Source organism: Acomys russatus, chromosome 3, assembly GCF_903995435.1.
Source record: "Acomys russatus chromosome 3, mAcoRus1.1, whole genome shotgun sequence".
NCBI lineage: Eukaryota > Metazoa > Chordata > Mammalia > Rodentia > Muridae > Acomys > Acomys russatus.
The window spans coordinates 8,014,075-8,130,599 of record NC_067139.1 but is presented as its reverse complement, the minus strand read 5'-3'; the positions used below and the strand labels follow the sequence as shown (position 1 = coordinate 8,130,599).

The window sequence follows — 116,525 nt, the reverse complement described above, 5'->3', positions numbered from 1 at the left end:
ATTGCATATAAATGTCACTAGATATATCTTTAAGGTAGTCTTCAATGTCAATTCAAATTGACTTACCTTTCCAGACAGGAACCAATTATTAAAGCTGAATTATCAAAAGATCTCCTGAAAAAGATTCTTATGTGAAAAAGACTCATGTGAGCGTCAGGTTGCAGCCAAGGAGGAGGTCTAGCAGAACCCTGGGGTGCTTCCTGGGAGAGAGCTTAACAGAGGGCAGCGATCCTAGTGGGTGACTCAGGGCATCTGTGACCCAGTGAGCCACCTCAGGGCACCTAAGGGAGCATAGGGCAGCTGTGTTCAAGGGGATGATGAGGTGGATGGAGGAAGGGGATTGATAAGGTGTTAGATGCTGCCATGAGATGAGGTCAGTTTATGAGTTATGAGCCCTCACTGTGGGCTGCATGCAGCACAGTAGGTTAGGGCATGCCACTATGAGCAGGGATTCCCTCATCTAAGAGGTCATGGTGACATTTGCCTCTGCAGGACCTTGTGGGCAGCAGCTATGTCACTTTGCTTTGCTGCCTGCTTCTCCTCCTGTTTCTTTTCCAAGCGGTTTGTCAGGAGGGCTCCTCTGTTCTACATCACTCAAAGCTGATTCCAGAACTGAGACTTCGGCAGGATGTTGTTCCTCATGTTTCAGGGGTCAATGCTAAGCTTTGGGCACCTTTTCTGGAGTAAGAGGAATCTGAGCGCTTCAGTGGCTCCATGAGTTTGTGTGTGTTCTGAGTTCTTGGAATGTTCTGTTCACTGCTCTCCTTCCTGCTAAACTCACAGGATTGTTGTAAATGTCTGGATCCTGATGGTCCACACGTTACCTGTATAAACTTAGTTTTGTGCCCAGGTTTGGATCTAGGTGGCCTGCTGACTCTAGTAATGTCACGTATTTCCTTTGAACTGCTCCTCTGATGAAGAGCTAGTTATCACCTATATCAGTGAATCCTGGAAATCACAGTACCATCCTACGTATCTGCACATAATGAAACGTGCTCCAGACACTAATGGCAAGCTCATCAGCCTTCAAGACCATATTTAGAATAAGTGTTAAGTGTTTAGTCAGAGATTAGAATCTGCCAAAATCCCTGATGTCAATTCACCCCAAATCCTGATGTAAATTATGAATATTTTATATTGGTTTAATGCTTGCTTTTCCAGGGATCCCTATTTTTCTAGTCCTGTCTTCCTGTTTTGAAACTTTAAATCATATTTGACACAAGATTCTGATCTTTTAACAAGTGATTCCTGTTTCACTGACGTGGGCTGTAGGAGGAGGGAGAGGAGACTCATCTCCCATATCGTTTTGGGAAATGCTATAGGAAATTAATTTAAAAGACAGCATGGACTTGTATGCTGATGGATGATCCCATGCCAAGTCTAACCCCCTAGAGCCTTAGGCAGGCTTTATCCTTCCACCCAGGTTTTATGAAAACAAACAAACGACAACAGTTTATTGCTCTTTGCTGCTTAGTGCTGGGATGAAGTTAAGATGAGCTGTTTCAGGATGTGCTAGTTCACAGCCTGGCCCCTTCACAGCAGGGATCCTCACGATGGTGGTGGTGACTGCTACACTTAGTGGTTTACTTGCACCAGGCATGCAGTGACTGAAGCTGATATAGGTATGCATATGGTGTGATAGAATTGGGGGATTTTTAAGGATGTACAAAGAAGGAAAAGAAATGTGTGCCAATGCTTGAAAACTGGAAAAGTACCAAAAGTGAAAAGTACAAACTTCATAAATCCTAGTGACTCTGTTGAAGCCACAACGCTGTCAAACATGGAGCCAAGGGGGAGAACATTTCTGTTTTGTCTTGTTATTTTTGAGAAAGATTCTGCCTGTGTAAACCAGGGTAGCTTTAAACATAATTATCTTGCCTCAGTCTCTCCAGGGCTGATGTTACAAGATTGTTTAATTATTGTCTGAAATTTTTGATAGTCATCTAACAATCTTCTCTAACTTATTGATTCCTTTTAAAAGGTGGCCTTAGCCCAAATCCAGCCAAAGCTCTGTCACGGTACTCCAGTCTCAGCATTTCTCTTCCTTTTCTCTATCTCCAGGAAGTCATCTCCTTCAGTCTTTCTGGAGATAGGAACAAGCCTTGTCTGGGCCAGATGGAAAGTGGGGAACACAAGGCACACGGAGCCTCTCATCTACTCCCTGGCTTAGTCAGAGAAAGACTTCAGCTTTAATGAAACTCTCCAAGACACAGCTGAGGGGATGGAAGATCTTACCTCCATGCACTCACCTGGACCTCTGTAGTGCAGACAGGCTCTGGGGCATCTCCAGGAAGGTGACAGGTGCCAGGTCATATTTGAACTGTCTGGATCTGTGGGGATCCTGGTGCCATCAGGTATTGTCGATTTTTAGTTTCATGTTGTCACAGTGTCAGGGGGAAGGAAGGGCTCTACAGGGCCTCAGTCCCTGAAGCACAGCTTCCCTCTCTCCCCACAGTTACTATATCTGTTCTGCTTAGAAGTTATTTCAAGCCTAATTGGGGCTTAATTATTTTGAGAGGAAGGATGTGAGGTGAGACAATGACCTATTAACCAAGTTTCTGTGTACAAAGCTTCTCACATCTCCAGACTGACTTTTACCTTCCCAAAGTTCCAGCCTGTGACCTGGCTGAGGACTGGATTCTGACACACACATTAAGTCACTTTCTTTTCTTTCATAAATACGTTATTAGACAGAATTAGAATAAATGGGTCTCAGGACTACGGGATTCTGCTTCCTGAGCAAGTCCCAAACACAAACGGACCAGAACAAGTTTAGAGTCCTTTGTTCCACCTGTGTCCTTCAGTAATGAAGCGTTTTGCTATAATTGATTGGTTCAAACCTGCACATGAAGCCTCTTATTAAATTACTTGAAATCTGAATGCCTCCCCAACATTGGCCTTATTCTGATAGCATTCTTTACATACTATAAAATTTCAAAAAGACTTCTGAAACTCTTATGTGTACAAGAGTGGTCCTTCCAGATACCTTTCATTCTAGTTCTTAGAAGGCCGTTCCTATCCCAGATGCAAAATGATGTAAATAAATGTGGATTCAGGGCTGAGATTGGAAGTGATGACACTATCATTTTGTTCTGAGGAAAAGGCACCACTAGGTTTCCTTGGGAGATGAGTTTGAGTTCACTGGTTTCTCTTTGTGCTGTATGTGATGGTGTCTCCACACGTGTGGCTGACACTGGCACATGGAAGTTAGAAATGCTTCTTCTGTAAGTGAAATGAAAGGTTTTGAAGAAGCCAGGATTTCCACACCCTTTCTTGGATGAGGAAATCCAGGTGAAGGAAAGTAAGACGACCACTACGTATACCAGAGTCAATAGAAATTTAAAAATAAGAGTAGTTGGCCCAACAGGCCTCATGACAATCCTCCAAACACCCCATGTTTTTGCCAAGACTGTACATTGCTCCACAAACTGACAGCAAGAGCACAGGAGCCAGATGGAGGACACCAAGAAAGCAAGGCCGCACAGTGCACGGAGACCGCACAGGTCAGTGCCAGTTCTCATGTATACATGTTTCTACATTGGTGTTTTTGCTTGGATCCCCAAGTGTACAAATGAGTGGGTCTCTGATTCTAGTGTCTTCTCTTCACTCTTTTCCTTCTGTTAGTTTGCCTTGTCCAACATGAATGTGATAATTTTTGTTTTATATTAGAGTATTTTATTTTGTTATATTTTTAAATGAGTAAATGGATAGATGGATGAATGAAAACTAAACCAATAGAGTAAAGTTTAACAGCTAAACTGTCACACTTGCTTGGAAAGGGAAAATCATTTTCCTCTAAGAATTTGGCATATTTGGTATATCAGTCACTCCAGGACAAGCCTCATGTTCAAAGGTAGTTGTCCAGTATTCAACTGGACTCCATTGGGTTTTCTTAGGGGGGAGGTCTCTTATCTGACCACAATTTGGTGAGTCATGAGTTGTGTGTGTGTGTGTCTGTGTGTGTGTGTGTGTGTGTGTGTGTGTGTGTGTGTGTGTTGGTCAGAATCTTCTTTTTTAAGTTATTGATTGAGAGTTTCACATCATGCACTCCAGTCCTGCTAATCGCTCCATGGCTCATATCCAGCCTTTGCCCTTGCAACCTCCCCCTGAAATAAAACACAAACAAACAAATAACAAAAACAATGCATAGAAAGCATCTCATCGTGGACGTTGTCGTGTGTCAGAGTGTGTCCCACAATGCACCCCTCTGTCCGCACATCTTCACTTGCAAATGTTCATTGCAACCAGTCATCAGTCTGGTGAGATCTTTGGCTTCTGTGACGCCATTCCTCTTGCATCCTCATCAGGACTTCTCCAGTTATCCTGTTCTTGCCAGTACCAAAAGTGTCTTGCAGCTTCGGGTCATCAGGACTGGCTATTTTACACATTCCAATCATTTGCTGGTGACACCGATTTTGGGATGGGCCAACTCAGAGCCCAGGATCTGGGCCTGGGTGGCAGCTGAGCTGGTCAGGCCACCACCAGCTCGCCCTTATCCACACCATCAGGGCAAGCTCTCCAGAACTGATCCAACTGGGCCACCCAATGCCACCATCAGCAGGAAGGAGAGTCAGCTCTCGGGTTTTCATGCCCTCAGGACCAGCTCACGAGCACCCATGCCTCCAGAGCCAGCTCCACTATGCTGTCCAGTCAAGGATCAGGGCCCACTCTCCCAAGTGCTACAGCCTCTGAGAGGCTGGGACAGCTCTCCCATTCTCACTCTTAGGACTGGCTCATCTATGCCTTTGCCATCAGGGCTAGCTCCACTGTGCTGCCCAAATGAGGGACAGCGTAAGCTCTCCTAAGTGCTTCAGCTAATGAGGGATAGGGCCAGCTCCCTTGCTCTCATGAGCCATAGTCAGTTCTCCCATTTACTGCAGGTAACAAGGGGCATAAGAGTGGGGTGCATCACTCCCACAACCCCCACAGCCACCTCATAGCAGTCAAGGAGTGGGGTTAACTCTTTCATGCTCTGGACCTTAGGTCTGGCTCAACCTGCACCCCCAACCCTCAACCCAATGCTCCCCACCAGGACTAGCTCCACTGTGCTGCCTGTATGAGGCACAGGAACCGCTCTCCAAAGTGCTGCGTCAAGTTATGGTCCGGGCCACTGGTGCACAGACCCGGGACATTCACATGGTCCCTGGTGAGTATCCCGACCACGGACATCCCCATGTTCTTTAGTGGTAATATGTGCCACAGACATCAACACTGACACCTGCCACTGATCCCTGCCACTGCGTAGACACAAACTCAGTCCTGGCCCTCAGTAGCAGCTCGAGCTAGGATGTCACCATGGCCCTAGGTGTCAGGACTGACCACTCACAACAGGCTACTCCTTTCTACTCTGGAATCTCCAGTTGCATCTTTCCTCAGAACACTCAAGCTGCTCCACTTCTCGTTGTCTCCCATCTGACCACCACATAGTGGATGTGGTAGCTCCCCTGCAGGCTGGTCATGTAGATGGTGGCCCTGTGGGTGGTGTCCTCTATCAGTGCTGTGTGGCATGGAGGCAAGCGAAATCTATCACTTGCTTGTGCCATGCACTGGAAAGCAGCCATGTGGGTGGAATGACAGTCAGCAGGTCTCTGTCTGTCTTCCTCCTCCCACACTGTTCTGCCTGGAGTTGATAAGATTTGATTTTTATGAGTTCAAGTCATAAAACAGCTTTTACCATCAAGCTAGGATGAACAAAGGACTGCCATCTGCTCTGCCCCTGGCTGATAATAGAACGTCACCACCAGCAAGGTGTCTCTTTGTCCATTATCAGAGGGGTGGGGGAGGGTATGTGTTTTTATTTTTGTTTTATTGGTTTGGGTTTGTTTTTTGTTTGCTTGTTTGTTTTTGGTTTGCTTTGGTCTTTGGTGTACTGAGTTTTTGTTTGTTTTCTGAGAAAGAACCGGAAACTGGGCAGATCAGGAAGCAAAAGGATATTGAAGCACGTGGGGGAGGGAAAGAATATGAACAAAATACGTCTAAATTTAAAAATTGTTTAAAGAAATAAAAAACATATAAGTATAAAATAATAAACTCTGGTTCAAAATGGAGCATGTCCCTCTGTTGTCTTTGTTATTTGGTTTAGAAAACTAAATATCTTCTTTGTCTTTGAAATATAAAGAAAAATTAAAGTGTTTAAAGCTTGTAGTATTCTGACTCAGTTATTCAATAAAAGACAAAAATATATCAGAAAAGGAGCCCTTCATGCTTCCAGGAAGAGTTCTGAAGAGAAAACTGGACACCTGCAGACAGAGACACACAAAGGGTCACTGGTGACCTCCTATTTGTTCCCAAAGCTGAGATCATACAACGGATATTCCCATGTTACAGAGTGGCACTTAGGTGAATTGACCATGGCTGGGGAGATGGCTCAGAAATTAGTGCTTTGTTTCTGAGTGTGGGTACCACCTCACTTCAGGGGCTGATGGGGAGGCAGCTTGCCTGTAATTCCAGCCTCAGAAGCCAGGCACAGGGTCTCCATGGAGGAACTGGGGAGTGGGATGAGCCGTTTGCTGTGCTCTGTGTCTGACTGAAAGACCCTGACTCAATAGGGTAGAAGATGGAGAATGATTCCTGACATCAGCATCAGTCTCATGCGTGCAGATGACCACAGATGTGCATGTGTGAAACCACACACATGCACACGCACACACACACATAGACTCAAAACCTATGCACATAGGAAGTCTGGAAGTTGCTGACAGCAAAAGAATCAGTCCCAACAGCAGGAACAGAGTAAATCAACTCTGAGACAAGGGAGAAGGCCAAGCAAGCACAGGGCAGGATGGGCTTCCCTCACACACACTTTTTATTCTCAGCTGTTTCCTTTAGGGGCCACCCATAATCAGGGCGTGTGTTCCCACATCAATCAAGACAGAACACTTCTTCAGGTGAGGCTCCATATTCAGGCTATTGACATAGAATCTAAACACAATAGTGATCTTTAATCTCCATTACAAAACATTAAGAAGCTAGCTTAGCTTAGCAAACAGCAGGATTTCAGAGATCCACAGCCTGTCCCATCTCTTGCTTTACTCTGCACAATCTCAGCTCTTGGACCTGGGCAGGAGCACAGGCAGCCTTGACTCCCCGCCAGGCACAGTGCTCAGCTGCAGAGAGAGCAGTTCAACCCCACTCCCTGAGAGATCTGTTTTGGGGGTTTTCTGTTGTTCCTGGGGAGGAACTGATGAACAGCTTTGGTGAACAGCCTTTCATGGTCCTGCATCCCTTCCAGAGTGGCACACACACAGCTCGGAGCAGACAGGAGCCTCCCAGAGAAAACTTCAACGTATAGTGTCTTGAGGATGCCTAGTCCATGCAATTTCCAGACTCTGGGTCCTCCTGCACAGGAGGCTATGGAGTTCTGGAAAGCATCAATGTCCTGCTTCTTGGCAAGGCTGTGCCACCTTGGCTTCACCAAGCAGATCCCCAGTGTTCCTTCAGTGCCGTAGTTCCCTTGTCTGTGGGTCAACATGGTGTACCTGTGCAGCATCAAGGAACATGGAGTCTGGGATTCAGCGGGCAAGGAAGCTTAGTAAACACCTCAAAATTCAGTACAGGCCATAGCATGAAACTGAGAGACAAAGGCAGAAGCTCCAGTGTTAAGAATCTGTCAGAGGGGAATGTACATATAAGTGTGCCCATGAGGCCTCTCCAGGAGCATGGCCTCCAGACCTGCCATGACATCCTTTGAGAGAGCCTGTTCCCCAGTGTCCTGTCATATGACTTTAAGATCCCACCCGATATAATTGTCCCACAGCATGGACACTAGTTTTCTTAGCAGTTTGGAACCCAGCATTGTCAAACAATAATTACTGTGAGGACTTCACTGGTCTCACTGTCATCCTCACTCAGCTCTGCAGGCTCAGCTCAGCTCAGAGAGTCCTCCCCACCTCCACCAACTCTCTCTTGCTCTCATGCTCTGGCTTTGGGGGGAATTAAATACTAATTTCTGACAATGGCGTTACCTAAAGTATTTTCTCCAGTGCTAATGAGAAGCTAAAAGTCATGTGACAGGCATGGTGGAATGGGAGAATGGTAAGAATCAAGTGTCCACATACCCAAAACACTGAATTCAAGATCATGTGGTGACAGACTTCTTACAAAAATGAAATGTATTTTCATAATGCTCAATGTAATGTTGTGATACACTAGAACATTATGGCAAATGGCATTATGAAAATATATTCATTTTTGTAAGAAGTCTGGTCCCTGTAACTCCAACATTTCGGGTGCTGAGACAGATTAAGATGAGCCTGTCCTATGTACTGACTGCTATGCTACATACCAAATATTATGTCCCCTGTTGAAAGTTATTCTTATAAAACTGTGTTTGTTTCTCTTAGCTTATTTCTTAACATAGCTATCGCACAAAATTCATCCTCCCCTACCTGGCAGGAAGCCCAGACCTATTCTCTCCCCCACTCAGCGACTGGGTGCATGTTGCTCCATTGGCACAGGACTATTAGGGTGGCGAGTTTATACTACATTGAAACAGGAGATTCTCAGAGCAAGGCTTTCAACCAGATATAGGAGATACAGAAATCTGCATTTTAGTTACACAATAACCTTATGCCAACAGTCCCCACCTCTAAAATTCATCTGAACAAAACACTTTACAATGTACATACCTTCAGCACATAGATTAAATAGAATACAATTTCTACACTTCTCTGTGAGCTTGCAAGATATTAGGAACACGGACATCTCTGATGATCAGAACATAGGGGCTGAAACTAGCATAAGCAATGTCTAAAACTGTTTTAATACTTAGTACAATTGAATCATTTGTCACTGTGAAACCTGTGTAGAAGGAGAAAATAAAATCTACCCAATAGAAGAAAATGAAGCAGGCCATAAGAATGAGAACACTCCATGTAGCTCTGATTTCTGGAGGGGAATTGTTTGCAAACCTGGAGCTGTGAAGGTAGAGGACATGCTGGTGATGCTTATACAGATGGAGGGCCGTGGACCCACTGCTCCAGCCCATCAGACTCTGAAAGATGGCATCACGAAGAGTCATGAGAGAGAGGAAAAGCCACTTGATGATATGTCTGGATGGCAGCATATAGCAGTGACCAGTGAATGTTCCAGCTACAGACTTGTTCAATTCAGCACTTGCTTTGATGTAGCAGAGCAAGTTGGAGCTTATGAGCAAATTAACAATCCAAAAGAGGAGGAGAAAAGGAAGAACTTGCCATGAGGTCTGTGGCTTGAGCTTTCTCCAAATGGTGGTCCTGGAACTGATGGTGAGTGCCTGGACCACGCTGAGGAGACAGGTCGTGCAGATGGAGAGGCCCCGTGCCATCCTTGCCAGATAAACCACAGCTTTACAGCCAATATCTCCTAGGAAGTTGCTGAAATAAAACATTGTGCCCATGTCTCTGATCCCTACGCTACAAATAATAATCACATTACAAAATGCCAAGTGGATGAAAATAAGGTCTACAGGTTTTTTCTCAGCCCCCAAGGCAACCATGTATAGCTGTCTCACAAATACTAGGGTATTTCCCACAATGCCAAGTCCAGCAAGAGAAAGAAAGACGATTGCCCGGGTAATGTGATTCCACTTCATCTTCTGACTTTACACGTAGCATGAGGAAAAATCATCCGAGAAATACGTGTAATATTCTCTCTGCTTGCTCTGATAAAAAAAAGAATGGTCTAACTATGTAAACACATTTGGTTCTTTGCTTTATGATGCCTGATCATTTGTTGATGTTCTTTTTGTTTGTTTTTTCTGTTTGCCTTTTTTCATTACCATGGAAATGATGATAGCTACAATCAGGACATAAACTTGACAGTATCCTGCCTTTCACAATGATCCTTTATCCCTCAAGTTCATATGAGCATGCTCTTCCCTGACAAAAGCAAAATTCATAGCATCACTTTGCCAGTTTTCAAACCCACACTGTCTTGAGTATTAGCCGGACAGGCTCCTCTGTTTTCTCTTATCTCACCCAGTGTGACCTCAGACTAGTGGACTGTGTGGGACTTCAGCCTGATCCTCTTCATGTGCAGCCATTGCTCAAATGGCTGTTGAACTAGTGATAAGCTCGCATCTTCCCAGAAACGTGTGCTTGCTCAAGCGGACCAGTTTCTCGGGGGAGATGACATGCTATTCTCCTCTTCCCAAGCCCTTTATTATAACTTTTACAGAGGTTAGTGACTGAGTCAGGGTATGAACATCTAGATCACTGGCTTCAGGGTGGCACTAAGTGCGGTAAAAGCAGTATTCTCAGTCTTCATGGGTAGAATCATACTGAAGGTGACTTCCTTTTGAGTGCTATTAATCCTGGTTTTACTGGTTCTGCTGAGAACACTTAAGCCCACGAAAACTATTCTTGCAGAGTCTTAACAAAGATACGTCTTGCTGATTGTTATAAGGTTGGTTCAGTCTAGTGATGCTCTCAGTCAAAAATCCCTCAGCCTGGGAGTCCTCCCCAGTATTCCACAACACGAATATAATCAACTTATTAATGGTATTTTTTCTCTATTACTTTACTTGATTTATGCTAGCAAAATGAGCTTTTGAAACAGAAACTTATTCCATTTGTTTTACCCCTCACAAAACACAGAGAACTTCACATGACAACCTTAATTTTTACCTGTCCTCCACAATCTGACATTTTATCTACATCAAAGTCAGTTCTATATTAGATTGAACATTTAACAAACAAATGTTAACATTGATGCCTACTTTTCCCCAGGTATATGCATCCAGGGCTGATCTTTGCCCAACTACTATGCCTCACAGCACCTGCTTCGAGTTTTATCACTTAAGCTAAGACTATGTCACCTGTAGACAGTCGGCTTTCCTTCACTGGGCAGTGAGCAGACCTCATCGACACTGGTTTTGTATGTAGATTGTAAGTATTAGCATAGCGCCTGCCCAATAGTGTATAGGCTGCTCAATGAAACTGTTGATTCTAAAACTGCACTTTAATCACAGAAGTGAACTGACAACGCAATTTGAAGAATTACGTGAGTCGGGCTCTTTACCGAAGATTGATAAAGCTCAGTGTCCTGGAGAAGTTGATTCACACTGGTTGGCACATTTGGTAAGTATTTAGCACTTCCTCACTTGTACAATGACGTGAGCCTCCGTGCTCCAACCAATTTAGTGATAGGCATGGGTTGTCCTTCAAAAACCTTACCAGTAATGCTTTATTTTATCTTGAAATCCATCTGAACTGATCGTTTATAATTCGGTACCTTTTCAGATGTATCTGTGTGATCTCTGAAATGCCAACAGCAAACTCTATAACGATGAAATTGTCTTTGATTTCCAACAGTGTAATAACTTAGATGAAAAAGCTACACAAAGAGAGAGACGGACACACACAAAGAGAGAGAGAGAGAGAGAGAAATGTGTCTATTCGAGGGTGATTTGGAGTGTGTGTGTGTGTGTGTGTGTGTGTGTGTGTGTGTGTGTGTGTTACATATATATTAAACTTTCTCAATCCTGATTCCTCCAGTATGTAAGAAATAACAGAGAAATCTCTGTGAAGCTGATGAGGTCATGGTTTTCTTTCAGATCCGGGTCAGGATGTGAGGGCCAAGTGCAGGACAGTGAGAATGCAGTAACTAGAGAAGGGTAAACTGCAAAGGATGGTGCTTTGTAGCCTCCAGGAACATTATGGGGACTCAAGGAGCACATAGTGCTAGGACAGGGCCACATGTTAAACATGCTCTAATAGCAACTGCTCTGTGATTTAGTGTCATGTCAGTTTCCCCCACAATTCTCTGTAGTTGCACTGTGCTGTTATACGTCTGTACAGGGAAACTTGGAGAACTATAAAACCATAAGAAAGAAGGGCACAGTTCCCCATTTCTATGAAGGCTAAAGGGCACCTGTGTAAGATACAATTACGTAGAACCTTTCACTCCTGAGAGGATGAAACACAAACTGGTCAAACTACAGAGAAGAAAAGCTTCCCCTCACTCAAGCTGAAATTTGAGCCCATGTCTCCTGTACCTGCCCGTGCTGTAAGCAGCATCTCTGGTCCAGCGTAACACACACAGCTGCACTCGGCTCCCTCATGGACACAGAACCAATTCTGCATGGCAGATGGGAAAGGAGAGACTGCTTTCTCCCTGGATCTTGTCACCTTCCTCTTTCACAGTGACAGAGGAACCCCGGCCCTTCTCCTCAATCACCTCCCCTAACACTCCTGCCTCACAGCATCTCTGTCGAGGTGAAAGGCAGCTTCAGTCCACTGTGACATGAAGGAGCAGAGTCTGCAGGGCTCAGGGAGGGTGTCCTCACAGCACAGCCAGGCCCTGCTTATCATTCCTGAGCCCTGTGCTCACAGCAGCTGTCACTGGGATAGGATGCCACCATCGAGAGTTTGGATTCTCCAGGGAAAAGGGCTCCTTCCGCCCGTCTCCATCCTTGACACCAGCTCTGGGTCCCTGGTGGCCTGTCATTTGCTGAGCCACAAACTTTCTAGTCCTAACAACAGTGCCTGTGTGGTGACAAGGAAGGCTGGGAAGATGAACAGCACCCAGAGTTTCCTGCATCCTGGGAATTCCCCTTTCTCTTCACCCACAAGCCAGGGACTGAATTGGAAGAAAGTTCTGAGAAACTGAAAAGTTTGCTTGCTGAACATTTCAAAGTTTAATTTTGACACTATGCCTGGAGAGCAGATCATGTGGTGAAGAATAACTGTTGCTCCCGTGGAGGATCCACATTCGAGTCCTGGCATATAATGTGGTTCAAAGCATGGTGGCTCAAAACATCTGTTAATCCAGGTGCAAGGCAGCCAGTGCCTCCTCATGACCACGGTGGGCTTCAAGCACACATTGCAAACACACATAAGTGCAGATAAAATGCATATAAAATAATCTAAATTTTTAAAAGGTTTAAACAAACAAGAAAAAAAAAAACCCTCAGCAACACCATGAACAAAAGACAAAGACCAGAGTCTCACATTGCGGTGTCCAGGGCAGAGCAGAGGGGGACTTTTTAGAGGTTTGGTGCTTCTTTCTCTGAGTGCTGACTTTATGCAGTTGAGTCAGCTCCTGTCCTGGCTGAGTTCTTCATTTCTCCTCTCATTTGAATATAACAACTTTTGATGTTCGTTGTCAAACAGTGCTTCAGTCTCTTGAAGATCAGATTTGTTCGTCGATTGCCCAGATCAACTAGGAAGGTTCTGTTTACCTCACTCTAAGGACCACACATCAGTTCTGAGTCTCAAACACCAGTTTGACAAAGGAAGTCTTTAGTTTTCATTTGCCATTAGAACAGCAGTGGAGAGCCAGGGCGATCACACCGGACTCAGCATCCACACAGCCAGCCATGCAGTGTCACTTAGCTCACACATCCTGACCAACCACTGCTCCTTTCCCTGCCCAGGGCCCTATCTACTTTGTGGCATGAAGGAATACACTGCAATGCTTGTATCGGAGAACTAGTATTGAGTAGACACTTTTTTCCAGCCACAAGAGCATCTGTGCTTCTGTCAGCTGAGTTGGATAAGGGACAGGGGATGAAGAGAAGAGGGCTCCTAATCTTGCCCAGAGACACTGTATGATGTCTTAACCCTGGTTTTATCATTCATGCTCCTAAAATGAAGTGTCTTGTCCCCCTGCTGCATCAGCATGTATCTTACTGAAGACTCTCAGCCATGGACTGCCTGGGCTGCTCTACAGGATCATTTTCTTACTTTATTTTCTTCAACCTTAGGAGCAGCTGTGACTTAAGGGGCTCTCTCTAAAGTTGTGTGTGTGTGTGTGTGTGTGTGTGTGTGTATGCGTGTGTGTCACAATCACATTTTACATGTTTGTTTGTCTTGTTTTGTTTGTTTGTTTTGCCCCTCGTGTTTCCTTCCATCCTAGGTGTCTTGTCCATCCAGCCTCTGGTTCCTGACCATCCTAGCAGTGTCAGGCAGGAGCTCCCTCTCAAGTCATGGGCCTCAAGTTGGACCAGTCACTGGGTGGCCACTCCCACAAGGTTTGGTCCACCATTACGCAGTACATCTTGCAGGCAGGACAAAGTGTAGTTTGAGAGTTTTGTGGCTGAGTTGATGGCTCAGTCCTACTGCTGGGAGCCTTGCCTGGTTATAGAAAATACCCAATTCAGGCTCCATGGACACCATTACTAGATTTCATTATTTTCATATATCGTCTAACATGTAAAAGATATGGATATTTTCAGGGTGGATTCAGAAAAAGAATATTGGCTTTTAAATCCAATCCACATGTGATGAAGCAATACAAAAAAGAAAAGAAAAAAGGAAGAAGGAAAAAAGCTGAATCTGACCCATTGGATCCTAGAAACTCATGAAAATAAGGTGAATTTACTTTTTTTTGGAATTGACTTTTTAAAAATGATAATGATGTGATGCTGCCAACATAAAAAAGCAGGACATAAAAAAAAAAGCAGGACATGGCAGAAGCAGAAAAAAGTGAGTTTTCTAAGAAACCTTGATAAACTTTCTAGATGAAGCACTGAGATGACCTCCTGCAAAGGCCACCTGGGAGCTCTGTGATGAGAGCAGGTGCTGAACACAGGGACAGAGATGCTCACGGTCCTAAGGCTCTCCTGCTGCAGTCCAGCTTCGGTGCGTTCAAAGGGCCCAAGGACAGAGATGTGGTGTCCATGCGATGGAGGAGATGGCTGCCCGTCAACTTGCTGCTAAGGAGAAGGCCAGAATAGCTAGAGCTTCTCTGTCTTTATTTCAATTAAAGTCCCAGAGCATCCACTTTCACTTTTATTTATTCAGATATGCTCCAAAAAAACTAGTCAGTGATTCTCTGAATGTTGTTTCATAAGTTTCTTTCTCACACACTTTATTTTACCTGGGCACATATTTAACCTTATGACCTCATAATTGAAGTACATCTTCATAGTCATTGTGATCAGAAACTGTATCTTAAACACTTAGTACAGGTTTTATCTAAATCTTTTCTGACAATCTATGGACCCAAGATAAGGACATTTTGTTTGTACAAGAGCTGGTTGACTCTTGGACAGACTTCCCTACTTTCTAACTACTTGAGGTCCTGACACCTACACAGATGAGTTCTCTGTCCTCAACTAATCTCCTCATGTTTATGTGTAGTCATTAGCTTCTATAACCCATTATTTGTGAGAGCTGCTTTCTGAATCCAAGTATACTATGTGCTTTTTCTGAGAATAATTCTGTGCCTCAAGAAACTGTATGATTTCTATTCTGTCTTTCTCAAACTTTTTCTGGGTTCTGAATTGCTACAGGGATCATCCTCTCAAACCTGACAGGTATTTTTAATACATCCACCTTAGAATTATTAGGAGATTAGTATTATGTTATTGCCATACCCATTACAGACAAAGGGGAAGGGAAAACTGCCAAGAGCGTACCTAGTATTGTGCTACAGGCTAGGGATCACACCATGGTCAGTCCCAGGAAAGACAGCTGAGGCTGCAGATTCTGTCACACCGGTCCTTGTCAGAGGTACAGGAGCTTCTCCTTGGGTGCTTCCCACAAGAAGAGCCTTCTCCCTGGACAGAGCCATGCTCTCCACTACTCACCCTTCCTGGTTCCCTGTTCATCCTAAGACAGATCAACTCTTGTGCTACTGAGGGAAAGTGACATATGCAAGTGAATCAAAGAACTATCAGGTTCTCTCACCACAATGGCTGTGGAGCAGACAAGCTCCTGCTGAGTTCTAGTAGGTGATATTTGCTGTGCAGTATTTGTATCTCCAGGGTTTATAGAGTTCTAGGCTAACACAAAATATCAGGAAGATTTCAGTTTCCAAAGTTGTCACCGTATCAAGGAGAAGCAAGCCCTCTGTGGAATCTCAGTCCCTGATATGCAACTTTCATTTCCACTGCTCCACAATTATTTCATTTGTTATTGTTACTTCATTCACAAGTTAGCCTAGGCTTAATTACTTACTTTTTACTGCATTGCTTTTATGCAAGTTTCAATATCTTGAATCGTTTTCTCTGTGTTAGTGTCAGAATCGGGGGCGTCACATGAAGAACGTCTGTGATCTGTTTTGAACTGCCTTTCACACCAGACAAGAAATGCGATCCAATTAATTATTTACATGTTGATTTCTAACTTTCCAAGCAGAATTTGTTGAAGAGACTCTTTTCCCCAAAGCACTTATGGCCACAGTTGTAGAGATCAGATGGCTGAGGGTGTGTGGGTTTGCTGTTGGTCCTCTACTTCATCTCCTTGGTCTCCATCTCTTGGACTTTGTCACATTTCCATGTTGCTATTTCATCATGTCTTTATGTTATAGTTAGAAGATGCACATTGTAACTCTTCCAAAATGATTCTTTTTATTCAATATTATTTTGGACATTTGGTATCTTTTGTGTGTTCATGCCAGTTTTAGAAATACTTTTCTCCTTCCATGAAGGTCGTTGGAATCTTGATGACATCTGATTGGAATCTATACATCAGCTTTGGTAGCGTACCCATCCTTACAATATTATTATTTCCTGATATTCTTTGAGAACTGACATTGCATTCTTCCATGGTTCCTTCTGAATTCTATATTGTAGCTTTCTTATTTGGCCTGACATGATATAAATTATAAAAATCTTGTGAAGGAAAAAAAAAGTTTGTGAAGCAAAGGGTTTACTTGACTCACACTGTTCATCATTGAAAGCAAGTAGGGCAGAAACTCAAGCAGGGCAAGAACCTGGAAGCAGGAGCTGATGAGGAGGCCATGAAGGGCTGCTGCTTACTGACTTGCTCCTCGTGGCTCAGTCTGCTTTCTTATAGATCCCAAGACCACCCGCCCAGGTATAATATTATCTATAATTATCTGGACCCCCCCCCCATCAATTATTTTAAAAGTTCCTACAAATTTGCCTTCAATCAGTTTTCAGAGTCATCTGGGAGGAGAGAACCTCAACTGAGAAAATGCCTCCAAAAGACTCTGAGAAATCTCCATAGCCCGCATAAGTATTTTAATGGAATTGTTTCTTAATTGCCTTTTCAGGGTTGTCATTATTGGGGTACAGACACTGATTTATGCATGTTGTTTTTGTATCTTAAAGTTTTGTAAAAAATTTTTCTTTGTTATTTTATTTGAAATATTTAGGTTAGTAAACACATAAGTTGTATTTCTTGCTTTCTGATTTGATGGCTCATTTTTCTTTGTTGCCTAGTCACTCTAGCTGAGAATTCTGGTGTTGCATTGCAGACACTCCTCTCGTGTTCTTAATCTTACAGAAGAAAAGCTCAGTTCACTTTTCGAGGATAATGTTGTATCCTCCCAGAAGACAGTCTACAAAAAGACGGTATGCGTGTGTTTCTCTCTGTGGTTCTCAGACTATTGGAACACAGATCTCAAAAATTATAACTTTTCCCCAATGGTATGTAGTGAGGCAGAGAAAGGCTGACACCTAGCTCCATCAAAGGAGGAAGTTGCCTCTCACAAAGGGAAATCCATACAGCGCTGACAGTTTATAGGAACAACTTGCAGGACAGAATTAAGTTGACACAATGATAGGTCAAGGAGAAGCGAGACTGCTAATTGTGCACACCACTTGTCCTCTACTTAAAACTAAACCTCATAACATGACTTTGAAAATGGAGTTGGAGACATTAGACCCTTTTATTACTTCTTTTCCCAATGTTACCACAAATAAACCTTCTTTCTGTGGTTTTCATCACCATCCATCTCTCTGACTGATGATCTCTAAGGCCTAATGATAATCTATCTCCATATAGTTAAGGTTTATAATATCTTGTTCATGTGGCAATATGTCTTGATTCTCCTGACACAAATGGAAAGTTGAAGCTATCTTTCATATTTCAGTAAAAAGATAATACAGAATAGTCTTATGTATTTGCATTCATTTGACATGGAAAACCTAATCTTGAGTCAATTATATACACATAAATATCATAGTAAGGCTCATTTATGGTCCAAGTGCATTGGGCCTTTAAAGTTGTCTTCATGGTATAAATTACAAATTTCCCCTCATGGTTTTGCTATTTTTGTTAGCTATTAACATGCATCCTAATTTGTTTTATAAGCTATTTACTTGGGGGAGGTGTGGATATCCTCAGAGTTCATGTCTTTACAAAGTAATCATACCTTCCTATTCAGTAAATCTTTCCAAGCTATTTCATTCCAAAATTTACACAAATATATGGTAGACATATTTTAACAGGAAGTTCAACAAACAATTCTAACAAAGGGGAGAAGCCCCAAAGCTTATGTCATGGAAACATAACTTGAAACATAATATAATCCATGAGAACATATTATACGTCGATTTTTGCCTAATTAAAAAAATAAATAGCAAATCTTCTTAACAGAAAACTTTGAAATAATCATGGAGACAGCCTCCTCTTGAGGTAGACCATCACTCCTCAGTTCATTAAGTTAGGACTGAATCAAACTACCTATCTCCAAAAACAACAGAGTCTAAACTACAGTAACTCTGTATAAAAAGAGGGAAATCTGACAAACGCTGATTTGTCAATAGTGACCAGGCCTAAAACCACTAGGAGTTGTCATGTTAACAGGATCGACCCAACAGGATGTCTCTCTCCTCAAGACCAAACTCATCCAACTACCTCCCAAATCTAAGTCTTCCACGCAGCATCCTGATGAGGTAAAATTCCGAGGCATGAATTCTGGGAGGGGTGGGAAAGAAACATCCAGTCTATAAGAGGAGGGAGGGGAAGGGCACGTCATCTTCTTTGCATTGTGTCCCTAAACCCATTTTCCAGTTCATCCGTAGCCAAAACAACAGACAAGTCCTAAGTGACAGATGTCTGCAAAAGGCTTGACAGATTCTTCAAAACGAACAATGCACAAAACACAGAACGGCTGGTTGGTCGAAGTCTACTATTTGTCTTCACATGATTGGAGGAAGCACACTAGCAGGGTGGAGACAGTGGTTTGGGTGGCTTCTTATCACCTTTGACCTCAAGTATGTTTTTCCATTTGGTTTCCAGGACACTTGGTCGGCTTCAAGTCCTGGGAAGTGTTTCAAGACCTAGGAAGTTACAATGGGCTGGAAGACCCTCTTCAGCTTCAGGTTGCCCCAGCTTGTATCTGGAGGCATCTATGGAATCATCAGAAAGGTGAAACCTAGAGAGCAGGTGCCCTGTAGAGCAACGTCACACCCTGAGAGAACTGAGGATTTGCCACTTGCCTTCAGTAGTTGCCTTTTAAGGCTCTTTTTCAGATTATCTGTCTTCCGTTTTCCTTACTACACTACAAAAATTTTAAAGACAATCCAGTGTATCACTTCATTGCAGTGTTTACAACTTCAGCATATGATAAAGAATAACAAAACAAAAGAGTCAGAGACACACCCACACCCACTGCTAAAAGCCCCACAGAAACACCAAGCTAACAGCCATAACATGTATGCAGAGAACCTAGGGAAGACCCATGCAGACCCTATGCTTTCTGTTGCATTCTCTGTGAGTTTTCCTGCTGTCCTCCATCCTCTCTGGCTCCTAAGGTCTTCCCTCGTTCTTCTTCTGAGGGGTTCCCCAGTCTCCAAAGTATCCCTAAACTCTGAGTGTGTGACTGGCTTGCAGGGGGTAAGGTAACCTAGCAAATGACACATGTTCTGTGTAAGCCTTTAGAGTGAACATAAGTGAGAGCCAGTAGCTGTGCTACAATGGTCCTGAGGTGTTTTTACACAGGATTGTGTAGTGGAGTGAGGCTCTCAGGTAGAGCTTGTTGTCCAAGCTGTGATGGCGTTCTGTAAAAGCCGATGTTTCCCTTGTGCTTTCCTGTGTATTTTATGAGCACACATCAATCCATATCGGGAATGTGTTTGCAGTTGCCTTAGAGTGTTTATTCTTACCGGTTTTTTAGTCTGGCGCTCACTCCCATTTGCTCCTGGAGGAAGCCTCTCAGATAACAACTAGACAAAGTGTTGATCAATGAGCATAGCAGAATATCAATAGGAATCATTTCATTGATTCTCCCCACATCTCTCTTCTTTGGTGGCCAGCAGTGTTTGGCTCTACCCTAGGTCTCAGTGCTATCCAATGTCCTGTTCCTGGCCATAGAGGCAGTGTAGGAGATGGGCTCCCTCTAGTGGCATAGGCCTCACATTAAGCCAGACATTAGTCAACTCATCCCACCACTGCCCCAGCACATCTTGCCAGCAGAACAGATTGTAGCTCAAGGGTTTTGTAGCCTTGCCTGACACAAGAGATGGCCAGTTCTGACTCTGTATCTTCCATTACTAAGTGTTCTCGGTAGGGTAAACCTCATAGATTGCAGGACATTACCACTACAGTAGGTCTCCACACCACCCCCAGATGCACCCAATTCCACCTGTCTCTTCCGACACTGCTTCTTCCACATTTCCCCACACCAGATCCCTTCCACATCCTTACCAAACCACCCCTAGTCCACTAGAAAAATCTATTCTATTTTCACTTCCCAGGGAAATTACTGTACCGCCCCCCACCCCCGGCCCCGGGAGTTCTCTTTACCTAATGTCTCTGGGTCTTTACATTGTAGTTTGATTACCAATTACGTAAAAGCTGATACGCACCTATAAGTGAGTATATACCAGTTTGTCTATCTGGGTCTGGGTAACCTCACTCAGGATGATCTTTTCTAGTTGCACCAATTTGCCTGCGAATTTCATGATGTCAATTTTTTTAAAATAGCTGAGTAATGCTCTATTTTGTAAATGTACATTTTCTTTATATGTTCTTCAGTTGAGGGGCATCTAGGTTGTTTCCAGTTTGTGGCTATTATTGATAAAGCCACTGAAGTTGAGCAAATGTCATTGTAGTAGGATGGAACGTCCTTTGGGTATATGCCCAAGAGTGTTATAGTTGGGCCCTGAAGTAGACTGGTTTCCAGTTTTCTGAGGAACGTCCATGTTGATTTCCACAGTAGCTGTACAAGTTTGCACACTCGCCAGCAGTGGAGGAGTGCTGTCTTCGCTCCACATCCTCGCCAGCATGAGATGTCACTTGTGTTACTGATCTTAGCCATTCTGACAGTTGTAAGATGGAATCTCAAAGTAGTTTTGATTTGCATTTCCCTGATGGTTAGGGATATTGAACGTTTTGTTAAATGTTCCTCTGCCATTAGAGATTCCTCTGTTAAGAATTCTCAGTTTAGCACTGTACCCCATTTTTAATTGGATTGTTTCATTTTTTGATAGCTAATTATTTGAGTTCTTTATGTATTTTGGATATTAGACCTCTATCAGATGTGGAGTTGGTTAAAAATTTTTCCATTCTGTGGGCCACCACTTTGTCCAATTGACAGTGACATTTACCTTACAGAAGTTTCCTGTTTCATAAAGTCCCATTTATTAATTACTAATCTTAGTATCTGCACGATTGGTGTTCTGTTCAGGAAGTTCTCTCCTGTGCCAATGCATTCATGGTCATTCCCCACTTTCTCTTCTTTTTTTCTTTTTTTTACTTTCATAATGCATTTTATTAATCTAAAATAGTATGTAATTTCAGCAAACAATCTCTAAGATTTATGAAACATTTTATTAGTTTTTACATCAAAATGGAGTACATTTGCATACTTATGGCACAACTAAATTTGGATTTAAATGAGCAAAAATCCCAATGCTTTATAACAAGATTCAGTTTCTATACTGGATAGTAGCTATAGACTGCAATAAATATATGTGAAACCATAAACATTAAAATACTTCATGTATCTTAGCATCATTGGTTGGGTGTCATATGAAGTAATTAAGGCAATGACAGTTTCCACGAAACACTAAGCAAGATTGTCTATAGACTGAACTTTGTTTGTAGTGATTTATTATAGTCTAAACATGTTGTAATTTAAATTAAGATTTTCAAATATCACATCCATATATGGTGTGGGGTGCATGTGTGCATACACACATGCAAGCACATTAATATGATTACTATAAATTGCTTTACAATGCCAGTTCTTTCTCAGAAATGTATCTTTAGGTGAGTGACTCTATCTTCATGAGAATATTTATCTATCTTTCTATCTATCTATCTACTTATCTATCTGATATATATGTAGATAGATTACATATGTGATATATAGATACAGACAGATGATAGATGATAGCTAGCTAGATAGATAGAGATGATAGAGATAGGCTACAGATTAGACAGAGCTAGGGATGTAGATAGAGATGGATGCCAGGTGTGGTGGTAGTGCGCCCATTTTCTTTTCTATCAGGTTCAGGGTGTCTGGCTTTATGTTGAGGTCTCCGATGCACTTGGACTTGAGTTTTGTGCAGAGTGATAAATGAGGATGTACTTGCATTCTTCTACATACAGACATCTGGCTGAACCAGGACCATGTATTGAAGATGTTTTCTTTCTCCCGTGGTGTAATTCTGTCTTAATTGTCAAAAAATCAGCTGTTCATACATGTGTGGACTTATTTCTGTATCTTCAATTCAACTCCATTGACCAACCTGTCTGTTTTTATGTGAGTAGCAGAGTACCGTGCAATTTTATTACTCTAGCTCTGTAGTACAACTTGAAATAAGAGACGGTGATACCACCAATAGCTTTTTTGCTGTTTAAGATTGTTTTAGCTATTCTGAGTTTTTTGTTTTTCCATTTGAAGATGAGACTTGTCCTTTCAAGGTCTGTAAGAAAGTGTATTGGAATTTTGATGGGATTTGAATTGAATTTGTAGATTGCTTTTGATCTGGTGGTTGTTTTTAATTATGTAAATCCTAATAATCCATAAGCATGGGAAATATTTCCATCTTCTCATATCCTCTTCAATGTCTTTTCTTCGAAGACTTGAAGTTTTCATCACACAAGATTTTCACTTGTTTGATTTGAGTTACCTCAAGATACATTATATTGTTTGTGGTTATAGTGAAGGGTGTTCTTTCCCTGATCTTTTTTCTCAGTTCATTTGTCATTTGTATATGAAAGGGCTACTTAATTTTTTTAAGTTAATCTTGTATCAAACCGCTTTGCTGAAAGTGTTTATCAGGAGTTCTCTGGTAGAATTTTGGGGGTCACTAGTGTATACCATCATATCATCTGCAAATAATGGCACTTTGACTTCTTCCTTTCCAATTTGTAGCCCCTTGATATCCTTCAGTTTCTTTATTGTTCTAGCTAAAACTTCAAGCATATATTGAATAAATATGGAAAGAGTAGACAAACTTGTCTTGTTCCTGATTTTACTCAAATTGATTTAAGTTTTTCTCCATTTACTTTGTTGTTGGCAATAGGCTTGCTGTAAATTTACTTTATTATGTTCAGGTGTGTCCCTTGTATACTTAATCTCTCCAGGAATTTTATCTGGACAGGAGGATGGATTTTGTCAAAAGCTTTTCTTTTCTTTCTTCCTTTCTTTTTTTTTTTTTTTTTTTTTTTTTTTTTTTTTTTTGCATCTAATGAGAGGATCATGTGATTTTTCTTTCAGTTTGATTAAGTAGTGGATAACACTGGCTGATTTTCATATACTGAAGCATCCCTGTGCCTCTAAGATGAAGCCTACTTGAACGTGGTGAATGATCTTTTTCATGTGTTCTTGATTTCAGTTGACATGTATTTTTCCATGTACTTTTGCATCTATGTTTATTAGGGAAGTGGGTCTATAATTCTTTCTGTATTGACTCTTTATGTGACTTTGATATCAGAAGCTATTATTTGCTCTCCACAGCCCAATGGCAAGGCCCTATTGCTGAGGGTAATGCTTATATTAGCAGCAGCAGGCATGCTAAGTGGTGCGAAGAGCACAGAAGCTACCAGAGTCTCCTCATCTCTTTGTCCTACATATGGCACAGCACAGGCTTGGCAGCAGTACTAATGATTTTTAATATTCATAAAGAATATGCTTGAAAAATATTCAAAAGGTGATCAGTCTGGGTTATCAGAAATTTCTTCCAAAGCAGTTCTCAGTTTAGCGGGTAAATTGAAGCAAGAGGCCAGAATGGAGTTAAGTCCAAAGAGCCAGGAGCCTTTGGGCACTGCTCATCATCCTTCTCCTTACTCACAGAGACTATAATTATATTCAGAAAGTTTCTGGGTTCAATGAATGACACAGCACCAGGGAGAATGCAGGTGTGGCCTCAGGGATGGAGACAGAAGGAGCCTTTGCCCTGGAGATGCAAAATTACAGCTAGTAATGCTTGGCATTTCAGGGTACCATTCACCGAACACCAGGTAAGCATAAACACTATATGGCATTCAAACACATTCAAGACACTGAAAGAAAGCACAGGGGAAACGCCATAATTCAGAGATTGTCATCAAGGTTTGGAAAAGCAAGTGCCACGTGAAAATCTACTGTACACAATGCTGTGTAAAAATACCTCAGGAACATTGTACCACAGCTACTGGCTTTCACTTATATGAAGGAGAGATAAACATGTTTTTTTGTTTAGATCACAAGTGGGGGATGAGAAAAAGACTTGTGAGAGAGCAGGTGATGTTTATCCCCTTAGAAGTCGAACCACCATGTGAGGGAGATTGGTTGTTAACCAGCTGAAAACTTCTTTGAACAAATTCTGAGAGGAGGGTATAAATGTGAGCCAAAAACAAGAGGTAGGGCCTTTGGAGACTTGGGATAATTTTGGCTGTTCATCCCTCCACTTTGAGATGCTCCTAGAGAGAACCACTCAAGGGAAGCCTTCAGGGCTCTGGGCTCCTGCTGAGGTTCTGGGTTCTGGTTACTCCAGGTTCTAACAGAAGAAACTCTGCTGATAACACCACGAGAATTGTTCCTCAGAACTGATATCCTTATGGTTTTGTCACTGTATTCTTTAATCTTCTTTTCCTGTTGTTTAGGTTAGTTGGGTTACAAGTGACATACTCTCAGTTAATAACTTCATAATAACATATATTTGCTAAGAAAATTGAGCCTACACTTATGATCACTCATTAGGGCTTACACAGAACATTTGGCATTTACCAGTTCACCTTGCCCCCTTTATGCCAGCCATGCACTCAGAGATTAGGGCTCCATTCTCTGAACGCTGCTCAGGCACATGGGGTTCAGCTATGGACACAGGAACAGCAGGCCTGAAGGCACCCAGGGGAGCTGCTTGCTGAAGCTCCGGCAGCGTGTCCTTGTATGGCAACAGGACACTGGGCCATGAGAACTCTATAGCCTCCAGCTCAGCAGCATACCAAGGGTCCAAATATAGCTTTGACCCCACATCATCCAGGCTACCCATCCAGCAGGCTTCTTAAGGAGGCTCCTATTAGTGCTCTGTGTGCACTGCGGTATGCCATGGTGTGCCAAAGGGCTTTTGACCAAAGCTGTCATCAGCTCCATGAAAGAAATGGAATAACCCAACAATGACTGAGAAGTTCCAAAGAGCACCTGGCGGGGCACCAAGGCCACACCCCTCCACTGCTCAAAAGTTGAACCTCTCCAAAAGAACATGTGAAACAGTCCTGGTTTGGAGTTTTTTAAATAGCGATGATTCTTTGCCAAATTTCAATGTGTACCTAGACTAAAAACAACCTTAGGGAGAGGGGCTGGCCTAATATTTGTGAGACATGTATACACTTCTACCTTTAAGACTGAGAAAAGCATATAGAAATTGTCATCTTTCTAGTGTTTTCTAATAAGATCTTTATTTTGTAGCACAGGATTAAAGACATAGCCACAGTGTTTTCTTTCGGAAACATCCTAACAGATATTTATTGAAAAGCTGTAGTTTATCTGGCAAGGATGGCATTGGGTCCTTCTGTCTGCACCACCTCCTCAGTGCGGTCCAGGCTATCACCATCAGTCCCAGAACTACCCTTTGGACAGAGTTCAAACCACAGACCTCATGGCAAGTTATTCCCTTCTCCTTTTCTTTTGGATTGTTAATGTTCTCATACATTGCAACTTGCTCTGCTGCATCAAAGCAGGCAGTGGCTTGAACAGGTCTATACCTGGAGCAGTCATCCTATTGAGTTGCAGATGAGAGGACTGCAGTACTGAGGACACAGAGGGGATCTGCTTGGTGGATGCCAGTTGGCACAGCCTTTGCAAACAACATTTGGGGGCCTTGATAACTCCACAGCTTTGGGCAAAAAAAAAAGAATCTGGAATTCAGACTTCAGAGAGTACCTAGACGTGAAGTCCTCGTGCTTGCTCTGAGCTGTGTGCGTGCCACTCCTGAAGGGATGCAGGACCATAAAGGGCTGTTCACCAAAGCTGTCCATCAGCTTACTTCATTTCTTCCCCAGGATCAACAGAAAAAAATCCAAAACAGATCTCTCAGGGAGTGGGGTTGAACTGCTCTCTCTGCAGCTGAGCACTGTGCCTGGAGGGGAGCCAGGGCTGCCTGTGCTCCTGCCTTGGTCCAGGAGATGAAACTCTCCAGAGTAAAGCAAGAGATAGGCCAGGCTGTGGGTCTCTTAAGACAAACTAGGTTCTTAATGTTTTGATGATATAGATTAAAGATAGCTATTAAGGTTAGTTTTAGGGCAAGGAGGGTGGGGTGGTTTCTGTGCAATAGCCCTGTGTGTCCTAGAATTAGCTGTGTAGACCTGGTTGGCCATGAACTCTGAGATCCTCTTGCCTCTGCCTCCCAGAGTGCCTAGATTAAAGGCATGCAAACTAATCACATATTACAATCGCCTGAGTAGGGAGTCTCACCGGAAGAAATGTTCTGTCATGATTGGTATGAGGAGGCCCACCCTGACTGTGGGTGGCCCCTAATGGTAAGATCCCAGATTAAAAAGTGTGTGTGAGGGAATGCCCATCCACCCTGTGCTAGCTTGGCCTTCCCTCTTGTCTCTGAGTTGATTTGCTCTGTTGCTGCTCCTGTGGCTGATTCCTTTGCTGAGAGCAGAACCAACAGCTCTCTAGGAAACTTCCAGGCTTTTGGAGCCAGATTGGGACTCCTGAGGTGCCTGCCTGTGGGCTACCATATATGGCCTCTGTGAGAGACCGCTATGGTAAACTACTCTGACTGATGATGGGCCCAGACTCAAGGACCGAATGAAATGCTGAGTTCTCCTCTTCTCCAGGATAATTTTGCTGGGCCCTAATGTTCTACCACATCAAATCATTAAGGTAATCCAGGCTTTGTAAAATAAGTTTGTATTGTTTTATAAATCTGTCCTAGGCAATATAAGACTGATCAAGGAGTCTACAAAGCCTGAAGGACAGATTCTTTTTTATTTTTCCAACAAACTTCCTTTACATCCATTGGCACAGTGGATTCATTTTATTTAGCAAATAACTAAATGGACATATTAGAGGAAAAGATACAAAACCTGTCATATTTTGAAGAAACAGGAAACTCAGCTTTAATCCCAAAGGCCAATATTTCTCAGAGTATCTTTATTTTTATTTTTTATTTAATTTTGTTTTACTTTTTGTGACAGGATTTTACTATATAATTCTGGCTATTCTGGAACCTACTATGTAGATCAGTCTGGCCTTGAACTCACAGAGATTTGCCTGGCTCTGCCTCCCAAGTTCTGGGAATGATGTACACCCAGTTATATATCTCTCAGAGCATATTAATATTAAATATTTTCTACCACATGATCAGCATTGAACTCACATACATACAAGTAACACTATATAATCTAAGCATCTTATATCTATATAATTAAAACATACACACACTTGTACACACACACACACACACACACACACACACACACTAGTTTTTAAAAAGGCCCCAGAGACCATTAATTTGAGACAAATCAAAGGGCTGGGTACCTAGGAAAGGTTCAGGCATAGCCAATGGACAGCTCACTTTCCAAAGTTGTGGAGGAGTGGGGACTGCCTCTGACATGAACTCTGGTGTCCCTGATTTGATCAATTCCCTGTGGTGGGGAGGCCCAGCAGCCACACAGAGGAAGGGGAAGCAGGCTATCCGGATGAGACCTGGTAGGCTGTGGTCATATGGTGGGGGAGGAGGTCCTCTTCTGTCAGAGGTCTAGGGGAGGGGATTAGGACAGAAGAGGGAGGGAGGGTGGGAACTGGTGATACAAGCAAGGGGATAACAATCGGAATGTAATCTGAATAAATTATAATAAATTTAAAATTTTTTAATATAATAAGGCAACACAAGAACTCTCACATCAAAGTTGAACAAGAAAAACAGAAGGAAAATAACCCAAGGTAAGGGAGAAGAATCAGAGACCAATACATGCACACACTCAGGCATCCTACACAAACACAAACTGGAAGCCAGAATATACATACTGAGGACCTGGTGGAGACACTCACAGTCCCTGTGCTTGCTGCCTCAGTCTCTGTGAGTTCATGTACACTTTGCTCATGTTGATTGAGAGAGCCTTGTTTTCTTGTTGTCCTCCATCCCCTCTGGCTCTTACACTCTTCCTGCCTCCTCTTCTGTGGGGTTCCCTGAGCTGTGAGGGTGGATGGGTGTGACAGAAACATCCTATTTATAGGTGGAGTGTTTCAAGTCACTCACTCTCTTTGCCAAGTCTGGCTTTGTTCCCATCAGCTGCAGGAGGAAGCTTCTCTGCTGAACGAGGCACCAATCTATGAACATAGAAGAATATTAATAGGAGGCATTTTGTCACATTTCCTTTCTTTACTTTTCTTTCTTTCTCTTCTTGTCCTTCTTCTTCTCCTTCTTCCAAGACAAGGGTTTCTCTGTGTAACAGTCCTGGCTGTTCCAGAACTAGCTCCGTAGTCCAGGCTAGCCGTGAATTCAGAGATCTGCCTGCCTTTGCCTGCCTAGTGCCAGGATTAAAGGCATGGATCACCATCACCAAGCTTTTCTCCCTTTTTTGGACATCTGTCACCCCACAGATAGCTGAGGTTGACTCAGCTGATCTTGCTGACTAGGCAGTGTCCTCTTCCTACCTCACAACCCCAGGTTCATCCCTCTGGAAGCTGGATTCCATGAAAGAGGACTAACTTCCCTGAATAAAGGAGGACTGGTCTTTGGCCAGGGTATACAAATAGTCCCTAGAACCCCCTAACAAGTTCTCAAGTTCTGTTTTATTTTATTCACTTTACATCCTGATTACAGCTCCCTTCCTCCTCTCCTCTCAATTTCACCCTCCCTCTTCTCCCAATCCCTCCCCACTACTCCTCAGAACAGAGGAGCCCCCACCACCAACCTACCCCACAACATCAACTTGCATCAGTCCATGTCAGAGAAATCCCCATTCCCCTTACTAGGGGACCCACATAAAGCCTGAGTTGCCTATCTGCTACATGTATGTAGAGGCCCTAGGGCCAGTCCATGCACGATTCTTGGTTGGTGCATCAGTCTCCACAAGCCCCTCTGGGCCCTGGTTAGTTGGCTCTGTTGTTTTTCTTGTGGAGCTCCTATTCCCTCCAGGTCATTCTGTCCTTCCCACCACTTTTCCACAAGACTCCTTATGCTTCACCCAATGTTTGGCTGTGCCTGTAAGTATCTGTTTCAATCTGCTGCTGGCTGGAGCCTCTCAGAGGACAGCTATGCTAGGCGCCTGTGCACAAGCATAGCATAGTATCATTAATAGTGTCAGGGGTTGGCTCTCTCGCATGGGGTGGGTCTCAGGTTGGGTCACGCATTGATTGGACACTCCCTCAATCTCTGTTCTATTTTTATCCCTGCACATCTTGTAAGCAGGTTAGATCAGTATTGTTTGATTTTACCCTAGGTCCCTGGGCTATCTAGTCTCAGGTTCTTCGCCACCCAAGCAGCGTCGGATGTGCGTTTCATCTCATGGGTGCCTTAAGTTAAATCAGCTATTCACTGCTTTTTCCACAAGACTTCTGCCACCATTGCCCTAGCACATCTTTCAGGTAGAACACCATTGTAGATAAAGAGTTTGTTACTGGCTTGGTGCTTATGTTTGTCTTTTGAGAGCATGCAGGGTACATTCCTGCACCAAAGACACTAAAACATAGGCATGAAGGCTCTATATTGGCACCGACTCAACATCTCCATTTTAATGAGTTCTGTACATGTTGTCTTCAGCAAATGGTCCTTGTTATCATTTGTAGAGATAAACCTATAATCTTGGCAACAGCCTGGGTTATTTGGGGATTCCCGTTGGGCCCATGTGGCCAACAACTCTTATATTTACATTTTCATCTACCCAGGCATATGTAATGGACAACTTAGCTTCTCTGTGCTTGCGTTCCCCACTCAAATATAGGCAGTTATGGAAAATCTAGTGTCCTTGAAAAAGTGTCCCTTCACTTACAGAGAGAGTATTTTTATCTTCTGCCATGTGTCAGCTTCACCCACTGGGGGGAGACACCATCACACAGGGCAGAGTGAGAGCTGTGACCTCGAACTCATCTCCCAAGGCAAACCAGTGGTGATTTTCTCTTCAAGAACAAAATGATGGCACCATCATTTCTGATCTCAGCCCTGAAACCACATTTATTTACGTCATCTTGCATCTGGGATAAGAAGATCCTCCTAAGAATTAGAATGAAAAGTATCTGGAAGGACCACTTGAGCACACAAAAGTTTCAGATGTCCTTAAAGTTTTATAATAAGTAAGGAATACGTTCAGAATGAGGCCATTATAGGGAGCATTTATATTTCAAGGGCCATGTGATATTTAATGTATTTAATGTACAGAGATGAGAGAATCCGTTATGGCAAAGACCTATTGTCGTACAATTGATGGGCATAGTAGAATAAGGGGTTAGAAACTTATCTTTGGAGCACGCTCAGGAAGCAGAATCCCCAGTGCTGAGCATCATTTATTCTACTCCTGCCTAAAGAGGGATTTAAAAAGAGAAGAAAGAGACTTAGTCTGTGTGTCAGAATCGTCCCAGGCCACCACAACTTGGCACTTCAGAAAGGTGAAAATCAGTCTGGAGATGCAGAAGTGCTCTCTACACAGAATAAACCTGTTTATTTGTTCATTTTCTCACCTCAGATCCTTCCTCTCAAAATAATTAAACCTTAATTAAGCTTGAAATAACTTCTGATCAAAACAGATGTAGTGACTGTGGGGAGAGAGGGAAGCTGTACTTCAGGGACTGAGGCCCTGCAGAGTGCTCCTTCCCCTGACACTGTGACAACATGAGACTTGTCATCTGCAATACCTGTTAGCACCAAGAGCCCCACAGATCCAGACAGTACAAATGTGACCTGGCAAATGTCACCTTCCCAAAGATGCCTCAGAGCCTTTGTGCACCACAAAGGTCCAGGTGAATGTATGTAGGTAAGATCTTCGATCCCCTCAGCTGTGCCTTGGAGAGATTCATTAAAGCTGAAGTCTCTCTCTGACTAAGCCAGGGAGTAGCTGAGAGGCTCTGTGAGCCTTGGGTCCCCCACTTTCCCTCTGACCCAGACAAGGCTGGCTCCTGGCTCCAGAAAGATCAAAGAAGATGAGTTACTGGAGATAGGAAAATAGAACAGAAATGCTGAGGCATCGGTGTTCATCCTCTCTGGCTGAAGTATCAGGACAGAGCCCTGGGTGTGTCTTTGCCTAAGGGTGCCTTTTTTAGTAATCAATAAGATACATAAAAATTTCAAGAGTTTATCAAAACTTTGATACAGAAGCTAGAGAGATGACTCAGTGCTTAAGAGTACTTGTTGCTCTCCCACAGCACCTGAGTTTCTCCTAGCACCCACGTTATGCCTCCCAACCATCTGAAGTTATAGTTCTAGGGAATCTGATGGCTTCTTCTGGCCTCTTCGGGCACCAGGCATACACGTCGTGCTCAGAAAACACACAAACAGACAAAACACCCACACACAAGAAACTAGTAAAACAAACAAGCAAACTAACAAAACAAAAACCTTTGAGAGGAGCAGGATGATCCACTCCTATGACACCACACTAGAGAAATGAGTCAGGAAACTTTCATGCTGAAGGCCAGGCCCTGTTACATAGGAAGACCTCACCTTAGAAACACAAAGGAAAAACTAATACGAAACATTGTTTGTTTTCGTTCTCCAGCTTTGTCAGCATCAAGACTCAGAGCTTTTACTCCCCCTCGTCCTTAAAACAGTTTTACTTTTCCATTTTTTGTGCAAGTGTTGGCAAGTGTTTTCTTTTACAATGTGTTGGTGATCTTTAAACACATTCGTGATGAACTTGAAGCTGTTTGCTAAAATGTCCCGATTCTAACACATAATATTGTACATACTTGTAGGTAAGTACATTTCAATCTTTAAATGCCTGGTGGATAAAGAGACATATAAACAATTAAAGCTTAAAAGATTGTCTTTTGGGCTGGAGAGATGGCTCAGAGGTTAAGAGCACTGGCTGCTCTTCCAGAGCTCCTGAGTTCAATTCCCAGCAACTACATGGTGGCTCACAACCATCTACAATGAGATCTGGTGGTCACTTCTGGTGTGTAGGCATACATACTGGTAGAGCACTGTATACATAATAAATAAAGAAATCTTTTTTAAAATTGTCTTTTGTGTGTTGAGAATCCCTGCTGTGAAGGGGCCAGGCTGTGAACTAGCACATCTTGAAACAGCTCATCTTAACTTCATGCCGGCACTAAGCAACAAAGAGCAATAATCTAACTTTTTAAGTTGTTATGGAAGAAAGCACTAAGGTCCTAGGGGACCTTATTGGGGTCCTGGGGTTAGACCAAGATGTATATTCTTTGTATATATAAATAGAAATCATGTCTTTTAAACTAGTTTTCAAAAGCATTTCACACGATAATCTAGGAGATGGGTCATCTCTACCTCCCTGTGATTCTTTGCTTCAGTTAGAAAAGAGAAATCACTTAGGAGATGTCCCAGAAGCTGGCCCAAATTAGGACTCAGACTTTTAAAGTTTGGAGAAAAGAAAAGAGGGTTTAAAATGTGGGAATCCCTAGTCATTAAACACATGGAAAACATTCAAGCTTCTCTACAGAACTCCCCCTGTTTTTCTTTGTTTGTAATCCTGGCCTCAGCCTTGACTTGAGTGAGATGGTGACTAATCACAGTGAGATATAAAGGTATGTAAAGGAAGATCTCTTTCCCCAGCCAGGCACCCTGGGGAAGTAGCTCTAATTGCAGATTGTAAAACTGATTTTCTCAGTACCGTGATTTCAGTAGTAGGGTGCGCAAGAACAAATTTGGTAAATTTTATCAAAAGAACTAGTGTAACTTTCTTTTCTGCCAGAAATTTATTATCTTAGATCTGTAGCCACAGTTAGACTTGTTTAGGGAAAATGTCATATGTTATATAAGATTGTTGTTTCCTAACCACAATAACATAAGCACAAAAGGCATAAGAGCTAAGGTGGGACTTCCGGAGCCCAGGGACAGAGCGATGGTCTCAGGTGGGGACCAGGGTGTCACCATTGGAACACAGATGAAGAAGAGGTGCCAGAGCGAGACGAAAATGGCAGGTAAAGGGCCAAATGGCTGGAAAGTAGCCCAGACTAGAAATATTGGGGTAGAATAGCTAAGTTTGCCCAGCTATAGTGCCTGAAGGTTTCAATAAATATAAAGGTCTCTGTGTCATTACTAAGAGCTAGCACTGGCATAGAAAAACCTTGCATTTTACAAATAAGTTTTATTTTTGTTACTTAATATATGCATTAATGGGTGAGGAGTTACTTAGAGCACAGAGATGACTCAAAATCAACTGTATCACTAAAGCCCATTTTAGCAGCAAAATATTTTACAGCAATCAACAGTTTCAGCTCACAAAAGCTGAAAACCTGGAGTGTATTACATCTTCTGCAAACAGCTCAACAGGTTAGGGGGTTTCTTGTCCAGGATGCCCAGTTTTTCTGAGCCTGTTCCTAGCAACTTGGCTGGTCTCTGCTTCTTTCAAACAACTGGGTTTTTTCCAGAAAGTGTTTTCAGCACTCTGTTTAGATGCACATATGGAGGGGTAGGGACTGACTATCACTTTCAGGACCTTTCTGAAACTATTGGGTTGTTTACATCGGAAGAATGAGCTTCCCTGCAGGATGAAATGTTTCTCACTGTCCCACTTAACACATCCTGTTATTTTCCTCCCTGTAACCATCCTATGTTTAAGGAGCCTCCCTCCAAGAAGGGTTCATGCAAGTAAGCTCAGATGTCTGGGTACATGCAAAGCTTGGTTGTGCAGCAGGCATCCAGCAGGTGCCTCTGCCATCCCAGCCAACATTTCCTACAAAAAGCACAACTTGGGAGTTAGCCTGCTAGTCTTGTAACCTATTACCTTGTAGGAATTGTGAGATAGTGAAATATTTTACAGCAATCAGCAGTTTGAAGAATAACCCAACCACAATAGGGAGTTGTCCATCTGAGTCAACTCTCAGCATATGTACAAGAAGATGGGGTTAACTGCCTCATGGCTTACAAGTTTAAAATAATCTTGTTATTACAAGTGATAAAACCTACGAAAAAGAAGTGTTCTCCAAAAAGAAAAATTTGACCCATGGCTCCTTGTTCTGTGCTCAGGTTCCGTGTGCTGTAAGGAAGCTGGGATAACAGGAAGGAGATACATCTGTTGGAAGTCGTTCAAACTGGCTCACACCTGAAACCATGTCTGCTCTTTTTAATTTGTGGTGTAGCCCAAGCTAACTGCTTTTCATTGGCCCTTGCAACTTGCTAGCTTGTTCCTGCGTGCCCAACAACAAAAACCGTATAAAGGCTACATAATGCTTTGGTTGGTGGGCGTTCTCTCCCAAGCCAAGTACTGCCCAGCCATGATACAGTTTGAGCTTCATGATCAGTGGGGTCATTTTTCCTTTGCAGCGTTGAGTGACGGTCTTCTCAGGCTGTGACACAAGGCTTCCCAGCACAGAAAACACCCTCTAAAGGTAATGCTTACCGTCACAATGTAAACGTCAGCGCTGAAGGGCACAAAGAAAGATCTGTTTGCAAAGGCAAGTAGATGCATAGCATGGAGTTTATGTCTCAGATAGCACTATCTCTGCCATGTCATTGAAAATAAGACAATGAAGAAAAAAAGAACAAGAATAAAGAATGCAATCAGGTGCCTGCCAGAAAAGACCCTTGTATATTTTCATATTTCAGAAACATCCATGTTTCAGAGACAGTTCATGGAGATTATGAGAGCTTCACTCATCTGTGTTCCTCAAAATACACGTCTCTAGTTCTCGCCATGAAAGAAGATAGGAGTGACCTCACCCAGAGAATAATCTTCCTTTCTCTTATTGGACTTGGAATTTTAGGAAACATCCTTCTTCTTCTCAGACATGTACATACCTTTATCATGGGTTCGGAGAAAAAACCTCCAGACCTTATTTTCACTCACCTGGCGTTTTCAAATGTAACCATTATTTGTACTTCAGAAGTCAGCTATGTAGCCACAAAAGTCCATTTCAAAAACTTTCTGGGGGATGTGGGTTGCAAAGCTGTGGTTTATCTGGCAAGGGTGGCCCGGGGCCTGTCCATCTGCACCACCTATCTCCTTAGCATGTTCCAGGCTGTCACCATCAGCCCCAGGGCCTCATGTGGAGAAGGCTCAAACCACAGGCTGCAGGGCAAGATCTTGCCATTCTCCTCCTCCTTTGGATCTTCAGTGCTCTCATAAGCTCCAACTTGCTTCATCACATGGCAGCAGGCAGCAGCTGGAATAGATCTAGAGCTGGGGCATATAATGGATATTGCTATATGCTACCACCCAGATTTACAGTTAAGTGGCTTTTTCTATCTCTCATGGCTCTTCGTGACATCGTCTTTCAGAGTCTGATGAGCTGGAGCAGTGGGTCCATGGCTGTCCACTTGTACAGACATCACATCCGGGTCCTCTACCTTTGCAGCTCCAGGTTATCAAATAGTGCCAGCCCAGAAATCCAAGCCACATGGAGTGTCCTCATTCTTATGACCTGTTTCCTCTTCCATTACTTGGGAGATTTCATATTCTCCTTCTACATTGGTTTCCTTTTGAAGTTTGATTCCATAATATCAAATGCTAAAATGTTTCTAGGTGTTGGCTATGCTGCAGTCAGCCCCTTTGTCCTGCTAATAAAGGATTTCCATCTGGTTTGCTGCTGGTTTAATCGAGAAGTCTAGAAAATAGCCTTCTGTATAACCTCTCCAGTAACTAAAGGTTTATAATTTAGATTTTACCCAGAAAAAAAAATCTTTTTCTAACATAATTGCTATTGTTTTCTGAGAGTAGAGTGCTGTACAGAATGGTTGGGCAAAACCATGGCAGTCTCTGGGAATCTGATACCTCCTTGTGACCTCTTTAGGTACCAAGCACACATGTGCTGCACATACATATGTGACTTCCCCAACACATATACAGAGATTGTGGGTCCATTAGATCTGTTTCTCCAAGCAAGTTCCCTGACAAGCTCCATTGTAGCATCTTGCCCTGGGGCCAAAGAGCAGCTCTTTGAGCAGGGGAGCAGAGGATGACAGCCCAGTGGTGCTTCACCTGGGACCAGCACTGAGCTATCAGCAGTGGTTGAGCGTGGAGGGTGGGGGGGGAGTGGCCAGATTATGCTCCTGGGAACTGATTTCTGTCTCCATCCCACCCCTATTTCTGCTTGCACTCCTTGTTCTGAGAATCTCTTGTCTAAACTTTGCTCCCTAATTCTTCCCCTCCATTCATCAATAAAGAGGCTTAAAAGCCAATGAGAGAATGGGACTATATTTCCTGCCAGCCAAAAGAGGAGGAGGGAGAGTGAGGAAGTGGGCATTCAGCCTTAAGAAGGGGCCCAGGAGAGAGCAGCTGAAGCAGAGAAAGCCAGAAAAGCAAGTGGGATTGTAGGTTGGAGAAAGCCAGATTATCTTAGAGGATTAAAATGGGTACATACTGTTCAGTTCTTGTGCCATAAAGCTTGTCAAATAAATACAATAGTCCAGTCTCAAATATTTGAGTGCTGGCCAGGTTAAGAAAGAAACTGCATCACAATTTTAAAACAACCACTAACACCTTTTGCGTTGCTCCACCCTCATCAGCCTGCAGAGGCACTCGCTTATTTCTTCTAAACTCTTCAGTATTGACTTAAAAAACATTAAATATCCCATGACATAACCACAACACAGCTGCAAAAGTCAGGAAATTAAGTATTAATTACTATTCTGTTACTGACTCAAGAGAACATACCCGGACCTCAACAACTGTCCCAGGGGTGGTATCACAGGGAACGGTTAGCTCCAAGATCTCTCTGTGATTCTCTGGGTGTGTCCCGAGTTTCTGGCAGGACAAGCTGCTCCAGGCTCACCTTGCTCCTCGCCTTGCTCACCTAGTCAGCACTAGCCCTGGAATAAATCCAAAGAGCCTTGATTCAACACTCCAGGGAACGGCACTGGGAACTGTGACTTGCCACCAGATTTGGCCGTAGCAAACTTTCCTTGGCTGTTAAGCTGTAAGCTACCCCTATACACAACCTCGTGGAATGCCATGGGTTCATTGTCATTTCACATAAGGTGTAATACAGCAGAAATCCAGTAGAAAAAGTCAGTATCGGGGAGGGGCGCAGCATTTTGTAAATTACAGGTCATCTCGGTTCACCTGGTAATTTGGCTCCCTGTGTAAATTCACTGCCTGCACCAATCAGCCAGTCAATAACCCTCGCATAGCTACTGACAGTTGTTTTAGAACAGGGTGAGTCTTTCACATGAGTTCCATTGGGCTTGGGGTCCCGGCTGCTGTCTAAGGGACAAAGAAGGAATCAATCTTTTGGGGAGACCTTGAACCATCAAGCGCCTACAGCAAGGGGAATGTCTCTCTCTCTCTCTCTCTCTCTCTCTCTCTCTCTCTCTCTCTCTCTCTCTCTCTCTCTCTCTCGTTTTTCTCTCTCTCTCTCCCCTAACTGTGGCTAAGACTTTCTCAGAAAGTGCAATCTCCTGAGATGGATGGCATTTGTTGTACACTGGTGCACAGAACAGGTCAAAGGAGAGAGCAGGACATTGCTTTTTCTGTGCCTATAAGGCAGGTCCCTATCTGATTCACAGCTTTGGACTTAACTGAAGGTGAAGAGAGGACTGCAGACAGAGAACCTGGCTGCTGTTTGCATCCTAACTGCACATCCTTCTGGGAAACTAACTAAACTCAAGACTATACCTCCAAGGATCATTTCTATAGTTTGTTACATAAGTAATTAAATTCTAATTAAGTCTAAAACAGCTTCTAGAACAAACCTATGTAGTAATTGCGGAGGGACAGAGTTGTACCCCAGGGACTGAGGTTCCGTAGAGGACTTTCTTCTCCCCCACACACTGAGAACTGCGACAACTGAAGCCCAGTGACAGATTACTCCAGACAGGAACTCTACAAACCCAGAAGGTTCAAATACAACCCTTAAGGCTCACTTGGCCAGAGGACTAACCCAGAGCTTCTCCTCCGCTGCCGCTGCTGCAGTGAGCATACCTGACCACTCTTTGATGTTCTTCCTTGGGGCTGTAAAATTTTCCTCAGAAGCACGTTTTTCTGGATTTCCTCCATGAGGCTTAGTGCTTGCTGAGCCTGATCTCCAAAGGTAATGTACCACAGGCTGGGAAGATGGGTGAGTGCCAGGCTTCCAGGCTTAGGAGCCAGGGCCTTTGGGGAGCTCAGCGAGAGCCTTTGTATGTGTTTCCTCTTTCCTTTTGGGGGAGACTAGGAAGGATGCAAGAACTTTTCCGTCTTCTAAGGGAAAACAATCCCACAACCTCTCTCTTCTCTAAGCCTCTGCTCTCACCTGTACCATGACTGACACCAAATCACTTTTAACAAAATCTTCACTGTGTATTTGCCTCTTACATCCTCCCCCCTCCTTCCCTCCCTTTCCACTCTCTTTTCCCCTACATGTGTTGAGGTTTTCTGAATTTATTCTCAGCTGATTCCTAATCATTCATACACACACACACACACACACACACACACATATCCCTATTAACTTCATCAATATATACCAGACTAATGGAGAAAACAATTCACTATTAGTATTGAAAAGTACAGTTATTCTTTTTTTTTGGCCAGATTATAAATTAATATAATCCACTGAAAGTCAGAATTTGTTTGATAAAGCAGCAAGCACTGGTGTCAGTTTTAGTTGAGAAAACTCTACCTGAAATGGGCCCAGTTGCCTGTCTGAGTTGTTACATAGCTCAATGTAAAGCATGCCCTTTTAATGAATTTTCAATAATGATTCAAAATCTATTTAGGAAGGTAACATCCCCTGCTACTGTTCAAATTGTTCAGTCAAAAAATAAATAAACAATGGAAGCATCTTAATAAGCAGAGATCCAGAAAGATAGAAAAACCCAGACCCAAATCAGAAAAACATAAAAGTGTTTGTTAATGGCATGAAGGTATGAGGTAATGTTTTGAACACTCATTTGGCTTAGTATATTTATTTTTATGTTATGTGCATTGGTAATTTGCCTGCAACTATATCTGTGTGCCTCTGTCAGATCTTGAAGTTACAGACAGTTGTGAGCTTCCATGTGAGTGCTGGGAATTGAACCCTGGTCCTCTGGAAGAGCAAAGAGTACACTTAATCCCTGAACCATCTCCCCAACCCCAAACAGTATTTTTAAAAACAAAAACAGAAACAAAAAGCAGATTCTGGATCTCTGGCTAAATTTTTTACCAACTCTCATTCAATGTATTAGTTACAGTTGTTTCTCCTGATGTGCCTGAGGTTTCATGGCACTATGGGCTGTGAATTCAGAGCACGGCATGCTTTGTTTAGTGCATAGGCACAGACTGGCACGCCTTCTTTACAGTCTAGGAAACTGAGGCTGGAAGGCAGTACCTGATGCTCCTCCTCATGGGCCTCATCGTCCCAGACTTCGATATAAACCAGTGTCCACACAGGTTTCTCTGCCAGTGATCTTGAAGCGAAAAGAGCACAGGCGGGCACAGCGGCACACACCTGTAACCCACACACTTCTGCTCCAGAAGTAGAAGCCGGAGGACCAGGTCTTCCAAGCACTCTAAGTGCAAAGATGAAGTTAGCACACACACACACCTCGATGGCTGATAGGAAGTAGAGGAGGGCAGGAGGGCAGCTTTCTCCAGTTCTGGGGAAACAGCTTAATATTCATTGCCAACCCGTCTGGATTTAGAATCGTGGAAGAGACACACCTCCGCGTGTTTCAGTGGGAGTTTCCAGTGGGTTTTAACTGAGGTGGGAGGACCTGCCCTAGATGTGGGTAGCACCATCCTGTGGTCTGGGACCCAGAATAAATTGGAAAACGATGCTGAGCATCAGCATTCTCCGAATCCAGTCTGCTGATGAACGTGACCAGATGCCCCACTCTCCTGCTGCTCTGCTCCCTGCCAAGCTGGGCTAACTTCAGACTGTGAGCCAAAGCAAGCCCTGTCTCTCCCCAGATGCTGCTTGTTCAGAGGTTTACCACAGCAATGAGAACTGAGCATGCATGGACTGCACTTTGATATATATCCTACAGGTGAGAACTGATCACACAAATGTAGAACTCTGAAAACTGAAGGCTGGGCAAGAGGGAAGTCAGCAAGTTCCCAAAGACAGCCCTAGGAAAGTAAGGCCTAATGTCCCTCAGCCCAGCAGACAACAGTCATTCATGATAACAGGGCACACTGTGTGAACAGCTTGAGGAGAAGAGCCTGGAGCCTTATCAGAAAGTTAAAATGGTAATGAAAGTGGTACCCCTAGATGTCCAGAGTCACCCAAGACGAAATAGCAGTAACTACTCTAATTTGATCGGTAAACAATGTACATGTGTTGAGATATCACACTGCACTCCACAAATGTATGATCATGGTACATTAATTAGAAACTTGGAAGAATTATTACTACAGAATAAAGAAGATAAGACAGAAAAACTGAAGTCAGTCTGATATGAATCAAAGCAAACCTATGGTATTAACAAGCTGAAAGAACAGATGTGGGTAAATCTAGCTGCCATGACAGTGGGAAATATGGTTTCATGGCAGCTGCAGTACTGTAACAACTGGTATGAAGGTAAGCATTTCACTTAGCTCTGGAGGCCCAGGGCACTGATAGGCATTGCTAGGGATTCTTAACTCATAAACCACATTCGCCCCATAGCATCACACAACACCTGAGAAGCCTTCTCCTTCTCTCCTTGAACAAAAGCAGCTTAGCCAGATCTGTTCTAGGTTTCCTTAGAGGCTCTGAGGTCATTCTGTGGGAAGGCAGCCCCCTCCTGGAACCCTTCCAGACAGTATCCCACAGCAGCTCTCATCCAGAGTCTGGCTGCATCCAGTCAGTGTTCCTGCTTTCTTTAGATTACAAGCAGAAGGAGAGAGAAACATGTCTTTCATATAGATAATAAGTGGGGGATGAGAAAAAGACTTGTAATAGAGCAGGTGATGTTTATCTTCTTGGAAGTCAAACCACCATGTGAGAGAGATTGGTTATTAACCTGCTGAAAAGCATCCTTGAACAAATTCTGAAAGGAGGTATAAATGTGAGCCGAAAACAAGAGGCGTGGCCTTTGGAGACTTGGGATAGTTTTGGCTGTTCATTGCTCCACTTCGAGATGCTCCTAGAGAGAACCCCTTGGCTTCAGGGCTCTGGGCTCCTGCTGAGGCTCCAGGTTCTGGTTGCTCCTGGCATAATCAGCAACAGGCTCACTCACACACTCACACATTGTTTGCTTCAGCTTTGTCAGCTGCACCAATAGAGAAGTGCTGTGTGGGTGAGTTTTGTGTTAAGGTATAAGATAACCCTTGGGAAATTTGAAAGCAGTGAAATTGAGAGAACAGTATGCATTAAAGCACCTCTGGAGTATAAAAACATATGACTCAAAGTTATGGTAACTACAGGCAACAGAGAAAATAGGTCTTTGCTGTTTTCATCATAAAAGAAAAATCACATAGTAACCAAATACATTGCAGAAGAAAGGTCTCTCATTCTGAAAGATGCTGATGTTGATGCAGTTAGGTAGGGTTGGTTTTATTTCTATTGTTTTTTGTTTTGTTTCGGAGGGTGTCCTATGGTTTTCTTGGGGTGGGTCTTCAGATAGGGTCTTGTTATGTTAACATGGCTGATCTGAATCTCACTATGTAGTTCAGGCTGGTAATGAATTCACAATAATCCTCCTTCCTTGCCCTTCTTCAAGTGCAGGGATAACAGATGTGAATCACCATTCTTAACACAATTTTTTAAAATAATTGTTTATATACTAGGTGTGGAAGTGGGGGAGAGGCGAAGGAAGGTGCCAGTTTGAGGAACTGACTGACAGGAGAGTTAACAAAATCAAATAGAAAATGCAAGGAGACTTCCAAGTTAGTAAACTGTTCGATTCATTTCAGTACATTCTGAGATTCAAAATACATGGAATATATACACATTTGAATGTGTAATTTAATTTTACCAATATGGAAGTTTGGAGGGTAAACCTGTTTGGTAATTTCAAATATTTTTTAATCTTCTCCCATAGATGCCACTTGTTGTTCAAGGTGTCCCATGAAGACGAGCAAAAATTGAGATATAAATAGATGGGGGAAATCTGTTCTATTGCACAGGTCAGGGCCTTCTTTTATATACCAGAAGCACACTATAACATAAAATTTATTTTACAGGTACATATAATTTCTGTTACTTTTCCTCCAACTCTACTTGCAAGATCTCAAGGTTTCTGCCCAAGAAGTTAGAAATGGTTTTGAATACGAGCGAAATAACAATATTCCTTCTTCTAACTGGACTTGGCACTGTTGCAAATGTTTATGTTTTTGTGAATTATACATGCACTTTTTTGGGTTCTGGGAATATGTCTATACACCTAATCCTCATCCACTTGGCTGTGACAAATATTATAATGCTTTTTTCCAAGGGAATGCCAACGACAATAGCGGCTTTAGGTATGAGGCACTTCCTTGGTGATGTAGGCTGTCACGTTAGTGTTTATCTAGAAAGGATGGCCCGGGGCCTCTCCATCTGCACCAGCAGTCTCCTCACAGTGGTCCAGGCCATCATCATGAGCCCCAGAGCCTCCTGCTGTGGAAGGCTCGGACTGAAGTCTGCATGGCATGTGCTTCTCTCACTGTTCCTCTTTTGGATTCTCAATCCCTTGGTCAGCATGAACCTCCTCCTTTCCATCAGAGACAAAGGTACAAACACATCACCACTGCACAAGAATAGCAGATATTGTTATTTCAAAAAAGAAAGTCAAAAAATAAACAACATTTTTCTCACCCTCCTGGTCCTGAGAGACGCAGTGTTCCAGGGCGCCATGGGAGGGGCCAGTGGCTACATGGTGTTTCTTCTCCACAAGCACCACCAGCACGTCCTCCACCTTCAGAACTCCAAGCTTCTCTACAGAACTCCCCCTGAGCTGAGAGCTGCTCAGAGTGTCCTCCTTCTGATGCTCTGCTTTGTTTTCTTCTACTGGAGTGATTGTGTCTTTTCTTTATATTTATCTTCCTCTTTAAAGAATGACTCCTTAACAGTGCATTTTCAAGAATTCCTGACCCTTGGTTACGCAGTTGTCAGCCCCCTCGTGCTGATCCACAGGGATGGACACCTGGCTGAGTGCTGTCATGCTCAGAGATATTGAGAAGCCCCGTTGCTTCGATCTCTTCAGAAAGAGGGGCTTGAAATGGCTGTTGGTGTTTTCTATGCCTTGTATATTTTTTTTAAATCAAGTAATAAAAGCTTAAGCAGGTTCTCACCCAGTACAGCTGGAGGCAAGCAGCCTACATCTGACACAAAGACGCAGGGAAGCCCGGGGGACACATGTCCTCACTTGATCCTTCAGCATTTGGTGTGAACTCTGTCCATAGATGGTGGACTTTCCCCATCAAGCTTCAGGTAGTGAAGATCAGCAGAGCAATGTGTCAACATCTGCACAAATTACTTAAGTGAATCCCTTTCACTCTGGAACCCCATCTCTAGGAACTAATCCTTCAGATACACACGTTCACTACAGAAACACAGTTAAAGATAGTGTGCATCATCCTAAACACATTACCTAAATGCCAAACCAGGTGTGCATTTTCTAGCTGCTTGAAAATATTCAATGACTGAGGGTGTAACTGAATTTCAGAGTGACTTCCTCTATGGACAATGTCGAGGCTCCATCTTCAGAACCTAAACAAAGAGAAAAATACAAAACAAAACACATCCCCAGTACCCACCGATTTTTACTGCATGTAGGACTGGTGCAGTGGTTCGGCAGGAAGACACCACTGACAACCTGAGCTCAGCCTCCCAGACCCACATGGTAGAAGAAGAAAACTGACTCTTTTCACTTGTCCTCTGACCTCCTCATGTGTGCCATGGTACATGCATGCCCTCTTCCATAAATAGATGTAACTTTTAAAACTTTAAAGATTTTAATATTAAAAAATCATCAATGAGCTCAAAAATTTATTTCTTTGGAATGATATTCAAGGGTGTCTCAATTTAATAAAATAAAAATGTGAAAATAATGTAATACAGTAATATGAATTAGAATTTTCTTCCATTTGCAAAAGTAAACCTACTAATAATTATTACATTTGAGGAAAAACTAGATAAACAGAGCTTAATAAGTACTTCCTTTTGCCTTTCTGAGTTTTTTTTTTTTTTTTCTTTAATGAGGAAACTGAAGAGTTAGGTGAGCAGTAAAGAGCACATACTGCTCTTGAAAAGGACCCATGTTTGATTCCCAGTGCATCAAGTGGTTCACAATGGCTTATGACCCCATATCCAGGGTAATCTGGCACTTCTAGTCTTCTTTGGCACCTACACTCAATTGCACAGACACATACACATAAATAAAAATAAACATTTTGGCTCTTGAAGATTTCTTTCTTTGTTTGTTTGTTTTGTTTTGTTTTTGAGATACACGGTCATGTAACCCATATTGGCCTCAAACTTGCTTGAAGGCAGAGGCTGGACTTGAACTTTCGCTCTTCCTTCCCTACCTCCCAACGGCTGGAATTATCAGTATGTGCCACTCTGCCTGGGTCAAAATTCATTTTGATGGCTGGTTGAAGGACTGAGAGGTGGAGAAATGGTGCTGTTCAATGGACCTCCTGACAGAAATAACACGTCAAACCAGTAGGAGGTGAGGAACAGCCAGGGCAAAGGTCTTTCAGGGGAGGGACTTCCTCTGCTCTGCTGAGTTAGCTGAAGAGGAGCACAGGAGGGCTCCGGATCACTGTAAGCACGTGGGTGTGGCTTCCTGGATATATACTGTTCTAAGAGTCCTGCCCACATTTAAGTGTAGGTTTCTTCCTTATGATCCAACAAGCCCACTAAGATATACATCCAAAGGAAATGAAATCAGAATGTTAGAGACACTTGTAACCCCATGTTTAGTTCTAAAATCATTCACTATTCATATGAGTTTAACCTAAGTGTGTTTCAATAGATCAAAAAACAAACTGTCATATGTAAACTAAATGAAATACTTAGCTCTAAAAGGAAAGACATCCTAAGGGTTTGGGTGGGAAGTAGAAGTGAGGAGCAATCGGAGAGGAGGAGATGGGGAGAGGATCACCCAACACCAAGCAGGTATTAAGATGCCATAATGAAGCCAACTCTTTTTCATGGTGAAATAAAAAGTTGAGCCAGATAAGCAACTGCATAAAAAATAATCATCACCAAAAAAGGAAAGAATTTATAACATGGGGAAGAAAAAAAAAAAAAAAAAAACAGTAAAGCACTCAACCCACAATAAAGGTGGTGATGAGAGAAATAAAAGCAGCTCTTAATAGCCCGAGAGGAAGGAGGGGGAGGGGAGGAAGACAAAGCAAAAATAATTCTGGCATTCAGAGATATATGAGGAGCCAGGAAGATAGCATGTTCAGTGAAATATGCCAGACACTGGAAATTAGTGCATGATTTCAGTTATAAGAGTTTAAATTCTTAAGAAAACAGAAGAACCGGGACTGGGGACTCACAGGTTTGGGGAGATACTGGTCACAGGACCAGAGGTGCAGCACTTGCCTAGCATTCATAAGGCCCTCAGCTCAAGCCCAAGAACAGGCGGAAGTTAATTAGACAAGAGGAACGCGCTCACGAGGCTAATTAAGCAACGTGGTGAGTATGATTGCTATCTGCTGGAGATCAGCTCCAGTGGCAAAGGTTCAAGTCCTGAGACAGAGAAGGGGTGTCAGAGCAAACTGAAGACACCGACCACCTGTTGACTTTCAAGCAAGTGTCCCCAAATAGCTCAAGCTATCTTTATTTATGGAATCACAATCCTGCTCGCCTGAGCAGTGGCATCACTGGTTATTGTATTTAAAGAAACCATAACATCAGCCCTACATAAGCCCCCTCATTACAAATAGCCCCCAATAGTTTGTTTTCCTCCTTCCGAACTCCTGCTGGGTCAATCACCCCCACCCTCATCTTTTACTATAAAACAGAATTTCAGCAAGCAGAAAGTAGATGTCTAGCCAGGCACGCCCTGTGGACATGAGCCTGTACCCAGCTGTGAACAAACACACCCACACAGTTATGCAAGGTGAGAGACAGGTTAACCATTTGTGGGTGTGAGCCCGTTCATCAAGCAGCACCCTCTTTGTCACAATACTTTTTAGTTGCAGGCAGAGATGTGCTCATTGCATCAAGCATCCTTTCCTGGTATGTACCTATCAATTCCTGAGACCATCTTTCCAAGAACCATTTAAGTGTCTACTGATCAAATATAGCTTGCCCATTTTTTTAAATCTCTGTTGATCAGACATAACTTCCACATTTTTAGTTTCTGTTGACCGGACACAGATACCTCAGAACAATTATGCAAACAAGACTCATCACTCCCCACACTGTCACAGGCTTACTCAGTGTGACTGCAGCTGTTTCTCCAGGGACATGATTATGTGTCCCAAAATACCCAGGATTAGTAGTCACACCTGGAGGATCGATAGAGGTAGAGGGAGGAGTGTTGACATCTGACATCCGTTTTTAACCTCCATTTTATTTGGGGTATTGAAGCTTCTATCTCCCTTCTCCAACTCCCCAGCACTGGGTATGAGGGAAAATGTTAGTGGGGAGAGCGGGCACAGACCGGTTTACTTCTCAGGGCTGTCTAGGGTCAGTTGTGCTCCTCTGGGGCAATGCTAGTCTCCATCAACAGCAAACGGAAGCACGCGATCTCCTCTGAGCTGCTTCGTTGAAACATTTCTCCCTGTCTATCTCCAAGCCGTCACACCCTCCATCTCTGGTCTCTCCAAACTGCTACACACCACAAGCTTCTCTCCAGGCTCTATTCATCTTCCTGAGAGTCCCAGCCCTTGCATTCCAAACTAAAATCTCACACTTGGGATTAAAATGAAAACATATTTACATAACATGAGTTTACAAAGAAACCAAAACTCCCGTTACAGAGGAAAGGGGGTTTCTACCCCTCAAAAGAAGATTTAGAAAAACAGAATCATCCACAGGCTTTCAGTAGAGTCTCAGCAGTGAAGCACTCAAACGCTGTCCCCTGCAGATGCTGCGTGACCACTGCCAACTATCATTAATAACAATGTACATTTTTATGTGTATGATTGTTTTACTGGCATGTAAGTATGTGATCCATGTGCATGTCTGCTGCCCACAGAAGGATAGTGGTGGTCAGCTACTAACTTACCTCGTCCTCACTCCGTCCTCAGCTGACCTGTAGACGCAACTCCCTAGTCACCTTTGCTCTGTGTTTTCCTCTGAAAGTTCAGTTCTCTCCCCTAGAAAACTTGCCTTCCCGGCCTAGAAAGATGATTCTGTGTGGTTAAGAGCCTTCTTGCTTTTGCAGAGGACCTGAATGCAGCTCCCAGCACCCATGTCATGTGGTTCAACTGCCTCAAACTCTGACTCCAGAGGATTCCATGCCTTGTTTGGCCTCTGCAGGTATCCACGGGTACATGCATACATACCCCCACACACATACACAAAAATAAAAGGACAAGGACGGAAAGGAGGGAGGGAGGAAAGAAGGAAGGAAGGAAGGAAGGAAGGAAGGAAGGAAGGAAGAAAGGAAGGAAGGAAGGAAGGAAGGAAGAAAACATACTTTTCAAGCAGGAGTACTGTTGCTCATTCCTCTAATTCCAGCTCTGGAAAGTCTGAGACGCGAGTCCAGCCTAGGCTACAAAGCAAAACATTTTGCTTTTAACTCATTTCCAAGTGGACATTTACGACTTTGATTAGTCAGTAATTCCTATCCATGTTTATTTATCTCTATTTTATTCATTACTCATTTCCAAAAACAACTGAAATAGTAATTTCCAACTCTTTCCTTTCCAGAGCCATCTTGAAGCTCGGGCGCACACCCGCCCTCTCTCTCCCTCCCTTCCTCTCCTTCCTTCTGCTTGTTTGTCTCTCCATGCCTGTGCCTCTGCGTGTGTGCATGCGTGTACTCGGACTTTGTCAAGCACCATGCTCCAATGCTGGCTACGCTAACCAGAAATCAGGTTCCTTCTAGTGACCGTAGCCTGGAAGAAGGGCTCAGGGGTCAAGTCCTAAGTAGAAGATAGATCGGATCCAGAGTACCCTTTACCCAGCGACACTTCCTAAGGTTCTGGCTCCGCAAAGGTCCGCAGCCCACTCACGGGGGTGGGAACCTGCATGAGCCCTGAGCTCCAGGGCGCGCTGTCGGCCAGCTAGGCCCTGCTCGCCCCCGTCAGGCCCACCGCCGCCCCACCCACCCGCCGTCTCCGCACGGCCACGCCTTCCGGGCCTCCCGGACGCTCCTTCCCGAAGCTCCAGCCTAGGTGGCTGCGCACATCCCAGCTCCTTTTGTTGTTATCGTTGGGTTTTTTTTGTTTTTTTGTTTTTTTGTTTTTCGCGCCGCTCATTTTCTTCCTTTCTAGTTCGTTCCTCTGGGGACAAGCCACGTATCCACGGCTGCCCCTAAGGAGCACCACAATGTGCCTAGGCGCCTCAATACTCTGGCCGAGCCACGTGACAACCTGAGCATGTTCTGACGAGGTGGCCGAGTGGTTAAGGCGATGGACTGCTAATCCATTGTGCTCTGCACGCGTGGGTTCGAATCCCATCCTCGTCGACTGGGTCTTTTATTTAAAATCGAAGTTTTATGTGTAGTTGTAAATTCAAGTCTAGCCAGAGACGTAAATGAGGCCATGAATTCAATTCTAACTTGCATTGGCTGTCAGCTTCGTTCTAGCATATTAAATCTTACTTACAACGATATGTTCGGGTTTTAACGGCTGTGGTTTACTCGGTGCTCCCTGTTGCTAGGGTGTGAGCGAAATCCCAGGTTTGCTCTATTTAATGCAATTTCTCCTGGTGAGTTCCTTCCTGGCCACTGAAGGAAAAACTAAGAAATCAAGGTGAGAATAAAGAGAAAAGAAGGGTAAAACGAAAGCAAAAGAGAGCAGAGGAGACTGCAGTCTCTCATTTCATCTTGGCATTTTCATTCATATGTATATACCAGTCTCTCTTTAGAAATCAACACTGCCATGGACACTAAAAAATAAAAGCAGAGAGTGTGTGTGCACACATCAGACTGAAATTATTACTGCTTATACACTTTGTACATAGGAAGCAGGTGCTATGTTTTCACATGTGTTTTGGATCCATCTTTCTAGTTAGTACAATGGCTAGACTCACCAATCCCATTCTCTGACTACGCTTTCATTTGCTATCTACTCATCAGTCTTTAGAATAAGTAATTCCCCTTCCCCGAGGCTGAGGGAACATTTTGTTAGAAGGATCAAAACTTAAGAAGAGATGATAAGGTGGGGGAGGGGGCTGCCCTGAAATGCTGTCTCCTGGCTAAGGCATAAAGTCACAGCAGCTGTGATCACCTGAGCAAGAAAGATCAAGTCAATTAAAGACTCCAGCACAGATGGGGAGGAGCTACACAGAGGCTGCAGCCCTAGCAGGATGGGAGAGTCTCATGGGGGGAGGGGGACATATGGGGGGAGGGGGACATATGGGGAGGGGGGGAGAGGGATGGGAGTGTCCACTAGTAGCTACTCATTCCCCAGTGAATGACCCCACAACCATGTGCATATAGGCAATACATTAGACTCTGAGGAAGTCAGAGCAGGAACTCAAACAGGGCAGGAACTGATGCAGAGGCCATGGAGGGTGTTGCTGACTGACTTCCCATGGTTGGTTAGCTCAGCCTGCTTTCTTATGAACCTAGGACCACCAGCCGAGGGGTGGCCCCACCCACAAATGGGCTTGGTCACCCCCCCCCCCACACACACACACACACACACCAATCACTAATTTAAAAAAAATTCCCTACGGGCTTGTCCAATCTTGCAGAAGCATATTCTCAATTGAGGATCCTTCCTCTCAGACGACTCTAGCTTGTGTCAAGTCGACATAAAAGTAGCATAAAACGAATAATCAGTGCTGGATGCACTGCTCTAGAACCTAGGAAATGTAAGTGATCAAAATATGCTTTACACATTCTTTAAACATGGCCTCTACCAAATCCAGCTTCTAAGGCATTCACCTTCTAGTGGAAATAGTGGGGAAGTGAGGGCAGTGAGCAAATGAACAAGAAAGCAGCAGTAAACCAAATCCCAGATCCTGGAACAAAAAACAAAAAGCAAACAAACAAAGAAAAAAAAAAACTGTGTTATCAGTGGATGTGTACATGGCAGGATGGCAAAGGAGACGTTGAGTGGTCTGCTGTGAGTGGTTCTGCGGTCAGGAATCCTTCCATACAGAGTGGAGGTCCCAAGCTAAAAAAGAGAATAACCATGTGTCCACCTCACAGAGATCCTGGCTGCAGGAGCCGCACATGCCTGCCCTTCCTCTCAAAGATGAGCATCAGGCTAATCCTCACAGAGAAGATTCAGCAGTCGAGCATGCAGTGGGGTCCCTTCTCAGGTCAGGTAACCAGTGTACTCCTAAACTACTAAGATATTTCGGTCACATTACTCATGAATGAAAAAGGGTTCCAAGAAGCTAATGAGGAAAGCTGAACAGGAGACATGAGGAAGTTGTTTAACCTCAGTCATTTGAATCCATATAGAGGGCAAAGAGAAGCCCTGTTGTTCATCTTTACATATTGTACATGTAAAACTAATAAGCATGGCTCTCGGCAGAGTGTCAAAAATAAACACAGCTGAGCATCCGTTAATACAGTGAAAACATTTTAAAGGTGACAGAGAGTGAAGAAAGGAGCCGAGCCCCATGCTGGCCTGTGGAGAAGAAACGGGACGTGCCCGAGGGAAGATGAAAGACTGGGGTGAAGAAAATGGAAAAGTTATCCACCTGGGAGGCAGGAGCCCTAAACTCATGAGTTGACAGGTTCAGAGACTGAGTCTTTTAGCAGCTTTGGTTGAGTTTTCCTAATAAGTCATCTGAAGGTGTTAGGCTCCTGCCGGGTATGGATGTGGCCTTGAACTGGTAAATAGCATGTCATTTTTTATTCACGTGTTTTTTAAAGAAGAGTGTGACTGGAGTTTGGTATAGAAGCTGAAAAACATAAATGATTTAAATATTCCCTCCACAAGAAGATAAAGGAAATGGGGCATTGGAGACTGCCCGGAAAGGGACTGACTGGGCTCTTGTACACACTCTATTGGATCCCAGCAAAAATCCACAACTGCTTTATCCTAAATGGCCACAAGATGGAGCCAAATCTTCTCGAGTGATCTTAAAGATGGTAGAACCCCTGCTCTGCCAACTCCTCCCTAAGGCCAGCAATTCCTGCTAGCTGTCCTCTCTCTGTGTGATTTCCAGAGAGTGAGCTGCAATATTTGGGGCTACACTGCTGGACTTAACCTAGAACACTGAGTGGTTATCTAACATGGAAAAGCCCTGTCTATTAGCCGAGACTGCATTTCTTTCACTTTGCATGGGTGGAGTTGGCTGAGAAACGGATGAATGGAAGTATGACTTACACAAGGGTGAGTGGTGCCCTTCCCAGTGTCCACTACACATGCTTCAGCAGTCACCAGCGTCTTCCTCGTGCTGCCTTGCTATCTAATGCGTCACCGAGACAGAAGGAGCCTAAAGACGCCAGACACTGGCAGCACTCACGAGTGTTCGCAGAAGCATCTTAACAGATACGGCTATAAAGAAACATTGCCAGCTCATGACTGAAATTTAAAGTGATTTATAACACTATCTAGTGCACAGTTTCTCAGTCTGTGGGCTGTGACTCCTTTGGAAAACCTCTATGTCTAAAAATATTTACATTAGGATTCATAACAGTAGCGAGATTACAGTTATGAAGGAGCAAGGAAAACAATTGTATGTTTGAGGGTCACCATAACATGAGGGACTGTACTAAAGGATTACAGCCTTAGGAAGGTTGAGAACCACTGCTCTAGGCCATTCTTCTCATATTTTGAATTAATAGATGGCAGTTTCTGGTCTCTAGGGGCTGAAGAAGCAGCTGTGGTTAACAAGTTTTTCAACTTTGTTTTGCTAGGACAAGAGATGCTGGTAAACTGGGGCTGAAAAGTTCAACTATAATTAATTCCAGACCAGCACCTCGTCACTGAGTCAAAAATAGTTACTCGGGGTCAGCCCTCAGTAGCTGTGCTCCAGTGAGGCTGGGACAGGGAGTGGAGGGCGGGGCTGGAGACAGAGGGTAAGGTTGAATCTCAAACTGAAAGAATTTGGTAATCTATAAACCTCCCACGCAGGACTGGTTTCGAAGGTACGAAATCACAAAGAACTGCTACAGGTTGGCACGGAGAGGTTACTGGTGAAGATGCAGCCTCAGTTGTAACAGATTGAAAAGGTACAAGAGCAGGGTGTGATGGTGCCCACATTTTAATCCCAGCACTTGGGAAGCAAAGGCAAGCAGATCTCTGTAAATTCGAGGCCAGCCTGGTCTACAAAGTGAGTCCAGGACAGCCAGGGCTACACAGAGAAACCCTGTCTTGGAAAAAAAAAGAAAGAACGGAAAATGGGGGTGGGGTGTTAAAGAAAGGGTCAGAGAAACCTTGTGGCAGGGCTGGTGTCCCCAAAGAGGTCATGGGGACACGGGGAAGTTGCAACCTTAGTTACCACTGGAGGACACAGCACCTTGATACCTGAACCCGGAGGTGACTACAAGACAGAAAAGCAGGCATAGAGCGGAGCTGGCCAGAGCTTAAAATACAAGCTGTGTGTGCACTCAGGACAGCAGAGACAGAAATAGAGCTGCCAAAGGCTTCCAGATACCTGTGGATGTATAGAGCAAACAGCATCTATTTGAAGACTCATTTCGTCTCCTGTATTCCGTTTGATTACACCCAGCAAACGCAGGGGCCTCACAGGAAACCTGCTGAACGCTAAAACTTATTGACTCACCTATGACCCCGAACTGACTACAGAGACAACTGTGCCACAGCTTTTCCCGCTGAGAGTGTGGGTGGCTCTGAAAAGAGCCTTTGGGTGATGGGTGAGGCGCGCGCTTGCTCACTTGGAGCTGGTGTACTTGGTGACGGCCTTGGTGCCCTCCGACACGGCGTGCTTGGCCAGCTCCCCGGGCAGCAGCAGGCGCACGGCCGTCTGGATCTCCCGCGACGTGATGGTCGAGCGCTTGTTGTAGTGCGCCAGGCGCGACGCCTCGCTGGCGATGCGCTCGAAGATGTCGTTGACGAACGAGTTCATGATGCCCATGGCCTTGGACGAGATGCCCGTGTCGGGGTGCACCTGCTTCAGCACCTTGTACACGTACACGGAGTAGCTCTCCTTGCGGCTGCGCTTGCGCTTCTTGCCGTCCTTCTTCTGCGCCTTGGTCACGGCCTTCTTGGAGCCCTTCTTCGGGGCGGGAGCGGACTTCGCGGGCTCAGGCATAGCGAAACTCCAGCTAGAACAACTGCAGCACCGAGACTGCCGGCCCTTCATTTTATATAAGATTCTATTCAAATGAGGCTCAGGAAAGAACACTCGTGATTGGCTGACAGTTAGGTGACGTCACATAGAAGGTTTGGCCAATAGACATGCTCATCGTCAGAATCGCTTCCATTGGTTTAGAGGAAAAAAGGAAGCCAGCCAATCGCATGGGCCCCTTTTCGATGCCAGAGAGAACTATAAAGGGCAAGCTCTCGGCTTTCGAGCGTTGAGGTGTTAGTGGCTGTTCTTATTATAAGATGTCTGGACGCGGCAAACAGGGCGGTAAGGCTCGCGCCAAGGCCAAGACGCGCTCGTCCCGCGCCGGCCTGCAGTTCCCCGTGGGCCGCGTGCACCGCCTGCTGCGCAAGGGCAACTACTCGGAGCGGGTGGGCGCCGGCGCCCCGGTCTACCTGGCGGCCGTGCTGGAGTACCTGACGGCCGAGATCCTGGAGCTGGCCGGCAACGCGGCCCGCGACAACAAGAAGACGCGCATCATCCCGCGCCACCTGCAGCTGGCCATCCGCAACGACGAGGAGCTCAACAAGCTGCTGGGACGCGTCACCATCGCGCAGGGCGGCGTCCTGCCCAACATCCAGGCGGTGCTGCTGCCCAAGAAGACCGAGAGCCACCACAAGGCCAAGGGAAAATAAGTCCAGCCTCTGGTTCTTAGTATATAAAAAACAAAGGCTCTTTTCAGAGCCACCTACGTTTTCAAACAAAAGAGGCGTAACATCTCCCTTTGTCCTTCGAAGGGGAAAAACCCTACGGTCCCTCATTAACACTTAGCCCTGACCTCATTTCTCCCCTTATGGCCACTGATTTCGTGACCTTACAGTGTACGTGGGTAACCACTCGCTAGCGCACGGCTTTGCTCGCGCCTCAGTAATAACACAGTGTAGGCCACGGCTCGGACGGTCTAGCCCTTTTACTTTCGAAAAGCAGCAGGGAGGGCTTGGTGCAAGGAGACGTCCACGGCCACAAGTGGAGCCATTTTCTTCCCCTAGTGGGCTGTGACAAGGAGACATGGCTGAAGAAACAGCTTAAATACTTTAATGTTTTGTTGTGTGTGTGTGTTTTGTTTTTTTTTGTTTTTTTGTTATGTAATCTGGTTCCTTTCGAACTTATAACTGGAATTCCCTTAGCGTTTATACTCTTACCTCAAACACATGGTCCTAGTTTTCCTGTACTTAAATGATTTCAAAACCTCCCTGACTTTCACAACTTGTATAGTGTTACCAACCCGGCATTACGAAGCAGAGCCAGACATCTGAGTTGGAAACCATCCGGGTTTATATAGCAACAAGAAGGTGATTCTCAAAATGAGCGTGAAAAACAGTAATGACAGCATTTAAAATAGTTCCCATCACGAATACATTTCATAGACTTTTCAGTTGATTGGCACAATTAGTCATTTTTCTCGTTAATTTACTGTTTGATTCACTAAAAGGCATCTCAAATACCATCGTCCTAGACAAAGTGATAAAAGGAAACACGTAAATAAGGGAAGATGGCGGAATTTGCTTCCTTTCCATTCATATCCAAGGCTGAAAAGAATGAGCCGCTGGGCTTTTGCCGCGCTGAGGGCTCCTCCCCCAGCACAGGCATTTCCCGCCCCTGCGCTTCCTGTTTTCACTCCGGTCCGCACGTTCCATATAAGAGAGACCTGCGGCGGCGCCAAGGTCGTCAGTCCGATTCCTCTTTGTGTTCAGCCATGTCTGGTCGCGGCAAAGGCGGGAAGGGCCTGGGCAAGGGAGGTGCCAAGCGCCACCGCAAGGTCCTGCGCGACAACATCCAGGGCATCACCAAGCCCGCCATCCGCCGCCTGGCCCGGCGCGGGGGAGTCAAGCGCATCTCCGGCCTCATCTACGAGGAGACCCGCGGGGTGCTCAAGGTCTTCCTGGAGAACGTGATCCGCGACGCCGTCACCTACACGGAGCACGCCAAGCGCAAGACCGTCACCGCCATGGACGTGGTCTACGCGCTCAAGCGCCAGGGACGCACGCTCTACGGCTTCGGCGGCTGAGTTCTCGGCCTGATTCCCGCTCGCTCTTCGCTAACGGCCCTTTTCAGGGCCACCCACACAACCAACAAAGGAGCTGAACTGGCTTTCTGTGTTAAGCTTGGCTAATGATTAAGAAAGGCTGGAGGGTCACACTACTTGATTTATTTTTAACTACTTTTGGCCACACTAGCGGGCAACTGCGGTCTCGGGCGGGGACTACAACAGTGGACCTTACAAAGTTTGAAGATTTAAAACCCAAAATTATTCTGTTTGAGGTGCGCACACCTTTAGTCCCAGCACTCAGGCAAGCAGATCTACCAAACGAGCTCATAGCTTTCCTGACGGCCACTGATTTCGTGGCTTTCCAGTGCACACAGGTATCCACTCCTTGGCGCACGGCGTTGCTCAAGCCTCAGTAAATAACTCAGTGTTGTACTCCACAACTACACAGAAACCGTATCTCGAAAGTCATAATTCAGTATCTGCCGTTTTAGTTTGTGGTTTAGCAGGGTCTGTGTGTTGTTTTGCAGTACTGACTTAACGTTTCGTGTTAGGCAGCTCCCCCTCAAATCCCCCCCCCCTCCTTTTAGACTATCATGGAGTAAAGTTAAGGCAGGCCTACCTCCTAATATATCTTGTTTCCATCTCCAGAATAGTTGAGATTGTTTAAAAAAAAAAAAAAAAATCCACAGGACCGTAGTGCGCATGCCTTTTAATCCCAGAAGGCCGAGGCAAGGCCAGGCTGGGCTACAGAGCGAATTCTAAAATAGTACTACACAAAAATTCTTGTCTTGAGAAAAATAGAGTTAGTTACAGGGTACTGGATCACCACTACCTATGTGTCATACTAGTCTTTCATCGATAACAATAATGTCATCAAAGAGCTGGTGCTGGTCTCAGAACGGGGCATGTGGAGCAAGTGACAGTCGCTGAGTTGAAATTGTGGTGGTGGCGCACGCCTTTAATCCCGACACTCGGGAGGCAGAGGCAGGCTGATTACTGTGAGTTCGAGGCCAGCCTGGTCTACAAAGCTAGTCCAGGACAGCCAAGGCTACACAGAGAAACCCTGTCTCGAAAAAAAAAAAAAAAGAAAAGAAAAAAGAAAAAGAACTCTACTGGGCTTGCACCTTTAATCCCAGCACTCAGGAAGCAGAGGCAAGTAGACATCTTAACTCCAGGACCAGTACAGGTTTGAGACCTTGTCTCCAAAAATTTCAAAGCAAAATAATCAAAATACAGATCAAGAAATTCCATGGACTGTAAAAGTATAGTATAGACACTAGATCTCAAACACTTGAAAAAAAAATACAAGGTCTGTTTAAATGGCTTAAACACCATTTTTATATAGTAGATCATGCGGAACATATTAAAATCAATGTCACTCCTTTTTCTTGTTAAAAATGTGCCTGCTAACAAAACGGAAACTGTATGATTATACTGTCTCTCTCCTGAGCAGTTAATTTATATTAACAAACTGGCTTTCTGCTTTCAGATGCAAATATAAGACTAATCCATAGAAAATCCTGGGAAGTGAACAAATTTAATTTTTCTCCCCTTACATTCCTAAAGACAGAGATAAAATTCTCTGTTCTGCTCACATCTCACATTTAGGCAGGACAGAGAAATGGAAAATTATAGGACATGAGAATGGCAAAAAAAAAAAAAAAATCCACTCTGGAGTGAAACCCTTTATCAGATGAGAATTTCAATTTGATGAAGACCTCTCATCCCAGCAACAACAGAAATTTCACTTACAGTTTAAATGGGGGAGGGGGGATGAGGGGGAAGGGTTCTAAAACTAACCCTGTGTACAACTATGGAGTCTCCTACTTTAATTTCATCCCAGCCAAGACACCTGCAGACCCAACCTACAGTCTCATCATCTAAGAAGGAACAGAGGCAGAAGGGGAGAGAGGCCCTGCAGGACCATCCAGAGCAGTAAAAACCCTTTAGGCAGTCCCCATTGGGGCACTTGAAATTAGACTCTTTCCACAGGATGGGACTGAAACAGTGACAAGACTGTCCAAATGTCACCTAAGGGAATTGGAGCAGAGGCACAATTGTCCTAAGGCATAAACTCATTACAAAATAAATTCTTTGAAAGAGGGTTTCTCTGTGTGGACCTGCCTGGCTGTTCTGGAAGTCATTCTGCAGACCAGGCTGGCCTTGAACTCACAGAGATCCTCCTGCTTCTGATTCTGCCTCTCGAGTACTGGGATTAAAGGCGTGCGCCGCCGCCGCCGCCGCCGCCGCCGCCGCCGCCGCCGCCGCCGCCGCCACCACCACCACCCAGCTTGCAAAATTAATTTTTTAAGGGGCATTTTTGTAGCAAATTCAACTTTTTAATAATTTGGTTATAAAAATACAGTTAAAATATTGTTTTGTCTAACTTAAGTGAAACATATATATATGGCTGAAGAAGGAGGAAATGACAGAAATATGTGGGGAAGGGAAAGAAGGGAATCTTACCCTGCCTTTCATAATTTAGAGGGAATCAGTTTTGCTGCTCATGAAGGAACTCTGATCTTAACTCTGATTAATTTCAGCTGCCAATTCTGTTCTCTCCACAGAAACAAAATGAGACCCACATGAAAGGAGAGAAACGCAGTGACAATGAAACTTACGGCCTTACTTACACCCAAGTTTTCTATTAAGATGTATTTTCAGAATTCAAGGAAGAACAAAATAAATGTTGTAAAATCGAGATTATTTATTTTTGAAAACTGGCTTACCAACTTAGAGTTAATAACTGTGGCATTCCATTAAGGGTTCAGGAATTTAAAAACTTAATCCAAGACTAATAATAAAATAAACCTGAAGGTGGAATTCATCATCATTCTAAAAAAAATCCTGAGTATCAGATGCTGGTTGGGTGGCACAGGTTTATAATCCAGAATCTCAAATGGCTGAGGCAGGAGCCCAGAGTTTCACAATGAATGCCAGGTCAGCCAGGGCTACAGAACATGTCTTTAAAAAACAAAACAAAAATCGAAAACAAAAAGCATAACCGTGAATAGTGGGAACTTAGAATACTTATTGGGAAACCATACAAGTATTATCTCTTCATTCTTTCCCATAAAATTGAAATAGGCAGCTTACTGAACTGGTGTTTTCTCCCATTAGCTACTTGATATCTACCTAGGTTTATAAGGGAGTCACTATGATTAAGCGAAGGGGTTACCTCCACTATTGCTCTTTTCTTTGAAAAATCATTCCCTTTACATCTTTCCAGATTACTCCAGGCATTTTAAAAAATATATACACAGCAATATCTACCTTACAGATTCATGTAAAGATTAAATGGGTTCATATACTACCAGCATGTATATAGAGGGGTGCCTGGCGTGTTGATAAGCAGTCACTGTTAAAAAACCATTTGATATATGTTTTAAAATATTAACGTAACAGGCAAATTTCTAGTAGACTTGAATAGAAAACACGTTTCGCCTGTTGAAAAGCTCGCCTGACTCTGTTCACCTGTAAGAACACTTCCAGGAAAAACCAATTCACTCTGTGTGCTCAGTAGCTGTGTCCTCAAAGCTTAGAAAAGCAGGTGGCAAAAATGTCTATGCCTTTCAGTAATTAAGTTGTCCCCAGTCCCCTCCATCTCCCTTACCTCTCTCCAAGCTCACACCCCCACCCCTACCCCTACCCCCACACCCTACCCCTCCCCGGTTTTTTTACTGTGTAGCCCTAGCCTGGAACTCACTCTAGACCAAACTGGCCTTAAACATACCGAGATCCACCTGACTCTGCCTCCAGAGTGCTGAGATTAAAGGCGTGCGCCATCACCGCCAGGTTTAAGTCCGGTGGGAGGGTTAGTTTTGTGTTAACTAGGCCCCATTTAGTTTATTACACGAGACAGGGCCAGCCTGGTCAGAAATGTTTAACAGCCTCACCTTTAATTCTGATGTACCTTCCAGTTACCAGAACACAGCACAAACAAAACCAGCCCCGGTTTATGTAGACAGAGACGAAGCCCAGGGCTTCCTATATGCGAAACTCTCTACCAGGTCAATTTATATCTTCAGCTCGGTCTCTACTTCTAAACGCTAAGTTATGCCATGAAACAATACAGCTTGGTAGTTTTAACTATTACTTCCTTTTGCCCAAAGCTCACTGTGGCTTACTCAGGACACAAAAGAGATAAACAACACCTAACACTGAGGCTCATCTTCACCTGGTACCAGGATCTAGGTGCAAAAAGCTAAAGTCTTTACTCTTGAACTTATTCATGTTTGCAGCTCTAATACTGACAACATAGTGGCTCTGAAAAGAGCCTTTGGTGCTAGGTGTTTACTGTCGCTTCAGAAGTCTACTTGGCACTGGTGTACTTGGTGACGGCCTTAGTGCCCTCCGACACGGCGTGCTTGGCCAGCTCCCCGGGCAGCAGCAGGCGCACGGCCGTCTGGATCTCCCGCGACGTGATGGTCGAGCGCTTGTTGTAGTGCGCCAGGCGCGACGCCTCGCTGGCGATGCGCTCGAAGATGTCGTTGACGAACGAGTTCATGATGCCCATGGCCTTGGACGAGATGCCCGTGTCGGGGTGCACCTGCTTCAGCACCTTGTACACGTACACGGAGTAGCTCTCCTTGCGGCTGCGCTTGCGCTTCTTGCCGTCCTTCTTCTGCGCCTTGGTCACGGCCTTCTTGGAGCCCTTTTTCGGGGCGGGCGCGGACTTCGCGGGCTCAGGCATAATGCAACACTAAGCAAACAAACCAACAAAGAACCAAGCACGACAGCTTTGTGAACTCCTTATCTAGAGCTTCGTATGCAAATAGAGATAAGCACCCTGTGTCTTGGTAGTGGTCGGTCACAGAAAGGGCTGAGTCTGCTTTTACCCAATAAGAATACAGAAACCCCAAATAACGCGTTTTCATTGGCTAAAATGAACTCAAGTGTTAACCAATGATGCGTCTTCTTTTTTCGCGCCCTGGCTTGACTATAAAGGCCGAGAGGTTTGTAACTTAAAGCATCGCTTTAAGAAGGATTCGACCTGTTCATCATGTCTGGACGTGGTAAGCAAGGAGGCAAGGCTCGCGCCAAGGCCAAGACGCGCTCGTCCCGCGCCGGCCTGCAGTTCCCCGTGGGCCGCGTGCACCGCCTGCTGCGCAAGGGCAACTACTCGGAGCGGGTGGGCGCCGGCGCCCCGGTCTACCTGGCGGCCGTGCTGGAGTACCTGACGGCCGAGATCCTGGAGCTGGCCGGCAACGCGGCCCGCGACAACAAGAAGACGCGCATCATCCCGCGCCACCTGCAGCTGGCCATCCGCAACGACGAGGAGCTCAACAAGCTGCTGGGCCGCGTCACCATTGCGCAGGGCGGCGTCCTGCCCAACATCCAGGCCGTGCTGCTGCCCAAGAAGACCGAGAGCCACCACAAGGCTAAATGAGCGGATTTCGATATATCCCCAAAGGCTCTTTTCAGAGCCACTCACTAATCCAGAAAAGAAGCTGCCGCACGCAAACTTAAGACCCCTATGAGACAAGTCTTCAGTTTAAAACTGGAAGGGACTTTGGGCCTCAGGCAATCTCACAGGAACTTTAAACCAAGCTGGTCTGCCTACTTTCAGAGTATTGAGACTAAAGGCCTGCACCTACTATAGGGACATTTTGAGAGGGGCGGGGAAGGGTGATCCACCACTACGCCATTTTTAAAGAGTCGTACGTCTAGTTAACCTTCAACAGATAGGGTCTCAGGTTTTTGTCACTTTTACTGGAACAGCACATAATTAGGTTTTAATTTCGTCTGTTAAAAACCTTTTCCAAGTTCCACGCTGGCAAACCCGGGTAACCCTGGATAATGGCCGTCGAGCATATCAATTTGCATTAAAATTGCTTTTAGCTGGGGAAATAAAGGTGCATGATGTCAGGTGGTAGATACAAAGAAAATAAGTTGAAGACGTTAATGGCGATGAGTAATTAAAACAGGTGTATGACTTCATTGAAGGTGTTATTTAATGAAAATCATTTGAAAGAAAGCTAGTTTATCACATAAATTCTGCCAAGTAGACTACAAATGAGAAGGCAGGTCAGATAAGCAGGTTCTAGCTGGCACAGACTTTATCTCAATTCTGAGTTAACAGGTCATCTGCTACATGACTGAGCACGGGGAAGGGGGGGCAGCCTAAGTCCCAAATTATTCATTAGTAAAGTTCTGTGCTCTAAACCTATAGGGCAGGGAGTTTGGGAAGAGGGCAAGTCCTGAACAGCAGATCCTGCTGAGCTGTGGAGGCGCTCAGGAGGCAGAGGCAGGCAGATCTCTTAGTTTGAAGCCTGTCTGGTCTACAGAGTGAGCTACAGGACAGGAAGGTGAATGCGGACAAACCTTGACTCAAAACCAAAAACTGTATAAACAAAAAAACATTGTTTTACTCCAGATCAGCACACCATCCGATTTTGCCTTTTCTCTATGCTGTGTCCCTTTATGCAGAATTAATTGCATGTTTAAAACTGATTCACTTTCACTTGTCCCTTAAATTTATCTAATTGCCAGCAGAGCATTCATATTCAATTCCACCCGTACTTTCTCTTTTGTGTGTTCTTTCTCATTATCTTGTTTTATGTGGCTATGGGCCCCAAAAGTGCAGAGTCAGTACAGGAGGGGTGTGTGTGTGTGTGTGTGTGTGTGTGTGTGTGTGTGTGTGTGTGTGTGTGTAGGGAGAAACCACAAAGTTGCAAGCAGTTGGTGTGACTTGATGGCAAGGATTTCAAAGGATATCTGGTCTTTTAATAACACCAGCCACTTGCTGTGAGAAAAGCTGGAAGAGAAGCTCCAACAGCAGCCCACGGAAACAAAGGAAATTCTGTGCTTTCACTGACCTGAGGGGAGAAGATTCTGAATTTAGAGAAGGGTCTCTTGGTTTAGCAGATCAGTGAGGGATTTAGGATATAAGGCAGTAATTTAGTAAATTCCTACTGTGCGACTCTAATGGGTTAGGGCATGGGGCGTGGCTGATCCTCCGTCTACCAGGGCAGCCTCGATTCTAACACTCAGCGTATCAGTGCACCATATGATAGTGCAAAGCACGTGCATTCTTAGCTAGTGAACAGGGAACTGTTGCCCAGCAGACTTTAGGCACTAGGGATGTGACTGTGTCGTTTGCTCTGTTGTTCTCCTAAAGAGCTGCCTAGCAGAAGTGAGGCACCAGCGGGATCCTTGGTGTTGAAGAAAGAATGAAACAAACAAACTATGGTGCTATTTTTCTTCTCTTTAATCTAAAAGGAACCCTAGGCACTTATCTATATGACTCAATATGATAAAATTAAAACCTAGACATTCTTTTCTGAAGATGACATTTAAAAAAAAACACAACAGGAAAAAGTCCTTTTATATAGAGTTATGGAGTAAAAATCCAGAGGCCACAAACAGAGTTCAAATGAAGAGTCTGTACTGAGCAGCCAGGGACTGCCTAGTGAGAAACACTTCTCACAGAGCAGCCCTGGGTGTATATTGCAGGAAGTCTTTAAAGACAACGCGGAAAAGCTCCATTCTGGTTGTCAGTTGCAGGAGGGACCAAGTAGTTTAATGAGAGCCAAGAACATGCAGTTTGTTTCTAGAACAGGGTTGGGTGCTTTCTTGTGGGACGTTTTTTACAGCAGGGGTAGAAAGCAAAGATGGTTCAGCTGAGACAAGACGGAGAAAGAAGTCTTTACCCTGTTGCAAAGCCAAGGATCTGCTGTTAAGTTCGCTACTGATGACAGTACTCAATCTGAAACCCACAATTCGCTAGACTAGAATACAAAGCACAGCCCCTGTGCCTCATCACGAAGAATGTATCAGCTTCACAAAGATGCAAGCTGTCGTGCTTTGAATAGGTATGACACCCCTTCACCCCCACCAAAGGCTCCTGTTTGAATGCTTGGCCCATAGGGAGTGGCACTGTTAGGAGGTGTGGCCTTGTTGGAGGAAGTGTATTACTGCGGAGTGGGCTTTGAGGCCTCACATACTCAACCCAGGCTCAAGGCAGCAGTCTCCATCTACCACCTATAGATCCAGATGTAGAACTTTCTCTCAGCTCCTTCTCCAGCACCATGTCTGCCTGCATGCTTCTCAATATGTTAATAATGGGCTCACTGTATCTGAACTGTAAGCCAGCCCCAATTAAATGTTTTCCTTCAGAAGAGTTGCTGTGGTCATGGTGTCTCTTCACAGCAATAAAACCCACACTAAAACATAATCCAAATAGGCGGGAGTTTGCATCCATTGGTAGAGTGCTTGCCTTGCCCTGAATCTAGTCCCCAGCACTATTTAAAAAAAAAAAAAAAAAAAAAAAAAAAAAAAAGCAACCAAGTGTCAAACATATACGTTAGATGACCGAAATCCTTTTTAAAAATATATAAATGGAAGTTCATATTGATGAGATTTTCTCTCCATGAACTATTCATTTGTCACTATATGCGTTATACATGACCCTAGACATTTTAAAGTAGATGGCTGGATTTAAGAGCTGATGGGGAATGAACAGTACAAAAGTCCTGGTGGGAATGTAAGCAGATTAAACACAAACTGGGTGAGCTGGCCATTCTGCCCCTAGTTACCACAGCAAAATACCTGCATAGGAGCATAAAGGGAGCTGAGAGAGAGTGGACAGAAGCATTAGCTTCGCCCCTGAGGCCAATAATAAGCAGGGCATGGCCATTGCCCACAGGAGGATTTTTGAAGCGATTAGAAATTACTTAGGTGTACACAGAGTGACCTCAGTAGTTCTAAAATTTTACTTTAAAAACCCTACCCATATGCTGGGCACACACCTTTGATCCCAGTGCTAGAGAGGCAGAGGCAGGTGGATCCCCTTCTGTGAGTTCAAGGCCTGGTCTACAAAGCAAGTTCCAGGACAGCCGAGGCTGATACACAGAGAAACCCTGTCTTAAAGAAAACAAAAAAAGAAAGAGAACTTCGCTTATGTGAGGAGAGGAATGGCAGCAGGATGTGGGACAAAGGGGATACCATCTGGCCTGTTGTAGGAAGGGACACAATGATGGGGGCTGGACTCCTACTATGCTAAGCTGCCTTCTGCTGCATTTGCAGCCACCTTCCCACATGCATCCAATCAACATCCATGTCAGTTGGCATCCTGCAGGAAGAGAGGTCTTGTGTCGGTCCTGATGCCCCATCACCATGTCTCAGTTATACACTCTGACAGCATTGTGCCCCAGTTCTTTATTCATTTCTCCAAATCCCCCACTAATTTATAATATGGAGGAGAGGGAATTGGCCAGGTTTCAACCTCATAGCAAAGTACCTAACAAGACTGTGGGAGCTGTGCAGAGCTTCTGGCATCAGCAGCAGACCTTTGGATAAGGCCAGGATATCTTTGAAAGACTGTGGTGGGTCTGGGGGATGCTGAGGTGGTGTGGCTTCTCAGAACAGAACAAGTGGAAGAAAGCTGTTCTGTGACTCCTACAAAAGTCCTCATTCGAGCCTAAAGTCCTGGTACTTGGGCAAGCATATCTCTTAATTTGAGGCCAGCCTGGTCTACAAAGCAAGTTCCAGGCTACTCAAAACTATACATTGAGACCCTATCAAAAGAAGGAGGAGGAGGAGGAGAAAGTGTGAGGAGTTTTCTTAGATACACTAAATTGGTACACTAGCAAGAGATCACTTCTCATATCTCATGTTTATTGTCTGGGCCTGGTACCTAGCTTCTTTAAAACTGCGTTTTAATCTCCTTGTAAAATGCAGACTCTATGGTGAAATAAATTTTTGTTGTTTTGTTCGTTGTTTCATCTCCAATACCTGAAAGAGTAGGAACTGAAGCCCAGTGGAGAACAACTTTAGTGAACAAAAGAAAATGTGGAAATTGTAAAAATGTACTAAAATATCCAATATTTCCTCTAGGGGGCACAAGTCACCACTAAATAAAAATTTTAGGCATTGTGATTTAGAATCAATTTTAAACCTTACATTTAAGAAAATATTTCTTACATGCTGGAATTTCTCTTTTTATACAACGTTGGAAACATACATGTACTTGCAAAGTAAAGAAAAAAAAAAGTTAGTTGTTTACGTGAGCCTTATATATACTATATAATTGAGCAGGGTCTCCAAAGGGGCTCTGTGGCTTAGCTGGTCAAAGCGCCTGTCTAGTAAACAGGAGATCCTGGGTTCAAATCCCAGCAGGGCCTTCTGTCTTCCTTTTTTTTTTTTTTTTTTTTTCTTTTTTCAGTAATGTTCCACTTCTAAGTATGTTGAGAATGTAATCGCCCTCAGTACTGAATTGTTCTGATTTTGGAAAATCTCGGGATTTAACTCTTCTGAGGACAAAGAAGCTCCTTAAGTGCGAATGCCTCGTGACACAGAGAGGACAGGAGAAGTGAAGAGTCTACAGATAGTAAATAGCAAACTGTTTGCTGATGGCTGAAAGGTGGCTGGGCACATTCGTTGTAAGAGAATTCTCTCACAATAGAGTGGTATTTCAGAGATCTGCCATAGAAATCCAGGCTGCGATCTGTTAGTGTAGAGCCGATATTTTCAGTCAAACGGGGGACTCTGATTACCTACTCCAGAGAACTAATAAATAATGTCGTTTGGTTTGATGTGGGCTTCCTTTTCACTTTTGAGAACAAGGAAAATGGTTATGCTGAAACTACTCTGTCTTTTGGTAACCCTGGGCATTATGGGATGTCTTCGCTGTTTGGTATACTACAGAAAAACGTAGTGCCATCCTTTCTGTTGCGATCCTCCCGACGTCACTCTCCAGCGCCAACAGCCTGCATCGCCGCACACTGAACTTCTTGTCTTCGTTCTTAAGAAATAACATCAGATCTTTCTTGCTTGAAATATAAATATACAGAACCACATTAGGTGTTTTTCCTTTACACAGTTTTATTGTTGATGCTTCCCCCTCATAGCCTTGGTCACTTGTCCTAAGCCAGTAACTGCCTCAAAGCCTAATTAAAAGAAGTAACTATAAGAGCTATTTGGGTGGGAGCTTGTGGGGGGGGGGGCGCTAGATAACAGCTTTCTGATAGCGCAGGACTTAGAGAATCTGAACCTGAGCTTTAATACAGCTCATGAGACCGGATTTGGTTGAGGGCAGTAGGAACAGAAAATACAACACCTAAAAATACTTCCTGCTGGCCCGTACGGGGATCGAACCCGCGACCTTGGCGTTATTAGCACCACGCTCTAACCAACTGAGCTAACCGGCCATCACGGGAGGAATGGGTTTTCTAGGCTGTACTTGGTAATACGTAAGTAGTGCCTTTGTTTCTGGATTGTAACGAGTGGGAGGTTTTATATTGTTGTAATTTGAAAAGAAAGACAAGATGCAACCGCGCGGGCACGAATACAACTCTGCTTCTCCACAGCACAGGAAACTGAATCTCTCATATTGCGGGCTGTGATAGAGAGCCTCCGAGAGCTTGCGCGTTGGACCTGGGGTTCGCTCTCTTCCCGCCCCTCGCGGGGTCTCACGGCCGGCGCTGCTCCTCTGCTGCGGAGCCCCGGACCCGAGAAACCGCCGGAGAATCAGCCGCTGCTGCAGTAACTCACGAACGCTGGCGCCGCCCGAGTCATGCCTTCAGGAGGCCGAGAGGAGGCGCACCGGGTCCATCGTCCCGTGCTAGTCTGTAGCAGTCCAAGACAGCCACAACCCAGGGTCACCAAGGCAGAATCTCTGTTTCGACATTGTCTGCCTTCTCTAGGAGGAACTTGGGAAAGGACCCAACACGGAGACCCGCCTCAGATCCACCATGACTTGGTGATGCAGCGATGGGCAGGTTCTGCGCCTTTATTGTCAACTGGTACTCATTTTCCAAACTTGTATAAATACAAAAATTCTATTATTGCTTTACAACGAACAAGGGTATTTTTATCATATTAAATGGAGATCCTAAGGGACTGGCCTCAAGGAAGTTGTGTTTACTCACCAGCTTTCCAAATGAAACTTGTGAACTTTTTTAAAAAATTAGTTTGGTTAGTTAGTTTGAAGTTTTTTGTTATTGGGGGCTTGAGGTTTTTTTCTTTACTTGGAGTTTAGGTTTGTGGGTTTTGTTGTTTTGGGGGGGAGTGGTGTTTTTGTTGTTGTTGTTGTTGTTGTTGTTTGTCTGTTTGTTTGTTTTTGCTTTGCTCTGTTTTGTTTTTTAAAGTTCCTGTGACCTAATCTGGCCTTGAACTTGAAATATGGCTAAAGAATACCTTGAACTTCTAACGGCTCCTGAGTGCTGGGACTGCGAGCCTGATTATCACAGAGAGAAGGTGCTGACATGCCTACTCACCGTATGTGTATTTTTAAGGATCTGAATTCTTTAAAATAATAATAATTTGGTGGAGCTGGAGATATGGCTCAGCGGTTAAGAGTTAAATTCCCAGCAGCTACATGATTCCTTCTTTTGGCATGCAGGTGTACTTGCACATAGAGCACTCATATATACAAAATAAATAATCATGGGGGACATTTACTTTTTTAAACGGTGATTTTGTTAGAGTTTTTCAGAGAAACAATACAATGAAATGTACATGTACACAGAAAGGCACTTGTTTTAAGAAACTGGCTCCTGTGGTTGTGGAGATTGGCAAAGAGTCTTTGGCCACACTATAATCAAACTCCTGAAACTTCTCCCGGGCCCAGTAAAGAAGTCAACAAACTCAGAGAGAGAGAGAGAGAGAGTGCCGGTGTCTTTGAACTGATCACCCCAATATCTGACAGAGGACTTTATTTCCCACCCTTCAGAATTTTGGCTCTCTCTGGCTTGTCACCAGCAAGAAGCATATGAAGTCAGTTTAGTGAGAAATCCCTTTACTGTGGTGTTTGTTCATGGCCCCCTCACTGTCCACTAGCCCCACGTTCTGTCCCTTAGCCCCTCTGTCTTCATATTGCTCTTCACTGCATTCTCACTGGCCTATGCTATATACAGAGTTGAGGCCAGTCTCCTGCACATCAAGACGCTGTCTCAATGGCCCCCGTGCCTATAGCGATGATCCCAAATAGTCTTTCTCACCGTGATTTGAAACTGTCACTCAGTAATATTTTAAACAAGATTCGGCAAATCCAAATGCTGATGAAGGATGTAAGGATGTAGACTCAACTAATGGTTGTGTTTCTGAGCAAAGAAAGTTGCTGGAAGGACACAGTTGCCCTGCATAGCCCCCCCCCACCTTCCCCCCCACCCCTACCCCCTCACCCCCACAGTCCACTCACGCTTGCTGTTCACCCCTGCTGTTGACTATGTGATACCCACACATGTATGCTTTACTAAAAGTCTACCAACTTAAGTGTGTCCCATCCCAAAACCATCCAAGCCCAAACACCTAGAATGATGACACATAAAATTAACAAGCCCAGCTGGTTTCAGGGTTTGTTCTGCTGATGGTTCTAGATAAGGCCAGGACACTTGGGCTCTGCATAGTTTCACCACACTCATGGATACAATGAGTCGGGATTGACATAGGCTTGGGAAGAGCAAAGCTGGCTGAGCTCACTATGACATTTAGGAAGCAGGGATGTGTCTCCCTGGGGGGAAGGTTTCCTTAACATGGGCAAAGCTATCTTCATAAAAGGAGGAAAACTTGTCTTAATCCAGCATGCAGTTTGAGGAACCTTACTATAGGAAAAGAAAACAGCAAGTAAAAAAAAAAAAATGTTTTTAACTTCTTCATGAGACAAATGTCAGTGTTGTTTTTATTAAATACAGTAACCAGGTAAATTGTTCTGTTGTATTTGTTAACACACTGTGTATCTTAAGAATAATATAATCTACCAAATTTTAATAAAAGTAAAATAACTTCTTAGCAGGGCATGGTGACGCACACCTTGAATCCCAGCATTCAGAAGGCTCAAGCAGAGGATTTCTTCATATTTGAGGATGGACTGGACACATAGGGAGTACCAGGTGATCCCGAGCTACAATGTGAAACAGCTGTCTTAAAAAAGAAAGGAGGAAGGAACGAAAGAGAGAGAGAGAGAGAAGAAAGAAAGAAAGAAAGAAAGAAAGAAAGAAAGAAAGAAAGAAAGAAACCTGGGCATAATGATCCACACCTTTAATCTGAGTGCTCAAGAAGCAGAGGTAGGTGAGTTCCTGGCCATCCAAGGCCGCATAGTGAAACCCTAAATAAATAGCTCTTAATCAGAGGAAGACAGAAATATTGACATTTTATTCTATATTCTACTATGTTCAGTTAGTTTTATATTAGTTACTATGTCACTTTTCCACTACTGGCCCTGTTCGGGTTAAACGACAGCATTAATGTAACTGAATAGCAAATAGAATAATTTCAAATAAATACCTCCTTTTTTTTTTAATGTTAAAAAACACACACACACACACTAGTACCTGTTAGGATTCTCTATTTTGCGTTTGATGCTGTGTGGTTATGTTTGTTAATTTGGGCCTGGTGTGCGGCCCTACCTTCACTCCCGGGCCATTCGTCCACCTCCCAACTCCCCCGCGCGGACTTGACCTGCCTCTCTTTTCCCTATGAAGCGCAAAACCCACGATCCAGAGAAACGCAGGTAGATTCTGCTTCCTGCCGGGAAGTGTTGCCTTCCGCTTGAGCCTGCTGCCCATCTGCAGAGAGCTTCATGCTGAGCAGGACGGCGAGCATCTATCTCACAGAGCCTGGAGCCCAGCAGCCCCGACTCCTTGGTAGATCTATTTTCAAACAAACCCGAGCAGAGCGAGGGCATCTCATAGAGCACTAGGCCCAGCTGATAACTTGGTGGATCTATTTTCAAGATGCAAACTTGCAGCAGGAAAAGGGGGTGATAAAAGAAAACGAGACTGTTCCCGCCCGGTTTCGAACCGGGGACCTTTCGCGTGTGAGGCGAACGTGATAACCACTACACTACGGAAACAACACGGTAGCAACGAAGTCCTTTGGCCACACCCATGTACAAGTGAAAAACCTTCCATTTGCAGGTTCTTTGTTACGGGCCAGTTGACAAATGTTCACTTTTAAGAAACGATACATTTCTCCCCCTCTTCTATTTTTCATAAATCACTACCAAGAAAAGGCTCTGCCCAACTGTCCAGTTCTTCAAACTCCGAGCGAGCAAGCAAAAAAGGACTTCCAGACGGCGCACGCTGTCTACACAGCTCGCTTCAGTTCAACACAGCCAGCTCATACTCCGTGACAGAAAATGACTCTTAAGGAATGTGAAGTGAGCACTCTGAGCCCAGGAAAGGGTCAGAGGCCCTCAGCACTGTGTGCAGTTATAAGCGTCATTTCCTTTGAGGGCAACTAACTCGACATACTTGTACAACTTTTCTGGAAAAACTCGGAGAAACTAACAAAACCTTGAAAGAACTCCACCATGTACAACACAATGCAGATACGGAAAAGGCATGGTCTTTGCCCTCAAGGAAACATGAGTCTTCTCATGGGACCTACGTAAAATCACGATACAGAAAATAATCTGCACAAGCCTTGATAAGTGCCCACCCCAGTTTACCGTCATCAGATCATACCTTTTTATATAATTATACGTCTTTATGGTTATTTTCCTTAATTTGCCTTTCTTCATTAAACCTAAAATGATTTTCTTCTTTTGTTGAGACTGCCGATCCTTAAAGTGTTACTTAATTACTTACTCAATCAATTAATTAATTAATTTAGTGATAGTGGTACAGGTGTGCACCCCCAATCCGGTCCATATAAATCTTGGTGGGGTTTGGAGTGGTTGTTTTGAGTTTTTGGTTGGTTGGTTGGGGTTTTGAGGCGTTTCTCTGTTGTCTGACTGTTTCTCTGCCTGCCCTGGAACCCACTCTATAAACCAGGCAGGCCTCAAACCAGATTGCTGCCTGGTTCTGCCTCCCAAGTGCTGCGATTAAAGGCATGCACTACCGCTGCCCAGTTTAAATCTTATTTTAACACTGCTAATAAATTTTCTCTTGTCTTCCTGTCTTCTGTGTTACAGACCTGAGCCATGAGCCTCATGGTGCACAAGCAAAGAAGTTTCCTCTCCCCTACAAGGCATGGGTAGAGTCGGACATGAAAACCAAGGAACTTTGGTAGGATATCGATGCTAGCTGGGGTTGGGGTTCTGATGAAATGTAGAGATTTTTGACCTGTAATAAGTGAGGTTGGAAGTTGGGAACTATAACCTTTCTGAACCACATTTACTGAAATGATTCTCTAGTTCCAGCGTTTGACTCCCAGTGATAACTGGAAGCTGCTGCTCTACACGGCCTGGGGACATCAGTTTCTCCTGCAGGGAGGACAGGACAATATCCTATACGGAGAGCCGTCCTTTGAGCCACTCCTCAGCATGTGCCACTGACTCTTTAGGTAAAATCAAAGTGTGACCTTTGCAGAGGTGTGATACACAGGAGAGGATTGTGTAATCTTAGTCATCATCCATCCATCCATCCATTCGTCTGTCCACTCATCCATCCATCCATTCATTGGACATAGGCCCTTTGCAACCCAGGCTGGTCTAAAGCTTGTGCCAATCTTCTTCGATTTCCCTCAGCCTCCTGGCTACTGAGATTCAGGCCACCATGCCAGGCCTACCTATGTCAGTGTGTGTTGATGGAAATCTGACAAATCTGAAAGAGAGTGGATTTTAAGGGTCTGGGATCAATGGAGAAGGGTTACAGCATTGATCATCTGATTCGGTGCTACAGCTCAAGGGGATGGGAATGATTCTAAGTGTTCCTGGTTGATTAACGTATGAGCCACAGTTAGAGCAACTCAACAAAATGAAACTGAAACATCAGCCACAGAGCAAAATACCTACAGGCTGAGGCAATTTAAAGGCTAAAGTGAGATGATTATAAGATATAAGACCTTCTTGTGAACAGTGATCTTCACCAGAGGGCCTTTCATCACTATTGTGAGAAATGGTCATGCATATAGCTCTGGCGCCCTCGGGTTGCTCTGTGGGGACTCTTTCTTCCTAGACATCACAGTGAACCCTGCAACTATGGAGACCAGTAGAAGTCAAGTGAGAGGACCAAATGCAGAGACTATATTACCAATGACAAGATGGTGTCTTTGGACTGGTTGTGTCTTCCTGGAGATTTGTTCTTTTGAGGCTCACATGTGTTCCAGTGTGATGGCATTGAGAAATGGGAAAGTTAGGGGGTAATTAAAGTTATACAGGGTCCCAAAGTGGAGCTGTCATCCAGTGCAACATGTGTCCTTGTGGGACCAAGGAAAAGACATCAGAGATCTCCTCCCTGTGTGCTCAGAGGAAAGAGCTCACAAGAACATAGAAAGAAAGCAAAAACTGACCTTGGCAACTCTTTGGTTCTGGACTTCTAATCTCCAGAACACTGGGGAAATACATCTTGCTGTGCAGTCCTCCCAGTTTGTGACAGCTGAGCATCTCCTCCCAACAAGAACTCAAAGCCTGATAAAGGAGAAACTCTTTAATAATAATGACACGCACGCAGCTCACTGATGCTTAAGGCAGGCTGGCCTCAAGGAGAGAGTTGTCACAGTTTTTGATGAAATTTTGGAAACTTTATCTGAGATTTTACTGTTTTAATCTTACACATGCTTTTTTTCTGCAGATGGAGCTTTAGGTTCCCACCCAAAGGAACACTTTGAGCAATTAAGCAGGGGAAACAAAATCTGAAACTATCTCTTAAGTTTTAAAAAATCTTCAAAGCCATTGTGTGTTCTTGCAGAGATTTTTTTTTTCCCCAGAGTTTCTCTGCACACCCCTGAAAATCTCTAAGTAGACCAAGCTGTTCTCCAACTGAGAGATCCACTTACCTCAGGCTCCCAATGCTGGGATTAAAGGTGTGTGCCACCATGCCCACCTCTTGGGGTGATATTTTGTAAAAATATGTGTATAATCTAACACTAATATGTCTCACATGAAGGTACTCTATACACTTTGATCTCAACTTTGATTTTATATTAAAGACAGAGGTGCATCCACATATCTCACATTCTCATCTTCTCTCTCTCTCTCCCTCTCCCTCTCTCCCTCTCCCTAGACAGTGTCATGTCATGTAGCCTATTGGCATCCAAGTTACTATATAGTGAAGGTGCCTAAAATTTATGCTCCTTCTGCCTCGACCTCTAAAGTGCTAAGATTACATGTGTGTAGCCATAGCCAGCTCTTAACAAATACAGCGTTTCACTATGTGCACATGTAAGTGTGTGTGTGTGTGTGTGTGTGTGTGTGTGTGTGTGTTGCCATAAAGTACCAGGTTAAATTATTCTGAATTGTTTAACACCAACAAGATAATTATTTTAAGACTCACCTTGCTGATTCTTTCCCCAATCCTGCAATTACGGTAATACAGAAGAGAAGGAGCTTGACCCTGGAAACAGCCTCACATGTGCAAACACATCCTGCACGTGTGTAGAAAAGCTGGCTCAGAAGCACGTGGATTTTGAGTATGGACGGAGCTTGGCAAACGGTCTCAGGATCAGTGCTTCTTGAGTAGTGTGGTGAGAGCGTGATTGAATACGATTGTTAGGTATCCATACAACTAAGTCAAACTTTACTCCCTGCCACATCTATGAGGAGAAACTCAATAATCTGTGAAAACCAGAAATGGGGAAGTAGAAGAGTAAAACCTGAGATTCTGTTATGCTGGAATATCACTCTCCCTGAAAGAAAGAAAGAAAGAAAGAAAGAAAGAAAGAAAGAAAGAAAGAAAGAAAGAAAGAAAGAAAGAAAGAAAGAAAGAAAAAAGTGTGATGTGGATCTAAAAGCCTGCAGGGATAGAATCAAGTTGAGTAAGATTGGTGGAAGAGATCTTATTAGGCTTTGACCAAGTGACTGCCTTTTGTGTATTGCTGAAAAGAAACTGCCCAGCAGACGCGCATACCTAGCACTGATAGGAGTGTAGTGCCCAAAGCCTTCAGAGCACGTATTTTGCCTTCAGATTTTACTTATGTAGTACTTGTTTAATATACAAGTGAAATAATACAACCTATTTCCGGATTAGCTGTGATGGCCGAGTGGTTAAGGCGTTGGACTCGAAATCCAATGGGATCTTCCCGCGCAGGTTCAAATCCTGCTCACAGCGTATAAGCACTTTTCATCTAGCAGTCGAGGAAATCGGTCCCCTTTGTCACATTCGTATACCTCAATATTGAACTGGGGGAAAATGTGGACAAAGCAGGGCTTTTAGAAGATTAGGTGTGTTATGCTTTTTAAAACTTCCTGCGCTCACTTTAGCCATTGAGGGTGCAGTCCTTTAATCCCAGAACTCAGGAGGCAGACAGTCAAGAGGATCCCTGAGATCGAGATTAGTTAGTTGGTCTCCAAAGCGAGCTCCAGGACAGCCAGGGCTACACAGAGAAACCTTGTCTGGAAAAACAAAACTGAAACTAAAGAAAAGAAAGAAGGAGGGGCAGGCAAATGGTTAAACAGTTACAGTTCGCCGGTATTTTAAAAGAAAAGAAAAAATCCAAAACCAAAGACAAGACAGCTGTTGGGAACCAAAATGGACTAGAATTACAGAGCACATCTGATCTGCCCCGCACGTGGAAATGGAACGCTGCACATAGCGGCTTGGACGCTACGCAGTAGCGCTGCCTGGCATCCACTGAGCCCCACCTGCACCAGGAAAGGTTTATCCCTTCTTACAAGTACATTTTTAAGTTTTCGCCCACGTTGGACGCTTAAATAATATTCAGCCAAACTTTCTTTTATATTTTTAAGACAGCTCCGGGGGTAAATCTGAAATGCTGGAATTTAAAGGCTTGGACCACCACTTCTGACTCAGTTTAAATTTCAACTGACCTCTGAGCTTCTAAATTGCTGAGTGAATTGAGGTTGTAAATCTTAATTTAACTTTGTGATGCACGCCTGTAACCCCAGAATTCCAGGGGGCTCAGGCAGGAGAATTGCCAGTCAGGGCTTCAGAATGATGCTATTTCAAAATATCTAAAAGGAGGAGACTGGGAAAGCAAGGGAGCAAAGGGTGGGTTTGTTTTGCTTTTTCATTCTATCAACGGGACTGGAGGGCGGGGCTGTTTAACGTCAGAAGAACCAACTGCACGTGTTACCAATGGAAACCTGGAGGCGCACAAGGATGGAGAAAAGGCCCCTTTAACACAAGTCGTGTAAATTACGCAGATCAAATCCTTGTTGAAACTAGGGCTACCCTTAATTTAATGTTGCTGCTAATAATAAGTAGAGGAGATAAGCCTGGCAGGGAGGGCCAGTGGCGCAATGGATAACGCGTCTGACTACGGATCAGAAGATTCTAGGTTCGACTCCTGGCTGGCTCGACCTAACTTTTTTTTTAAGTCATACAAACGAGATATTTCCGTTCATGTGTTAAAATCCATAACAGAAACAGATTAAGTCTTGACGAGTCCTGATCTAGCTCTTACTACATGTTGTCTTGCCATGTACTTAATATTACTAATGTACATAATATTACTAAAAACCAGAAAGGACTCTACAACTTGAAATATCACCAAATGGGTGAAACTGGAAAGCATCGTGCTGATGAAAAGAAGCCAGTACAAAAGGTACATACTGCAAGCTGTTATTGAAATGAAATGACCAGACCACCCAATCTGGAGTTAGGACGTGTCACCGGTTGCCAGGGGCTGGAGAGAGAAAAATTTTGAAGTCAGGTAACAATGACGATGTGTAATACAGTACATGAATAATCACTGAATTGAACACTTTGAAAGGTTGAGCTTTATTGCGCATGAATTACATCTTAATATTAAAAATCACAGTAGCAGGGGGAAAAAACTGAAACTTGATCAGTATTTTATTGGCTCTTTCCCACCCTCTCGTCCTTCCCTGGGCCCAGGTTTGCAGCGGGCTTAATTGCTGGCCCTGAGCATCTCCCGGAGAGGTAAGAAAAGGGACAGATACTGACTGGAGAAAGAGGGCGGAGAAATTGTTCATAACTGAAAGCGATCCAAGACAAAACCCAGATAAAATTAAGCGTTAGAGGGTATAGAAAGACCCGCAAGTGCAGTTTGGAGGCAGGGTCTGAGTAAGTGGGTCTGCCTTCTAAAGTTTTCCGGAAGATTTGATACAGGGAGCAGGGAAGCGGTACTTGAAAGGGACGTCAAGGCGAAATCAGGAAGGAACACCGATTAAATTAAATTAAAATAAATTGCTGCATGCACTCTTCTCCTTGCAAAAGCTTATCCAGATGGGATAGTTTGTTTCAAGCCGTGCTGCTATTAAAAGAATGAAGTTAGGACGCGCCCAGGCTGCGTCTAATCCACCCCCAGTTGAGATGGACGGCGTGAAAAGAGAGAAATGGTTTGGAGCGCCTCAGATTTTCTCGTATTTCTTGTGGGCCCACAGATTCCATAGCGAGTGTAGTTTGTGTGTAGCGTCGCTGCCTAGAGCCACGCTGGCTTCCCCCAAGGCACTTTGGCTATCTCGGGTAATTCACTCATCGCTTCTCCCTCCATGTCCATTTTCACTCATCGCCTCCCCCTCCATGGCCATTTTCTTCAAACTGAGCTGCTTGTAAACCCAGCAAAATTACCAGACTTACTGAACCTGAAGCTGAGCGGTTTTCCTATGTTTCGTTATCCAATGCGCGTATACGCAGCTCTGTGTTGAAACCTGGAGAGTGTCCCGCCTAATTTAAACAGGGAGGATAATTGAGAGATGCATAGTTCACGTCTCAAACCAAGTATGAGCTGATGTTTCCTAGTAACCAAAACAGTCTGAAATGTAAGGAAAGGCACCCAGGCAGAGATGGGACCTGAGCATATGGGACATGTGATTTCTCCCCATACTCAAAAATTAAAGATGAGCTCCCCAGGAGAGAGGACAGGACAGCTCCCCAAGGAGATACAACTCTGTATTTTATGATGAGTTATAATGAACTGCTGACTCTAAGCGAAGGCCTCCCTAACAGGACAGACAACGGCAAACATGGCAGCAGCAGGATTTGCCCTTTTCCCTTCTCTATCCCTTACTAAACACTTAGACTTCCCTTTTCCTCTTTAAAAACCGTTCCTGCAGAGACACCTGTGTTAATCTAATCCAAGGGCAACAGGTTTCCCATCCTCTTGTCTCATTTGTGGGGAGAATTTGAATTTGGTGTCTAGCTGTGTTCAGTGCCAACTCAGAGCCGCCCCCTCCCCCTACACACACACACACACACACACACACACACACACACACACACAATGTGGAGCAGAGAGAAATTATAGAGTTGATAGAATCGCGTACTCAGAGAAGATTTCACACTCTTGCTGAAAATAGAAAAAGGAAAAAAGAAATCTCTCTGTCATGGGTTAGCACGACTCTCAAAAAACTCAATGAATTGGGCCCTCTATGGATGACAGGTAGCACATTCTACAGTTAGAAGAGCTGTTTGCAAATCACATGCCTGATGACTGAGATACATGGAAAATATATAAAGAATTCTTAAAGCTCAGTACAAGAATACCACTTGTGGTGGGCACCATGATGCTAGTCTGTAGTTCCAGCACTTGAGAGCCAAGGAAAGTAGGTCTGGAGTTCAAGACCGCCCCAGGCCATCTCAAAGAATAAAAGTGATTAAATATTTGAGCACTCACAAAAGTATGTATACAAGCACTAAACAAACACAAGAAAAGATGCATAAATCGTTAGAGAGATGCAAATTAAAGTCACTAAAATGCCTGGATGGTTATGATAGCTTAAAATGGCAGCTGTCGGTGTGGATGTGGGATGTAAACACTCATTCACTCTTGCTATGTGCCTTTTGGAAACAAGGAAGCAGTTTCTCCTTAAGCCTGTAATGCAGGACATTAAAACAGGACCTTAAGACCCATGCCACTGTGCAGAAGGACAGGAACGAATCTTAAGAACAACAGGAGCCAAATAGCAACCAGCTCTAGCCACCAGGCCCAAGGTCGGCATCAGCACACACAGAGACTGTAGCCAGCCTGAGGACGTTTGGTTAGTCCTGCCCCTCCATTTTAGAATTATCTTTGACTTTTGGACTGTTTCCTATTCATTTAAATACACTGAAAACTCCATTATTTGTTTATTGATGTTTTCCTAAACTTTCTAGCTGAGCCTTTCTGTGAAGACTGATGTCCTGCCTGCTCTGGGGAGGACTGTCCTCCCCTGTCGTTTTCAGCTCTCCCACAGGATCACAGAGAAACTTCATCCCAATGGTGTCTCACATATTTTAATGGGGTTTCTTTTCTTTTCTTTTTAAAGATTTATTATGTATATAGTGATCTGTCTGCATGTCCACCTGCAAGCCAGAAGAGAGCATCAGATCATATTATAGAAGGTTGTGAGCCACCAAGTGGTTTCTGGGAATTGAACTCAGGACCCCTGGAAGAGCAATCCCTCAACATTAGGTAGGAGGGAAAGGAGGTTAGTGGGGAAGGGTGGAGTATTCTTTAGCTACTTCTGGCTGGTTGTGTGGTGGGAGCCATGTTGCATCTTCTGGGAAAGGTACATGAGTGGCCTCCTCCAGGCAAGGCCCTTGGAGCTTCTCTCCCACCTGGCAAGGACCAGAGGGAGTGATATCTGGAAAGTAAAATTTGTTATGATCTTAAAAGAAATAAAAGTTGGCTAGATTCATCTTGGCCTTAGAGAAGGATTTATATAGAAGGGAGAAACAGTATGGGTTGATGAGAAAATGTTAATTGTTAGTTTCTGCTATTTGTATATATTTTTTTAAAAAGCTGTTTATAGCAAGACCGTAAAACTTGACAGATAAAGTGGCATATAAAACAACTTAAGACATATTGTGAACACACTGAATTAGACTGTGATAAGATGCAGAGGTTATATTGCTGTCCAAACTTTATGCTTAGATTCTAATTGTCTTTTTGTTTTGAAGCTGCATGTCTGCTGCCGGCCCACACACAGTTCAAACTGGATGTGCCTGGCTAGATATAATCATCTGGCTTGCAGTAAAGTATTTAAATTATCTGGCTTGCATTATTAATCATTTGGATTATAAACTATACTACTTAGAGATGGGTAATAATCACTGACCACAAAGTAAACTTAAAAAGAATTTTAATAAGTACTAACTGAGAGTGTTGGACAATGATTAAAGGAAAATCTGAAACTGCATATGTTTGAATGCTCTAACATGCTGTATGAATAAAGACAGCTTGAGCTATTCGGGGCCACTTGCTCAAACGTCAACGAGTGCTGAGAGTCTTCCTTGCTACCATCCCCACACTTCCATAGTCCTGGGTTATTCACGGAGATGGATATGGACTCCGGCAGTTAGCGTCATGAGGTTCTTTGGGGCGATACCAATCTCAATCTGGCAAGCAGCAAACAGTAAATGAACCAAGAGCCTCCTTCCTCCTCCGACTGTCTCCGTGAAGCTCACCTCTCTCTGGGCTCTGAAATTTATACCCTCTCCATGTACACACCCTTCTCTAAGCCACTTGAGGCAATGATCAGCTATGGGCAAGCTAAAAAAAAAAAAAAAAAAAAAGCAAGTTTTTAAAGTTTTTAAAGAAACCAAAACTTCTACTACACAGTGGAAAGCTGAGTTTCTTTCCTCATTGGTCCCAGAAGAGGAAATGGTAGGTGGAAGTCACTTCCTCCCACCAACCTCAGCACAGAACATGCTTTCTACAATGTCTTCTCCTGGACTAAATTTTCTGCAGAATCCAAGCTAGCTGAAAAGTAGACTTAGAACTGCCCATCCTCCATTCCAAAGCACTGTGACCTTTATTCAAGTACCTGCTTGATACTGCTTGTCTGAGAGGTAACATGAAACACTCAAAATTTCTAAATTTGCACAAAGAACTGTCGTCCCTCAGGAAAGAAAGTGAGCTCAAGTAAAACCTTGCTTAGCAAGTCTCTACCACTGGCGCTGGAACCCACAGACTTATATCCACTGGATATTCAGTCCAATACCTTAACCACTAAGCCACCCCAGCAACCATTCAGGAGTGAACCCCAAATTTTCATAATCAAGTTTGGAATATCCATATCCAATGATGATGCTCACCTGTAACCCTAGCACTCAAAGAGAAGGATGGCGAGTTCAAGGCCAGCCTGCTACAAGATACCATTCTCAAAAAGAAGGTTCTTTACATCCAGTTATCTAGGTAGTCTCCTGGCTTGGCAACACTCTCAGACCAGATATCCAAAGAAACAGTGCTATAGGAAGGTAGACATTAATGGCAGCATTAATACTTATCTTTCAATATTCTAAGGAAAATTCAACCTTAGTGCCATCGCTAGATAGGAAATAGTTAAAGAGTGATAAACATTGCAGCCACGGAAAACCATATTATGCGGAACATGTAACAACACAGGTAGGCCTTAGAAAGTTCAAGAACGACTCCACACAGTAGGATTTCCCTTATTAACATTCGCTGGGCTTCAGAAAGCTTTTTACTGCTTTTATTTTCTCATCTTTTGGGTTTTGTGTGTTTGTGCTTTACAACACTTCTCGCGTCCCACATACTGCCCTGTGACTCTCAGACAAAGCAAAGGCTTGCTCAATTTGCCATCGTTATAATTAGGTTTATCTCTGCTTCACCATGTGATTGTTCATCACTGGGAAACAAATGTGACAAATGGCACTGCGCGTATACATATGGTTTTTATTAGAGCACAGATATTTGTTCATCGATAATTGCTCACACTGAATGAGGCTTCCCTGTCCTGATTTGAAACTTCTCAAACATACCCAAGCAACTTATCTTTTACGTTCTCTTTGCAAATAATACCTTGCCCTTTCCGGTCGAACAGCAAGAAAGCGTCTCAGTGAGCAGTCTCTGAAAATGTTAGGATGAAAACTCAGTCTGGCGTTTTAGCCTAAGGATAGGAAGCTCTAAAAGAGGCTCACGCGATCCGGAAAAGGAGCATACAACACAGAAGGAACTTCCTTTAAATAAAATGTGCCAGAAGCGGACCTGAGAGTTCTCTGCCTGGTGCTCATGGAGAAGGAAGTGCGGCTGTACAGCGCCTTTACTCGTTTGCGGTTGGTTTTCGAGTTTAGCACTGTAACCAAAAGTGTAAAGACAGTAGAATCCATTTTTGACTAACTCAGAAAAGAAGGACAGTGCTAAGGGATGTTTCCGTAGTGTAGTGGTTATCACGTTCGCCTAACACGCGAAAGGTCCCCGGTTCGAAACCGGGCGGAAACATGGTGTAAATAGCCTTTTGTAAATTCCACAAGGTCTTAGGTTTGTCCCTTTGTTTTACAACCGAAAACTGCCAAATACAATTCAGCTACATCTGTAACTCACGGCCAAAAGGATAGCTGATTCACGAAGATGGAAAAAGTGAATGAGGAGGTAAGTAGAAATGTAAAAGTGCAAACCATTAATCAATGTAGTGGCATTTTTTGGACTTTCTTCTTCAGTGTCGTTTCTGTTTTCGATGTTTTGTTTTGTTTTATTTTGTTTCTGTTTGTTTTTTGTTGTTGTCTTTTTGTCTGTTTGTTTTATGGTAGTGTTTTTGAGACAGTCTCCATATTCTCCTATCCCTAATTTTAGCACTATTCCTAATTTTAAAAGGCTTTATTTAAAAAAATAATAATAATAATTAGGGCTGGAGAGATGGCTCAGCAGTTAAGAATATGACTTGAGTGATTCTGTGTACCCAAGTCACATGGCTCCTATACTCACATGCACACAGGCACAGATGCACACAGACGCCATACACAGACAGACACAGAGATACACACACACACACACACAGAGAGAGAGAGAAATGCACGCAGACACACACGCATAAACACACACGATTTAATAATGATAAATCTTAAGGACAAAAATTTAAATACTTAATTTAATATAAAATCACTTTATTGTAATGAACTGTTTGTTTTTTATTTGTGAATTCATACCTTTTGAGAAGGCCGCTTGGTTTTGAGTTTGGGTTTTTTGTTTGGTTTTGGTTTTGATTTTGGTTTTGGTTCGGTTTGATGTGGTTTAGTTTTGGTTTTGGTTTTCTTTGTTTTGGAGTTTTTTGGTTTGGTTTGGTTTAGTTTTGGATTTTGTTGTTGCTGTTTTGTTTTGTGTTTCTTTGGTTGGTTGGTTGGTTGGTTGGTTGGTTGGTTGGGTTGGTTGGCTTGGTTTATTTGTTTTGGTTTTTGGTTTTTAAGATGGGGTCTCACTGTATAACCCTGACTGGACTGAATCTCTCCTTGCAGATCAGGCTGGCCTTGAACTCTCAGATCTGCCTCTACCCCTGAATAACAGAATTACAGGCACAGACTGGGATGGCCTACAGTGGGAAGGAAATATTTTCTACTGAGAAGAAAATGGAACCAAAAATGTGTTAAACACCCCGAGTTAGGGATGACCAAATACTGGCAAATTCCCCCTTGTCAAATGTGAGCGTTCTAAGGTTTTGTTTTGTTTTTTTTTCCTGGGCGTTATATTTGCCATTATTTGTTCTTACTGCAATTCTGTGTCTTCTATAAAATGGTGTATCCTCGATGGTATGTGGTAAGTGGTGATTCACTTACATATGTGTATTAGTGGATGTAACACACGCACGCGCACACACACACACACACACACACACACACACACAAAATTCTGATGTTTAAAAATGTCCTCAAGGGCTAGAGAGAGGACTCAGTGGTCAAGGCAGTTCTAGCAGCCTGTGGATTGGCTCCCAGCACCCACATGAAGGCTGACAAATGTTTGAAACTCCTGTTCCAAAGGCTTTGATGCCCTCTTCTGGCCTGGACAAATACTGTAACGGGAGTTCTAGTAATCATTATATCTAGGGTAAACATTAGAATGAAACAGTTGTTTTTCACTGTATCTAGGGTAGACATCAGGATGAGTAGTTGTCTTCTAGAACATTCACCTTGAAGAAACCACTGTAGAAAACAGTGACTGTTTCTGTTATCTATACAGTTGCTATTCTGAAAGAGCTTTCCAACCCTTTGCATGACTTTGGTCACAAGACCTTCCTGGTACCCCTGGAATGTCTTGTGTTATTTGGTACTGCAAACAGTGCAGGTGTGTGATGTTTCCCTTAATGAAACCTACAGATTAAGTTATGGGCTTTGGTATAAGGAACTTGTTTTATCAAAAAAACAAACAAACAACTTTTGTGTAACAATCAATAAATATGTAATTTTGTGCAGCTGTTCAAGATTCAGTCCAGGAGAGGCTGGTCCATCCTGCTGCCAAGAAGCCGGAGTTCATCCTGCAATATCTCTCTTTTCTTAGACCAACCCATTCATTCAGAACACTGGCAAGATACACAGGCAAGCAAAGCATAGATATACTTCAAATAAAAAAACAACAAAAAAATTTAAATGAACATAAAGGGGCCAATGAAATATCTCAGCAGGTAAAGGCACCTGGTGCCAAGTCTCAGACCTCGGTTCACCCACTGGGACCTGCAAGGAAAGAGTGAACAGGCTCTGGGAAGCTTTCCTCTGACCTCACCCATGTGTCCAGACAGGATTATTAAAAACACATACCCACAGTCAACCTTTTCAAGAACATTTTTTCCCATAAAGCTTTTACTTTGAGACATCATGGGGGAAAAAAAACCTTACAGGTACACAGGGGAGGAGACATGATCATAGAATGAAAGTAACACAATTAATAGCATCAATGCCTGCTAGCTTAATGTGGAAGCTGAAGTCTTGGGAGTTTGACATGATACAGGGGCTCAAAGAATGGATTAGTATTCCTCTCCTTTTTCCTCACTCTCTCCTTCAGCAAATTCCATACCAACCTCCTCATAATGCTTCCCTAGGACAGCCATGTCCTCACAGACCTCAGAGAACTCCCCTTCCTCTATGCCCTCATCCACATACCAGTACACAAAGGCATGATTGGCATACATCAGATCAACCTTGTTATCTAGGCAAGCCCAGGTCTCAGCAATGGCTGTGGTGTTGCTCACCATGCACACAGCTATCTGGATCTTGGCCAGGTCTCTACCAGGTATCACAGTGGGAGGCTGGTAATCAATGCCCACCTTGAAGCCAGCGGGGCACCAGTCTATGAACTGAACACTATGCTTGGTCTTGATGGCAGCAACAGCAGCACTGGCATCTGTGGGAACCACATCACCACGGTACAGCAGGCAGCAAGCCATGTATTTACCATGGTGAGGGTCACATTGGTTGTGATTGGTTAGCTGACTGTAGCATTGGTGATGTCTGCTACAGAAAGCTGCTCATGGTAGGCTTTCTCAGCAGAGATGGCAGGGGCATATTTGGCCAGAGGGAAGTGGGTGAGAGGGTAGGCACCAAGTTGGTCTGGAATTCTGTCAAGTCAACATGCAATGCCCATCAAATCTGAAGGAAGCAGTGATGGAAGACACATTTGGCTAATAAGGCAATTAAGGTGAGTATAGATCTAATGCTCAGTGTCAAGGTTTCTACCACAGATGTCATAGACGGCCTCATTGTCTACCATGAAGGCACAAGCATAGTACTCCAAGGTGGTGAGGATGGAATTGTAGGGCTCACTCACAGTGGTGAAAACCTTGGAAGGGGAGCAGGATAAATGGAGTACTCCAGCTTGGACTTCTTTCCATAATCAACAGAGAGCCACTCCATCAGCAGGGAGGTAAAGCCAGATTCAGTTCCCTGCCAAAGCTGTGGAAAACCAAGAAACTCTGAAAACCAGTACACTGGTCAGCCAGTTTTCAAATTCTGTCCAAGACAAGGTCAATGATCTCCTTGCCAATGGTATAGTGGCCACGAGCATAGTTATTGGCAGCATCTTTCTTGCCTGTAATGAGCTACTCCGTGTGGAAGAGCTGGTGGTAGGTACCAGTGCGAACCTCTTCAATAACTGTGGGTTCCAGATCTACAAACACTATCTGGGGCACATGCTTGCCAGTGCCTGTTTCACTGAAGAAGACGGGGAGGAGTCTTTTCCCCCATCCCCCAACGGTCTTGCCATGTGGCATCTGGATGGCCAGATGCTATTTTCCAGGCAGTGGAGCTCCCAGCAGGCATTGCCAATCTAGACACCAGCCTGGCCAGCGTGGAAGCTTTGGGTTGAAATGCGAGGGTGACAGAAGCAGACCCCGGGTCCTGACAGCTAAGAGTCAAAGTAATTAATGCAATGAGATGTTTCACAGTGTCTTACTTTGTCTCCAGAACTGTTCAGAGTCCTAGGGGTAGGGTGGGGGTGGGGCATCTTGATGAACAGAATTTATGGTGGAAGATAGTGAAAAGGAAAGAAAAAGAGAAAGGTAAGGAAAGGGGTAAGAGAAAGCGGGAAGGGGAAGAAAAGGGAAGAAGGGGTCAGTGACAAAAATGCATAGGTGTTCAGGCTAAAAATTATTAAGAAATGACAACATTTAATTGCAGTTTTAGACCTTTATTTACAATGTGTGTTTGGGTGTGGCTAACTGCAAGGGAATGTTTATAGAAGATAAAAGGTGTGTAGACACCGCCTCACATCTGTTCAGGGATGGATGGAGCTGCAACCGTGGTGTTCTTAGCTCCACACTCTAATCAAACACGCAAGGACTCAAGTTTTAAAAACTTCTATAAGAACACAATGTTCATGTTGTCCACTTAAAGAAAATCCTTGTTGTCTTGCCACGAGATTTTCGTTCAGATAATCCTGACTGCATTCCAGAAGCATTACTTTTGTGTGTGTTCTCTCGATCCACAGAATAGGGCTGGGTTTAAAGGGGTAAAAGAGGTTCCAGCGAAAAGAAACTTCTGGTGTCTGGGAGAAAATGCCTCTTAGACTTGCCTGTTCCAACATCCCCACCTTGAGAAGGATCTGGAAGGAGCTGGTCGCTAGTGCTTGAGGTGCAGTGCAGAAGCCCTTCTCCCCCTGTGGGAGGAGGGAACCTGGAGGACTCAGACTCTCGACCTAGAACAAGCAGGGCGTGTGAATCTGCTGCTCCGTTTTGCCGTATTTTATTTCATCTTGTTTTATTTTTAAGAATGGGTTTTATCCTTCCTCGGAGTGCCATTGGGCCTCCCCATCAAGGGGACATGGCCAAATAAGGGACACCAGAGTTTGTGTGAAAGTCAGTCCCCAGTCTCCACTCAACTGTGGAGAATAGTCTGTCCCTCAGGGAAGGGGAATGAGATGAAAGTGGGAGGGAGGGAGGAATGGGAGGATGCACGGGATGGGATAGCAATTGAAATGTAATATGAATGACTTTATTTTTCAATAAAAAATTAAAAAAAAAGAAAAGGGGAAAAATAGGTTTTATACTCTTTGTATAAGGCCCAAACTGGCCTGGAACCCGTAGCTACTCTTCTGCCTCAGACTCCAGAATGAGCCACTACATGAAACTTCCTTCACCTCACGACTTTATTGCCTGACCCCGTCCTCTCTCTTGAAGGTTAAGGCCCTGATGTTGTCTCTGAATCTCAGGATGCCCACATTCTCATGGCAGGTGGCTCAATCCTTTAATTGAATAAATGAGAATAAAGCAAAAGATGTGCTGCCTAATTTCTGCAGATTCTCTAGTCTTCCTAAACAGGACGCAAAGATCCTCTGATGTCTGACAAACATAATGACTTCTAATGTTGTCTCCTTTCCAGAAAATTATTCTGAACAGGAATCAGTTTGGATTTGGGGTGGCTTGTGGTAGAGCTGGTGTATGGAGAGCGCAGGCATGGGGTAACAGCTCTGAGACGAGTATCTCAGATTCCCATGGATGGTTCCCCATCCCACCTACCTCCTGCTGCGCGAAAACTCTTTCCCTCCTGCCCCAGAGCTGGTCTAAGTCCGGACAGTAATGGCTTTCGCGAGTTCAAATCTGACGGAGCCGGGCTCTGAGCCCGAGAAGCGCACAATCTGATGAGTTTCAGAGCACGTGCGAGCGCAGCAGAAGACAAGCCAGTATCAGCATCCTAGCTGGGTCAAACAAGCTGCTATAGTTCTAAGACAAACGCCCGGGGGAGGGGGCGAGGAGGGGACGAAGGCCATTTCCAGTCGGGGTTGCTCTTTAAGGAGCAAGTGTGGGCTCTCTAGATTTTTTTCTGGCATTTTCAGGTTTGTCTCCTTTCTCAGATGACCCTCTGTTGTGGGTCATCTGTCTCAAAGCTGTCTGGCCTGGAATTCATTCTGTGCCCAGGAAAGCCTTAACTGAGCGTCAATCCTCCCCCAAAGTTCTAGAATTACGGGTGTGAATACCCACGCCTGACTCCCAAGCCGCTTTGTTTTGTGTTTGGTTAGTTTAATTTGGTTTGGAGGCGGTTGTTTGAGAAGGAGCAGTGACATACCCTGGCTAAGGACTCCGGATGCTTTACTTTGGTTTGGTCTTGGAGACTGCTTCCAGTAGAAACAAAATTAAAACAAACGATGCAAATCTGAGCTTAATCATTCTACCCTTATCTGAGTTGAGCCCTTAAGTTTCAAATGTTGTTCTCCCTAATTTTTAAAAAGTTTGTAGTTTTCATACACACTTTTCATAACTAATTTATTTTTATTCTAAGCTCGAACAACAATTGCTTTCCCTCGAACGATAACCGCTGACGTTTTTTTAAACGGTGAAGCATCCCGGATCCCAGTCCTAGACAAAGAAATATATGCAGTAGCATACACGAAGGGAAAGCACACAGAAGCAGGACACCTCGAGCCCCAGCGGACAGGGTCTGATTCTGATAGCGCGGAAGGGGAATCTTGGTAAGTTAGGGCAGTCTACGAAAAGCACAAGTCAGTGTGCTGCGGAAAGCGAGAAAAGCGCCCAATTACAGACCAGCTACCTCGGCAGCAAGGACAGCTCCGCGCCAAAGCCGCAGCAGCGCACTCTCCGCCTTCTCCTAGGATTTTGTGGGGTCCCGGACTACTGCTCCCGAGCCGGAGGCGGAGCCAGAAGAACATCCGGTCAGGAAGAACCTTCTTGTGAAGTCTCACCCGCGGGGTAGGAAAGCAAGAAAAACTATTATCCCTTGACTATCTCATCTTCGTAGTTCATCGCTACAACCTTCAGAATGTTTACATGTTTAAAACTTTATCCATCTCCCTCTCTCCATCCTCATTTCCATTATTGTTTCTTATTGCTGTTGCTGTTGTTTTAATGTATGCCTTTCAGGAATTTCCTGACCCCCTCGCCAGGAATTTTAAAAATCAAAACACTCCAACTAAGCAGCTTTTTCGTGTGTGTGTGTGTGTGTGTGTGTGTGTGTGTGTGTGTGTGTGTGTGTGTGTGTGTGTGTGTTGTGTGGTCAGCCAAATTGATTTCTGAAGACATCATGTCCACTCTGACCTCTCCCCCGCTCCTTCAGTGACTGGAGAACACAGAGCAGTCTCTCATCCTGTTTTCCTCTAGCCTGTTTGCTAGCCTTTGTGAGTCTAAAGTCCTCCACTTTTTGAAAATTGAAGGAATCAGAATCTCCAGTTTCCTGCCTCAGTCTCCGCTGCCCAGTCCCGTCCTGCCCCGCCCCAACCTCTGTGATTGTTTCTGAATGCTATACATTCCTCCCCATTTAAAACAAATCTTTGAAGACTGGTGTGAAAAGAAAGTATGGACAGACTTGAAGAGTCTTGGGTATGTTTCTTCTTGATGTCATTTAAATTGTTTAAGCCAGTCTTACTTGCAGGCATTAGAGTCTGAAAAGGGACAGCTACCATTAAAGAGAGGGACAGTGGTGGTAAGACTGAGGGAGGGAAACTTGGTTAGGGTAAAAGGTTTGTACTAATGGCCAGTGCTGAAACACACAACCTGCTGTTGAATGTAGCCTGAACCTGAGTTTCTTCTGTTCCTGATAATGTTGACATTGCAGACATGTAGAGAAGGTCCCTGTGGTTGTTCAAAGTTACTGAGGCAAGTTAGGAAACACACTTTCATCAAGTGCTCCATCAGAGAGGCATAACCTAGTTCTTTGATGCTATATCAGAGTAGACGCCACTCTCCGTAAAGTAAAGAGTACATCTTTACTATTATGTTCCCTATCTTTTGTAGTTGCGTTCAGGAACCTGGGTTCAATCTTCAACACTGAAGGAAAAAAATTACAATGGAAAAGGAAAAGTATGGAAAGTGATAGAGTAAGACTTGCCAATGTTTGGGGGTAAAGCATCCTAACAAAAGCTTGTGCTATAAGGGGTACAGCTGCCAAACTTGTGAAGTTGAAAGCAGTTCAGTGTGGCTGGAACAGTGAGCCCAAGAGGAAAGGGTTATGAAATGAAACTGTGATGCTCCAGGGGCTGGGTTGTGTGCAGTTCAAAGGTCATTTTAAATGCTCCAATTTTACTTTGAGTAAGAGAGGGAGTCAGGAGTGTGTCCTACACCACAGAGGGAATAGCTGGTCTGAGAGTTGAGAAATCTCCTGTCTGCTAAATGGAAACAACCACATTACAGAAAAAGGAGACTCTTTAAGAGGCTTCCCAGACAAGTCAGTGAAATGGTGGCTCAGAAGAGAGAGCACTGAGGTGTGGGAAGTCACCAAATCCTTGATACAGTTTTAAAGAAGATCTAGCAAAATTAGTTGATGAATTCTTGTCACAAATAATTACAATGTGCACAGTTGGTGGAGTTTGGTGTTTAGCAAAGGAAGGGAGGTGAATCCCACCCTGAGTGGAGCTGACTTTCTAGTTAGAGGGACAGCAAACTACATATATGAAAATACTTCTCACAGTTGGGGCCTGAAGGGATAGTTCAGCAGTTTAGAATACTCGTCACTCTTGGAGAAGACCCAAATTTATTTCACCTACATGGTGGCTCACAATCATCTGTAACTCAAGTTCTGGGGAATCTCATACCCTCTTCTGACCTCCCTGGGCACTAGGCACATACACAGTACATATACATAGAAATAGGCAAAGCACTCATACACGTTTTAAATCTCTAAATACTTCTTATAATGTGGGCCTTTGTCTGTAGATGGAGGAGACACCCTCTCCCAGTAAGCTTCGTGCTCAGAAATAGGTGGGTGTTCCCCCTGCTGGTAACAGTCCATAAGACCCTAAATGTGTAAAAGGCTAGTTCCTTGCAGGGGCACTTTCAAATCAAACTGCATAGACTTCAGGCCAAAAGGTGTCAAAAGCTGGCTCTTTGAAGAAGCACATATCAAAGCTGCCCTGGAGACAAGTCCCAGAATGTGTCCTGGGTGTGCCTCCTATAATTCAGATACCCTTGGTTTCAAAACCCAGAGGTCTGGGGTGGGAGGTCAGACTGTCTTTATTTTAATCAAGTTTGGTCGGCAGGTTACCTGGCCTTTTACAAATCCAAGCCACACGCACCCCTACCCCCGCCCCAAGGGACACAGTCTCAGTCCTGGCTAAGAGAGCAGCCACCTTGATCCTCAAGCTAGTGGATCTGCCCGGAAAGCTCCCTCACTGTGGAGGCCTTCCTGGTGACCGGTTCTCAGCACAGAGCCTTCCTCAGCTAGCCTCCAGAAGGCCAATCCCCCCTCCAAAACAAAAAAAAAATCTGCAACCAGATTCTCAGCCCAGCCTCCTAGAGAAAGGAACCCACATTATAATGCCTGAAAAGGAATAAAACCTCAAGCTGGAGAGAGAGAGAGAGAGAGAGAGAGAGAGAGAGAGAGAGAGAGAGAGAGAGAGAGAGAGAGAGAGAGAAGAAGGACCATACCTTTGGCAATTAACATTTTTCTCTCACACCCCACACTGCCTTCCAACTTGCTACATGGCAGTAGCTGAAGATGCCTGAACTTCTCCTCAGCTCCACCTCCTGAGTGATGTGACCACCAGCGTCCCAGTCTCGAATGCATCACCACACCTGGCTAATTTGGTGCTGGAGAATGAACCCAGTGTGCTGTGCATGCTAGGCAAGCATTCTACCAACTGAACCACAGTCCAGCTCATTTTGTCTTTGAAAAAAAAATGACCTTAGCTCTTTCTGAACATTAAAGATTAAGGGAGCAAACCCATGGAGTTATGAGGAAATAGCAACTCACAGAAAGGACAAACACTGGTAAGAATTCTGAGGCAGCATACGCCTTCATACGCTATAAAGGAGTCTTAAGGAAAGAGGGGTAGGATTGTAGGTCCAAGAGAGTGGTGAAGGTGATCTAAGAAGGCTGGAAAGCAAATAAGGTAAAAATTTGGGACCAAAGAACCAAATGAAGTCTGAGTGTTGGAACAACCAAAGATATGCTGAGAGGCAGAGAGGAAGGTAACAGGAAGGGAGAACCTGAGGGAAGAAACTGGGAGAGGGTAAAGCAAGGATGGGGAGTAGGAAGTCCACAGGGGAAAGGCTGACTGTGGCAAGGAGGAAACTGAGATGGAGGGGCCTGAGGAAAAGAAAGCCAGGTGCAGAGAGTATTGCCAAGTCAGCCAGCCTCTACAGACTCTGGCGTCTGAGTATGCTTTGGTGGTTACTATAGACGCCTAACTTGCCAGGAGAGGCATCCCAAAAGAAACAAGAGCTTGGCGTGAAAGACAGAGGCCAGCCCTGGGGCCGTATTAAAGGTTTTCAGTGATGGAGAAGGTAGAGTGCCTGGATCCCTTCTTCCCACCGAGTACTGGAAGGGATGGCAGCCAGGGCTCCATGGTTGAGTTTCCTGCTTCTGGTCTCCCTCTGTGAGCTGTCAGCTTCGGGTAAGATGGGTAAGGCGGGTAAGGCGGGTTGAAGGCTACATAGGGAGCCCTCCAGAGGCCAGCCTAACTCCGTGCCTTCCTGTTTCACAGCCTTGCTTCTCAGGCGCCTGAGAGAACACATTCAGAAGTTTCAGGAGAGCTCTAGCCTAAGCCAAAGCCTGGGTCCTGTGGTGGTCCCCAAACAAGGGTGGTTAGAGCAACCACTGGATCCCTTCAACGCATCAGACAGACGGACCTTCCTGCAGGTGAGGATAGTAGAGGAGGCCACTATCCACTGTACTCTCCTGTCAGTCAGCTTACTCTATACCTCCTCTGTGTGCCCCACCTCACCCCCTGCTTTCCACTATATCCTGTGCACCTATAATGCCACAATTTGAGAGGTGAAGACAGGAGACTCTGGAGCACAAAGTCATCCTGGGCCGCGTGCTGAATTTGAGGCCAGTGCTGTGACATAGACTATCTCAAGGGGGAAAAAAAAAACCATTTAACATGTAGCAGAAATTCAAATTAGCCTTGAGATCAGTAGTGACAACAGGTGTTCAAAAACCACAAGAAGGAATAAATAAATTTACCCCATTTCATTGCCTCCTCTGCAGATAATCTCCAGAGGTTGCTCCACTCTTCCTAAATCTAGTCACTACTTATTCTACACCCACTGTTTCACAAAATAGCAGATGCCTACCATGTACCAGCCACTTCCTTCTGTCCTGAGGATTTAAGAGTAAAAACACAAATAAAAACATCTACCTTTTTTTTTTTTAAGGAAAATATTTTATTGAGTGGTGTGCAAAAGCACCGTAAGCTAGGCAGTAACTGGAGTGCCTACCTCTGCACCCCAGGGCCCCCAAATCTACTTTTCTAGTTTCTGTGCTCTAGACAGGCCCCACCAAGACAACACTAAGCAGATGCCTGAATTCTTGGAGAAAAGGCTGGAGGGAGGGAGGAAGGGAGTCAAGACATTCATTGTCATTTTCCCTCACTCATCCCCACTCCTAGCGGTACTGGGTGAATGATCAACACAGAACTGGCCCAAATGCACCAGTGTTTCTGCACGTAGGAGGTGAGGGCAGCCTTGGGCCTGGCTCAGTGATGGCAGGTAAGAAGCGAGGTTTGGGGAGCTGGTGTTAAACAGGAAGGGGAGCCGCAGATAGATATTGTGAGACCTGAGAAGCGCCAATAGCTTTATTATACTCAACTCACATCCACCTCTCGGCCATGTGCTCTTCACAGGGCATCCTGCAGCGCTGGCCCCTGCCTGGGGGGCCCTGGTGATAAGCCTGGAGCACAGATTCTACGGTCTGAGTATGCCCGCTGGGGGCCTGGACACGGCCCAGCTTTGCTACTTGTCCAGCCGCCATGCGTGAGTGGGGGATAAGGAAGGTGTTTGGAAGTCTAGGGCTCGAATGGTGTGTGGGTGTCTCTGCCCCTGCCCACTATTCTCTCTGGCTTCCCCTTTTCTTCTCCTGTCATCTCTAACTCCATCTCTCCCTATATCTGTCTTTCTCCTGACTTCCATTCTTGTCTTTCTGTCCAAAGAATATTAAAGCTCTCACCATGGACTACTATTTCAGACCACCAGAATTTCTTAGCTACATTATAGCCGCGGCCTCTGTGGCTGCCCTTGACGTCTACCTAGAAAATAGGAATCCTGTCTTTCCTTACATCTCCCTTTTGCTTAGAAGTCTATAGGAGCCACAAGGTTGACCAGTTAGCTCACATTCACAGTGTAGCTCAGCTATTCCAATTCTTGCTACACTGACACATACTATTTCAAGTTCCAGAACTCTTCCCTGTTCAAGGAGCCTGGCCTTCCTTCTCCCAGGTGTTTGTATGTCTCTCTCTCCTTCTGTGCACCTCACTTCTGTTACTAATCCCAACCATCTTTTTCCAGCCTTTCACCTGCTTTTATGCTTTCAATCAGGCTTATCTCTTCCTTTTCAACTTGGTGCCTCCTTCCCTCTATCGGTCTGTCTGACTGTTCCTGTCTTATTTCCATCTCTCTATGCCTCCCCCCCTCAATTTTATGCGGAAACTCAATTGACTTCGAATGGCAGCTACAAGACAGTGACTGAGAACCACCTCAGAAAAGCTCTGGAAAAGAAAGACCCCAGTATATTTCTCCTTCCTCTTTGGGTTTCTCCCAGTCCCTAGTTCCTTAGCCCATCCTGCCTAGAGCCCTTCTTCTTCTGGGGCGGCCTCCATGATTGCCTTTGGCTTGTCTTAGTTTTTCTTAAGTTTTTAATCTAACGCGCTAGGGCACTTTTCAGTTCTCACCTAAACTGGGTGGGCTTTCTCCATTGGCCTAGGCAGCTAGAGCCATCGGAAGGAACCTTGAGGCCTACTTAGGTTTTGGTACCTGTCTGCACAGCGGCACCCAGAGGTTGTAGTGTTCGACTTTTGCTCCTTTGCAGGTTGGCTGACGTGGCCTCTGCCCGCCAGGCGCTTTCCCGCCTTCTCAATGTGTCTGCCTCCAGCCCTTGGATCTGCTTCGGGGGCTCCTATGCTGGCTCGCTGGCGACCTGGGCCCGGCTGAAGGTCCCAAAACTTTTGGGGTGGGAGAAGACGGGGTGGTCAGCCTACAGGGTCGGGTGCAGGGGTAGGGGGCGCACTCCCACGCCCCTCCGTACCCATGCCTGTCACTGGGGACAGAGAGGGACTCCAGGCGCGGGCACCCCTACTTGTTCCAGACTGACGCCCCTCCTTTCGTAGTTCCCCCACCTAGTCTTCGCTGCGGTTGCCTCTTCCGCACCGGTGAGGGCCGTAGTGGACTTCTCTGCCTACAACCTGGTAAGAGGTCAGCCTTAGAGGGGTGGGAAGGGAGGCCAATGATAAAAGCTGCACTTTCCCAAGGTACTTCCCACACGCCGCAGGTAGTGGCCAGAAGCCTGACGCAAGTTGCCATAGGCGGATCACAGGAGGTAGGCGGGGCCTAGAGTGCGGAGGAAGGAGGCGGGGGATGGGAAAAGTTCTGGAAAACCTGGCCAGAATGTGTAGCAGCCTTAGGGCAGAAGGGTCACGGAAGGCCTTAGCCCAGGCATGCAGTCAGGTTTTTGAAGCTGCTGGAACTGAAAACCGGGCAAAGCGTCCAAAGAGGAGGTGCCTTGTCGGAAGGGGGCCCAAGGCAGTGGGGAGAGGAGGGATGGAAAGGGTAAAGCAGAGGGCGGGGCCGATAAAGGGCGTGGTGGTTTAGGGGCAGAAGTCGTCGAGGGCCGGGTACCTCAAAGCAAGCTCCAGTCTGGTCTGCATGAGTGAAGGTAGAAATTTAAAGAAGATGCGGGAGACTGGAAAAGAAAATTTACAGAGGACAGGGCCCGGGGATAGGAACCGCCCCAAGAGGATGCGGTTCCAAGGAAGAGAAAAATCAAGAACCCCGCAAACGTCGCGTCTTGGTTTCCCAAGTGCCTGGGGGCGGCCTCCGCAGCTTTCGCGGAGGTGGAGCGGCTGCTGCGCGCAGGCCAGGCGTCTCAGGCTGTGCTGAGAGAGGAACTGGGCGCCTGCGGGTCCCTGGACCTTACTGAAGATCAGGCGGAGCTGCTGGGGGCGTTGCAGGCGCTGGTGGGAGGCACCGTGCAGTACAACGGGCAGGCAGGAACGCCACTAAGCGTGCGCCAGCTCTGTGGACTCTTCCTTGGGAACCAGGGCAACCGCAGTCACTCCACGCCCTACCATGGGCTGCGCCAGGCGGTGCAGGTAAGCCACCGGGACGAGTGCTCAAGTCAGAAGCTATCTTACCAAAGCTATGCTCCATACCAAAGCTATGCTTCCACCTCAGCCTCCCTCCTCTTAGCCTTAAATTTCTTATCTGTAAAATAAGCCTTGCATGTGTCACCAGGCTGATAGTAAAATTACCTTATTAAGCAGTCAAGTGCTAAACACACAGTATACAAATGTTAGAGACCATGATTATTAGCTCTTCTATCTTGTTATGTGGTCTTGGCAGCAGCAGTGTCTGGAAGACAGCAAATGCACAATAGTATTTAACACTGAAGGGTGGGGAGCTCCGGGATCAGAGTTCTAGGGGTACCCCCAGTCCCATTCTACAGCTACGATTCCGCCATCACTTTTCCTGATCTAATCTGGACCAAGTTCTTTAAGAACAGCACACAAAACTTAATTCATTGATTTCTCAGGCGATGGGCACTATTTTATCTCACTTACAGAAGAGCAAACAGGTAGAACGATTAACTTTTGCCTGGGATGTAGCTTAATGATCAGACCTTGGACATTAAGTTATTGGGACCTCCTCGGGTAGAATCCCACTGACTTCTGACACCCAGAAAAACCTCAGGAACTCACCCTTTCTCCTCACTCCTGATCTGTAATCCTACTATAGGCTTGCTAGGAAAAGAGCAATGTGGCTATGTATGTATGTACCTATATATGTGTATACATATTGTCCTCTAGATCGTCTTGCGCAGCATGGGCCAGAAGTGCTTAAGCTTTTCCCGAGCAGAGACAGTGGCACATCTGAGAAACACTGAGCCTCAAGTGTCTGGCGTGGGGGACCGGCAGTGGTTGTACCAGACGTGCACTGAGTTTGGCTTCTGTGAGTGACCCGACTAACCCCCAAACCAAAGCATCTTACAGATAGTTTGAACTCATGGTCACAACTGAACAGATTCTGAGGTCTGTGTAACCCCAAAGGTGTCTTAGCTGGAGAGAGTAAATGCTCACATTCAAGCCTCAACATGAGTGATTTCCTCTTTCCTGATGCTTTCTGTATTGTATCCCAGAATATCTCCAGCCTTGCTCAGTCCCTGGGCTAGAAACTTTATCTTGATTCCTCCTTCCTACTGTCCAGATGTCCTGTCCAGCCCTGAGTCTTGCCCACCCTGCCACCTGGACAAATTTTCAGTCTTCCCTGTCTCTGCTTCTTGTATAAGAGTGTTATTTATTTGTTTGTTTGTTTGTTTATTATGTATACAGTATTCTACCTGCATCAGGCCAGAAGAGGGCATCAGATCACCTTATAAATGGTTGTGAGCCACCATGTGGTTGCCAGGAATTGAACTCAGAACCTCTGGAAGAGCAGTCAGTGCTCTTAACCTCTGAGCCATCTCTCCAGCTCATAAGATTGTTTTTAGCTCTTCTTGGTTTTTTGTTTTTCCACACGAAGTTTAGACTTTCTCTTTCAAGGTCTGTAAAGAATTGTATTGGTGTTCTGATGGGAATTACATTGCCCTTCTCTCCTTTTTACCCTGTGGTCCTGCGAGGGGCCTTACACGCTGCTGCCTGGATCCCAAGCCTCTGCGTCTCTATGCCTGCACTTCACCTGTGCAGTGTGACATCTACGCTATAACCAGAGAAATCTTCCTAAATATGGGATTGTATTTCAGTGATCCATGGTTGAAATCACTGGACAAAATACAGGATGACCAGTTAAATATGAACTGCAGAAAACAAACAGACAAAAATGATGCAGATACAAATTCAAACATCACATGTATAAAAGTAGTGGGAGTTTTGTGTATCTATGAATACAGGCATCCTGTACCATTCCTCTAATCTGGTCATGCTACTCCAGAGTTAAGCTTTTATTTGGGGGTGGAGGGACAGAGTTTTGTCATGCAGACCAGACTTACCTTAAACTCACAGTAGTCCTCCTGTCCTTTTCCATCACCACCCTAGTCCCTTTGGGATGTCATGATCTGGGATATGTGGGCTCTATTTGGTAGAACAGTGAGCTCATGGAGGCCACTAGTGTGGGATGTTCTATACATTATTATTGAACGAGAGCAGGGGCTGTCTATATGTAGTTTTCACACTTAAAGGAACTCTCTTTCCACAGATGTCACCTGTGAGAGTCCTCAGTGTCCTTTTTCCCAGCTCCCAGCACTGCCCTTCCAGCTTGATCTATGTGAACAAGTGTTTGGTCTCTTACCTGCCTCTGTTGCCCAGGCTGTGACCCAGACAAACTCCTATTATGGTGGCCAGACCCCTGGAGCCACCCGAGTACTGTTCGTTAATGGTAAGTATGCCACCAGAACCTAGCTACACAACTCTGTAGGCCCAGCTCAACATCATCCTCTCCTTTCTTTCCAGGAGACACAGATCCCTGGCATGTACTGAGTGTAACACAGAACTTGGGGCCCTCTGAGCCAGCTCTTCTCATTCCTACTGCCTCCCACTGCTTTGATATGGCACCTATGAGGCCTTCAGACCCTCCCAGCCTCTGCCTGGGACGTCAGGTAAGAGAAAAGGCTCTGAGTATTTTGTAGTCTCATTTACATACTTGTTTGAATGGCCCTTCTTTTACCGATGTGAGTTCTGACTTCCAGAATGCTCCCTACCTCTTCACAGAGAATCTTCCAGCAGCTACAGGTCTGGCTCAAGGATATAAAGAACAACTAGAATAGATGCAGGATCTAAACCCAGTTCTTCACCAGCGCCATTGTGGTAACTGCATCCTGGCATTTTTCTTCACTGTACAAAAGCAGGTGGTTTGGAAGGAGGAAGTTTCTAGACTTGAGATTCAGTGCCTGATCTGCATGCTTGTTATCCAGCCATTGTCATTGCCAACTACAAGTGCTCTGTCACAGATTGGTGCAAATGTAGGCAAATGATCACTGTCCTTTGTTGGTATTGATATTCTGAATGGTAAACATCAGGGAAGAGTGGTCCTCCATGCTGGGGCCACCTTCTCCCAGATCAGAATCTGGCTTAAACCCTGCCCTCTTGCTTCTGCACATGACCTCCACATCCTGTCTCTCCTGGGTCTTAGTCTGTGGTTGTCAACCTTCATTGTCAGCTTACCTGGATTTAGAATCACCATGGAAACCCTCTTTGGAAGAGGAAAGCCATGCCTGAAATGATGCTAACAACCCATCCCTGAGGTCCCAGCTGAATAAAAAGGAAAACTATAAGCACCAACATTCACTTCTCTCTGCTTCCTAACTGAGGGTATGATGTGCCCAGCTGTCTCATGCCCCTACCACCATAAGACTGCCCCTGGGGTGCACTGTATCCCCTACTGTGAGCCCACCAAGGCAAACCCTTCCTTCCTTAAATGTTTCTTGTGAGTTATTTAGTCACAGTAGCAGGAAAAGAAAAGATGCTAATGTAGTCTCTTTCAATTCTGTGTGCTTCGATTGGGAGGGGATGTCTGCACAGCACTTCTCTTCCTCTGGCCCTCTTTTAGTCTTCCTTTTCCTGTCTTCACTCCCTCCCTCTCTCTACACTCAAATGTCATTCTCCAGTACTTGTAGCTTTCTGCCCGAAATGTCTTGAGTTCTGGCTCACCACCCTGGTTTTCTAAGTCTCCTTCTGAGGAGTTGGTCCCAAAGCTAGTTTCCTAAGTTGTATCACAGCTCACACCTCTGAGCAGCTGCCACCAGTTGTAGGAAGGAGCGAGTTGGGAAAGGGAGAGCTTCTAAAGAGCATGTCAGGAAAGAGGGAGAGATCTTTGAGGAAGCTCAAACAGAGGACAAGTTTTACCAGTTAGGGCTAACTTGAGTTCTATTTGCAGGACCTACCCTGGTCCTTTATCAGCCTCTAAGCACAGTTCCTCACCAGGTCTGTCACGCTTTCCATTCAGATATGTGTGCTGGTCTCACACATGGCATATGCTTATCATCTTTTAAGAGTCATGTTGCCCTCCCAAAAAAGAGAATCCGGCCCTTCCTGCAGAATCCTCATTCTTGGGGTTTACCTCCTGCTCTGCTGGGTGTGCCTCCGAATACCTTCTGCAAAGTTCCTTTGAGTCTGACACCTGGATGGGTTTGGTGTTGATCTATCTTCTCCCCTCAAGCATTCTCAGAGCTTTTGGAGAGGGCTCACCCCACTGGAGGGTGTTAAAGTAATAGTCTCTTAGCAGTGCTATTTTGGGTATCATATCAAATGTTTTTTAAAAATTTAAGAATCTCAAGCATATCACTTTCTCCTTTTCCTACCTACTCTTTTAGAGGCTGTCATGGTCCCAGACTTGCAAAAATAAGAATTAAATGAAACCACACCAACTAAAAGACTTCTGCACAGCAAAGGAAACAACAAAATGAAAAGGCTTTCTGGGGCTTGGGAAAAAGCATATACTAGTCACATGTCAGAACATGGGCTAATATAAAAATACCAGGAAGTCACTCAGTTCAATAACAAAAGTAATAGTAAAATGGGCAAAGCTGGGTGTGGTGATACACATCTGTGATTCCAGCACTCAGGAAGCTGAGGCAGGAGAACGGTGAGTTGACCACCAGCTTGGACTCCACAATGGAAAATACTAACACTACTACTAATACTAATAATAATAATAACAACAACAACAACAACAACAACTCGCTGTCAGACAGAGACCCCACTAAACATTTTTCCAAAGGAAGCATATGAGTGGCCAACAGGTATATGAAACCATTCTCACTATCACTAATCACCAGAGAAAGCAGAGCAAAACTGGAGGAGGCAGCAGGCACACCTGTTAGATGGCCATTGTTACCAAAAGTGCAAGAGAAAGCAAGTGTTGGTGAAGGTGCAGAGAAAAGGGAGTCAGACACATTATTGTGTGGAAGGTAAACTACTATATATATATTGATAGAAAACAGTATGAACGAGAAGACAAGCCTCAAAAATTAGATGACCCAGTAGTCCCTTTATTTACAAAGGAAATGAAATTCAAATCATAAAACCTGGCTTAGGAAGCAATCCCAACCAGCATCCTTCATCCCACCAAAGTCCACACAGGTTATCATGCTTGGCTGTTGTAATTTTTAATATAATGTGTTTTCTTTTCTCATAAAATTTATTTTGGATTGACAAGGTAGCTCAGAGGTTCAGGGCACTTGTCACCAGGCCTAAAAGCCTGAGTTTGAGCTCCAGGACACAAAAGGAAGAAAGAGAACCTGTGTACCCCAAATCCTTTCCTCTGACCTTCATTTGTGCTCCATAGCATGCACATACATACACACAAACAATAAATAAATAGATATATGTACTTCAAGACATGGTGTGGCCAATGCACCTATGACCTCACTGCAGGCGTAGTTACCCGCACAAAGTCAACTCAGAAAGATCAGTCAAAATTCCAACATGCGGTGCTAGCCAGATTATGTTATTAACAACAACGATGAAACCGAAAGGGGATTTGAAAGGGAGAGGATGGTGTGTTCTAGAAGCTTGGGGAGAGTAGGAGAGGTTGGTTAAGGTAGTCAAGATTTGTTGTTTACACGTATGAAATTGTCAAAGAATAAATAAAACTATTTCATTAAATTCATTAAGTTGAAATAAAAATTCTTTCTTGCTACTTAGGAAGGTTTTTAATTGTTCTAGCATTGCCTTGATTGTGCGATTCCCCTGCTTTTAATTGACTACTATATAATCTGGGATCCTCACATTGTTATTGGTGACTTTGACTTAGTTATGTGTACAGTGCAGCCCACCAATCCATTTCTGCTTTTCTTTCCACTTTCTTCCTGGTTTACATGTGTTTTCTATAGACTAACTTTATTATTCTTTTACCTTTGTCTTTGTGTTTTGATCTCAGATATACAATAAAAAGAAAATGCTCTCTGAAAGGACTTTTGCTGAAGGCTCACCTCTGGGTTGGTTGAAGCCTATATTATTTTAAGTGCTCTATTTGCACTAAATATACAACATGGGCAGAAATAACACAAAAACCCCAGGAGGAACAGAACACGGCATTGGCTATTCAAGTCAGACACAAATGCTGTTCATGTCTATTAATCACAAAAATTCAAATATGACTCCTGTCAAAGAAAAAAATTATAAAGATGTACAGAGTTCATAGTGCCTGTTTCCCCAAAGTGAATGACCTCAGCTGGCCTTTGGCTCCTCAGCGAAATCCACAGAACAAAGACTCTCATAGAAATGTCTTTTCTGGGGCTAGAGAGATGGCTTAGCTTGAAAGAGCCCTGTCTCCTCTTCCAGGATCCTAAGTTCAATCCCCCAGCAACTACCTGGTGGCTCACAACCAACTACACTGGAATCTCATGCCCTTTTCTGGCATGCAGGTGTATATGCAGATGGAGCACTCATACATAAAATAAATAAAATCTTTTTTAAAAAGAAAAGAAATGTCTTTTCTTTACCTTGTAGGCTTGCACGACTTGAGAAAGGAGGCTGATTTCAGGGCTGATTTGGAAAGAAAATTTAAGATCAGTAAGTTTTTCTAATCCTCTTCCCCCTGGTTTTCATTAAGCAGGGAGTACTCCCATTTGGGGTGCTCTGCCCTACATAGCTGTCTGTTCCCAGCTCTTGTTCCAAGAGGGAGAATGTTACTTGGGGGAAAATTTGAACTTCGGGGACTCTAAAACACTGTTGGGTTGAGTGGGCACAGGAAAATAACCACAAATCTAAAATTCAAGGGAAGATTGGGCTTCTTGTTTAAAGGGCACCTCAGCCTGTGCCCAGCTCTTGCCAGCCTTTAGCTCACTAGAGCAGGATCTTCCAGGACACACTGCATGCATGCACTTCTGCTTCCTCAGAGGGTTCCCACTGTGGGCTGAGTGTGGGCACCCTGAGAGTCTGTCATGGTCTGACCTGAATAGCACTGGTTGCTGGGCTCTAATCTTGTCACTTTCTGATGCGAATCTCAGGGTCCTTGTCTAAAAATGTTGAAAAATATTGAAGATGCTTACAGACTCACGTCGTTTCCTTTTCCTCTTATGTTTTCTTCAAAGCATCTTTTATTTAAAACTAAAACCATCTATGGGTATAAAAATCCTCTTCACATCGGAGGTGATCTGAAATTAAATGTCTTAGATTGCCTCCGATGCCTCTGAAGTCTCATTCCAGCTAAGAATATTTGTCACATGGGCAAGGAGAGGGGTCTATATGGAGGGTCCGTTTCATAGTAATTGAAAGACCTTGGAATTCTCATCAGTATCCATTAAAGCAAAAGTCAAATTTGAAGAAAGGCATACCTGTGGCTGTGTTAAAAACATACCCAAGGCGGTCAGGATCTAACCTAGAATTTTCCGATCCAGTCAGACATGTTTCCACTTTGTGAGTGGCCTATGTCTATGGGTCTCTTTACTGTGCCATTTTAAGATAAAGTTTTAGAATCCTTGCTTCTTTTAAATCTACCAGGCAACCATTTATTTTGACCTTCCCCTCCAAACTCCCAGGCCTTACTTTGCTTGGTAGACAGCCTCCAAGGCTAACAGTGTTTAGCCCCTAAACACTGCCAGTCACAGAATGGACCCTAATACTGATCATCTAGGATGGCAGCCTGGGTCCTGGAAACCCTCACAAGTCAGCCTGGATCATTTAAACTAGGACAGTGAAAATTGTACAAAGGAGATTTCTTTAACTTGACCACATTTGTAAGAGAAACAGAGGTTCAGTGCGCTGCTCCCCATCCTCTCCCAGCACCAGGTGCATAGTGCATGACCTGACGTGGGCCTCAGCTTCATTTATTTAATTTAATTCATTTATTTATTAGTGTGTGGTGGGGTAGGTGTCAGAGGAAAACTCTCTTCAGCCAGTTCTTCTCTTCCATGTTGTGGGGCCCCAGAGTTTGCACTACACACCTTTACCCCAGAGAGTCAGCTTTAAACAAAACAGTGAAGTGTGCACAATTAAACAGTTGAGGACTGTTCCTACCCACGGGTCACTATTCCCACTAGCCATCATCATCACTGTCGCTGACTCCAGTCTCTTGTGGTCCTCATAAATTCTCAGACCTGTGTGGAATCTCTTTCGGGGAAGACAATATCCATTTCTGGCTGGTACCAGGCCACCAACATTTTTTTTCCTTCTCCCAGCAAGAGATTTCAGGAGCATCATCTCAATTGTCTGATAGGTGAGGAGAGGGGCACATGTCTGTTAGCATTGTCATTCTCTTTGGAGACAGTGATGGACAGTTTCTGGTTTTGAAGTCCAGCCTACCCCATCATTTTCTGGTTCCTGCAAGACAGAGGTCCCAGGATGTCCTATGCTCAGAAACCCCAAAAGAAGAAAGGATAGAGGAAATTTTGATGCCTCCTGGAAAGCAGCCTCAAATTTCTGGACAACTATTAGGAAAGAAAATGTCTCCCAGACGTGTCCTCACTTGTGGCTCACAGATTTTCCTATGTCTGACTTCAGTGCCTAAAAGAGGCTCAGTCACTGTGATCATTTTCTAGTTTAAAAAGAAAAGTGCTGGAGAACCCTGTACGAACAAAAAATTCTTTTTTGTGAACAAAGAAACTGCAGCAGGGTGCCATGTTCTTATGGTGTGGCAGACGGCATGTTCCCCTGACTCAACAACTCCTCCATTCAAAAGCAGGTGGAGACAAGGGCATCTTTTTCACAAAAAACATCCCTTCCAAAAGGTTTTATTTGAACATAATATTGGTGTGTTCCATAAACCTTTGGAAAAAAAAAAACAAATACTTTGCATTTGATGGGAGATTTTCAGGAGAGAGGGAGAGACAACACATGCTGAACCTAAACACTTTAAACCAACTCTGAAATGTCTCTTTTCGAAACAAGGAGGTCAGCTGCCTAGCTCCTAACAAGAAGTCAGGGACTCTCTAGCAGAGGGCAAGTGGTTGTTGAGAGATGTGGTCCCATGTGAAATGGTTTTAAATTCTCATGTTTTCTCCTTTGTTAATGATAACTATCTGTCTGTCTGTCTGTCTGTCTATCTATCTATCTATTTTGAAGCTCAATGTGCAGCTTTAAACTCACCTTGAATCCCTATTTCACTCCTCAGGGCCAGGATTACTGATGGGCACCATCATGCCTGGTTTAGTAGTGACACTTAAAAACAATTTTTATGTATCTGCTTGTGTGGGTGTGAGTGTATGCACTGGCTGCTTATTAATTAGTCACAAGATCAAGATTTTAAAAACAAGTCTGTCCAATCAAGCCCCAAGGCTTCTGGACTGAGAGAAAAATGGTCATACTTTTACTGGGTCTCAAAGACATAAACCTACTCTGGCTGTCTTATGAACACAGTTTTAACTTCTGTCCCTAGTCTATATTTGTCTCAGCAGATTTTTACCTGGCTATCAGACTCCGTCCAGAGACCACCTGTAGATCACAAGCCGCTGAGATCTGGCCCTGCTGGAAGCTGATGTAAACCAGTCCCATAGATATGACTGTTCCTTGTCTCTTCAACTAAATGGGCTAAACAGATGCTTCTGATAAGTGCCCCATTACCTAGCCTTTGACAAGCTTTTCATCCTTCCTGGGCTCCTGATAAGAACATCCTAATGTTAGCTAGAAGAAGTTGCAAAAGAGAGTCCGCCATCCATTATCCCACCTAATAGGCTGAAATGCTATGTCAAAAAGGCCTCTCTGGCATAAGGGACAAATGGGCCCTTAGTTCTAATTTCTCCCAGTCATGTTTTGTGCTCCTTATATGATAGACTTTACATCATGCCAAAACTGTCAATCTTAGGGTTTTGAAGGCACAAAGCAGCACATTGTATACTAGACATAAGCCATAAAATCAAAGGTTGACATGAGAAGGGGCAGGAGATGTGAAGCCTGGGTAACCCCACTATGAAAAGGAAACTCCATTTTTAAGAGAATGTGGAATCTGACTAACTTCGTTCTGTTAAAAGGCTACCAGACTCCATTGTATCACAAAAGACCTCCAAGTCTAGCCCAGAAAGAACTCCCTGGATGAGGTCAAGATGACTAAGAGCCAATGTTTATGCTCTAAGGGGGAAAAAAAATGTCTATACCTCCAGGTCTGGGTAAAAGTCCCTGCACCAGGTTACCTCAGCCACAAATGAACCTGACCTTACAGTCCTTAGATGCTCACCTAGCAACAACCAATCAGCTCTTTGGGAAACCACCCAGAGTCCAAATTTACTTTCTGCTGGTCAAACTGACCCCAAATGGTCTGGCACATATCAACCGCCAATCAGGCACAGACATGTCTGTCTGTTTAAATGTCATCCAATCATATACTGTAAAACAAAAACAAACAAAAAAAAAAAACCATTTCTTTGTCTAAAACCTCCTCTCTCTCTCTCTCTCTCTCTCTCTCTCTCTCTCTCTCTCTCTCTCTCTCTTCTCCTCTCTCTCTCTCTCTCTCTCTCTCTCTCTCTCTCTCTCCTAAGTCCTGTGCTCTCGTTCCCAATCCAATCCATGGCTCTGGGCTTGAATAAGTAACCCTTGTGCCCCTTGCGTGGGAAGTGGCTCCTGAGTGGTCTCTGGGGATCTCGAGATGTGGGCGTAACAGAGCCCTCACCCAGCGCCAGCAACGACATTTTAAATAGAAAGTAAGACATAAGCACTTCTCTGAGCTTACACTTAGAAGTATTTATTTCCAACAGTGTATCCTAAAGCAGAATGAGAGAGGCGGTTCCTAGCATGTTTCCTCATTCACTCAGAACCAGGCAGCCCAGGTGCTCTCCCTCTGTGCGACGTTTACAGCATAGGGTTTAGAATTCACAGTATTGCTCTCAGAAGGGAACCTGGGAATGCTCTCCTAGAATTCCCCCTAGTTTAATCCCCTGAGTTAGACTTAAAATCAGGTCTTGGCTCGGAGGCGGATTCTCACTGAGGAGAACCGAGCCCAGGCGAACCATATGAAGAGCGTCTTTGAACTCTCTTGAACAACAAATTTACTCAAGATTCTTTATAAAAATCGTGTTACAAGTATTGCACTCGGGCCGGTTAATGCTGGCAGGAGCATGCAAAATGAGACGGGGAAGCGGCGATACTCACTGCAACCCACCTGAGAAACCTCGTTCTGTGAATGCGCTAGCGTCAAAACCAGGCGTCCTAAGTGAGCCAGTGAGAAGGGATTCCTGAGGCAACGGCGGTCTTTGGGAGGTCTGAGGTCTCCTCACGTTCAGTTCCCTGAAGCCTGCCAATCACAGGGCTGCACCGACCCTCCTTGAGTCTGGCACGTTTATTTCAGTGTTTTAAACACCAATGTTTCAGCCCATTACTATGAACTTGGAAAAATATTTCCCCCATAATGTGTTCTTAAAAACGTCAGATTTGTCCACAACTCTTAGAGATGGACATTAGGTTTCAGATTCAACTCTCCTCGTCTGTCATATAGATTCTCGCGCCCGGTTCACCTGGGTGATGAGTCTTGGGGTAAGGCAACCACAAAACACACGCTGGAGGAGCTCTGCCTTGTTCAGCAGTTTCACCTGTGTTCCCAGCGCTCCGATTCCCAAACCACTTGGTAGGAAGCCTTGGCCATGGGTGGGTGCGGAGCAGGGTTCCTACCTTTGAAATCAAATTTTTCTGTTAAAATAGGTGTTGGGTCAATGTCGTGAGAGGAGAAAGAAGCCCCGTGCTGGTTGAGATAGGAGAGTTATCATGAGTTTGAAGCCACCTTGGGCTACAGAGCTGGCTTCTGTCTTAATAAAAAGATAAAAGAAGAAAAAGAAGGCATAAAAATAGAAAACAAAAGCTTTTTTTTTTTTTTCCCTCCCCCCTGTTCAAATAGAAGTCCTGGAAGAAACTAGACACATGTTACTTCCTAAGTGGTTCCATGGTGTAATGGTTAGCACTCTGGACTCTGAATCCAGCGATCCGAGTTCAAATCTCGGTGGGACCTCAGTTAGTTTTCTTCTCACTTAAACTGATACTCCAAAATTAATTCCTAATAATCCCGCCTTAGTAAAGCTAAATGCCTTTGTTGGTAAGCTATCTTTATTCTTGTTTGTTTCTTAGAGGGAGAAAAGGAAGAAGCCTCAAGAAGTAATCGCAGGAGAAAGCTACAAGTCTCCACAAGAAATACACACACCTGGGTGTCTTGCGGCTGGATGGCCTGTAACTTCTAATGCTCCTGTCTCTGCTCCTTGCGTGCAGGAATAACAGATAAAGTAGGAGGACACGGTTGGCCACAGTCGCAAGTGGGTAGAGAAAGATCCAAGCTTGACCCATTTGCTCTAGCACTGGTCACGGAAATAGAGATGGGGAAGGGTGTCATAGGGATGGCGGTTACGTCGTGTGAGCGAGGGGTGGGGTGGGGTGGGGTGGGGTGGGAGGACTTGTGTTACATCTCCGCTAAAGTACAGGCCTTAGCAAGCATGCAAGAGTTTGGCAGGGGACAGGAAGACTGGATCTGAGCTCTGGAGCCCAGACCAGAGTCTGCCCCAGGCTTCCCCAAAGTCACCCTTGCTTTTCTTGAAACATCTTTCTTTAAAGTTTTGGGTTTTTATTTCTGTTTGTCAATTTCTTACTTGTACACAGTGTACTGTGACCGTATTCACTTCTCATGCTGTTTCATGCCCTTCTTCGGCTGGCTGACCGTCTCAGCGAGTCCGGCAGTGTGCGCGCTCACAAGCAGGTCTTCTTCAGGGAACCACACGCTGGCTGCTCATAATTGCAAGGCCACTTAACATTCAGTCTCACAGCTCATAGCCTACACTCTTTTTAGGACAAAATATAATAGTGGGAAATAGCGTGTTTGCACTCTCCAGTGTCAGAGGCTGTTTTACCACATTTCACCGAGGAGGAAGGAGATTGATTTTCTTTCAATAAATAACACCACACATTCAACGACAGGCAATGTACATATATCGTAGGAATTGTGTATCTAGATTTTTCATTAACTTGGACTTGTAAGAAGTTTGATTTTTGTTTAAAATATTGGTTAACCCTGTCCTAGTTTATATAACTGCAAATCTGTTCACCACCGTTTACTAAATTTAGGGAATTTTCTTAATAAATTCACCTCTTGTAAGATCTAAATTTACTCATAACCATATATGACCACTGCGTTTGCTGTTAGCTCCCATTGAGTTTTCAATACATTTTCATACGTAGACACATGAACTGGTGAGGAAAAATATTACCCTCAATCCTTCTAGTAAAGAATGTGTTTTCAATGCAAGCTCCCTTTTGGTATATAATAAGTATCTGTTGTCCTTAAACTATAAAGACAATTCGAGCCAGAAAAAGCAGGACTAAAATACAGGTTACTGAACATAGCTAAGGAAAAAAAATCAGAACAGTTTATAGAAGTATCTTATATTGCAATAGGCCTTTAAGTGTAAAAAAAAGTTTGGCATAAAATTGCTCGGCAGATTTAGACTACGTTGTGGAAGAGGAAAAGGGTTCGTGGAAAATAAACAAATGCTATCCTCAGGTTAAAAAAAAAAACCCATAAGGCCTAAGGAGATCCCAGTAGCTGGTCGAGACCTAAGGCACGTAGGTCGGGAGCTTGGGGAAGGTTAGCACATATATTTTAGATAACAGGCAGCTCAAGGACGGCACAACGATTTTCACTGTGAGTGGAAAGCAAGTGTAATACCGAGAAACGAAGAGGATTGAGAATGGAGATGCACAGGTACTACGATGGGATCATCAAAATAAGAAATGGTCCTTTTCGGAGCAAGAAATGATTACATATGAAAATTCCTTAAGTAGTCTTTCACGTCGAAAGCTGGTACCACAGTAGAGATCACAGCTATCACAAAAAGACCTTAGGATGAAGGCAAAGCTACAGTGCACTGCGGGAGACGAGGTGGCCGAGTGGTTAAGGCGATGGACTGCTAATCCATTGTGCTCTGCACGCGTGGGTTCGAATCCCATCCTCGTCGGAAGGGCCCAAACATTATGCCTTCCCATGTACTAAGCTACCTAGAAATGCCACTACTGAAGAGTTTGGTGGGAGTCTGTCTGTATCACTTTATGTATATATGTACATATATAGGATTGTTTGTTTTAATCATTCACTTGCATTCAAGGTTGTTGGTTGATGCAGTTGTGGCATTTCTCTCTTCATAGCAGGGGGCAGGGGGCAGAGGGCAGGAGGCAGGCTTGAATAGGAGCTGTGTGTAGTGCTTTATTTATTTATTTTTTTTTATTAATTTATTCTTGTTACATCTCAATGTTTATCCCATCCCTTGTATCCTCCCATTCCTCCCCCCCCCCCATTTTCCCATTATTCCCCTCCCCTATGACTGTTCCTGAGGGGGATTACGTCCCCCTATATATTCTCATAGGGTATCCAGTCTCTGTGTGTAGTGCTTTAGCACCCTCCAGCCTGAGCATACCCAAAGCAACTCTTTGTATATCTCATGATATTCACATTTTGAAGGGCAGAATCACTGCTTACTTAAGAAAGTGGACGGTGAGCTGGGAATTTGGCTCAGCCCCTAAGAGCACTGACTGCTCTTCCAGAAGCTGGGGTTAAGCGTCTGCACCTCCAGTTCCAGGATACCTGATGCCAACCACTTGGTCATAAACATAGGGCACAGACAGAGGCACAACATCCATACAAATGAAAACACTTAAAAGGCAAGGACATGGGCCACTACTAAATTGGGCTCTGTGTGATATTTTCCACCTCCAAACTAGGTTCATGCTCTGCAGGCCCTGAAGAACGCCATGTGAAACACGCACACCCTTCTTCAGTGCAAACCTCATCCACGTCACACCTCAGCAGGAGTAGACGTATCACAGTCATGATGGGGACCTAGGTTTGTGAAGAATAATAGAGAGGAAATAACCCTCAAGTGCGATTCCATCCCTGGGAATCCGGGCTCTAAAGATTCTCCCCTGGTGACTACGCTGGTTCCAATCACCATGACCCAGTCAGTCAGTCAGTCAGTTAGCCAGTACAAGAGCAGAGCTCTCTCCTTGCAACTAATAAGCAGCCTAAGGGAAGACACTTTTAGGCCACCAAAATGTATTCCATGAAATTTGTCATTCATATTTGGCATCTACTGGTAGTTCCCACCTGGACTACGTTTACTGTGGTAGGTGCCATGTGGCGATGGCTCGATTGCAGCATCCCTTCACGGTCAGCGGTCTGCATCTGGCATATTCCATTAGAGGCAAGAGGCACAGCTCTTCATTTATGTAATTGTGCATAACAAGTTCCTCCAGGCTCAGTTGGATCTATGCTAAGGCCTGAAGTCACTTATTTCTCAGAGAGGATCCCTGATTGATCTGTAATATTAAAAACCAATACCCAATATAGGTGTGCTTATTGTTTCTGAGGTGTTTTTATTTCTATGATCTTTTAATGAAAAGGGCTGTGAAAGGTTTGTATACATACACAATAAATGCAGGCACACATGAACACATGCACACATACACCCTTACTAGCACACATTGACATAATCATGAGTTCAAAGTATTTTCTATTCTAATCTGTTCCCACAAGTTTCTTTCATCACTTCCCATCTCTTTTTTAATTTTTATTTATTTATTTTCAGATAATATATGTCCATAGTATTCTTTCTTTCCCCCAATCATCATCTTGATCCTGTGTTCTACACTTCCACACTGAGAACACTTTGTGAAATGACATCTATATATCTACTTGTGTGATCTGTGATATTCTATACCTAAAATAGCTCTGAGGTGGTCTTTTTCATATAGCAACAGAAAACAAATTTTGAAGAATTGATTTTTTTTTTAAGAGGATTTATTTGTAGTTCTCGCCTTGCTCTAGGGATTGTGCTTTGTTTTGATTTGATTTGATGCTTCTTTTTTATCCCTTCATTGTGGCACACTGTTTCCCATAACTAAAATTATCTTCATTTCTTTCCCTTTGCTTTTAGTTTTGTCATTTCTACTCTTCCATCCCAATCCTCAGAGAGTGGCCCTCCATCCTGTTCTTATCCATGCCCTACTTCACAACTGAACGTGCTGCTCTCGGCCAATCTCTAAGTATTCTTATCTCCCTCCTTTCTTGCATCATAAATGTATTATACTGTGATATGCTGTTTGACACTCTAAGTTTCCTTCACTTGAGTTCACCAAAATTGTTCCACAATCCGCTTACAGATGTCTTTTCTTCCCTATTTTTTCTTCTGCTTTATAGTGCTCCATCAGGTCTAGTAGATTTACAACTAATTTCCTATGCACAAACACGTAAATTCAAGAAAATACTTTAAAACATTCTTTGAGAATTTCATACAAGGATTTTGATCATATTCGCTCCCGATTCTTCCTTGAAAATTATACCAAACCCTCCTCCCCAAGACTGAGGAACCATTATAGAAAAGGGAGGGAAAAGAGTGTAAAGAATTAGAGGTTTGGGAGGACCAGAGAGAAACCATGCCTCTTGGATATGCTAGGAAGGCTGCACTCATGAGCTCAAACAGCTGCGGTTGCCTTCATGAGACCTGCACAAAATCAAACCAGGCAACATTCTAGCACAGAGTAGGAAGGGGCTCCTGATGCTCCACCCCTAACTCAGGAACTATGGACAGTATCCAAAATACTTCTGGAACCAATGAGGAAAACGGTGAAGACGTAAGCCAGATGCATTTCTACACTAGTTGACGGTCACCTATTCTTCTTGAACATATATTTCACTTATATTACATAACAACAAAACAAGAAGTAAATCACGACTACAATGTAAATATATTCTAAAAGACTAGACGTCTGATAAGGCGGAAGCATGAGTTCCCTGTGATATGTGCTAACAGGGTTTAGTTGTTTGTGTTTTCTGCTAGTTTGCTTATTCTTGTTTTTTAAGTTCCTAGAGCTACATTCCCAGAGGCGATCATGCAGTTTGTGAGAATCTAGACATGAAAACATTGACTTTCCCATAAAACTCACCAGCCCTGTCATGGTGGTGCATGCTTTTAACTGCAGTGTTCAGGAGGCAAAAATCAGGCCAGGTGTCCCACTCCCTTCTCCCCACCCACTCCTAGAGAAAAGAGGCAATTCCGGCACAAAGCTGATCAGAAAATCCCTTAACAGTAGATCACCAGACAGGGAGAGTCTAGTGTGTTATCATCAGTGTTCTAAATCCTTTCATATCTTTTGGGCCTTGATGATAAAATAGCGTCTACAAATCAAAATGACATGAAGAAAGGTCTCAAGTCAATCACTTGCCACCATTAAGGACTTGAAAGATGAAGGGGTGGCAGTCCCTACCCCACCTCCCTTTAATTCTCCTGTCTGGCCTGTAAAGAAGACAGATGGCCCATGGAGAATGACAGCCAGTTATTGAACATTTGACCTAGCAGTGACTCCAATTGCAGTAGCTGTGCCAAATATGGCGTGGTGTCTGTACTTGAGCCAGTCAGCAAGCAGCACTCCTCCATGGCCTCAGCTTCAGTGCCTGGCCCCAGGTTCCTGCACAGACTTCCCTAGATGATGACCACAAGCTATAAAATGGAGTAATCCCTTTCCTTCCTAACTTGCTTTTGGTCATTTTTGTTCGTTCGTTTGTTGCAATAGAAAACCTAAGAGGAATTTTTATCTGTGTTGACCCTGCTTCTTTGAGACAGAATACTGGTTACAGTCTACTAGATGGAATCTCCTCATCCCCTCTGAACAAGAAAACAGAAGATGTTCCACAATACAGAATGTTTCAAGAGCTGTCCCAAAATCACCTCAAATCTAGATGACCTTGGAAGGGAAGTGGGGAAATGTTTTCCCTTTCATTCCTCAGAGCACAATGTATAACCTACAAATATGGTTATTGGACATCTAGGAAGTCAGGTACAAATATTGGATCCACTTAGATCCAACATAACTCAAACACCAAGTCAATGCAGATGGTAAAAATTTATTATAATCAAGCCACTATTGATCCATCAAGGCTGCACAACAGACTTGGGAATTGAACTGTGACCTTGAAGGAACGTTGTACAGCATGTTTAAAAGATGACCATAAAGCTGGGGGTAACAGAGTTGACTGTAACATTGCCCAGTCATATTTTGACATAGCGGGTTAAGCAAGGGAGTTACCATCAATCAGGATAGGAGTAGGTTCCTGGGCCTGGGAATATGAATTTAGTTTGACCCTGCCAGTAAGATGGAGACGTTGTCCCTAAGATGGCTGGACTCAGACAACTGTTTCCTTACAACAGAAGCTGTTGAGCTATTGGGAAGTCCCCAGTTCTCCTAGGGCCTGGGGCTTTGAGCTTAGTTTCTCTCTATGATTAAATGGAGTCTGGAAACAAAATGGTAGTACTTAGAATAAGTTCCTTTTGCTTGTTCCCAGCATAACTACAGTATAAAATTTTGATAAAGCTTGTGTAAAACAAAACAAAACACTTCTTAATAAACATTGATCAGACATGCGTTTTGTTCTTTACACAAGTGCATGTAATTTCCAAGAGCAGACTAGTAGCTCCATTGATGTGAGCAGATGCTGGATATCATAGCAAATTTTGACCTTAGAAATTTTAATATCACATTATCATCTATCAGTCTTACCTTTTACATACCTTAAACAAATTACTCAGACTTTCATAACTTGATAAGTTAGCTCCCCTGCCCCCGGCAACTCTGTAACTATCTATCATTTTACCCTTCATACAAAAATCCTTATTTGCTAAAAGTTTTTACTCCCTCCTAACACATTTACTTACCAGCTTTCTTTCTTCATACCACAAGACACAATAACATTAACAAATAAACTTACCATCTGTGGGGAATGTTCTCCCTAGGAAGGGGACCAAGCAACGTCTATTCTCCCCTCTTAAGGTCCCAATGACAAGCCAAAGCTCAATTTGATCAAAGTTCATTCTGGGGAACAAATGAGTTTATTTGACTTACTTACAGACCATCAGTAAAAGGTGACTCTGGGGAGGGAGAGCCTTCACCCGTATGTGTGATGACTTCCTCATTGCTGTGTAGTTGAGGTCCTCCCTCCCTAGTCTTCTGCCATCTACATTCACTATCTCCTTCCAAAACCCACAATGCCACAGAATCATATACAACTGGCTAGAGGAGGCCTGAGGGTCTGTTGGTCCTCCTTGCCCACTCCTTCTAAGAAGGAACGCCTAGCTCACCAAACCCAGCTGCCCTGGTCTTTTATAAGCAGGCACAGCTAGTTTTATGAAAATGGCAGTTGTTTAGCTTAGAGGACAGTGATGTGCAATGCCACCTTAATGACAGAAAGCTGAACCTCACCTACTCACAGAGGCTAATGTAACAAACTAATAGCACCTGGGTACATACTGTTCAATTAGGAGGCTTTGTAGGTTCTCAGACAAATGTTACAGAAAAGACAGGGCAGTCTGCACACACTACACGGAGCTGTCATGCCACTCTATTGGTTTTGCATGTGTGTAGCAGAGATAGAGAAACAGAAGATGCATGTCAAAACATCCTCTAATTGATGTTTATAACATTTAGCAAAATGCAATTAAGAAATCACTGTTAAAACTATCATGCTGGGGTTGGGCGCAGTAGCACAGCTCTTAAGCACTCGGGAAGCTGAAGCAGATGGATCTCTATGAGTTCTAGGACAGCCAGGGCTATATAAAGATACCGTTTCAAAAACAAAAACAAAGCAAACAAAAGACCTGCTGTAACACTAGAGTTATTGAGACACTTTTTTTTTAGACACAGGGCCCTTTCTATCCTGTCCATGGATGAGCATCCTGTTCACTGGTTTTACTACAGACATCATTACATGGGGCATAAAAATGTGGATTTAGTGTGCTAGTGACTAACCCTGAGTCACCAATAATGCATTGATGTCTCAGTAAGGAAAGCAAATAAAAGCACTTTTCCTTGAACTCAAGTAGATCCACTTGCTGTGCATCCTGAGTGCCAGGATTAAAGGAGTGTACTACCACACCCAGATTTTTGGCATTTTTTTGGTACAAAATACATTACTTATATGTGCATCCCACTTTTCCAATGTAACTAGTCTTGTACCGTTTGGTCATCTTTTTATCTCTTATATCATCCAAAACCAACCTTAGGTAACCATCTATCTTCTCTCTTTCTATGAGATAAATTTCCTAGGCTCCCCACATCACACCACCTGTTAGAATGTTGGCTAACAGAAAGACACACACACACACAGGGACAGATTCACAAGACAGCTCTCAGGTAGGCACAGGTTCAGACTCATGTAACCGACAGAGGACAGAAGACATGGAGAACATGAAGTAGAGAATTCAAACCTGGACCCACTCTCAGTTAAATGACTCCAGGGGGAAGTGTTTTTCTTTCTTTAGTTCAACACCAGATATCAATGGCTTGTAGCTAACCACTCATGCATTTAATCCACTCAGTGAGTTAAATAATAGTATACACAATATACACAGAGGGTGTTATACCTTTATAAAACTGAACCCATCAGTTGACATTGAATATGTTGACAGTGGCAAATGGCTGGACCCAAAATACCTTATAATCTGTATATCTAGATTTGTCCAAATGTGTCTTATCATCTATTTGGTTGTACACTTAGAAACTGAGAAACAGGGATTAATGAGACAGAAAAAAACACACACATAATTAGAGCTCTTTATAAGACAGAACACTTGATTTTGAAGGGTCATCCTCTGATATCTTAATTTTTTTAAGGTCATGGGTGAATAACAATCGGCATCCATGACCAAGAAGAATCAACTGACAGACGTACCTGCCTTTGCCAATGTCTAATGTGAGATCCGTCCTAGCTTGACTTGGGGTGACCAATGTTTTGGAAGCCTATACAGCAATTAGTTTGGGTGTGCCTGCAAATGAAATCAACTAGAAAAAGTAAGTAGCCTCCTTTGTATAAAGATGTCAAGTTGTAGGACAATATAATTGTTATATAAAAAGGAGATCTTGGTTCTTTGTGATTGAACCTCTAATGAATTCCCCCTTAAACATTCCCTTTGGTCATTTTACTTGTTTATAATCTTTAAATCTATATACACTTCTCAACCTAGATAATGGGCAAGCATGACAGTGCTCAAGGGTGACTCTCTCTCTCTCTCCCTCTCTCTCCCCTCTCTCTCTCTCTCTCTCTCTCTCTCTCTCTCTCTCTCTCTTTCTCTCAAGATGGAGAAGTTTATTAATTGAGCATGGGAAGAGAAGGAAAGGAGGGAGGGATACCCCAGAGAGAGAGAGAGAGAGAGAGAGAGAGAGAGAGAGAGAGAGAGAGATGGGGAGAGGGGGAGGTGAGAGAGCGAGAGCAACTTTCTCTTTTATAAAAAAAAGTTGTATAAATATTTTGCCTACATTTGTGTACCATATGTGTGTCTGGTGCCTG

At 44.1% G+C, this 116,525-nt stretch overlaps 9 protein-coding genes, 9 non-coding genes and 3 pseudogenes across 18 annotated transcripts; 14 read left to right on the top strand and 7 right to left on the bottom strand.

Moving 5' to 3' along the window:
• Nucleotides 1–5,643: 5,643 nt before the first annotated feature.
• On the bottom strand, nucleotides 5,644–5,775 carry LOC127187272 (uncharacterized; annotated as a pseudogene).
• A 2,884-nt stretch (nucleotides 5,776–8,659) lies between these two features.
• LOC127186921 (putative vomeronasal receptor-like protein 4) lies at nucleotides 8,660–9,571 on the bottom strand. Its single transcript, XM_051143203.1, has one exon. It carries the CDS (start codon nucleotides 9,569–9,571, stop codon nucleotides 8,660–8,662), a length of 912 nt encoding a protein of 303 aa, XP_050999160.1.
• Nucleotides 9,572–34,880: 25,309 nt separating this feature from the next.
• On the top strand, nucleotides 34,881–35,800 carry LOC127186920 (putative vomeronasal receptor-like protein 4). The gene is given in 2 exon segments (XM_051143202.1): nucleotides 34,881–35,232; nucleotides 35,235–35,800. Coding segments are annotated over 2 exon segments (912 nt in total). The 5' UTR covers nucleotides 34,881–34,886.
• Nucleotides 35,801–37,795: 1,995 nt separating this feature from the next.
• LOC127187308 (uncharacterized) lies at nucleotides 37,796–37,891 on the top strand (annotated as a pseudogene).
• Nucleotides 37,892–42,307: 4,416 nt separating this feature from the next.
• LOC127186919 (vomeronasal type-1 receptor 4-like) lies at nucleotides 42,308–43,231 on the top strand. Its single transcript, XM_051143199.1, has one exon. The coding sequence runs from the start codon at nucleotides 42,332–42,334 to the stop codon at nucleotides 43,229–43,231; it is 900 nt and encodes a 299-aa protein (XP_050999156.1). The 5' UTR covers nucleotides 42,308–42,331.
• A 5,336-nt stretch (nucleotides 43,232–48,567) lies between these two features.
• Trnas-gcu (transfer RNA serine (anticodon GCU)) lies at nucleotides 48,568–48,649 on the top strand. Its single transcript has one exon. It is a non-coding gene; the product is annotated as a tRNA-Ser (tRNA).
• A 4,292-nt stretch (nucleotides 48,650–52,941) lies between these two features.
• Nucleotides 52,942–53,383, bottom strand: LOC127209288 (histone H2B type 1-F/J/L). Its single transcript, XM_051168876.1, has one exon. It carries the CDS (start codon nucleotides 53,362–53,364, stop codon nucleotides 52,984–52,986), a length of 381 nt encoding a protein of 126 aa, XP_051024833.1. The 5' UTR covers nucleotides 53,365–53,383; the 3' UTR covers nucleotides 52,942–52,983.
• Nucleotides 53,384–53,660: 277 nt separating this feature from the next.
• LOC127209163 (histone H2A type 1-B) lies at nucleotides 53,661–54,077 on the top strand. Its single transcript, XM_051168747.1, has one exon. It carries the CDS (start codon nucleotides 53,661–53,663, stop codon nucleotides 54,051–54,053), a length of 393 nt encoding a protein of 130 aa, XP_051024704.1. The 3' UTR covers nucleotides 54,054–54,077.
• Nucleotides 54,078–55,108: 1,031 nt separating this feature from the next.
• Nucleotides 55,109–55,447, top strand: LOC127209486 (histone H4). The gene has a single exon (XM_051169139.1). The coding sequence runs from the start codon at nucleotides 55,115–55,117 to the stop codon at nucleotides 55,424–55,426; it is 312 nt and encodes a 103-aa protein (XP_051025096.1). The 5' UTR covers nucleotides 55,109–55,114; the 3' UTR covers nucleotides 55,427–55,447.
• Nucleotides 55,448–59,681: 4,234 nt separating this feature from the next.
• On the bottom strand, nucleotides 59,682–60,121 carry LOC127209359 (histone H2B type 1-K). The gene has a single exon (XM_051168972.1). It carries the CDS (start codon nucleotides 60,099–60,101, stop codon nucleotides 59,721–59,723), a length of 381 nt encoding a protein of 126 aa, XP_051024929.1. The 5' UTR covers nucleotides 60,102–60,121; the 3' UTR covers nucleotides 59,682–59,720.
• Nucleotides 60,122–60,408: 287 nt separating this feature from the next.
• On the top strand, nucleotides 60,409–60,808 carry LOC127209244 (histone H2A type 1-H). Its single transcript, XM_051168846.1, has one exon. The coding sequence runs from the start codon at nucleotides 60,411–60,413 to the stop codon at nucleotides 60,795–60,797; it is 387 nt and encodes a 128-aa protein (XP_051024803.1). The 5' UTR covers nucleotides 60,409–60,410; the 3' UTR covers nucleotides 60,798–60,808.
• A 4,650-nt stretch (nucleotides 60,809–65,458) lies between these two features.
• On the top strand, nucleotides 65,459–65,532 carry Trnat-agu (transfer RNA threonine (anticodon AGU)). Its single transcript has one exon. It is a non-coding gene; the product is annotated as a tRNA-Thr (tRNA).
• Nucleotides 65,533–66,484: 952 nt separating this feature from the next.
• Trnai-aau (transfer RNA isoleucine (anticodon AAU)) lies at nucleotides 66,485–66,558 on the bottom strand. Its single transcript has one exon. It is a non-coding gene; the product is annotated as a tRNA-Ile (tRNA).
• A 3,571-nt stretch (nucleotides 66,559–70,129) lies between these two features.
• Trnav-cac (transfer RNA valine (anticodon CAC)) lies at nucleotides 70,130–70,202 on the bottom strand. Its single transcript has one exon. It is a non-coding gene; the product is annotated as a tRNA-Val (tRNA).
• Nucleotides 70,203–74,258: 4,056 nt separating this feature from the next.
• Trnas-cga (transfer RNA serine (anticodon CGA)) lies at nucleotides 74,259–74,340 on the top strand. Its single transcript has one exon. It is a non-coding gene; the product is annotated as a tRNA-Ser (tRNA).
• Nucleotides 74,341–75,477: 1,137 nt separating this feature from the next.
• On the top strand, nucleotides 75,478–75,550 carry Trnar-acg (transfer RNA arginine (anticodon ACG)). Its single transcript has one exon. It is a non-coding gene; the product is annotated as a tRNA-Arg (tRNA).
• Nucleotides 75,551–81,306: 5,756 nt separating this feature from the next.
• Trnav-aac (transfer RNA valine (anticodon AAC)) lies at nucleotides 81,307–81,379 on the top strand. Its single transcript has one exon. It is a non-coding gene; the product is annotated as a tRNA-Val (tRNA).
• Nucleotides 81,380–83,888: 2,509 nt separating this feature from the next.
• LOC127186918 (tubulin alpha-1 chain-like) lies at nucleotides 83,889–88,021 on the bottom strand (annotated as a pseudogene).
• A 3,683-nt stretch (nucleotides 88,022–91,704) lies between these two features.
• Nucleotides 91,705–97,917, top strand: Prss16 (serine protease 16). Its single transcript, XM_051143198.1, has 11 exons — nucleotides 91,705–91,717; nucleotides 91,790–91,944; nucleotides 92,696–92,795; nucleotides 92,930–93,059; nucleotides 94,111–94,234; nucleotides 94,409–94,486; nucleotides 94,570–94,617; nucleotides 95,099–95,389; nucleotides 96,104–96,245; nucleotides 97,488–97,667; nucleotides 97,742–97,917. Exons 1-11 carry the CDS (start codon nucleotides 91,705–91,707, stop codon nucleotides 97,915–97,917), a joined length of 1,437 nt encoding a protein of 478 aa, XP_050999155.1.
• A 9,173-nt stretch (nucleotides 97,918–107,090) lies between these two features.
• On the top strand, nucleotides 107,091–107,162 carry Trnaq-cug (transfer RNA glutamine (anticodon CUG)). Its single transcript has one exon. It is a non-coding gene; the product is annotated as a tRNA-Gln (tRNA).
• Nucleotides 107,163–109,070: 1,908 nt separating this feature from the next.
• On the top strand, nucleotides 109,071–109,152 carry Trnas-gcu (transfer RNA serine (anticodon GCU)). The gene has a single exon. It is a non-coding gene; the product is annotated as a tRNA-Ser (tRNA).
• Nucleotides 109,153–116,525: the final 7,373 nt, after the last annotated feature.

What these genes read in the sequence shown, in the direction of transcription:
- LOC127209288 (XM_051168876.1), bottom strand. Translation starts at nt 53,364, where the DNA reads ATGCCTGAGCCCGCGAAGTCCGCTCCCGCCCCGAAGAAGGGCTCCAAG.
- Prss16 (XM_051143198.1), top strand. An exon ending in TACTTGTCCAGCCGCCATGC is followed by an intron (nt 93,060 to 94,110) that starts GTGAGTGGGGGA and finishes GCTCCTTTGCAG; the next exon opens with GTTGGCTGACGTGGCCTCTG. An exon ending in GGCTGCGCCAGGCGGTGCAG is followed by an intron (nt 95,390 to 96,103) that starts GTAAGCCACCGG and finishes ATTGTCCTCTAG; the next exon opens with ATCGTCTTGCGCAGCATGGG.
- LOC127186919 (XM_051143199.1), top strand. Translation starts at nt 42,332, where the DNA reads ATGGTTTTGAATACGAGCGAAATAACAATATTCCTTCTTCTAACTGGA.
- LOC127209244 (XM_051168846.1), top strand. Translation starts at nt 60,411, where the DNA reads ATGTCTGGACGTGGTAAGCAAGGAGGCAAGGCTCGCGCCAAGGCCAAG.
- LOC127209163 (XM_051168747.1), top strand. Translation starts at nt 53,661, where the DNA reads ATGTCTGGACGCGGCAAACAGGGCGGTAAGGCTCGCGCCAAGGCCAAG.
- LOC127209359 (XM_051168972.1), bottom strand. Translation starts at nt 60,101, where the DNA reads ATGCCTGAGCCCGCGAAGTCCGCGCCCGCCCCGAAAAAGGGCTCCAAG.
- LOC127186921 (XM_051143203.1), bottom strand. Translation starts at nt 9,571, where the DNA reads ATGAAGTGGAATCACATTACCCGGGCAATCGTCTTTCTTTCTCTTGCT.
- LOC127209486 (XM_051169139.1), top strand. Translation starts at nt 55,115, where the DNA reads ATGTCTGGTCGCGGCAAAGGCGGGAAGGGCCTGGGCAAGGGAGGTGCC.